The sequence below is a fragment of the Melospiza melodia genome, chromosome 1, assembly GCF_035770615.1.
Source record: "Melospiza melodia melodia isolate bMelMel2 chromosome 1, bMelMel2.pri, whole genome shotgun sequence".
Classification (NCBI taxonomy): Eukaryota; Metazoa; Chordata; class Aves; order Passeriformes; family Passerellidae; genus Melospiza; species Melospiza melodia.
In genome coordinates, this window is record NC_086194.1 from 22,281,917 (window position 1) to 22,403,812 (window position 121,896).

A 121,896-nucleotide genomic window follows, 5' to 3' on the forward strand; every position below is an offset into this window, starting at 1 on the left:
TCAGTGATCCTGAACTTTTGATTAAAGTCTGATATTTTCAGATGGCATAGAGAAGACCTGAGGAAATAATTTTGCAGTTATATTTCATTGTGTATTTTTGAAAAAAGATTCTTTGACTTGGAATACATATTTTTAATATTAGACCTAGGCTAATTTTTGAATTTTGTCTCTTGGAATAGTTTTATTTTTTTTTTCTTCCCAGTACATGTAAAAAAGTAATTTTTGGAAGAGATTGCTTATTTTACACAAAGCAACAATATACTGCATCGTTCTGGATTTATTACAACAAAACTGAGGCTGAAAATATTATTTTTAGAATGTGTACATTTTATGTATCCTATTATAGAGTGCTAATTGGCACTGTATTTCTCTACTTTGACATAAATTTATTTGTAATGATTATTTTCAAAACAGCAAATGTAGATAAATCTACATAAGATTTTAGTGTATTTTTCATTTAATTTCATGACTGTATTTATTTTGATTTCCCACTGGCTTATCTGTGTCCTTACTGAACTTAACTTACATCATTTCATACACACTTAAGGGACTGTCAACAAGCTGAGGTTTCTATTCTTTGAAATGGGAGAGGGGAAATTAAATTAATATCTAAGGAATCTATTACTTATTAAATGTGACTGACTCATGAAATTTCTGCCACAAAATCTCATTGTTCTTACAACCTCTGAAGCACACTTTTAAAGTTTTTTCTTCCTGTAACATCCTGTATTATTTTATCCCTTGATTCTCTTGATGCTTTTCTTTCAAGTTGACAAAATTGATCAGAATCTTTTAATTAGAAACTACAATGCTATATATAGTAGTAAATAGAAATTTTTTACATCAAAGGGCAAACATATAAATAGGATTTTCTCCTCAATTTTTACAAGATTTGTTCATTTTTGACAGAAATTTTTGTAATCTCTTCCAGCAAAACTTATTTAAAAGCTAAATCTAAGTGCTTTATTAAGGATACTTCTCAAGGAAGAAACATGTAATGAGGAATTGCACATTGCATCACAACAAATTTTTAATTATCTTTCCTTATTTTTTGAGGAAAAATATTAGTCATCATATTACTATGCTGCTTTCAATACTCAGCTAATTATACACAATGTGAGGAAAATGTCTACATTTTCCCTTTAAAATTCTTGTGAGTTTGATTATTCCAGAAAGTGCATAGCTTGTAGATGTTTCACTGGTGATTAAGATATTTGCCCTATTTGAGATGGAAACCTTTGAGATGTATTTAAGGTTACCTCCGGAGCAGTGCCCTGATGTGGATCTGCAGTGATGTGTGCTGGTTGTAGTCGATGTGTTTGTTCCCTTTGCAGATGCTCATTCTTTGGGGCCAGGGTCTGCAGAAATCTGATCCCCAGCAGGAGTACCGAAGGGATATCATTATTATGCTGTTTCTTTGTAGTGATAAATAGTCATATTTGGTACTGATTGTCCATCTCCTCTGTTACTGCAGTGATCCCTGAGGCATGGAGCAGGTGATTTAAAATAATTGGAATCACATTGCTCTTGGTTTGGCAGGAAGGTTTGCATACCACTTTTGTTTTTGTAGAATTCAAGCTTTTAATCTTTGCTTTAGATAAAATATCTTTGTGCTTAGTGATTTGAAATAATCTTTTCCACTCCATTTACTCTTGATTCCTTTCAGACTTTCACTGACATGCCTAAACTTCACAGTCTTTAACAGAAGTTAGATCTGCATAGTTGCATTAGGTGCATGGAGTGTTCAGTATTTTCTGTAGTGGGCTTTGCAGGTCAGGGCAATTATTCACCACTAAGTACTGCACCTGAAGCAGCTGATTTCAGAGCTGTTATCGGTATTTTTCTTCTTCAGTTGCATGACATAAAAATTTCAGAACCTTTTGATTGTGTCGGAGGCATTGCATTGCACTCTTCCATTAAGTTGTTCAGTTGTTCTTTCCTGGCTCTTGTTCATGTCCTGCACTGAGTGCATCTTCTGGTGCATCTTCTGGTCTCCAGGAGCTCCCCTTTCCTGACTCAGTTGTCAGCCACTGATGTGTCAAGTTGATGGTTGTTGCAAAAGCCTCACATTTTCTGAGAGAGTTCCTGGGTTTCAGAACTGAATGATGTAGTTTATTGTCTTGCTTTGGTGGTTTAAAGAAGGCTTTGTGGGTGTTTTTCTTGTTGCTTCTGCTTGACTGAGGTGGTGTAGTATGGAAAAGTACTCATTTTCTCTCTTTGGGTTCTTTTACTGATGTATGTCCATGAATGTGAGCTCCTTTGCAGCTGGCCATTTTACCTGTTCACTGAGCAGGCAGGTAGAGGTGCTTAAAGGTAATGCAGACCCAAGACTTTTAAAAATCCATTTCTTTATTTTGTGGTTCTTAAGCAGATATTTAGAAGAAGTGTTAAACTAAAAAATGCATTGTCTGGAATTCTTAAGGTGCAGTTTTTTGTTACGGTAGATGAGATTTTTAGCTGAAAGGGATTATCTGTCTTCCTCTTCATTCTCTCTTGGGTGTCCCCTTTGACTTCTTTCTGTTGCATCTACATTGTGGTTTATTTAGATCAGTTTATTTGTCTGACAAAAACCAGACAAATCTCCAGGTGGTGATTAATTTTGTGCTGCTGATCTGACTTGCTGGCTAGCCATGAGCTGACAAGGGAGAGTTGGTGGGAGCACATTGCCAGGATGGGGCAGAACTGCTCATTTTTGGCAGCAGCCCACAGTGTGCAGTGTGAAGGTGCTGTACAAACATGTGTCAGGAAGGGATGCAGTTTCTGGAAAGGAATGTCAGGCTATCCAGAATGTCTTGGTATCTTGGTAGGTTTGAAATGCCCTTGAGATACACTTGATTGCACTTGAGCTTAAACTTAATGGTAAGTTTCTGGCTCGGCATCATGTATCTTGGGGAGTGGTCACATCTGTGTAATGTTTTTCATATTAATTTATTCATACATATTTTCTCCCTTAAATCCACATTAACAGTTTCTGTCAGGGAACAACTGTGGTCCAGGGTCACCTTATAAATACATTAGCTTGTAGTTGTTTATCTTAGAGATGTGTTCAAGAGAGGAAATCTCCCAGACCAAATCGATATGGTGCAATATACCTAGCAGTTAAAAGCCAAACCAAACCGAAACAATAGAGTAATTTTTGCTCTGATGGGCTCTGAGGTGGATATATTTTAATGACAAATGTTACATTTAATGTATGTGCATTTAGAAATCCAAGCTAGGCTTTTTATATTCTTTCTTACTCACTAACTCTCTTCTGGTACCAACATATGGTCATATAGAAGACTTGGTTGTCCTCTGTGTAGAGATCTAAATGATGGCATATGTAGCTATGTTGTTAACAAGCAGGAATGATAAAATGCTGTAGAATGTTCTTTGCACTTAATAATGTAATGATGAGAATCAAAGGACTGGGCTGTCCTTACTCCTTTGATCAGAAAGCAGTTGCTGCAGTGCAGGTGGCTGCATGAAGGTTAGCTAAGGTCAGCAAACGGGCTGCAGTGCAACAAGGGAATGACAGAACTGCCATTGGTCCCTTGTACCTTACTTGATTCTTGGCCTGTCACATCCTGTTTGTGAACAGCAGCCTGCAAATTCACATCTAGCAAGAGAAGATGAAATTTTAAAATAATTCAAAGCAGACTGCCACAGAGGTGGAAAAGAAACAAAAATGGTAACGTGATAATTTGTTGATGGTTGTTTTTGCTGTATTTATGGTTGCACTAGCTGCTGCAGGCCAGAAGCAGCTAAGTGATGGTCCTGCATGTGGGTGCCATATGTGCTGTGGGTGTCTGTACATTCTGTGGGTGTCATTGCAGATGCCAGCTGGATGTAGATTTTTTTGTTTGTTTATTTTCTTTTTAATTTCTTCATGCTTTCTTTTTGATAGAAAGTAGGCTTTTAATATTGATGGTAATTAACCACCTATTATTTACCCAGATAAGGTGAACTATATGTAATATATATATTCACTTGGTGAAAAATGATACATTTGTTCAAAAAAAGATGATAAATTATCCATAAAGAACCACTTAGCAAAGACCTGGTGGCCTGTGTTACAAAGCAGGTTAGATGTAGTGGAGATAGACAAAAGGATACCTGACACTGTTATATCTATTGAGGTGCTTTCTAAGGAGCTTTCCAGTTTTACTGCATCCTTCTGAAGTGTAATGTAAATGTGTAGAGTTTCTTGTCATGCAATTTTGTGTGCAAGTCCACAGTAGAGACACAGCCAGGTGTTTTTATAGAGGGCCCTCAGCCTGAGCATCCTCTAGTAAGAGAAACTGTCTTAACTTCTGGGTTTTTAAAAGATTCATCTGTTTATATATATGCATTCATGGTTGTTGTCTTTTTTATTTATCAATGCTCCTGCTTATATATGTAGACGGAACAAGAAAATTTTGCTGTAGGGCAACTAAAAGATGTAATAAACAAAAATGTCATGATTCCCTCAACTTTCCTTTTCATTGCTGCTGTTCTACTCCAAGGAAGCTGGTATTCTCAGCTCTTCTGGATTTAATGCCTATTGAAAGCCTGCCAGGAGTTTTAGAAAGAGTTAATTTGATGATTCACATTATCCCATCCTGTCCTGTGTTTCCCAGAGTTTTCAATAAATCATTTGTTACAGTTGTACCATCCTGTATTATGTTTATTTGGAGAAGTGTAGTTTAGAGTTGTAAGTGGCTCTTCAGTGTTTCCTCTTAGGCCCTCCGTCTACATGCTTCAAATCTTAATGTGCACATTTCAATGGAAAGAAAATAGGAACAAAGTTGATACTGTTCCAAAATGTCTCCAAGTAGCTTTCTAATTAATTAGTTAAATAACATGGCTGTTCCCTTTCTTGAGTGTTTTCAGGTCTAGAAACAAGTGTTGCATTTCTATTGGATAGCTGAGTATTTTCTTCCACTACTACTAAAAAAACCCTCTTGTTTCTGGCAGTTGGGACTTATAAAGTGTTCCCATGTTTGTCTGCTATAGGACTGAATTAAAGGAACCATTTGGGGAGAGTATATGGTAAAGAAAAGAAGAAAAGAAAGGAAGCAAGCAAGCAAGCTGTTTCTCTACCACCCGTTTTTCTTTGGTTTTAGTAGCTGCTCAAGGGTTTGGAGTTTTGGGAACCTTTTAGAGGGTTGTAAGTCAGAGTTTTACAGAAAATGCAGCTAATTATATTTTAACCCATTGCTATCCCCTGGCAGTATGAGAGTCTGTGTGAATGAACAGTTTCTTTCAGGCAGTGTTGGTGAGATTTGTGAGCACAGTTGTCTGACCAAGCCAGCCGTGTCTCAGCTGTTCTCTGTGGTCTGTGTCCAGAGTCACTGTCAGGAACCTGTGAGCCAGGGAGGGCTCACCTCCCTTTGCTGGGAAGTTTTGCCCAGGATGGGAATTTGAAGAGCTGTTTCCTACCATAGATGGGTCAAGATGGGGGGCTGCTCTGAGTCACAGATTGTGCTGTTGGGAATTCTTGAATAAAGTCTAATAGATTCAGAAAACTGATCTTTTATTCATTATCATAGACTGCTTTGTCTGTTTCAATGCAATTTTATTTCGTTAATGACATATTCTTACTTAGGGTATATATTTGGTTTCTGCATTTTCAAACCAGTACAAAAGGTTTTGCCATGACTTAATAATAATACTAGTCTTTTCCATATTGCAGTCTACCCACATTGCTCGAGCCAGCTTCCAAGTTGATGCTTTTGGATCATCTTTCATCTTAGATGTGACACTAAACCAGTAAGTAATGACTGTATCTTACACTACATTTGTCCAAGACCTGGTGCCTGTGAAATGGAATTTTCCAGTGGAGTTTTTAGAGGATGTATTATTGCCAAAATATGATTTTAGGTATTGAATTAATTTGTAATGGTATATTTTAGGTTCTTTTGTTACTTTCTTGAGTAGCATTGTAGGCTTTGATATTCCCATTGTTACCACTTGGTACCTATTCCAGTATAACTATCAATTTAGTAGCATAATTTCACTTCACAGAATCACAGAATGGTTCAGGTTGAAAGGGACCACAGTGGGTCATCTGGTCTAACCATTTATCCATGCAGGGTTATCCTAGAGCACATGGCACAGGATTGTGTTGAGATGGTTCTTGAATATCCCCAGTGAGGGACTCCACACCCTCTCTGGACAATCTGTTCCAGTGCTCGGTCACCTGCACACTAAAGAAGCTCTTCCTCATATTTGGGTGGAACTTCCTGTGCATCAATTTCTGCATGTTGCCTCTTGTCCTATTGCTTGGCAGCAGCAGGAAGAGCCTGGTCCATCCTCTGGGCACCCTCCCTTCAGGTACTTGAAGACACTGGTGAGGTCCCCTCTCAGTTGTCTCTTCTCAAGGCTGAGCTGGCCCAGCTCTCTCAGCCTTTCCTCCTAAGAGAAATGCCCCGGTCCTTGAATCATCTTTGCTGCCTTCTGCTGGACTTGCATCAGGAGCTCTGTGTCTCTCTTGTTCTCAGGAGGCAGAACTGGACACAGCCCTCCAGGTATGGCCTTGCTTCTGCCAGGTTACCCTAAAGGCAAATTACAAATTTCACACAGAACATCCCAGGATATTAAAAGGGGGATCTCCCAATAACTGGTAGCTCTGAGAATTTTAATAACCAAGCATAAAGTACTGAAGATACATCAATTGCACAACAGCTAATCCTCAAAAAACAATGAATACTTGGGAATTCAGTTTCTCCAGATGTGTTTACAGCCTTTGGGAACAGAGAAGCATTGTAAGGCAGTAGCACTGTGAACTTCAGTCCACGAGGAAAGATTGAATAATAGTAAACTTACAGTGAAATCTGGTGTGTGGCTTTCACTAATGAGTTTTTGCAGTAGTCTTTTAGCACAGCTGTTTTAACATAGGAGTTGCTTTGCTTTTCTGTCCTGAAGTGAAAAGAGAATAAATAATAAATAGAAGTGTTTTGTTAAGTAATTCAGCTCCAAATAATTACACATAATGTTTTGTGGTTTGGTGTAAGACTTTGCATGCAATTGCTGTAAATTTTTCTGCTGTAAAGATGAACTTCAGGTTGCAATGACACCCACTCAAATATCAGGTTCATTTTTTCACTTGTAAATAATGTGGAAACAGTGGCAATTTCTTTGCATGCTCTGACATTAGTTAGAAAGCACATGTGAATCCCTGCTGGCTACAGACAGTGGAGACACTGTGCTGCTGGAAGGAGAAGGCAAGAGGCTGCTTTAGAAGTATGATTTTACAACAACTGTATTTTAAAACTGTTATAGAGGAAGAATTTCCTGCTGAGAAGCACCAAATTCTTGACACTGAAATGTTTCTTGGAAGTAGAAATTTTGTATACACATTCATACATTACTGAGAGTAGGCTGCACAAACCTGTTTGAATTTGGCAGGTTAATGTTGTGGTCACAGTTAGTTTCTAAAACATCAGTATTGTCCTTACAGTATAAACTTCAGGTCATCTTAAAAGAAGTAAACACATTTACTAATGGTCTATGAAAAGAGAAGGCTTTGATTTTATGAGCTGCAGCTTTGTACGTGTCAGAAAACTTCTAGGTAGAATTTTTGTTTATGCCCATAGACACAAAAACTTATGTTTAACATTTTATCTGTTTTGAGCTGAGTGCCATTTTTATGTGATTCCTTTATTGTCTTGTATGATATTGCATATGTATGTGTATGGTAGGACTGTCAAAATGCATTCTTATTGTTCTTGAGAGTGCCAGAATCCAACTCAATATTAAAGAGATTCGCTTTTTATAATATGAAAGAAATTCTATCACAAATTGTGCCAAATGAATAGAAGAAAGCTGCAAAGAAATCAGGATGTTTGGCTGCTGTCCAGATATCTAAATCAACTTCTAAACTACCTCTGCACTGTCATTTGCAGATCATCAAACAAAAAGGGGGCCAGGTATACCAGAGCAACATTTAAAATGTCATTTTAATTATCATTCCTGTGAAAAAATCTTTCATTCAGAAGGTTGTAAATATTTTTTTTTTCTTTTCTTACTCTCCATATTATATTCTGTGTGTATATTTAGACCATAGTAGCTCTATAGTTGAAAAGTAGTTAAATTCCTGTAAGCAGCAAGATTCAAGATTTTAGTTATCCTCTGCAAAAAATATCAGTTTAGTATTCATAACTGAACCTCTGCTAATATCTAAAGCATGCTAAAACAGACTCCTGTTGTAAAATTAGCTCCTATGTGTAATACACATTTGAGAAATGTTAAAGGAGGTATGAGAGACACAGGGGGAGAAATAATTTAAAATACAAAGGTTGTCAGAAAGGAGGGCCACTCCTTGCCTATATCAGTTTCCTTCCTTGCAGCCTTCATGTTGTTTACAGCTTACTGTACCTGAGTATACCTGAGCATCATCTGTAGTTACAATATCAGTGGAGGTCAGTCACAGCTTTGAAAGTGTTCATTCTCCCATATGGTTCCCCAATTTATGGAGGGAAAAAAGTTCAAAATTAAAATGAGAGTAGCAAATGGGGAGCTTAAAAAAAACCCAGAAATTAAAATATGCTCCTAACTCCAGATGTTTTTCTGCAAATATTTTTTCTTCTTGTGCTGCTTTCTGTGTGGGTGTTATTTTGTCTATTCTTTTCAAATCCATATTTTTACCTGTCAGATTCTCTGTTCCCTCTGCTGCATTTGCCTCTGCTGTTTTCTACATACTCCTGTTGTGTACCCTATTTTATTTTAGATTCTGTTGTGTTTGTGTATTTTTTATCTCTGTTCTTATTCAGTTCTCTAGGGTCACACATTTCTTTGTCATCTTTTTCCATCAGGAATAGTTGTCCACTTAGCCACCACCATGGGTACTGCACAAATTTCTTATATTTCTTTAACTGTTTCCTTGTCAACTTTCTATACACTCACAGTTGAGGCTGGCAGAAATGTTGACGGTGTCCTACTTTTCTCTCTTCCCCCATTGCCTGATTTTACCTCTTCTCTTCCCTTGCTGATATTGATTTGGGGTGTTAGTTGAAGCAACTTTCCCTTCTTCTGCCACCTCCCAGAGTGGTGGCCTGCAACCAAAGGCTCACTGATTTCTGCAGTGAAACACGCAGCGAAGATACAGGAGCTGGGCAGGAAAATAAAGAAGTGGACCTTACATCAACATTTCACACATCAGGAAAACTGAGGCACAGGATAGGAGCATTCTGCAAGTCCTGGGTGCAAGTGAGAGGAAGGAAATGAAAAAATTTCCAGCTGGCATTAAAGTGTGGCAGTTCAACACTGAAATCTTATTTTCCTTATTTTGGATCTCAACCAGTTGTGAATGCACATTTGTTCACATTAAATGCAGATGTAAAATATCCTGAAATATAATCTGTAATGACAAAATAAAGTAATAATAAGCTGTTAAAATTACAGTGTAGTTTCCCTTTTTTGGTTTTCCTTAGTGATGGTGTGTTTTCTCCATCGCCATCTTTTATACATCCCCATTCTTTCTCCCTCCTTTTTTCCCGAGTTGCCATAGTGCTTCTACAATGAGCTTTTTTCTAAGATACTCTGTTTCTTTCTAACTTTCCTTGCCTGTTCAGCTGGCTGTAGCATTTACAAAGGAGCTTTCAGATCAAATCAGCTGTATTTTTAGGAGGTTCAATCCCTCAGGCAGAGGTGAGGGATGCATTGATGTGTTGGTGTGTTTATGAGTGTGTTGCCTTGGTGTCCGTACGCGTTCAGGGTTGCATCCAATGGAGTTTCTCTGGCTATCCTGGTTATTGCTGCCTCCAGCAATAGCAGAGCCAGCAGCACAGGCAGGTTCTGCTCCAGCCTTCCCACCCTCCACAGGTGTCCAGCCACTGACCCAGACCTGTGCAGGGGTCCCACAGCAATGAAGTGTGCTTCCTCATTTCCTTATTTTAATTCCTTCCCCTTAAAGTTTTTAATGCTGTGGTGTCATCTGTGGCTCAGCAAATGGCTGTTTGTTTTTTAAAATAGAATGCTTCTTCTTAAATGTAGTCACACAGCAATTTACACTCCCCTCTTGTGTGGTAACTCTGTGATTAAACAGCAGAGCTCATCAGGACATGGAACACATTTCTGAAAACCTCTTTGAATCCCTTTTGCCCACGTGTATCTGTCTTAGAGCACCTGAGGCAGGGCATGTTTGTTCATGGGTGAAGCAGCCGAGACCTGATGTCATGATGGCCCAAAGCAAGCTGTGGTCATGGGCTGGGTTTGGAAGGAGAGTGCTGCTGGCTTGGGAAGTTGGAAAAACTGTAGTTTTTGTGCTTGTCTGGAGGCTGGATGGGCTCTGACATGGGGGGATCACCCCAGGTTCACTTAGTGGAAACCATGATGGGCAAGAAAGATGATGCTGCAGCATCACCCTTTGTATAAGGGCTGTGGTGTCCCCATCATGGAGACAAGCAGAGAGTGTTTCTTGAGTGTGAGTTTGAAATGTGGTCACTTCTGAGGTGCAGTGTGGACACCAAAGGGTTTCTTGGCCTTCAGAAGGCTCCCTGGAGCATCTGACCACCTGTGAGTGACTTGGCTTCTCATGTTATAACAAGAGGAGCCCTCTCTGATCCCTGATCCTGTCCTTTTCTTTGTGAGAGTGAACACATTGGTAGCCTGGGATCTTCAGGTTTGTGGTGATGGGGAAGTGCTCTGAAGTGCTCTATTTATGGTCACAAGCATAAATAAGGATTTCAGCCTTGTATTTAGTGCTTCAGGACTGCACTGTCCTTCCTGGTGACAGTCAGTCACTAGGAGGGAGCAGAACCATCAGCTGCTTTCTCTTCCTGCAATTCAAATTTAATTCCTGTGGTCCATGTTTTAGTGGAAGTTTAATCTATACAGAAGTAGTAGGCTGGGTGAGATATGATCAGAAACTTTGCCACTTCAGGAAGCTCACATGTCATCTGTTCCAACTGAGCACCTGCCCATGTCCTGAAGGAGGACCAGCACACTATAAATTGATGGTTGTCATGATCAACTACTTTCAGAAGGCTGAAAGATTACATATGAGACAATTTTTAAAAACTCTTCAATAATTCTATTTTCTATGTGGAAAATAAACACCCTTTTCTCTTAGTTTATTAAAAGGTAGGCAAAACTAAATAGCTTATTCAGAAAATATTGATAGATTTTTTGTATATGTCAATCTTAATTTCAATTATTTCTGGTTAGTGATACTGTAATGTTCCTGGCACCTCAGAAATTGGATTGTTTTGCTTTACCACAGAATGTGTTTTGCAGCTACTGCTGAGAAGGATACAGACATTCCTCATGCCTTGTGGGGAATCTTTATTAGGAATGTCTTTTAACTAGGGATTTGCAAACCTTACAGGATCAGACTGTAAACTTCATCAAAAAATTCTGAAAAGAGAAGCAAAATAAAAGTCATCTTGACAGACAAGTGTCATCTTTTTCATGGGATAAACTGCTGAAACTTTGCCTGTAATTTCTCTTGGCAAATGGTCTCCAACACTAATATCAATGTGTCATGTAAGCTGTAAATGAAAAACATATTCCTAAATTTGCTCTAAATTGCAAACATTTGGCTCTGTGGAATTCAAATGGATTAATTTGCCCAAGTGGTTTAAAAAATGCAGTTGCACTGCTTGTAACTCCTGTGGTTTTTGGTGGGTTGTTCTCCTGTGCTGCCCCTGTGAGTCTCGCGCTTCTCCTGGTCACCCGCAGGAGGGGAGTGAGAGAACCCGTCTGCCTTTGCTCCTCCACAGTGCTCTGTGCTTTCTGGTCTCTGTCACTCCTGTAGTGATGCCTGGTAAATGTTTGGGCTCCTCCACAGTGCTCTGTGCTTTCTGGTCTCTGTCACTCCTGTAGTGATGCCTGGTAACAGCTTGGGTAACTGTGTGTGGTGAGTGGTGGTCAGCTCAAATCTGGGGAGAATCAGCTCTTCCTCTGAGCCCTTTTGGGCTCCCTATGGTCCAACTCAATCCCTTATTAGTTACTTTAGTGAATGTCTTGGCTGCACACAGTCCTGGTTTTTCTCACTAGTGGCTGCAATTTACTGGGGCCAAAGGAATTCAAGCTATGTTCACTTTTCTTGTTCATGCTGTGTTCAGGCTATGGAGTCCCACTTGGATATGATCACATTTTAATAATTGATTCTTACTTAAAATAATGGCCTTTTCACCATATGAGAGTGCTCTGAAACTTTGTTATTTATTATCAATTTATGTGTAGGACAATATAGACTGGGCTCAGGTCTTCTGAATGAGGTACTGAATCGTGTTCTGCACTACCTTTGAATTATTTGTTAAGTAATGTTTATTGTGTGCTCTGTGATCAGGACCCCAGCTGGCCCAACAGGACTATTCTTTCTCAGCCCTCTTTTGAGGCCATCCCCCATCCCACTCTGTGTTGGAAAAGCTACTATGATCATAAGTGCAAAGTTATGCAGGCTTGAGAAACACTTTCTCGCTGGTCCTGTTGCTTCATTTCAAGTGTTGATTTTGTTGTTTGGGAGGCAATTATTCTGTTTATTGCTAACACTAATTTGTACAAACTGTTTTGAATGACTTACAGGTATTTTATGCTTAATGAAAATGTTGATTCTGCAGAGATATCTGGCAACTGAAACTGTTTGGGCTGAAATACAAAGAAGGATAAGGAAAAAATTCAGGATTTTACTAGTGTATCATTAAACATCCTGACACTGGGGAAGTTGCTTGGGGTTATGCACTTAGACCTGTTTGTAGCATCATCACTCAGGGTTCCTGCCTTTCATTTGTTTGCTCATTTGTTTGTTTGTTTCATTTTTGTGTTTAAGAAGGGTTGAGACTTAAGAATTTGTCAAAATATAAGTTGTTTTGATTGCTAATTAACCTAACTGATAAACACTTGAACCATAGTTTCAGTCTGAAAAAGCTCTGTAGCATGGAGTTCTCCTCCCACCTCAGTGTGTATAGTGTATCAGTTCTTTTTGTAATATTCAAAGTTTGACCTTCTGCATCTCTGACAAAATGGCACCTTTTAAGACCTTTAATAATTTCTTTGCCTTTTTGATGACCTCCCCAGTGTATCAGTATTCTTTGCTGAATTATACATTCACTACTGCCTTGCCTGTGCCATGTATAAAGGTAGCATAGCTTTCGCATTTCTTATTGAAATCCTCCTTTCCATTGTTCCCAAAATTTGCCCAGGACTTAATTTTTTTATTTTTTTAAACTTCTGTTTTCTCACTGTAGAGTTGACTATTTAGTAAATATGAATTGTTCTTTAGTCTTATTGTATAATCACTATTACTTTTGAATTTGTAATCCCATGCAAAGAAATCCCTAAGTTGGAGAACAAGAATTTTCAATAAACCTATGTCAATTATCTATAAGTATTTATCTTCCTTCAGTTTGTTTTGAACACTGTTCTATTTTGCTTAAAACATCTCTCAAAAGGATAAATTGCTTTGATAAATCAATTATATTTTTTATGTTATAATTTAGTTTTAGGTTAACAAATTTCTGTTTCCTATTATTTCTACATTATTGTCAATAGATTTTTTGATTTAGTAAAAGCTGCTGGTAAACACTGTTGAAATCAGAACAGATTTGTTGCTGACTTCAGTTGGATGTGAAAAGTTAAAGTGATGTCTGTGAAATTCCAGTGAGTGCTTTATTGGCATCCTGCTTAAAGTGAGGACAAAAGGTAATTTGTTTAATTTACCTGTTATTTCCAAGGGTATTCCTGTGCATCCCTTCATAAGATACTTCCCTAACCCATGAAAAATTTTATGAAAGGCCATTCCTTTGTTTTCCCCTCAATGGATGTGATAAAGAGTATTTTACTGTGTTTAGGCAATTGTATTTACTGGAAGCAATGTTTGTTGGTTTAGAGTGATTAAAATATATGGAACTATCAGCATTAAGTAAATTGCCTTTCCACAGTCTGAATTTTTCTGACAAAAAATAATTAAAGAGAATGTATTAGTGTATATTTGTGTGTGTTTGTGTAGGGCAAAAAGAGATTAATTATCCTGAAGAGATATTATCATTCTATTAGCATAATGTTTTTCATTCTTGATGATATACCTTAGATTACCAGGTCATTTAGGAGAAATATATTTCACACACACATATACAGAGATACCTCATACCTACAGATCAGTCAGTGCTATATATCAGTGCTATATATCAGTGCTATATTTAGTGTGTTTTAAGTAAAATGACTCAAACTAGGGAAAGAATCAAATAATGTTTTAGCACCTATGAATTTATCTTTTAAGTGTCAAGTATCTCCAAGTGACTGTAACTTTAATAGTCAAATATTCTTTGGCCATTGTGAGAGATTTTACAAGAAAAATCGTGTTTTTTATTTAGCCTGTAAAAGGGGCTATGATAATTTAAGTATAATTTCTGGATTTACTTTTCTTCTGAAATGGAATTATGTCTTTATATTCTAATATCAGTTTAAGCACCAGAATTTTAACTTGAATGTTTGATTTGTATTTAGATTACTGCCAAATCCATAAATAATACAAAACAAACCCTTGACCTTTCCAACTAGTTCTTTATTTGGTTATGATTTAACAGCTAGAATACAATTCATGTTTACAAAAGCAAGTGGCGGCCATAGCCAAGTTGGTCTAATAGGAGCAATTATTTTTTCTTACTTGCCTCCTGCCACTTAGATTCTCAGACCACCATGGCTACACCACTACTATGGCCCTGTGAATTGGTACTTATAAATAGAAGGCAGAGTAAAACACAGGAGGAGGGTAGTAAAGAGGAAAAAGCATGAAGTGGAATGTGAATAGCAGGTATTTTCTCTACTATCATTTATAGGGCATCTCTTCCCTGAGTCAGCAGCCTTCCTACTGATAGAGTTTCCTTCATATGCCTCTTCTGGTGCTGTCCAGCCACTCTGCCCTGTTTTTCACTTTCTCCTTGAGAACTCCTTTGGCATCATGACCTTCTGTAAAAATAACACTTACAGAAGCAGAGGAAGTGCTGAAGGACTTTTAGCTTGGGGCTTAAATGCTTTCCTCAGCTAAGCAGTGAAATGAATTGAAATTTACTTTTCTAGACAAGGAGTCAAGGGATGCATAGAGCTAGGAATGAAGATATGAAGAATGAAAATAGTCAAGATGATTACACTTTCTGCTGGGGAATTGGAGGACCTAATGGATGTCTGGAAAAATCATCAGCATATAAACTCTTGGTCTTTAATTCTGTAAGATTATATGAGAAATAGGTTATTCAGCAATTTTCTATTCAGGATAGTGGTTCTATCTATTCAGAATCTGAATCAACAGGTTTTATTAAAACAATGTGTTGTTAACATATGGAATATCTTAGGTAGCAAATAACAGTGCACAGCTTGCACACACAAACTCTGCTGTACCTAAGCATTGGACTTGTTTGCTTTCTTTGCAATGTCTGATGAAAGGTGCACCTTTGAAGCCCACAGCTATTTCTTTCTGTGGTTGTGTGAAATTTATGTAACGTTTTTAGCGTGTTTTGCTAATGAGATGTGAGATGGATGTGCCCATGTTTCCTCACTCAGTGGCTGGAACAAGCTTCTTCTGCCAGACAATCTGCATGGTGTGGTCTTTAATGAAATTTTTTGCATTTGGCTGGGACCTGCTAGTGGGTAAAGCTGCATTTGCAGACAATTGTGTCACCTTAGTGCAGAAAGAGTTTCCTTGAAGAAAACCACAAACAAATCAAATTCTGCACTTCGGTTTTAAAGGCTTTGCACACAGTGCTGCAGTTTTCTCCCTGGCTGTATTAGCATGAGAAGCAGCAGGTAATAACCCCTCTACATGGGTAGACTTCTTTCCTTTTCCAAAACATGCAGGAAAATCAGGTTTTCAAACCCCAAAGCACCAATTATCAAATACAAATCTGTCAGGACACACTGATCCTGCTCGTTGCCCTGTTTCCCAGGGGTGCTGTGGCCAGGGGAGCCAGGAGCTCCGTCACCCAGTGGGGCTGTGTCCTGTCCCACTGCTGCTGCTGCTGCCAGCAGCTGCTGGGCTGAGCCAGGGCCAGGGCCTTTGTCACAGGGCTTTCACCTGGAGGATGCACTGCAATTGTAGACTGGCTTGTGGTAGACAAATATTCCATTGGTAAATCTCTTATTTCTTCATTCAGCCAAAAGCTGCTCTGTTTATGTACTGTAGATGAGGGTTTGCTTGATCACGCGATACTCTCACATTTCAAACCCCTGGAGTCTTGATACTTTGCCGGCCTTTGAATTTAACAGTTTGTGATTCATTGTTATTGCGATTCTTCTGTAAGGGCCCATCTATTTCTCTGTTTTTTCAATTAAACTAAACTCAAATTTTCTTCTTAAAGAATTTTCTGATTTGAACAGAATTCACTATGTCTCTAAAATTCTTCAAATATCTAATTGCTTCCTATTTGGTTTTAGTTCTTTATTGCCCAAGGAGTATGATGAAATAGTAGTAGATGAATAAAGCAGTGAGAGATACTTTACTTGTGCACCTTATCAAAGGAACTCCATTTTAGCTTTTCTCTTTCTTTTCAAGTGTTTTAATGATGGATTATGGAATCTGCTTGTATTACTATGAAATAAAAATGAATTCATGTAAGCCAGAAACAATCCCTTTATCAATTGACTGAAGTACTGGTTATATAATAATAGCTCTATTTCTTTAAAAAAACGACAAAACAATGTTAAAAGAGTATTTATCTTTTGTCCTTTTGCTGTTCCATTTACTTTATTTCTAGCATCCCAAAGGAAATAAAATGCTGTCATCTAGTGTGATATACAGTGCGAAGATGAAGAGGAATCATCTTGTATTTTTATTAAAGATGACCTACAAAGACATATTTCTTCTAAATTGGGCTTTTGCCCTTTGTTGAGATGTAAAAGGTCATTTGAAAAGAAAAATCTTTTTTTTCTCTTGATCTTCACTTCTTTCTCCAGAGAAACAGACCCACGTAAAATCTACCTTTTATAATAGCTGAATTTATTTTTACCCAGTATTGTTTACCTCATATCAAATCTCCTTGTTCTTGCTGAAGAATCTATTGGGAAGGGTAGAAACACAGGAAGAACTGCAAATATGTGGGCTGTGCCCATCTCCCAAAGTAAAACCCCTCCTGATGACATATTGAAGGTTGGCCTAAATATCAAAGATATGAAATTTGCTTCAAAAGAATAACATTAAAGCATTCATGTCCAAAGATCATGACAGATTTTTGACTCTTGGTTGCATGTTATCATATATACCATAGTGAGAATTCTGACACTAAATCATGGCAGAGATAGCTAAATACCTCACCTTAAAGGGTATTTCTCTACAAAGCAGTTTAGTTAGAGCAAAACTGTGCTCTGTCTGACTGTAAATGTGGTAATTCCATGTGGCAGCCATTCAGCCTTCCTTTCACAGGGACAGCCTTGGTGGCGACAGTAAAATTACAATTGCCTCACTGCTTATTATTGCTCTTGTAATGAATCACGCTTTCCATTTGGCCTGTCAAATTTAGAGAGTATTCAATGAGGTTTTGATGAGGGAAAGGAGAAGAAAAGAGCTTGATGTAAGATTTCTATAATAGAATGATGCATGTTTTCAGAGCAAAGACGTAAGGAAATCCTAATGTAGCTCTGCTTCCTAAAGGGACAGCTATTTCTACATATCATTGAAGGGACAAAAAGCTTTTTGTTTTGTAGCCATATGTTTTATCATTACCTCTGTTTTTGCTTAATTATAAAAGCAAGAGAATTCTCCCAATGACTTGAGAGACAGTAATCCATCCAAAGGCATCAGACTGTCAATGCATTTGTGCCTGTGTCAGGTGGCCAATTTGATTACAGAGGAAACTCCTAGAAATTAACCAAGGAATAAATTTTGTGTATTGTACTTCACTCCAGAAAGCAGCTCATCAGTAAGTGGCAATAAGGAAATGTGAAGCTGTAGAGAAACAGCGAGATCAAGCTGAGTATGATACTGTAACAAAGCTGCCAAGTCCAGCTAAAGAGATTAATACAAATGCATTTCCAGTGTTAATGAAAAATGATGGCTGGAACTTTTAATTTATATGTGCATAGCCTTTGCTTTGGTACAGAGTTAGATGGTTCCTTTTGTCTTTTTCTTTTTGGAAGAGTAGTTAAATCTTGCATTACAATGTATTTTCTGAGCTTGCTTGCTGATCTTTAGCCTATACTTATCCATAATCATTCTTTGATCTTAATTTCTTTTTCACTATAAGAGGATGTAGTTCTCTTTGGTGGTTTGCCAGAACATCACTGTTAATGGATTTCTGGTGTGCTAGAATTTTTGCAATAGCCAGATAGAATTATATTCCAATGGCCTGTAAATATATAATGTACTGCCACTTGAATTAGGCAGCTATGTTGTAATCATAATTTGCTTTCCCCTTTGCCTGTCTCTTAGCTAGACTACAGGAATTCAAGAGCTGCAATTCATCACTTATGGAATGTGTTTGTTTTCCACATTTCATGGTATGAGTGATGCAATTTTGCAGCTGGGAATCTCAAAGACTAGGAGCTGACACTTCTGAATTTCTGCCTTTCCCCTGGGGACCAGGTTCTTGCATGTGTTTTGAGGGCTTTTGAGCTGTGAAGGTCATCTGAGTTCACCTCAATCCTCATCCTGCTCGGTCTGGATGGCAGAAATGCAGCATTTTAGGCCCAAGCATACAGATTTCCTGTCCAATGCCACTTCTGCCCTTTAATCCAGATTTCACTGACATCCTGTTGCATTTCTTCCCAAATGGCCTGTTTAATTTTTTTATTTTTGCAAACTTACTCTTATTCCTGGATGAACTCATTGTTGAAATATAGTAATAAGTGTTAGACAGTAAATGTTTGAAAAGTTTATTTTCTTTTCCTCCTTCTGTAAAATCTTACATAAATATTCACTGAAACATGGTTTTCACGTAAATACTAACAAGGGAGAAAACTTCACTGAATGTCCCCTTAAGCTGCTGTCTAAGTTAAATTTCAGGGATACAGAGCACTTGCTGCTTCTGTTGAATTTTTGGACTTTGTACAGAAAATTATCCTCAATCAAAGAGAAAAAGCAAATTTGAGATAGTGTATATCTATCTATCTATCTTGGAATTGTTGTGATAGCCTTCATGTTGGTGCATGGTGTAATGCCCATGGATTACCAGTACAGTATGATAATTCAGTTGGAATGGGTAGAAGCTGTCAGAAAGTCCAAAGAAGCATCTGTTATTTGACAGTTCTTCACAAAGAGCACAGTGAATTGTATCAGTATCTGTGCTTTTTAAAAATAAATCTGTGTACACACACACACACACACACACACACATATACAGGTACATATACACACACATAAACACAGAGGGGAATTTCTGCCCTCCCTCCCCCTCCCCACAGGTAGGAATGCATTTCAGACTTTAAGTAATTCATGCATGGCACCTGTTCCTAATAGCAGCATAGAAAGGCTGATACAATAGAATTGTCTAGACATTGTCTGGATGTGCAGACAGTAGAGCAAGGTAGGTAATGCAAATTCTGAACCTGGCTTCTCATATGGGAGATGAACACCTACCTCCTAGTGGGATTCTTTCAAATTTCCATTTCTGTCCCACTCCCCACCAGATTGAACAGGAGGCACTTTGGCACTTTGGAGGAGTAAGATCTTCACAACTTTTGTTGCTTCTGCAGATAAATTCTAAAGGGAATTTTTAAAATTAAATAGTCTGCTTTTATTTTGGTTTCAGTTTTTGCACCTTGATAATCATGCAGACAGTTCCTGAGAGAAATTACTTTTTTGCTAAATGAACATGAAAAAAACAAGGTTATTATTGCTTGGTCCTTGCAAAGCCTGTCACAAGAAAGGGCTTGCCCTTGCCTTCAAGTACAATAGTTCAGCACAATATGATTGAAATTAATTTTAATTCTTTCTGCACCTCTTACTGTTATGGACAAATTAAAGCAGCAACATGCTGATGCTTTACTGTGCCAGCAAGAATAAGGAAAATGTTCAAGCTGAAGTTCAACAAGGAAAAGATGTGGACATTTTCAATATTTTTGTTGCATGGAAAGCAGCTTTAAACTGCTTTCAGAATTGTTTGCAGGTGAATGTAAATCACTGAGGACATAATCATTTCACCCCATGTTGCTGATAGCATGAGCTCCTTCCTACACACACAGGGAGAAGGAAGGACCACCATGGTGCTGTCTAATTGACAGTGTAGGTCGTGGGGGAATGGCTGGGGAATGAAAAAAATCATAAGTTGTTCTCTGTAATGTTGGCCCACTACTCCTTCAATATTTCTAATCTGTGTGCTATTCAAACAAAAATACACCAAAAGATGTTTTAATACTCTTGTTTCAGCTGTGTCACCCAGCAGAAAGAGAGAATGCCAGTGGAATTGCACAAGGGTTATGGCAAACTGTCATGCTCCTACACTTGAACAACTGCTGCATTTCAGTTTTGCTTTATCCAAATCTAGTTCCTGGTTTTCAGTTATGAATTTCATATTATCTCTATTCAGACTTGTGTATATCATAAAATAATGTTATATGTCAAATTTTGCCCTTGGGTGAACATTAATAGTTCTGGTTGACTTCAGCAGGAGCTGCAAGCAAACATCCTAATAGAAGAACTTTGCTGTAGACCTAAATCATCTTTTGATGCATTGCATATTCCAGGAATGTGCATCTCCCTGCTTTCAAAGTATAGAAGTTACAGGAATTATTAACAAGTCTCTTTCACTTGACCTTGGAAAGCCAAACAGGAGGAGCTAAATATTGTGTGGGAATAAGAGGTCAGTGTTTGAGCACCTTTGAGATCCCAGGCCCTGAAATCCACTGCCACCTTACCAAAGCATTTAGGATTTTGTTTTTCTATGTGGACAATTAACACCCTAACCAGAGCACAGTGGTTTTAAACACCAGCTGTCAGTAGAAACTGCTCTAGATATGCTTACTGGGACACTCTAAGTGCTTGAATAGTTTTTAAGCTGTATTTTTATTTTTATTGTACTGTAACTGCAGTCAAGTTTTCCCTGGGGTATCTGAATGTAACTGACAACCTCTGCTGTGGCTTATTGTTGCTACTGAAGGGAAGAGGCAGAAGACCAATCTGTGGGAGGCACCTCACCACTGTCAGCAGTGAAGCTGGCAGAGGAGCCTTTGGAAATCAAGAAACCTTTCCCCTTCACTTAGACCATATGGCAACCAAAATCTTCCAGTTCATTACAAGGGAGCTGGAAAATAAATGAATTTAAATTGCCGGTGAAAGACTAAGCCAGAGCTAGGAATAATCAATATACAGAAAAACCACCTGGAGAAGTTAAAAGGTTGAAGCTGTATTGGGTATTTTGCAGGAGATTCTGATGGTATTTTTATGCTGTTTTAAATGGGTAAAGTGGGATTGCCTGCTTGCTTGTAAACTGGGGACACAGCTGTCAGTAAACTGAAGCTGGAGTAGGAAACATTTCTGTGTTTCTACAAATTTCTTCATTAATGAGAAGGAGAATTCCCAGTGCCTGATGTGGAACTTGGACTGAGTTTGTCATCCTGACTGGGGGACCGGAGTTGCTGGCTGCAACGAATTTGCCTTTCAGGCACCAAGGCTTTTAAGCACATATAGAAATCAAAAGCTTTTCAACTACCCAGTCTTTAGAGTGTCTGGGATGTGAGAAACCAGATTTGAGGTTTTTTTCAGCAAATCAACCCAAGCAGGGATTTTTAAAACAGGTCTGCTATCTGTCTTGTTTCCTTAGGTGTCTGTGTGAGAATTGACACTGGATAGATCCTGAACTAAGATAGAGAAATGCTTCAGGAATCTTTAGTAGGTGTTTAATGATTAAGCTGATGTTAGCATCAGTCTGAAGAACAACAAGAATTTGCTGCTTTAGTGACTAACAGAGGGTGTGAATAGATAAACTCCTGTTTATGTTTTTCTTGCTTTGCTTTCCTTACTGATACAACATCTATGCCTTGAAATAATTGTTTTTATTCAAACTGTGACCCTGTTTAGTAACTTGCAAATAAATGGTCATATTCCCAGTTTGTATAATAAACGAGTAATGAGATTATGTTAATATAATTTCCAGGCTGTCTTTAGTGCATGAAGTTCAAGATTGAGTAGTCCTGTCTAGTCCCCTTTATATAAAGGTAGTTTTCTACCTTAGAACAAACTCAATGTCTTTGGGGTTACTAGAGATTTTAACTGCAATGCATTTTATAAAAGAAGTTTTTTCAAAATTAATTTTTTTAAATAAAAAAAGAGATGTTAAACATGAAATACAGATATGAAAAACAGCATTAAAATAATACCAACACCTCCAAAGTCTCAAGCTGAATGTCTGATAAGAAATTGGGAGAGGTGTAACAACGTTTGGAAAATGTGCCAAAATATCACAGTTTTTGGTCTCTTTCAGCATCAGTGCACCTGTGCTACAGAGAAGGCAGCTGGTGCTGCCTTGTTGATACTGTCATCTGCCTTCTCACTCTTGTATTGCTAGATCTCAAAAAGTTTAGAAAATGGCTGATTGCTTTTTCTGTCCTTGTTGCAGCTTGGTGCAAGCACTCTCTTGTCTCACTATTGCATTTTCCATTGCATCCTTTCTATACCTGTGTTGTTGCTCCCATTGATTGAATTAGTAATTTGGTATGATTTTATTTATTTTTTTTAGAGAGAAACAATGCATACATATTGCTCTCCTGGTACCACACTGAGTCTGGCTGTTTTTTTTGCTAACCTAGGCACTGTTTTCTGCTTGTTAACTTTGTGACACTTGGAACTGTACAGCTGGAAAAGCATTAATTTTCAGTCTCACACTGGTACATTCTTTGTGATAAATTTTTCTTTTACTCCATGATGCTGAATGTGAGGGGTCTGTGGAGTTGGACACTTTCCAGCTGTCGTGAGAATACTTGATGCAGGAAAGTGCACCCTTTATCAAGGGCCCCTTTGAACTCTTCCAGTGTGTGTGCTGCAGTTACTTGGCTTGACATCAAGAGCAGCATGACATTGCTCTTGCAGTCCCACAAGTGACTTTTTACAGCAGTCCCTCTCCTCCTCCTTCCCTTGGGACTTTGCCTGACTCTCTTCTTAATTTGCATGCTGAATTGTCTCTTCTCACATTTGGTTATTTTTGCTGAGGACATCAGGTCCAGGACATTTGTGTCCCTTAAATTTATTCCACATTAATTTCAAATTGCGTTTGCACTTGGAAAGAATGAACTGTCTCCATGCTGGAGACATAAGGATCTAAGTAATCAAAGGAGTTTTTCATCTTGCCCTCAATGTTTGCTTAAAGTTTTATTGTTATTATCTTAATTTTTAAATTTTCAGGTACCATGTGGTATCTGCTGGACTATGGGGCTATTGCTCTCTGTATGGATCTTAGTCCTGTGTGAATTCTGCCAAAATACTGCAGAGCATATTTCTGGGTCCAAAAAGGGGAGATTTCAAGGTGACAATACAGGCATATTTATATAAAAACTTTGTTTTTTCTATTCTCTTTTGTCCTTAGCTACTGTTATGTTTAGAAGCCTCATGGCATTTTCACTGCATGCTCTGTACTTCTATCCCTCATAATTTAGGAGCTTGCCTCTATTACAAGGGTTGACTTATGAAATAAATCACCTGTTATTTCGAGGCAACAGTCTCCATGCTTTTAAACTTGTGTAAGGAAAGGACTCTCTAAGACTCTGCTCCGTGCATAAATATCAAGTCATTTTCTTATCAGCAGCCCCAGTGCTCTAATCCTCACCACCTCTCTGGAATTGTCCCAAGATGTGTGTCAGGAGCTTGATGGTGTGGTGGGGTTTTTTTCCTCAGAAGTCTTGGGTTCATTTGGGGTTATTTTTATATGGTTTTAAACTGTTAGAACACTCTTGTTATCCATGGGTTTTTTTATACAGTGATAGCTTTGTTTTCTTGTACCTTTGTCATGTAAGTTATTGCCCATACAGGTTTCCAACTACTTATACTTAACAGAAGGAATACCTATCACATGATTAAATTTGAAGTATGTGGACAACCTGCTGTGTTTTAAGCAAGGTAGCCTATCCTGCCTGCCACCCTCTCTCCTTTTCTTCTTTTCCTCCTTTCTTTGGGAGTAAACATTCACAAACACCATTTAATGTGGTGTATAAGATCAGTATGCAGCTAAACTCCAGAGAAATGTTTTGGACTAAAATCAACATGTGTATGTTTCTCTTGCAGTGTGGAAAAGTCTTCTAGTTCTGACGTGTACATAGTTTTTATGAGGATTGTTCTTTTCCTGTTGTGGGGCTCAGTGCTGCTGCTTTTATAAGCAGAGGATTATTAAGTACTTCCCAGTACAACTTATTCTGGATTTCAATTTACAAGTGAAATAGAGAGTCGGGATCATTGTTGATTTTAGATTGGTCTCAGATACTTCTAATTGCTTCTTGATGCCCCAGAATGTTCCTATTCTGGTCCCACTGATGTTTTTGTCTCGAGTGTCTGAGGAAGGATTGGTGCTTGCCCCAGGCAGGTGTTTGCATAGTGTATGTACAAGTGTGTGCAAGAGCTTCTGTGTTTGAGCTGCCTTGGTAGCCCACCCATCCTGTGTGTCCAGTGGTTGTGTGCAGCTGCAGGGAGAGCAAGGGTGGTCCATTAGCCAGAAACACCCCTGGGAGTGGGCAGTCCCCAGATCTGCCGTTGCTTCACCCACAATCTCGGGAAATCACTCCATGTAACTCGGTCCATGCCTGTCCAGCAGGGTAGTAGACAATCTGTAACTTGAGAGAGTGCTGTGGGCATTAACATGTTAAAGAGTGTGAGCTGCTCACCTAATGGGTGAGCTCAAAACATGGGGGTTGAATACAGAACTTCCAAACACAAAGGCTTTAAGTGAAATTATCTATCTATCTATCTATCTATCTATCTATCTATCTATCTATCTATCTATCTATCTATCTATCTATCTATCTATCTATCTATCTATCTATCTATCTATCTATCTATCTATCTATCTCTATATATATCCCAGGACCTAGTGTGGTAGTAATTTGCTGTCTGAGTGGTGCACAGAGACTTGTAATATGCACCCTCAGGAATGAGCTATCCTCTGATACTTAGATGGTGAAAATGGGTGGGAATATGTCAAAGACAGCTACTAAATTGAAATGAAAATGGGAGAGAGAAAGCTGTGATGTCTTGCATGCTGAAACAATCGGCGAGAGAAACACTGTGGCTTTCAGCTCACTGCTTTTCCCATTTTCCCTTGGCGGGTTAGAGCTATTTTTAAACTCAGTATCTTTTAAATAATGCATAAGTTAACAATAGAGACTTATAGTACTGGAAAAAAACACACCAGAGAGCTTAAAAAACCCCAGAAAATCCTTCCCAGACTGCTTTCCAGAAGGGTCTCTGGGAGGAACAGAGCACACTTGTCTCTTCAATTTCCAGACGTCTTTTGCAAAATTCCTTTTTTAGAGCAAATCTCCTGTCTTTGAACTGAGATTTTTCATTTGCAAAGTGCCTTCCCAGTCAAAACAACTGAATAAACCCTCTGTTGAGAGAGGTACATCACTTTATGGGGCCTTATATTTTGGCATAGCGCAGCCCAATCTGACTTTGAAAGTACCTTGGCACCTTGGCATGTCAGGGGGAGTGCAGCGAAAAACCTTTTCCTCTGGGAATAGTGTGCTTGGATGGTTCAGCTGAGCTGTGCAACTGCAGCTACTGATGTTGCCTGCAACCACAGCTACCAGATCTGCGGTCCATGTGCTCCATGGCTATCCCATGCACAGGCAGCCAAACCAGCACAGCTGGTAGATCCATGAACCTGAAGCACTAAATGGCTGCCTGTGGAAAAGGAAAGCCTAGGAATGGTGGCCAGCATGGCTGGTTACATCCACATGGCTTTTGCAGCCTGTTTCTAGTGGTCACACTTTGGTTTCTGTAGCTGGCACGCATCCATGGAGAAGGATCAAGGGAAAGTGGTGGCTGGGAACATTGTCACTCCCAGACCAATTTATGTGGCCCTGATGGCTCTGAGAAAAAAGGGGTTGCAGGGCCTGGGCTGCTGGGCAGATGAATTACCCTGGCAGTCGGGGATTTGTGACCTCTGCGGTCAGGAGCGCAGCGGAGGCTGCGAGCCCTGCCAGCAGCTCAGGCTGCACTGCTGCTGCTGCTGCTCCTGCTACTGCTGCACTGCTGCGGCTGCTGCACTGCTGCTGCTGCTGCTCCTGCTGCTCCTCCTGCTGCTGCTGCTCCTGCTGCTGCTGCTCCTCCTGCTGCTGCTGCTCCTCCTGCTGCTGCTGCGCTGCTGCTGCTGCTCCTCCTGCTGCTGCTCCTCCTGCTGCTGCACTGCTGCTGCTGCTCCTCCTGCTGCTGCACTGCTGCTGCTGCTCCTCCTGCTCCTGCTGCACTGCTGCTGCTGCTCCTCCTGCTGCTGCTGCGCTGCTGCTGCTGCTCCTCCTGCTGCTGCTGCTCCTCCTGCTGCTGCACTGCTGCTGCTGCTCCTCCTGCTGCACCCCAGGAGCTGCTGGGGCTGGGCTGGGGGGCTGCAGCTGCTCTGCTCTGCCCAGCAGGGGCTCAGGCTGTGTAGCTGGAGATGGAGCAGGACTGTGAAATTAAGTGTGTTCCCAGGGGATTTGCATCTGCTGCAATTTTATGTCATCCAGATCTTGTTTTGCTAATGAGACCTCTAACTGAAGGAAAGGGATAATGTCAGTTTCTAGTAATCCTTGTTTGCCTTTTCTTCCTAAAAAGTGAACTCTAATGATCTTAAGGGGAAAAGAGGGAGAAGTAGAGTATTTAGGGATCCAGTATCAATCATGTAATTTTATTCCCTTTCACTTTTGTCAAATGCTTTTATATTATCTTGTAGACAGTAATAAATATTCATGTGGGTGGAAAGATAGCACTTCTTTTTTTTTCCCCCAAGTACATTTGGAAATAATTTGCACTCTGGTTGTCTGAAAAATTACAGTTCTGTGCTGGTTTTCAAATACATTATTTTAATGCTTTGTGAGATATTTTGGGTGAAATGCTTAGTAATTTGCAACTCTTTCACTGTGAGAATTCTTTTTTATCTCCTTCCTTAATTTTTAAGAATCTGTATATAGAAGATTTTACTATTGATTGTGTTTGATACAGAAGGCTTACTAAAAAATGTCTGTTCTTAAGACACTAACAAATTAGTATTAAAGACATAAAAGTTGTACCAGTATGTTAGTTATAGTCCAGTAATTGATGTAAAAGATAAAAATAATCATCAACCTTATACTCGCACAGCAAATTCTTTTAAGAATATTTGTAATTCTTTTTTGTGTCACTGTCAGGGGTGACAATTTGTGATACCTGTTTAATTTAGAAAAATTACATGTACTACACCCACCAGCATAAAGTGGTGGGTGTAGTACATGTAGAGTTTCAGGCTATTGCTCATGGTTTAGTGTCAGGGGGAGAACTCTTAAGTGTTTCAGGATGAATCTCAGTGGAGAGTTGGAGAACATATTCTTTGATTTACGTAGTAACAGTAAGGAATGAGGGCTCTGGTTAAAAATCCATGTGTCAATTACGTACAAAGAATTTTTTACAGGTTGTAAAGAAGGAATCAATTTGACTCTGTCTTGCAAAATATGTTGTAGGTTTTTTGTAGCATGGCATGTATGAATCTCTCTGAGTATTTTACCCAGAAATACAATTGGCTGCTTCAAGCAGCTGGCATAGGTGGGTTTTGCCTTTTACAGTTTCACAGGCTGCGTGTGCTCCTTGTCTTTCCTCACACCGAAGGCCTAGGACCCAGAAGCTGGTGAGTGTTCCCCACTGTGCCTCTCATCCAGCTTTGGCTGTACTTTAGGATGCCCAGCTGGTCTGCAGCTGTTCCCAGAACCTCTACTTTTCCTCCCCCTTTTCCTGCCCCTTTTTGTCTCATGTTGGATTCTTTCAGAGAGTTGCACTATTATTTCCTCTCTCTTCAAGCTTCTTGACACACAACAGTCTTGTGGCCTGTATCAAGAATTGACACAACTCTTTGGCTTTTCCAGGTTGCCTGGCTTCAAGCGGAGCATGAAAACTTGTTCAGGTGAACTGTGTCTCCAGATTGTATGTTGTTTGTAGTATTTTAATAATTTTCAGACCTAGAAAGATGCTTTAGACCAAAGTCCAAGTTTACATTGAGAAGAATTCCTTGTCCTCAGTCTCTCATCCCAGAACTATGCACAAAAGCTAGAGGAACACAAATGCCTTCATGCTCGGAGAGGTTTTTGTCTCTGAAGATGTTCCCAAGGAAGAACACAATCTGCAGCATCCTTGGGAGGGTTATCTTCACTCTGTTCTCACTTATTAGGCTTAAAATTTTGCAGCCTCATGGCAGCAGAGTCTGTTTTTGGGAAGCCCCTCTCTCAGGGTGTGATACGTGGAACACCACCACAGGTAATGCAGTGGATGATCCAATGGTGGATGATCCAATGCCTGTGCCTGAGCCCGTGCCCCAGCTCCAGTTATTCTCTTACAAAAGGCTTTGTGTGGCACCTCACACCTTGTGCTGCTGGCATCTTCAGTGCTGCTGCCCTGCAATAACTCTGGGAGCTGGGGGGATTTCTCTCACACACCCTTTCTATATAAACATAGATGGTCACACATTTCCATTTCTTTTTTTATGACAGGTGGATTGAAAAGATTATTATTAGTATTTAGACTAAAATAAAACCTACTGCTAATGTCTTTATTTTTGTTAAATGGAAAGCCTTCTGGTCCTTGAAGATCTGGGAGGTACAAACCCATCTCCCAGTTCTGGACAGCTCTGAACTTGTCATGGTAGAAATCTTCCATCTCTAAGACAAATGTTTAAAAGTCTCAGCAATTTCAATTGAAATTCTGTCCAATTAATTTTTAGAGTTGTGAGAACTCTGTTGTGAAATCCTACAGTAGGCTTGCCAGTATTAACCTGTTTTCTTATGAAAACTTAAATAAATAATTTCTGTAAAGATAAGATGATTTTCTATTAGAAAAACAATGTACATGTTTGCCAAAATACCATGCCATTTATCCGTTTTTCCAACAAGACAACAACAATAATGGAACTTGGGCTTTTTTTGGGCAATAGTTAATCTTTCTTCTTGATGGGTGAGCAACAGTGAGAGGAAAGGCAAACAAAAACATTCTTTAAAATATTGCAAAAGCTTTGCAAGGCTTAACTTACATAAAAAATTACAATATTTCACCAACTTTGACTTAACAAACTAGTTTACTATTGTGCTTATTATTCTTTTGGTTGTATTCTATTTCTGCAAGCTTTCTTTTTTTCTCCGTGGAAGAAATGCTGCATTCTGTGTTTCATTCACTGGTTAGTTATGTTGTTGTTACCCAGTCATTGACTTCTCTTCAGTTGTAGTGTATGGTTCTATGCTGTACAACTCTGAAAAAATTGAGTTTAAGACAAGAGTGTTATTGTGCTTTTGGGAATGATATTGTGCATGTCTGGGATAGTAACTCATGATTTTTTTTCCATGTCCTTTTGTAAACCCATATCAATGGTACTGCTAAAATAGGTATTTGTATCCTGAATAAATTACTGGGGCTCTAGTGGCCAAGTAGCAAAGAATAATTGCTTATTTTGAATTGTTTTCCAATCCATTACAACAAGTTGCTCATTTAGAAAAGATGAATAGGATTCTATTTTGGTGCTTTTCTCTTATTTAAGTAACTTTGAAGACTGAAAAAGGAATTGCTTGGGGGGGGAAACTGATTTGGAAGAAAATGTTCATAAGCTCTTTCTCATTAGACAAAGGAGTCTGCTATTTGTATGTTGAATTACCACTAGAGAACGGAAACTCTTGATTGAACTGATAAAAGTGTAAAGCTTGCGTGCCATTTATGGTCCATTTAGGACATGGCAAAGATGGTAACAAAGTGGTCTTTTAAGATACACTGGAAAATGAAACGAAGGGATTTTGGATACAAAATTATGACATGCACAGAACTATATTAACATACTGTGGGCAAAGGCCTTTAAATACTTGGGCTGGGTTTAGATAGTGGGGAGGGAGAATGCTGGTCAGCTTAGGGGGCTTCCTTAGGCCTCAGGAACTGGGACACTTAAGGGGTTTGTTCTCTGCTCCTGTCTTTTGCATTTTAGTTTATTTGCAGTTCTACGTGTCTCGTCACCTTTCTGAGGTGATGGTGTGTTAGTATAAATAATGCTACTTTATTATAGTACAACTGGAGTATTAGTAATATAATAATTAATATATAAACATGAATAAATATGGAGAATAGCTGTACAGTGTAAATAGTCATTCTTTCACTGTCATTTCTGTTGAGTGTGAGGCTGGGGTTCTGCCTTGCTGGAAGGAACAACTCCCATGCTCTACTGCACACCAGTGCTTTTGAGGAGCAAGTCTAATTCTACATTTTCTGAATAAGTGTCACCTTCTATTTCATTTTCTGTGAATGAAGCTAAAGCACATTCATGGATTGAGGCAGGCATGCCCAAGCATGCTTGGCACAGGGCCAATCACTGTGATCTGAAGTTAAGGTGGCATGAGTGTTGCCTCATCTCAGAGGGCTTCGGTCTTTCAGGGCCTGAGTGCCCTTGACTCCCACTCATTTAGGCGGGAATTGGGCAGCTTCACCTTGTGCATGCTCAGATTAAATGGCCTGGAACATGAACTTCATGTCTCAGAACAATATCATCATCCTGTGTATTCAGAAAATTTCTCAAACAGCTTACAATACCTTGAATAGCACTATTTCATTTCCTGCTTCTCATTTACCTCATTCTAAGATGAAAATGTTTTCTCTCCTCCCCTTGCCCTAATGTGTGCTTCCTGCTGATATTCTGCAAATGCAATATTGAACTTCAAAGAGCATTTTAGCCTGCAAACTGTTAAAAAGTGAAATGGATGTTTGAGTTAAGGGAAAACACATCTACTTCACTTTTAATTTGTTTAAATAGTGTTAATTTCATACTATTTGTACATATGGCTTAAGACTTAGTAGATAATATATCATTACATTTCAGGAGTTTGCTCGTGTTATTGGTGTTAAATTGAGTTTTATTTGAGGAGATTTTAAACTCAAGTTCAATACAAAAACCAAACCCATATATATTTGAATAGATTCTGTGTTTTTCATGTCTTCCACAATGAAAAGCTGTAGGGTTTATTGTACCAAAATGAAATAAGCTGTGGAAATGGTGGAATTCTCCATGAGAAATGTGTCTATACACCAGTGACTGTGAGCCTCAATGAAGAGAAATTCTGTTGTATTTAGAAAGGGTTCTGCTCTGTTAAGATTTGTCTCCCTTAAAAATATTATGTAAGAAAGTGTGATGTCAGTAGATTTCAGTGATGACAGGCACTTCTGGTAATGCAGAAGGTGTAGCAGGTCTTTGCACTCTAACCGAAATACAAACTGTTGTGTAAAGTCTGAACTCAGTAAGGTGATGATACAGATGTTGGAAGAGCTGGAATGTGCCTGTTCTGCAGAGCATCTCCCATCTGCCAGTGGTGTAACCGTGTTTTCCCACAAAATAACTTTCCTCTAAACTTGGGTGTATCTTTATAGTTCCCCTACACATCCAAAATCTCGTTTTGAGTGTTTTAACACTGACATATTCTTGGCCAAAAATATCAATCTGGAATGAACAGCGCTGGTTCTGGATAATGAACTGATTTTCAAAAGTGCTGTGTTTTCAAAAGTGCTTTGTTAATGAATATAATGAATGCTTAGCAGCTCAAAATATCTCATGTGTCAGTTCTTGAGAGAAAATGTCAATTTGGGAACAAAGAGGGAAGAGAGCTGACAGTAAGTTCAGGAGACTTAAAGCAAAGCCTGTTGTATCTCAGACATGCCAACATTTTCCTGTTAGTCTTGTTTTTGTTTCCTTTGGTTCAATGAATCACTTGCATGGCACAGAGTAGAAATGATGGAGTTGATTACAATCCAAGTGTAGTCTGAAAAGCAATGATTAGGAAACACTTCTTTTTAGGAGTTATACTCCAGTTATACTGCTTGGTCTGAATCAAGCAAATCAGGGCTTTGAATGTGAGTGTACAGAGTTGATTCTTTGGCTGTATGGAGATACTTTCTGTAGGGGGAAAATAGTTTTAACTGTTACATTTTGGATTAAGGTTTCACACTGGAAAAGTTGGAGGAACTTTTCTGGTGTAAAACTATTTGTTGGAAATTCCTGGCCAGCACTTTTAAAAAATGTTTTCAGTGCATCTGAGATGTCTCAGACATCTTGCTATCTGTCCTTACACTCTAATTTTCTACCTGTTACACAGCATAGTTAATTCCACCTTCACACAATGCTGGTCCATAAGGAAAACAAATGTAAAGGGAAAATGCATTTATTCCTCTGAAAGCATTGCCACTTTACTTCTGAATTCTCTTTTTTGTAAGTTTCTGATTATGGCAATCAGTGTTTGAGATTACATCAACCCTCCCCAAACACCGATAGCTATGTGCAGAGTCAATAAGCTTAGAAGAAATATGCGTCCGTGCCTGAGTCTTTGTGATTTAAGAAACAGCTATATTTATTTTTGTGAATTGCATTTTAATTCTCATCTCCAAATATTAAGATAGAGTGCTCAGATTTCAGTTGTACTAGCAGTGTTACCAGATGTACTGAAAATATTCCCATGAAAAAGTATACAGAAATTATTAATTGGTTGTAGAATTGTAAATATATCTGGCTCTGTTTTTTCTGAGGGGGGAGAAAAAGAAGTCTGGGTGTATAAAAATATGTATAACCCTGTATGTTTCCTAACTTAAAAACCATTAGAATTTGTGGAGGTTGGTTAGCTCTAATTTATATTTTAGCTCAAAATTAAATTCTACAGTATTATGTGGGGCTTTTGGAAGGTTTTTTCTTGCTCTGCAAGCCACATTATTGTCCCTGATGATTGCTTAATAAATTCATTGCACTCTAGAACCTGAGTCTTAAATCTAGCTTTTATTATAAGCAATACATGACATGTCAGGAGAATTATTTTTAGAAACATAAATAATTTAAAGTACTGAGCAAGATTCTATAAATACTCAGTAAGGATGATAATAAGGATATCCTTATACATTTTTGTACTGAAAAGGAGAATACAGTCTTGAATGTGTGCTTGTCAGTGTGAGCTGTAGGTATAACCTGTGGTGCCCTTTATTTAAATTATTGTTGTCAACACCACGCATGATGTTCCCTAAGAGCTGATGAGCGCTGCTGTGAGAGGCTCTTGAGCTCTCCGCTGAGGTGCTGGATTGCATTCCCAGAGTATTCCCCCGCCTGATTTTCAGAGGCGCCTAAATTAGGAAGTGAATCTCCCAGGATATTTGTAGCCAGCAGGGAGAGCATGGGCTCCTGCAGAGGGTGGTGAGGGCAGGAGGCTGGTGGGAGGGTAAGGTCCTGCCTTTGTGAACCACTTCTCTCTCTCTCTCTCTCTCTCTGCTGATTGTGGAGTAGGGCATCCCAGAGGGACCAGCCTCCCAGCTGGTTGCCCTGTTTCCCCATGGCTCAGTCGAGTGAAGAAAGGGGAGGATGTCTTCCTTGTCTTTTTGGAAAAGTCCTTCTGTATCTTTGTTCTGCTGCAGAGGTTCCTTTAGGACACTGGGTTACCTCAGGATGAGGACAAGTGAGGAGCTGGAGCAGTTCTTTTGTTAGAACAGTGTGAGCACATCACTGAGACTGCCAAGCAAAGATGACAGGAGATTTGAAAGTAACTTTATTGTAAAAATGCTTGGTCAAATTCAGACTGAATTAAAATTTTAATTAGAGGCATCTCTCCGTTCAGAGGCAGGTGACAGCTGGAGCCACCTGCATGTGACCATGTCCTGGCTCGGGGGGTGGCTCTGCAGAGCCAGGTGTGCTCCCAGCCAGACCCCATCACCCAGCTGTGCCTCACATCCCACAGCTGGAGTTGTGAGTGGACCCTTGGATGAGCAAAAGGACAGGACTGCAAAGAGGAAAGGTGGCTTTCAGAAGTGGCACTGAGGTCTCTGTCCCGTGTCTCTTTGCTGAGGCTGTTAGAGGCCTTGTGGTGAAGTGCTGCATGGAAGGAGTCAGTCAGGATTAGAGTCAAGGGGATCCGAGGGGCAATAAATTCTGTGTTCTTCAGGGCACTTCTGTGTTCTTTCAAGGCTTTCTAACATGCTGCTGTGTGGCATTTAAAAGGATCTGCAGCTGTTCTGCACCTTTAGATCTGTTTTTATTTTTACTGGACAAGCTGGTCATGCAGTTGCTTTGTGAAAATTAACTCTTTCTAGACAGACTTAAGTTTTCATCTTGATTTTATTCAGCTGTTTGGAAAGTCATTAACTTGGAGCCCTTTGAAGGAAAAAAAGACATATGCCAGAATGGCAGAATATGTTCCTTCTTGCTTCTGCATCTGCTGGAATTGATTGCATGCTTCATCTGCTCCTGTAGGATGCACTTTACACCATCACTGTAGTGCTTTGCTGTGCCACCTTCAAACTGTAACTGTTTGATGCCAGATAGTTGCCAGCTTGCAAAGAATGCCCAGATCTGAAAAGTCAGGTGCACAGCCTCAACTACAGAAAATATGACAGTCCTGGAACAGAAAAAGGAATACATAAGTAACCTCTAAATGAAGAGGTTATTTCTTTGAAAAGTAGTGATTAGAACTGGCACACTCAAGTGTGAAGATCTCTTTTCATCCTGAAGAGAATACTTCATGATAAAAATAGATAAGATTAATAGATAATAATAAATAAGATATTTCTTAGAAATCTATTCTCATTATAAATGGGCATATAATGTTTCTGTCTATAGTCATACAATAGCTGAAACATGAGAGGGTACAGGAAAAGACAAGATAGTCATAAGGATTTGCATTGTCACAAAAAAGAAAAATTTGAGTCTCTGCTGGAATCATAAGCCTGCTACATTGTGGCAAGCATTCTGGAGATGTAAGGAGGTGGTGATTCAGATTTAAAACTCAGTGGGAAGTATTCAATATACTTGGATCTGCTCTGACCTGCCAGTTTTTCCATCCTGGGATATGTATTCTGAAATTTCAACTATGGCTTAGGTGGCAGCATGAGAAGTTAGAGGTGTTTTATTTTTGAGCATGACTGAATAAATCATGTCAAGTGCTAAAAATGTCTGTTAGCATATTAGACACAGTGGTGGGTATGCAGGATAAACAAATTTGGTTTGTGTTTGAGTCAGAAAAGAGAACATGTGGTTCACTGTTTTCTAATCATTAGAATTTTGAGCTAGAATTCTCCCAACAGACAGTTCTGCAGGACTATGGACTGGTCCTGATTTAAGAGAAGATGAAATGAAAGATGAGAATAAAGGGATAGGAAAAAGGTGTGATGAAGGAGCAAGAGAAAACAAATAAGCAGATTGGATGGATGTCTCATGCATCGTGTATTATTGACAGATGCCTCCCAGGGATGTAAACTCTATTCTATTTAAATTTATATGGATATATAGCATATAGAGGAGCTCTGTGTGTATATATATATATATATATATACACACACACACACACACACAAATGCATGTGTGTGATGTGTGTGTAGAAGAAATTGGTAGTAGCAGCAGAGCATCAATCAAATGAGAACTTGTACCAATGCTGTGTGACTGAACCAGCTACAACTCCAGAATTTTATTTTTAACTTCTTTTACCAATCAATGCACCAATTTAGGTGGATATATGATCACCACTAGTAATATCAAGGTTTTAATCCTGTTCCCTTACCACTTAGAAACCTACCAGCATAGATGGTCTTAATACAGAGTTTTGTTGTCTTGAGGGGTGTGAATATGGGAAGTTTTGTATATAGAGGAATAAAGTTTGTCTTAGGGTATGAAGGATGTGAGACGTATGATAAGAAAAGGGAGAGATATGTGAACCTGCAGGAGTTTTGCTGTAGGATTGTCAGTAGGAATTGAACTGTAGTCCCATCCACGAAGCAACAGATGGAAAACTGTCATAGCTGCATTTACAGAAATGGATCTCCAGTTACAGATGTGGAGCAGTCTCTGCAATGGATGCAGCCAGCAGGGTGATGCTGGCCACTGTTGCTCTGTACACCTATTGCAGGTTACATGATGTGCATATGAACATTATATTTAAAAGCAATCCTGTGCTAATAGGTGGAAAAATAATTTGCATCCTGTAAGCACGAATATACTTTCTCTCAGTTTCATAAAATGACTTTGGATAGAAAAGTAAATTTGAAATACCAAATTACTGTGTTTATTTCACCCTAAGAAAAAATGACAGTGATTAAACACAAAAGGAATAAAACTGCATCATACCAATGGTCCATCTGTCCTGGCACTGGAAACAGGGAATGCTGTGAAAGAGCACATGTGCTGGGCCACTTTCAGGTTCCATTCCACTCACCCCCATAACATCCATGACTGAATGGAGATGCCAGAAGGCACATCCCTGTGTGTGCCTTTTATAAAGCACCTGGTTATGGACTCGGTGTCCATGGCTTCTGTCCCTTTCAGAGATACCTTCTGACACTGCTAGCCTGTGCAGCCTCCTGTGGCAATGTGGTGCAGAGATTCACAACTTGTTGTGTGACATAGTGCATTCTTTGATCGGTTTTAAATTGGTCTTCTAATTTCTTCAAGTACTTCCCTATTTTACTAATGTGGAATTAAGAGAATAACAGCTTTGCATTAATTTATGGCTCACATGATATTGTAAACCTCTATCATATTCCCCCCATTCTCACCCCATCCTCTCTTCAAATTGAAGAGCCTTTTGAGTTTAGAGAGGATGATTTACTGGTAGGTAACACACAGGGAGGCAAAGTAACCTGCTGGGTCATCAGCAATGCCAGAGCCATCTGGCAAGCCAGACAAATTTGACTTGGAACAGCATTAGGAAATGGATTTTGTTGCTTCTCTGAAGCTGGCTGTACTCTTGTAGTTGTGTATCCTAAATGAAGATTGATGATTGTAAGTTTGAGGGAGCTGTGATAATTTCTTGGACTGGAGTTAAGTGATTAGTGTTGTCTCAGAATCTGGCTCCTGAGGATTCAGTGGTTAAGGGACTCTTGTCTTCCCACTCTTCATTCATTTTTAAGATGTGCTATGAATTTTATTTCACAAGCTTTTGTGTCACTTGTCATGTGTGGATATTTTGAGATATTTTCCCAGTAATGCAGCCTGTTTCTTCAAGAAATTTCTTTCCTTGTCTCTCTTAACTCTGCAATTGGAATTTTTTGCTTAGTTTCAGGCTAAAATCCTGGTTCATCCACAACTGAAGCATGAGACCTTTGACTTCTGATCCACACAATGACCCATGCTATTAAAATTTACCTTCTTTATCAAAATAGAGACATTATAGTGCTACAGGAGTTGGTTTCAGCTTCTTGCTTTTTAAATTGCCTGTCACTGAAGATGTTCTTCATGTCTTGACTCATTTTTTCTTAGCCCCTCTACCAAGAAGAGGCTTTTTCAATGTCTTAGAGTTTCAAGCCCATTTCTATCTTTTTGAGATTCTATAACATTTTCTTCTTCAGGATAGTTTCTGGAAACTAATCTAGTTCCTAGATTTAAGATTTGTAATGTTTTAAATTGAAACTATTTTTAGGTATACCTTTTTCTATAGTTAACATCCTTTGTGAGCGAACATAAGAGTAGGGGCAACCTTTATTTCTGGTCTTTTTTTCACTGAAATGTCTCAGGTACTTCAGCAGTTGATGCAATCACTAGATTAACAAAACCCCCAAGCTTCTATATAATTTTTCAATCTATTTATTGTAATACTCCATATATAAAAAGCACACTCTTTAAAAGAAATGATTCTTGGTGACTACTGCATAAAAGATTATTGGGGCATGCAGCCTTTCAAATATTCAGGACAAAATGCAAAGTTCATTCAGCAGGTAACCATGAGTGTTAGTGGGGGGATCGCCCTAAGTGCTTATAAAATCAATGATGGCACAGTGGGGGAAAGCTTTGCTGTCATTAAGGGTGCACATTTTAAGATGAGTATGTTCAATGTTGGTGCTAAATTGTATCTCCCTTGAAGAGATACTGACTCCTTTTCTGGTCTTTCTTGGCATCATGCAGACGTAGGAAGCAGTGGCATGGATGGGCTGGGGAGTAAAGGAGGTGTAGGAATGTGACCAGGGAGAGGGAGGTAGGTGTGATGAGAGGGAGTTTGGGAGAAGGTGATGAAAGGCAGAAGCTGAGGCAGAGCATAATTTGGCCCTTTGTATTCTTATTTTCTGCATCTTAATTTTTAAAATTTTATTTCTGTAATTATGCACTGTTTGTTGTCAATGTGAGGCAGCCTGGGGGTGAAGCAAGGCCGTGCTGGCAATGAGGTTTGCTGCACAGCCCCAGTTTCCTGTTGCTGGGTAGGAAATTGTTTACATGCAAAGCAAGTGGTGATGCCTGGTCACTTTGACAGGGGTTTTCTGCATGGCTCTGGACAAACATCCCCCACACTGAAGCCTTCACCCTTTGCTGTAGGGACAGTTCCTTGTTCTTCAGGTACCACGAGAAGGACACTTGGGATCAGCTCTGAAGAGCTTCAAGAGCTCCAGAGGTGTCCAGAGTGCAACACCGAGCAGGACACATCTGAAATGTGTTCAGATGAGAATGACACTGTATTTCTGCAATATATGTGCTGTCAAGTTTCAGACTGGGCACCCAAACCAAACAGAGAGTTTACAGCATTTTAGTGGTGAGGGAAGTGCTGACTCTCCTGAGGAGCAGTATGTGGAGGACTCAGTATTTGTGTTGTGCAAATACTTTGAGAGAGCATAATGGAAACGTTCATGAGTGCAGGAATAATTTGTAAATTTGCTCCAGGGCAAGACCATGTATACAGTAACTAGAATGTGAGGGCAAATCTTGAAGTAAGCTACCAAATAAAAATATTTAGTAAAGTCCTTTCACTAAATGATAACAGATGTCCTGTACAAAATGCATGTGCTTGTTTTTAATAGCATGAAATCATGACAGGGCCATGTATAATACTTACACATTCAATTTCTCAGTTTTTCTCTTTCAAGATGCATTTTTGGACATTATACAGAGAATTGGATTGAAATGTGGTTGAAATCACTGGTGAGTTTACTTGGGAAATGGTTTTCCATGTAGTATAAAACAGCTTGACTATATGAAGAGGCATATTAAAAAACAGGATTAGAATTCACTGGTACCTTTGTGCAGGGAAATGTATAGCCTGTGCTTCTCATGTGCATTCCTCTTCCCTTTCTCAATGATTTACCTTCCTCTCAAGTACTAAAATGAACTGTTTTATCCTGACTTTTAAGTAGCAAGTGCATGAGCAGAAAGGCATTGAGGAAACTGCTTTGTAGTAAGGGTCTAAAAATACCTGCTCATTTTAATAGGATTTCTGAAATTTCTGTAGGAAAAAAAGAAGTAATTGCTTGAATAATTACTGGTGAAAATTATTCATCAACAAAAAAAGAGTGAGGTTTTATTGACACTTGCATTGCCATCATTACTGTCAGAAAAGCTCCTGGATGAGTAGCAAAGTGAGCCTTGCCCAGACTGCTTTCAGCTCTGCCTGTGAAAACAGAAGTTTAGAGCTAGAAAAATCCCATTTCACCTTTCTGCCTGACAAGAATCTTGCAAGCACCGTCTGTCTGCTCTTTCTGCCTGTTAAAATCTCTCATTTAGTGCTAGGGTACCTTGAGTAGCTGTGTCTCCTCATGGATACTGGGAAGGCTGTGTGTGTGTGTGTGTCTGTGTGTTCCTTGTTAGTACATTAGGTTAAATCTCTCTGCTACTGAAAGACTGCAATCACCATCCCTCCATCACAAGCAGCATGAATTAACTGCCATGTTGAATTTGTGACCTTTGCAGTGCTTGTGCCACATAATATTTTATTATGCCTTACTTAAAAAACCCCTATTGTTATGTCATATCAGATGCTATTTGCCAATTTCTATATTCTAATATTAATGCAAGAAATAGAGTTAAAATATTGCTAATATTTAGGTTTCCATAAAAAAACAGAACCTGAAATTATGATTTTGGAGCTACTTTAGTTATGTTTTGCTCTTAGTTTTGTGCAGTAGGGAGCTTTATTCAGATTTCTTTAAAACATACTGGTAAGAAACTTGTGGTGATATGAGTAAATGGTTAGTTTGTAAATATGTCTCTTCCTAGCTGCAGATATTAAACACAAGCTTTTAAGTCTTTTCCCCTGGAAATTGCAAGCAGTATCTATTTATCTTTACATTCTCACAAAATTGCCCATACAGTCATTGGGATAGAGGAGTTCAAACTGAGTTGCAAACATTGTAAAGGACAGGCCAAAAAGTCCCTGGTGTGGTGAGTGCAGATGGGGAATGGCGCTGTAGGATGGCTCTGGGTGTAGTTCAGGTGCAGTTCCCGTGCACAAGGCACGTCCAGCAGGAGATGCTCACACCAGCCTGAGCCTTCGGCACCGCTGCTGCTCCGAGGGTTTTCCTTGCAGCTCTTGCTGTGTACTCTCTCCTTTTCTGTGGTAGTAATAGGGGCCATGTGTGTAACAGAAACCTGGTGAAACTAAGGAAGAATGCTTTCAACCTGCTTAAACCTTTTCCCATCAAGAAACGAAGCCAGTTCAGAAATGAAACACATGCTGTTTGTAAGCCAGAACTGTGAGATTTCTTCTCTAAGCCAGAGGTGGGGGCCCTGCCCAGGGATGCAGAGCTGCTCTGCAGTTTATGTCTGTGCTAGGCCGCAGGGCAGTTACTATCCTGTCCTGCAGGCACAGTTGCTATGAGGGATAAAGGACTAAGTGTATTTTCAAGTCAGATGGCATTAAGGATCTAAGCGAGAAGCCCTGGAGAGGAAAAAAAAAAGTGAGCAAATGTTAGTATTTGGAAGAAATATCATCAGAGATTCAAGTTGTGTAATTTTGTGAAATGTGAAATTAAGCTCCAGGAAAGGAGTCAGAGTGGGTACTATTCAGCATTTGTGTATAATCCTTTGAGAATTTAACCCATTCTTAAGTCCCTCATTTCTTTTTGAAGAAAGCCTTAAATAGTAGGAGTAGAAAAACTAAGAAATTTCTTAGTCCGTTCTCACTTTCATATAAGCTGCAATAAGGACAGAAAAATACAGTAAGAATATTTTAAAAAGGGGTGAAACTTAAATTTGTGTAGACAAGAAGTGGCTGTTTTTGTCAGTAGCTTTTTCCTTCCTCTGAGTAGACACTTTGAAAATTGCTGCCATATCTACAAGAAGCTATCTAATTCTGATTGATTAGTCCATTTGGCTAACTTAACAGATACAGTCATTAATTAAATTAGCCATCCTCATAAAAAGAAATTCAGCAATTCTTTTGATGGGAAGGAGCAGATGAAAGTTTCAGAGCTGTGGCTATTAAAGCAGATTGGTTCATAGAGTATGGAGATAGCTAATCCCCCCTGAAGTGAAAAGAAAATCATGTATGAGCAGAGAGGTTTCTGGGTAGGCATAAGGATAAAGGAGAATTAAAGTGTCCCATGTAGTGAGATACAGAAATCTGCCAGCTAAGTGGCTTTTTTGAGTTTATCTTGCTGTATGTTTTAGTTAGCTCATGGCTGATATTGAAAATGTTCCAGGACAAGAGTATAATGCAAGATAATACAAATTGTCCTTTGTACTCTTACTGACTGGCAGATAGAAACATCCATTCTGGTCCCTCTCATCCAGTTTTCCACTTTCTTGCTCTTTGTTTTATGGCAATCAACCTGCCTTATCTTTCTTGGTGTACAAGATGGGCTGTACTAAAAATGTCCTCTGATAGCCACTCCTTCCATAGCTGATATTTCTGTTAATAATTGTTAAAGGATGTATACCACTGGGGGAGAATATTTCATTTTGTGGGAAGCTTCCTCATCTTCATGTGCCTGGTACCCTGACAGTGCCCATTCCTCTCACTGCAGCCCTCTCGAGCATGGTGTTGCAGGAGGCTTCCTTCTCACAGCTGGCTCTGCCCCAGGGCTAGCATTGATTGTGCAGTTGATATGGCATCTATCTCTTATCACTGTCTCCATCATTTCCTTGAACCTGTTCGTTTCTCTTGAAGGTCTCCATATGTCTGCTGATAATTTCCTGCTGGCATTCGACCCGTCCAGACCTTTCTGCTGATTTCAACTAAAACCTTGTCTTCCTTTTCAGTAATGCATCTTCCTGCAGATCTCTCACTTGATGTTCTTGTCTGGCATCATATTTAATCTGAAGTTTCAGGTGTACATAATGGAGAGTTGTGGAGACAAGTGAGGGTGAATAAATGATAAAGAATTTCTACAGTGTTCGAGGAGACACAGCAATGATATCAGATTATCAAGAAGCCAGTCATTTCTTTTATTTGTAACACTGATGCTGACAAAGATACATTATAGCACTATGTTTATGAACTCACTTTATTTCTACCTTTCTTAACTTTTTAATTCTTCCTATGACCTCTAAAGAGAACCCTATAATTTCAGCTCTTTTTCTTCTGTAACTGTTACTTTTTTCAGTCTTTTTAATCTGAAGAGCTAATTTTTGTTCAGAAGCTGGTGATAGGCATTTTCCTTCTCTGTTTGAAAGTTTTTATTAAATTTACAGGGATAATTCCCAGGCTTTTCTCAATTTCACATTCAAATGCAAACCTCTTCCTTTTAGAAACGTCTTTAATCACCTTTTTTCCCCCTTCTTTTGACTTGAAGTGCTTTGTAATCGCTTATTTTTTCTTTCTGTTTCTTTAAACACTTGACTCTTCTGTCCTCTTTTGTCTTGCCAACACGTTTTTTTAACCTTTTTTTCTTCCTGGAGCAACCTCTTTCTGCTGGGGAACCCATCTCTATCCAAAGCCAATCTGTTTTCATGGGTTCCCAATCCCAGCTTCCTTTTGGTAAACTGTTGATTCAAGGTAGAATTTAGGTGCATATATATGCATTATCTTGGATAAGGATAATTTCCTTAGTTGGGGGCCTATTCTGCAATAAAATTCATCCAGCTTATGCCTCTTGTGTACTGGGAAGAGCAAAAAGGATTTTTCTAGTTTTTTGTTTTTGTTCTGGCCCTTATGCAATTGAGTCTGTAGGGGATAGGCTCATATGGACTTTAGGTAATGCTTCAAGAATGCTGCTGCTGTAAACAAAATGACACTACTTAATTTGTGTACACTGAAATAACAAACCTCTGACAACAGAATTGCCATTATTACTGTAGCAGTGTTTTTCCTTGTAAAACCAACAGATCACATGTGCTTTTTTTTTCCTGTGAAATGTTTTATTTTTAGTTGTTAACATATGCAGTTTTTTTCCATACCTTTTCAAAAATTTTGTACCAATGCCTCAGCAAATATTTCTGAAAATCTCATTCTGCAATATTGCCAATGATAGTGTTGGTGGGTTTTCTCTGTAATTTTTTCATCCCTTGTGTTCCTAAGATTTTTTTTCACAATCTGTTTTTTTTTTTTAACATGCCAGTTTTATTTATAATTAATACTAAAACTACCACTTAAGCTGACAAAGATGGTTTCTAGGATAGATCGGCAGGCAAGTTAAATTATAGCATAGGAAAGTGTGCATTTATTTATGTTGAAATGCATATTATTTTAATGCTTATTGTCCTATCTTGCTTAAATAATTATAATCATGTTTCACAGGTATTTTAATCTAGTTTTTTGTTTGTTTTAAAGAAAGGCCTTCTAATGGTGCAGTTCTGTGCCTGTACTGTTGCTGTAGACAAAACATGACTCCACCTAGGGGGTGATACCTTCTGGCCTGAGTTTTTAAGATTGTGTATAATGGCTGGTTTGTAGCTTAGTTTATAATAGCATTGGTTGCATTATTGAATCTGCAAGAGTGTTGTGGTTTTATGATATTTTCAGTGCTGTGAATCATAATAATAAAGCATAACATGGTGTCATTTATGGGTTTTTCTAGTGATAAAATATTCTCAGACATATCCTGCCATGTTACTGAGGGTAGGCTTTAAAAATGTCTCTACATTTCAGATCTGTGGTCTGTTTGCAAGCTGTGCTCTCAGTCCCCAGGAGCTGGGCAGGCAGGTGACCTTGTGGTCTTTCCCTTCCAGACAGGATCATTTCAGGAATCAAGGCACTTGTGACAGACCTTGAGAGGGGTGGGAATGCCAGCAGCTCCCCAAATGTTTCCAGCTCTTTTGTCCTCAAAGTAAGGACTGAACAGGACGAAAAAATGGATGGGCCTGTTTGGAAATTGTTCTTGTGGCTTACTTTGAAAGTAAATACAACTTGAACAGCCTGGGAATGTCCATCACTGGGGTGGTGGGTGGGAGAAGAGCAGCTGACTGACCATCAGCAACCCTGGAGCTGGATGCCACGGGACACTGTGTGACCCTGAGGAGAAGCAGGACCTTCATGGTGCAGGCAGAGCAGCCCAGGCAGGACAGAGGGACACTTGCCCAGCTGCCCAGTCCCAGTAGCCCAGGGCCAATAGTGAGGGAAAAGTGGAAGCATGTATGAGGCTTCTCCAGAGCTCTTTTCCAGGATTCCAACACTTTGAGTCAGCCACAGTGTGTTTGGCAGCTCCCAGTTACATCCACTATCTTGTCCATTCCCAGCTTGAACTCGTACAAACCTCTAGCATTCATGCTTTCCTGCACTACGTTGACCATTGCAATCAGCAGCTGTGCCAGAAAAGGTTCTTTTTTATTAGTTTTGAGGTCACTGACCTCTTTTGTTACCTTCTAATTCTTGTGTTGTACAAGGCAGTGAATGATCAATGTCTTTGTTTTCTCATGCCAGGCACAATTTCCAGATTTTTGAGAACGTAACATATGATCTTCCAGAACATTAAAACATTAACAGCAGTGTCTTTTAAAAGCAATAATTTTGTTAGACCCACATGAGAAGAACCTGTGTTTCTCCTTGTCATCCCCCCAAATACAACTCTAAGGTCAGAGTTAAGCTGTTCTCTTTGTACTATATACTTACTTTACTATCTTACATTTTATAATCTCTTGCATCTTGCTTGGCATGAAAACCTTTGTGTCCATCCAATAAGGAGGAAGACATCAGTTTAACTGAGTCCCCCTGAAATAACAAAGAGTAAAAGTAGAGCCTTAAGCTGTAAAGGAATCGTTATTAAAGTTATGGAAGCATAAACTTCTGCTAAAAGAGTGTAGTCAATGCTGGTAAGCTATATCACTAACTTCAGCAAGCTAAGCTAAATTCATTTTAAAAGAACATCTGTCTAAATTACTAAATCTGGAAAATGCATGCAAGACCTTATGGAAGTCTTTGAGCTTCCCTCAGGGCATGAGTAGCCTAAATATTTAATATTCACTTCTAAGAGGAGTCAGAGTATTGTAGTCAGTAACCCAACAGCATCTCTTTTAGGTGCTCCTCAGTAATGGCTCATCTGCAGGCTGTGCCAGGCATCCATACAGATATTGGGGCTGGCCAGAATTAAAGGGCTCACGCTGGTTCTGCAGTGGCCAAGGGAGTCACTCACTCTTCCTTTCACCCTTATTGAGAGCTGCTCATTCCCTCCTTTGCTCTAAGGCTGATTGTACCTCTTGTCAAGGGATTTCAGTTCCCTAATGCAGCAAACCCATGGTTTTGTGAAACTCTCCCGAGTGTACCTTGAAGAGTGCCAGTGCTGACACCAAGAGTATTTTGATGAGTGTTAGCTCTGGCTCTGAGAGTGTTTTGATGAGTGTTTGTGCTGACACAAGGTTGGTTCAGGGCTTGCTCCTGAGGGGGCACTGAGACCTCCTGCTTCCAGCAGTGACCAGCTGTGAACTCTCTGAATCAGAGGAAAGCCCACCTCCATGGACAATTGTCCCACAGATGCTCCCATTTAGAAATTTGTTAGCATTTCTCATTTTGTTGCCTCTGTCCCTTCCTTACACTTAGATACCAAGTATTTTTTTTTAACATCCAGTTTCCATTGGCTCATTGACAGTCCTTATGTATTTGAGATTTTGGCAGTATCTTCTATAGCCCAATTAGTTGCTCCTGTATCGTGGTATGTAAATTGAGGTGTGTTCACATTCCCTCACAGCTCCATTTTTTGCTAGACTTCAGAAGCCCCTCTGTGTTTCCAGGTACTGGAACTTTGTAAGCAAAGCTGTCCAGTACCTGTCTGCAGTATTTGAGAAGAGGTCTCCTTTGGGCAGTGATATTAATCATACCTCAGTTTGACTGGAAATACATCTTTGATGTATTCTGGGATGACAGCTGTGTTTTCCAGGAAGAAATTCTATTGATCTGCCAAATCATTTTGCCAGAAACAAGTGTGGTCATGTCTCTCTTCCTTATAAACCAGGCCTTCCAAAAAATTTAATAGAAATTCCCTCCGGCCCTTAAGTGCATAAATTTGCTGTTTGTACAATGGAATTTGATCTTCTTTCTAATAACCAGTCTTGAAGATCATCCAAGTCTTTCCTATGGGAGTTTTTTCAATCTTTTTTATTTCCCACGCTTTCCAAATTAATGTTATCAGCATATTTCATTGGAATGCTCCTACATTTTGTTCCTAGGTAATTAATGCAAATAGCAAGCTGGCAGTTTTTAGGGATGATATTGGAGGATCCATACTTCCAACTTTGTCCTGCTTGGGGCTCACTCAGGGTATCACCAATGTCTCTGTGAGCAAAAATGTCCATGGTCCTGCTGCTTGTTTGGCCAGGATGAAGGTCTGGAAAGCTGAGCAGCCCCTGCCGTGGGACTGCTCTGCTGCTCCTGCCCTCCCACATCAGGTCAGTTCTTGTCTATGCTCAGGTGTTTTGCTGTTTGAAGGAGAAATACTGAATTTTTGCCTCTTCTGCTGAGCAGGTTTGTGCTCACTGCCTCCTGCCCCAGTGGCCAATCTGCCTCTTGCCAGGTTTTCTTTACCAATTAATCATCTCTTCTAGCTTAATTGTCACTGAGGTGGAACAATAGCAAGACTTTTTACTGATTTAATCTCAGTAAAATTTTGTAGTCTTTGAACCTGCTTAGTAAAATTTACGATGTAGATAATGGGGTCTCTTCCAATCTTACCAATTCTGTGATTCTGTGGTTTGGCTGACTAGAAAATAACTATGAGGAAGATAATTTGACTGGTTTAGCATTTGAATGGCTTAGTAAATACAGCCTGCATTTAATTTATATATGTTTGCCTCAGGTCTGATTGTTTTTTCTCCTTGGTGTTTGTTCCAAGTCCTTGTGTGTTTGGAGGCTGGGATTGCTGTTGCCCAGAGCCTTTTCCTCTGGCACTGCTGAAGCTGCAGGGCTCCCAGGGAGTGTGTTCACTCACCTGCACTGTGAGCCTGCAGCTCCTGGGGCCCACGGCTTTGCCATGCAGCGTTCACTGAGCCCACCATCTCGCTCTGACAAGGTTGTTGTTGTGCCATTGTGTCCTTTGAAACCTTCCAACACAGCAGCTGTTTTCCCTCAGATTCCAGCTGGTGCCCCATCCTTCTGCTTTTTTGCTTTTTTTGAAGTTCACCTAACTTCTGTGCTGTTTGCTTTTAGCAGCAAATAGAAGAGTCTCTTGAATTACAATCAGTGTCGGTGGTTGGTTTTGGACCTTCCATGAAGAAACTCCCCTCAATTTCCCTTGTCCCACCTTCTGCTGTTGAAATCAGTATATCCCATGCACTGTGTAACTCCATTGGACATGGCTGTTTCAATGATTTTTATGAACATTTCAGGGAAAGTATCCTGCAGGTTTTGCCCTTTTCAAATGTAAATGTTTAACCAGTGCTTGCTGACAGGGAGTACAAGAACACATGCACAAGGCTTACAGTTCTTTTTTTTTGTCTTCTTGCAGTGACCTGCTGTCTTCTGAATATCTTGAGAGGCATATCGAGCAAGGTGGGAAGACAGTGGAAGTTAAAGTAAGAATTTCCTTTTTATGTTTCTCTTTTTTAATTTGCTTGGCTTTTGATGTTCATGAAAACTCACATATTTTTGTGAAAGGAGGGATAACTGATTTTTCAAGTGATTTGTTTTACTATTCTGAGGCAAACATCTTGTTTTCTAACTTTCAGCTTTAAACAAGGCAAATACACTCCATTGTCAAATTTATTACATTAATGTTTAAATAAAAATTATATCCATGAAAAATATATTCATAGTAGTTCTTTTTGCTAGTAAGAATACTTCGCTTTTGATACTTATTGAAGAAAATATTTTTGTTTTGGCAGGTAGCATTTTCTCATTGTACCAAACCTCAAGTTTGGTATGTTATGACCTTCTTTGTAAATTTGAGAATAGCAATATTTATTGTATAATATTATTGTATTAAATATCTAATCACAAGTTGTGTGTTTCTTTCTCTGTGTGTTTGTTGGCATAGTAACTACAAGATGCTATTTGTTGCTGTTTTCTTGTGTGAAATGTCCCACAGCCTTTGCAGAAGTGTTTTATTCTTTGCATGCAACATGGGAGATTTTTCTTACAGACCCTCTATTTGTTAGGACTTGTTTTGTAGATGTCAGCTATAATTTTTGTATCAATTACTATAGATTACATAGAGTGTTCAGAAATGTATTATATATGGTGCAAAATGGAAACTCTAAATTTGCCTATCAGGTAAATGTTAGGTAAAATTTTGTTCAAAGTTTACATTTTATTAAAAGAAATCACCCAAATTGTTTTACTAAATCTGAGATAATCTAAATACTTCAAAACAAATGTGTTAATCTCTGCAATGTGAAAGTGGAAATGGAAATGGGCAAAGCAGTCCTTTATCCACTGGATAGCTGAAGATGCAAGTTTTCTTTGGTTTATTCCCTTCTGTCATTTGCAAGTAGGAAGTCTGCTCTCCCACTATTATCTAGATAATAGTCTGCATACATTATCAGACTGAGGCAAACACATACCTGTCCCATTAAATTGTAAAGACTAATTTCTCAGTCAGCTCTGCTCTGCAGTCAAGAAGTCTTGCTTGACTGAAGTTCAGAATACGAGTCAAAGCAGATAATAATAATAAAGATAATAGCTGATATTAATAAGAGAAAAAACAACCCATTTTTCTGCATTAAGATATATATATGCAAGTTAGTTAAGTTAATCCATCACTGTCACGGAATTGTTCCTGATGAGCAAGCCTTAATCAAGCAAGGAAATGTTTGAAATCAGCAGCCCTTCATATCTAAGTACTGTTTAATTGGAGGGAAAGTGATGGGAGGATCAGGCCTTTCAGAGGAAAGGTCAGAAACTGTTCTGGGTAAAACAGCTGCGAGCCTCAAGGGTCCCAGAGATTATTTCCCCTTGATTTAGGTGCTGAGCCAGGGTCAGGGTATACCTTCAGGGAGGGCTATCACTGCCTTGCTCAGAATTCTCAAATCTGCCTGAAGCAGAGAGCTATCATTGCTGCACTGAGCTTGGTACTTGAGATGGGCTGAATTGGGAGTGGAAGGGGCTGCAAGGACTGCACTGCGAGGGAGAGGGCTTGCTGCTCGAGTGGTGAGTTCCCTCCCATGCTGCCCTGTACTGTGGGCAGGGGGCCAGGGGTGGCTGGGCTGTACAGGTGGGCTCCTCTGCCCCTTCTATTCCACTGCTCCAGCAGTCTGCAGGCAGCAGTCCTGTGGAAGCATGCTGGCAAAGGGGATGTAAGGTCTTTGCTTGTTTTGTTGCATCTGAGTGTGTGGGATTGGCAGGGAGGGAAGCAGCTGCTGGGAAAAATGTCAGAAGAGCCTGGTGGCCACAGTCATGGGAACATTTTCATAAAAGTTCAGATACCAAAAGGTTTTTGGAAAAGTGCGGGCTAGTGAGTGCACTTTAATACCAGACACTGGGTGAGGCTGATTTAATCAGTGCTATTGAACTGATTAAAAATTAATCTGGTTCTCTCTGACCAGTCAGTATTTTTCAGAGCACCTGTAAGTTCATTTGAGAGCTTTGTTTGTCTGTTGAACAATTTCTGAAAAGACTGGCAGTGTCTGTTTGCTTTGGTTTTACATCAAATGTTTTGAAAATCTTATTACAGCTATAAGAAATTTCCATGATGGTGATTTATTACCTTTGATTACTGTGGGAATTGTTTACTATAACTGGTAACACAATTATTATGCTGGATTTTAGAGATTGTGCAGATTGGTTAGATTCTTATTTAAAAACAGTTAGGGAAAGGGTGCAACTTATAAATAAACCACAAAATATGCTCTCCTTTTTGCTGCATATTCTGAAGCAGAAGCTGAAGAGGTATTTCAGAAAGGAGACAGGTTTCTATCAGTTGCTTCAACGTGCTGCTCTTCACCCATCTCTGTGCAGTTTATCTTGGGCTGTAGGCAGAGACAGAGGCGGCCTGGCAGCATCTCTCTTGCTGCTTTGGTGGGAGAAACAGCGACAGAGAGAAAATGTCCATCTGCCATCCCCTGCCAGCTGCAGGCCTGGAGCAAAGCTGCTCACACAGCAAGCTCATGGCCTTCTTACCAGAGAGGCGTATCTTAAAACCCACACATTCCCCCTTGCGTTTCTCTGGGCAAGAAGATTGCCCAGACACACGAACCATCAGTGCTGCTGTTGTGCACCAGCAGTATGGGGGAAGCAGGAGCTCAGAGGCACGGTGTGAAGGCAGCTGTACAGGCAGCAGTTTGGGAATGTGTCTGGAAAGCGGATCCTGCCTTGGCTCATGTGCAATGTGGAGTTGATAACCACTTTTGCCACTCCTCCCCCTCTCCTTCCCTCCCAGTAAAACTTCCTGTGCTGTAAAACACATATGGATCTTCTGCCATTACTGAGGATGCTTCAAAGAGGAGAGGGGGGCAGGGGAAGGGAGAAATGTTTATGCCATAAAAAATACCACTTTTTTAGTAGCAAAGGGATTTTTACTGTGAGAAGAGTCTTCAGTTTAACATACCTTTTTATCATAAGAATACATTACATTAAATTTTATTTCTGCATAATTATTAATACATTAGAGCATTGTGAAAGTGAAAGATATACAAATGTTTTTGCAGGGTGCCAGCATTTAGCTGCTGCAGAGTAGAGGCTTCTTGTTAATTTGGCACAGTTAGGCAGCACCTAACACATTTTTATTAAACCAGCAGCAGTGTGCAATGCCTAAGAAAAACAGAAGGAGCTAGATGCTCAAATTATTTCAGTGTTTCCCACCACACCCTCCTTTACTGTACATCACGTCTCTACTAGGAAAGCAGGAGTGTTGGCCTAAATTCCTTCTGGTAGCAAAGAGAATAATCAATTAATAAGAAAGAGAAAAACCCTTCTTGGCATTGCCTTTTCCTGATTGTGTCATTCCAGACCATCCTATGCTCATAGCACATCAATACTGAACCTGTGTATACCTAGTATTGTTGCAATATATCTGTGTGTCCTTTTATCTCTCTTTTTCCCTCTTTTTTGGTTGTCATTCTGTCACTGATGCTGTCAGTGAGATGAAAGGCAAAAAACAGCTATAGTGCTGAGTAATTCACATTGCTGGATTTTTCACCCTCAGAAGAAACAACTGAAATCTATTCAGTGATATTTTCTCAATAAAATGTTTCAGTTTTCTTCTTCAGAGTGTGTAGAAATAAATGTTTCTGCTTGTATTTCCCCAAAACAATGTACACTTCTACAAGTTCTTAGGAAATTGCTTTCTGAAAAAGATTAAGCCATGAAAATAATTCAGTCAGAAAACTTGCACAGGTAGAGATGTGATAGATAAATGCCAGAAAATTTTGATGGTATGTTTATATATGACTATAGAAGGAACTATATTTCATAGGCAGTCCTTAAAGTCTGAAATTCTTGAGTGTGGTGGTGTAAAAACAGCATGTGCATTATGGGCACAAAATTACAGAGAGAGTGCTTACAGCATAAACTGCTGTTTTTTGCTTCAGCCTCGCAGCATTTTCCTATGATAGCACTGAACAACATGAATGGAGACATATCAAATGCTAGGCACTGTTTTTTCTTTGTTGCAGCATTAACAGAGGAGCTTTGGCCAGGCTTGTGCTGTGGGTTAGGACTGCCGTGTGGCTGTGTGTCCCAAGCTGTGCTGAGCTGTTCTGCTGGGCCCTGCATTGCCCCCACTGTGCCTATTGGGCTTTCAAAGCACCCACAGCCATCCTGTCCAGCTGGGGGTCCCAGCACAGCCCCCTGCTCTGTGGGGGTCCCAGCAGAGGGGCCCCCATTGTGGTTTGGCCAATGGAGGGTTTGGGGCAAATGCATTTTAAAGCTGCACAGCAAAGCAGAGCTGTTAGCTTGCAAAAATAGTCATTATGTTGTGTGCATTGACTAGTAGCGTGTGCAAGATGACTGTTATTGTAGCTTACAGCTATTTTAATGCCTCTACACAAGGAGGAAAATTACTGTTCTTCATTGCCTTGCTGTGCTTGAAGCCTTGGCTAGTCTGTGCCATGATGTGGATTTGAAGGGCTCTTTAAAAGCCATTTTTAAGGAAGAATGATGCATAAGGGAGAAAAATATTAAGATCTTGAAAAATCAGAGGAGTCTGGGTACCCTCGATTGCTTTTTCTGTTAAACTTTCTCCTTCAAGTCTGGTCTGCTCAAGCAGTTGTTAAGGTACAGTCCCATGACCGAGGGCAGTGTGTGTCTGTGCACACCTGTGCCTGTTTGATGAGATCTTATCCAAGTAGCATTCCAACATTTCCTTGTTATCTCCACAGGTACAAACTGATCATAAGTCTACAATAATTTGTGGTGCAGCCAGATGAAACATTTCACCAGTGAGCAGGTCATTTCAATAATTGACTGCTATCTTTCCAGTCTTATAGCAAGGTGCTTCTAACCATCACCTTCCAGTAAGGGCACTCACTGTCTGAAAAGTATTTCTTATTATTCTTCAGGTTTTGGTAACCAAAGGGGAAGGTGTTTCAGTTGCCAGGGAAGCCTGTATGCTGAACAGGCTTTCCTGTTTGGGATTACATTTTCTCCTGACTAGCGGAGTGCCAGCTGGGCTGGCAGAGGACGGGATGGGAGTGCAGGAAGACTCAGCCCTTGGAGGCTGGAGCCTGGGGTGGTGGGGAGCTCTGTGTGCATCTACCTGGAACTTGTACAACCTGCTGATGAAAACTGAAAAGGAACAAATCATAAATAATGCAGGAATTATATATGCCTGTTTCTGGCAGAGCTTTTTTGCCTGCGTCCAGAGACTAGAGAAGCTGTTGTTATCAGAAAAATCATTCTCAGTCTTGTTTGAGAGAAGACTTTGAATAAGGGTTCCTGTAATGTTGGCACATTTCCTCTCTCTTGCACCCTCAACAGAGCTCTCTTGGCCTCATGGTAAATTACTAACAAATCTAGGCCAAAATCTACTTTTTAGTGATAGCAGTTAACTAACTGAAGAAGAGCTGATGAGGAGTCTGTGAGTCTGACACAGTTTAGCAGGGGGTTCCTGCAAAGTTATCTTCAGAGTGCTCCCATCAAATGTTTTCATTAATGACTTATGTAAAAAAATGTATGTGTATATTAATGAAATTTGCCAACAGTGCAAAGCTGAGAAGCATTACAGTGCAGAGAAGAATCAGCTGGAAATCTGATTATCTTTTGACTAATGGAGTAAATAAAAAACCAAATAGAGCAAATGGCAACTTATTACACTTAGGGACTAATTATAGGTGTTTGCACTGTACAATGAAAGTTCATAAATTGAAAGTTCCACAAGAAGGGGAAGATCAGAGTGTAGTACTGGAACAGAATGGCAGGATGGAAGCAAACTGATCCCATAGTATACTGGTCAAATTGCTTCCTCTGGGTTTTAACGGAAATTAATGTGTCTTGATGAAGAGTTGACAAAATTTTTTAATTTCTATGTGTTTTCAGTTACTCTGGACATCCTTTTTTCCAGTAGTGTCATGCTGTCACACTGAGTCAATAGGCATTGAGAAATATCTCGCTTTCCTGTTGTAGCATTTTTTGAATTCTGGAAGCAAGCCCTTTAGGATTTAGAAAATGTAGTGTCCTCTATAGGATACCAGGGCAAGATAATCAGCCCTCATACATAGTGCATTTGCCTGACCTAATGATCCTACAGGCTGGCACTTTTAATGTACATTTACAGTAGATTTTTTAAATATGTGATCATCTCCCTGTTATTACTGGCTTACTTTATACATACATTCTGCTACCAAGGAGAAGAAAATGAAAAGTAACAGTTTTCCATATTAGGAGTCATTCCCAGGTCATGGTTTTGAATATACTACACTAGAATGAATCCCAGATCATGATTCATGTGGGATTTTGCAGGTTTAATTATCTTGTCTCCCATTTCTTTGTGACGTAAAAAAAAAAAATTAAAAAATCCTGTGGGTTTAACTAGTCCTGCAGGGGAAAAATGTCAGAAAGTGGAAGTCTTCCAGAGCTTAAAAAGTACATTTCACTGTACATGAAAAAGTACATTTCTGCTGGATGTGGACCCCTGTGATGGTGGGTGGTTCTGCTGAAGTGGCAAGACAAGTGACTGTGTGACCATCAGGAGCCACCTCTTGAGTGCTCTGCTGCAGTTTTGTCTTGTTCCAGAAGGAGAACAGCTTGGACTTGCAGAAAAATCTTGTTTGACTTTGTGCACCTCATGAGTTATTTTCCATGAGCTGCAACAACATACAGCATCCATAGCCAGAGAGTGGTTGGTAGCAACCAAGTGTTCTGTAATCTCAGACCGTACGAGGACTGAGTATGGCTAAGAGAAATTAATTACTGCTATAACATTAGAGAACATCAAATCACTTTGTAGATGCTCTTATTAAAAAATAAAAGTATATTTTTGGATTTAACTAAATCCCTTTGAGGGAGAATTAAGCCAAGCAAACAGAAGCTGCTGTACTTCTGAAGGCGTGCTTCCATGCAGTGGGCTTTAGCTTGACATCTTTACTTTCTTCATCTTGACTTCTGTAAGTAGCTTTGCCTAGACATGTCTGTTGTTCCCTATGGATACCAAACTGGCACTGTATTATAAACAGTAGGCTAATGTTTCTAGACACAGCCTTAAGCTCTGTGAATTTTCACTTACAGAGAAAGTTCTGTCATTCAGAAATAATGAGCCAATAAGGATATCAGGGTTGTATTGTTTTCTGTTTTCCTCAGAACTTTATGTCCTGCTGACTGATTGGTATCCATGTAGGTGTTGTGTTGTGTTTATAGTAATCTTGTAAATCACATTCTTACACCTTGGCTTCAGACTTGGGGTAAGCTGATGAGCTGATGTGGCAGTTTAGTGTGCGTAGATTACAAGGAATTTTCATACTGTCCCTTAAAATGTTTCCTTCCATTTCCCTGGAACAGAAACACAGGAGTGGGGCAAAATGACTGTCATTTAAATGACTTGTGTGCCACGACTGAGAGACACTAGCCACTGCTACAAGACCTGTCTTAAAGACAGCAACAGAGTGGGCAGGAAGAGGTAACCTTTTCTCCTCTGCCTCATCTTTGCCTGGCAGTTGATAATAAAAAACAATTTCCCCTAACACCAAGGTAAGTCAAGGCAAGAGTCTGTTTTCCAAGCAGATGCCAAGGCAGCTTCCAGAGCAGATGGTGTTGCGTTGGCATGAGCTCTCTGTCCACACCCTGCAGTGTTTTGTGGGGCATCTTTTCTCATAGCTACTGGGCAGTAAACACAGCCCTCATTTGGCCTCTGAGCTGGGAAGCTGGGCTGATTTCTTGTGCCATCTGCTGAAGGCTCCTGCTGTGAGTCACTGATGGCAGTTGGAGCGAGTCGCCCGCGTGCAGGATCCTGTCACATACACGTGTGTCTCTGTTTGTCAAGAGTGCTGCCAACAGCCTTTAAACATGGGCATTTTGTGGAGAAGGCTTAGAAGCGGCTGTGCCTTTTCCTAATTTTGGAATCCACATCTCTGATTTCAGAAACTGAGACAGCGTTACAATCTAATGTCCCCACAGCGTGTCGGGTCTGAGCTATGTGAGCACATGTGAGAGCCATCCTCCTACAAAGGGAGGGCACCTTTCACAATTCCAGAACATTTGGCTTTAAGGAGATGCAGTCCAGAACTACTCTGCAACGAGGTGGTGCCAGGTCCCTGGCGTGGTTACTGAGCTGAGTAGGAGCTGAACTCAGGGCTCAGCACAGCAGAGCCCCTGCCAATTGCTGAAGTACGTGTCAATTAAAAGGTGTTTTCTCTCATTGCAGTTACACAGGTCAAAGTGCCATTTTGACTCTTCTATTTACTAATAGAAACCCATTCATAACAAGCTGTTTTCTGTCATAGAAGTCAGTGAGCAAGGGTGCAATTTTCTTTTCCTTTTGCTGTTGATCGTGCAGCCTTAGTTATGTATTTTTGTAACTGGTGGCCCCACAATGGGTAGCCCTTTAAACAGCTTATCATTATCTGGCAGCTCATCATTATCTAGCATTCACAGAATGGTGGCTTGAGCCTTAGCTGGCCTTTTGGGAACTTTCTGGTGCAAGGAAAGAGGGAAATATGTTACTAGGATTTGAATTAAACCAGCAATCTCCTTTCCTGTGGATTAAAGAGTGTTAAAATAGGAATATGTAGGAGAAAAGTAAGGTATTAATTTTAAGGTCAGTGCCTTACTGTTGCCTGCATTTTACTGGCCAGCACCTCTCTTAATTGCAGAAAATGGATTACTTGGATATCCAATGTAGAAAGCAGATGAATGTGCATCCTTATTTTCCTCCCCTGGGAAGGTCACAGTGTCTCTGAGGCGAATAACAAACCCTGCCAGTGTGTGGTCAGCAGATGCTTTCTGCACTGTGACTGCAGAGAAGAGGGAGCTGCTGCCATTAATGACTGTCGGGGCTGTTCTTTCACTTTACTTATTTCACCCTTTATTATGAGTGCTGGTTAATGTGTTTTTCATCTCTTTTGTGTCTGCTCAGCAGCTGGTGCCTCTCAAAGCAGGGACAAACGATCTTAAAATTTAAAAATGGGAACAAATTTTATTTGCATTGCTGACATCTGTGTCTTACCACTTTTTAGTATCTTTGCCATGCTACGTACCCAACAGGTTGCAAGAAGACTTGTACTGACATAGGCAAAAGGGTTGCATCTGGTTAGAGATGAACTGTAGCAATTCACAGGGTAAATAGCCCTATTTCAGGATTTTGCTAGAATTGTCCAACTTAAGCATCAAGATGAAGGCTGTCTTATGAATTGATAACTAGAATAATGATTAACTTGTTTTAATTGACCCTGGGGTCATTCTGTTAGGGTTTTTTTGGGGTGTTTTTTTTTTTTTTTTTTTTTTTTGGGTAGGATTTTATTACATTTTTAGCTCTCCAAATTAATAAACTTCTTGTTAAAAACCTCTATTTTCTGTGCTGCCCTCGGACATCACCAGTAGGTTGTCCCTCATGTTGAGAAGATTCTTGCAGGAAGGATAACTTACTGATCCAAGGAAATGGACCACAGAGTGCTATGGGCACTGGCAGAAAATTTGCCTTGCAGGCAAATGTGTGTTGCAGGTTTGTGTCACAGCTGCTGTCACCAGGCTGACCTTGTCTCATAGGAGATGACATTTAGCCTGATTTTCTCCCAGACTCTAGAGTGACCAGGTTCAATTTTAGAGCAGAAGTGGGTAAATGTGCTGCTCAGACTTATGGCTGGCATATGCTGAAGAGCAGTCTGATTTCCTCTCATCTTACACTGAACCATTCCCCAGTAGCTGGCAAAGGCCAGTGTGGAGGTTTGATTTGCTGAGATGGGCAATTATTGCTTTTGAGAGAACAGAGAGAGGCTCTGTTAGCTACAGGAAGCCAATAGCTCTTCACAAAAGACCCTTGATGTTCTGGACTGAACTGTAGTTGGTGCTGATTTCAACTCTTAAGGGAAGTGTTAATTATCATATGGGACCAGAATATTTTTAGGAAAAAAATGAAGATTTTTTTTTTCAGCTTTTGTCTCTTTGCTGAAGATAGCAGTTGATAAGAGAGACAACCTTAGTCCTTCAGGGAGTATTTCCAAGAGCAGAGTAAAAGAAGATATATATGATGATCATGTTTAGTGTTTGGTGGTCTTAGGTCTCTCACATACTGTGATTTCTCCTCTAACACAGTGCATTTTATATCACTACCTGCTATCAGACAGGTTTAGTAGATGTCAAACCCAGCACAATTTCAGCCTCAGCACTATAGTGAAGCAGCAACAGTAAACTTCTTGTTTGAAAAAACCTGCCCTGCAGAGTGCCTTCATGTGTCCTGACTCTCAGTACAGAACCACAGAATCATAGATTCATTAAGGTTGGGAATTACTTCCAAGTTCTATAAGTCCAACCTTTGACCAAACACCACCATGCCAACTAAACCATGACACTGAGTGCCACATCCAGTGGTTTCCTGAACACTTCAATTCTCAGAATTTGTGGCTTTAAGTACCCATACAGGGGTCAAACCCAGAGCCTTGTTATTATTAGCACCATGCTCTAACCACCTCAGATAATTGCATGCACCAAGTACTTGGAAAAAAACTATCTTCATTTAAAGAAGTGAAAATAATTTTTTTAGCTTAATTTTATTAACTATCTTGCGGTGACTTATGTTATAAGGATAGGAACATAAGTAAATAAATAAAAAATATCTCCTGGATGTTAGCATATAGAAAGGAATGTTTTGTAGTGATAAACTGATGCCTGAGGCTGAGATCAGAGTTGTGTTTCTATCTCCACCAGAATTACCATGAGCTCTAGTAGATCGTTGAGTTTAACTGATTTGACTAAGTAGAGTAGAATTTGTGTATCTCAATTGTATTTTTCCCAGACAAGAATTTAGAGCTGTTTTTGTTATACTTTTCTTTTCTAGATCTGTATGCATTATTTTTCCCATGGATTTATTACAGAATAAATTAATTTGGAGGTACTGTCATGGGACATTTATTTGATTCTCATTTGAAACATCAAAATACACTTTTGAGCCACAGTCTGGATTATTAGTGTGAAAAAATGTTCCTCCTGGTTGAAAAGACATGGTTTTGCAAACTAATGGAGCCTGAGATTCTATTTCTGGTACATATTAACTACATTTTCTGAGAACAAACCAATTTGTGTAATTACTCTAAATTCCTTCCACAGCTAGAAGCCTGTACAACTCCCTACTGATAGTCTTTTCAGTATTATTTCCATATCCATGCACTTATTCCAGTTATGTCTTTTACAGGAATACTACTTCAAGAATTCTCTTTAGAGAGTATTTTATTTCTCATAAGGTTTTAGATCATCCATATAGTTTGATTTTTAGCTTTGTTATTTGCTAACTGGAGTCTCTCTTTGTTTACTTCTTATTCATATATTCCAAAAGGACCTGAAAGCCTTGAGCAGTTCCATGGTCCTGTAGTGGACTGAAAGAAAGAAAATCCCAAGTCAAGAGAGCTTAAAGTAGCTAAGATATAGGAAGTAAATAGGTGTAGAAAAAGGGGATAAAATGGAGAAAATAAGCCAAGATTTCAGGAAAGACAAAGAAGGATATAGTCTCTCTGAAATCAAATTAACTTAGGATATTGGTGGCTAAAATGTACATGAGTGCAAAGCAGAAATTGAAACAATCTCCTTTTCACTGATACTTGATCTGTGTCCCAAGTTCTGGATAGTCATAAGAAATGCCGGGCCAGGGGAGATGGGTCCTACAGCTGCTGTCAGACACTCCTTGGTGTAGCCTGGGATGAGTCAGCCCCAGAGCTTCTCACCAACGAGGGACAAGGAGTCAAACACGGCCTGTGTGGCACCAGCTTCCCCCAGACACCCGAGCAGAGGGGGCCCGTGGTGGGCAGCACGGTGGGCACTCTGCAGCTCAGTGTGGTGAAGGACTCCTCTGACCAGGCTGAGATCAAGGCTGTTTCCCTGTGAGCAGCTGTGCACTAACAAACAGGCTCCTGTGCTCTCTTTAGGGGTGCGCCTCAAACCAGAGGCACCCACGCATTGTAGCTGCTTTCAACAATGGTTTCACATCTTGTAGAAAACAGAACAGGGTTTCCTGATCAAAGAACAAAACTACCAACATAGCCTACATATTTTCTCACCTTTAGCCTGATGTTGATTAATTATTTTTTTAGGATTTGAAAAATAAAATCAAAAAGCATTTAATGTCAGATGCCTAAAATGACTGTGCTATGCATCATGTAAGTGACTACTGTCTTCTGAAACAGCTGTAATTGTAAAGCCTTTCCCTCCCTCTGGTAAATGGACATAAATATTCACAGGGCTGGGTACATTATGTTAGGTAGATTATTCATTCATTTGCTGGAAGAAGTATTTGCAAATATATGCTATTAAAAAAGAAAAGAACTGAAAATCTCCTTCATAGTCCTTTAACCAATGTGAGTGCATTACAGCATAGTTGAATTGGTGAGACACTAATAGGTAAGCTATTCTGAAGAGTTGATGTCAGTGAGAATTTAAGGGATGTTTGAATTGTTTTTCTAATTTTGCGTACAAATATTGCTATTGTGCAATACTGAATAAATTTATCGCATGTGTAGTAGGGCTTATCAGTGAAAGCCCTACTACAGAGAAACTGGGGGGAATTTTTTTGAGTAGAGTCAGCTGGATTTTATTAGAAAGATATACATTTTATTTGCAGAAGAGGAGAGGCAAACATTCATTTTCATTGTATTCCTTTACTACTTAGTTACTCTTGGAGGTTCCATTAGCTTTGGAGCACTAGTGACTACTTCTGCTTTGGTCTTTTTTTCCAATCAAGCATTATTATTATTTTGTTAGCATGCCTTTCTACTTAGAAGAAGGAAATTGCCTTACCCTCAGAGCAGAGTTCATCCTGTCTGATGTAGTCATGTGCAGAGCAGATGTGGAGTCTAAGCCCCCTACTGCCAACTCTTTTTCTAGTCAGCGAAGGAAGATGAGCACTTCTGGAGTGAGCACTTCTGGAGTAATTTGTCTCTGAAATCCACCTCAGGATGTCAGGGATTTCACACTGAAATTGTGAAATACACCATTTGATGTACAGGGTCAAGATGATGGTGTTTGTTTAAGTACCAAACCAAGGCTCAAAGAAGATGGGATGAACTCCTACATGAGTGATAGTCAGTTCTCGGTGCCATGTCAATGGCTTGGGAAAGTGTTTATGGAAAAGCAGTGTTTGACAGGATGAAGTGTGATGCTGTGGAATGTCCCATGGATTTACAGTCTCAATTTCCAATTTCAGGGAGGAGAACATTGCTATTATCAGGGAAAAATTCGAGGAAATTCTGTATCATTTGTTGCCTTGTCAACATGCCATGGATTACAGTAAGTCTGCTGTTTTGTTTTTACTGATTTTTGTTTATCATTCTTTTAAGCCAAATCAAGTTATTTATAGTAAAATAATACATGAATATAGTAAAATAAGTGCTGGCTATTTTCCTACTACTTTGTCACCAATATTAAGTATTCAAAAATCTTCAGAATTTACTTTTTTTTCCCTTTTTTTCTAAATTCGGGACTAATGGCAGTGGCCAGGTATTGTTTTAAGATAACTTATTATAGAGATGGCAGAGTAGAAGTAGCTGAAAACATCCTATTCTACAAAAATAAAAACAATGCCAATGAATTATTTGGAAATTGTGTTCCTTTCTTGTTGCTATAATGATGTGTACTTTATTTCTTTTCTAGTATCTTTACAAAGGAAATGTCATTTTAGAATTTATCTTGCATTATCCATTTTTGTTAACAGAATTTCTGGCCTTAAGTTGTGTGTATGGGGTAATACCTTGCATATAGTAAAATCTTGAAAAATCTAGAAGAAAATGTATGAGGGTGCGAAAATTTTTCTTTGAAGTACATAATTTTACTTACAAATAAATCCTCTGTCAAGTGAAGGTTACATGAAGCTGTGTATGGATTGTACAGCTTTTGGACCTGTCTACTTTTGGCACTATTGAATGATGCTAGTCAGGTTTTCAGATCAACCTAGTGCCTGTCACACCTGGGAATTACAGGATCTCAGCACCACTAATACTGACATCAGCTTGAAAAGGCATGGCACCAAGTGAGCCTGTGTGGAGCTCACCTGAGCTTTACCTTTTTCTGTGGAAGCAGGGTTTAGCTGATGGAAATCTTCTTCAGCCTATTGTATATCTACGATTATTCTGTATTTCTGGTGTCAGTCATATAAGTACTTTTATTTGAGTAGTGTCTTTCTTTTATAGTTGTATATTCTTTGTTATGAAGGGGAGAATGCCTGCAGAAGACTTGCCATCCTTGCACTTGTCTGATTTACAGCTGTGCAGCTCAAGAAACTTGAACCCAGTTTGAAGCATGGACAGTGAGCCTAAAAATGGTATCTTCCTAATGCATCCTGAGGCACTGCCTGGCTTCCATTAGCAGGGATCCATTAGGTCTTGGCCCCTGCTAACTCCTAGGAGAAAAGGCAGGAGCAAAGGAGAGCCTGCATATGTCTTTTCCTGCCCTCTTTCTGTGAGTTTATGCTTAAAACTGACTCTTCTGCTGCTCTGTGTTCTTCAATGGCCTGATATCCAAATTGATCCCTTCTAAGTTACAGGATAGGTGATGCATTTTTTTCATTGTATAATTCAGCTCTCTCTTGAAAGATATCTCTCTGTCCCCTCTCCCCATCCCCCCTCCATTTTTTCCCTTGATACAGTAAAGTTTGAGCTGAGTTCTTTGACACAAGCTTACTCTAATCAGGCTGGTATTTCAAACATCCAGTACAAGAAAGTAATGTTTCCTGAGCTGTATTAAACTCACATTCTCTGCCACTGCATTTCCATCATTGCAACTAGCTCCTACACAGCTGATTTTAAATGATAAGTAATTACTAGAAACTCACACTGGCAATCAGAGCTCCTTAGCTTCAGCCCCACTTTGGAGTATCTTGCTAGAATAATGGTCGCTGAGCAGAGTTGTCTTCTGCAAGGTCTGGGCAGGAGCTTTGCTTTCATGAATTTTAGGAAGCACACAAGACAAAACAGATGCCTTTAAGAGAAAAACAAGCTTCATATTTCTAAAGGTCATGCCAGTCTCCTCTTTTGCATGTTAGTACCTCTAGATCTCAGCCAGTAAGAGCAGAATTATTCATACAGGTGAAAAAATGTTGATTTTTTTAATCATAAGTTATGAGTTCTTCTTTTAGTAATGTCTGCTTCACATCCTTCCTATTATGAGTTAAATCGATCACATCCGGCTGACAGAACACCTGAAATTATGGATGTCTTCTTAATGACTTGGCTAATGAAAAATGCACCTCTGCCACCGTAACTTCGAGCAAGCCGTTTTGCCTGGGTTTTTGTTTTGTTTGTGCTGTGGGGATGCTCGGTTTGCCGTGCTTAGCCCGAGCAGGGCAGAGCGCCGAGCGGGTGTCAGTGCGCGGCGCCGAGCGGGCACGGCCGGGATCGTGCTGCCGCCTGGTGGTGAACGCAGGAACTGCGGCCCCTGCTGCGAGCGCCGCTGTCACGGCGGCGAATGGGATTGCCTGAAGAGCACGCATCATCGAAATGCAGGCTTTTGAAATGTTTGCTTTCTCTGTAACACACCCATGAGCGTGTGGTTTATTCAGAGCGCACTAGGTCTATGGTAGCTGGTGGGGAAAGAGCCGTGGATGCTTTGAGTGGGCAGGTGAGGTCTGTAGGTCAGCAGTGACTATTTATTATTCTTGTCACTGCTCAGTGACTTGGTCAGAGGTCAGTGCTGCTGGGAGCAGCAGTCTCACAAGAAGCTCTTTGCTGACAGTGCTTCAACTTGCAGACCCTGCACATCTAAAGTTGCAAACAGAGGAAAGGAAATTTAGACTGGTAAAGAGCTACAGGATCTTCCCCAGTCTCATCTCATTTCCAAGCAAAGGAGCTCCAGCAGATGCTAGAATATTTTGCTTAAACTGTATAGACAGTATTTATTTCTAAAGAATAGGCATGTGTAATTTGACAGGTGAAGCAGCTTTACGTTGTAGTTATGCTCATACTTGATATATGTGATACAGTCAGTAACCCAGGTTACTTCTGTGAATGTCAATTTTGCTGATAAAAAAAGCTGCATAAGAAAAAAGAAAGGATTTGCTTTTGTTGCTTGTAATTCCTGTTTGTTTTGGATTTTTTAACAGTAATGTAAGTAAATAAATAATCTCACTTTTATGCTGTTGTTGTTGTGTGCTATGTGCCAAATTTGAATTTACAGCTTATATTTAGGGCCAAGCGTAAACACTTTAGTAGTGACCCTTTGAAAGGGACATGCTGATACAGCCTAATCCCAATCATGTGTGTATGCCACTGAAGTAAAGGAAAAGTTACTTAAAAGTATTCTGGTTTGGTTGAAGATCAGAATGTATAAGAAATAACATATGTTTTTCTGCTCTTACAGACTAGTATTTGTATCAACATTCCCTTTAAATGAAATGCTAAGGAAAGAGTTAATAAAACAACCTATTAAAACCCAAGGATAATTCAATTCAATTAAATACCATTTTTATTTGGGGAAAGATATGCATATGCTCCAAATATGTGTTCCTAAAGACAGGTCCCTCATTTATGTGTTGTAGATAAATATCTCCTGCGTTGGAGTGGGGGCTTTGAACTGGATTTTCAGTTGGTTAAATTAGTCCATTTTGTGTTTATATATGTTATAGGGAAGGTTTGTAGAAGGAGAGTCTGCTTCACCACAGGAGAAAATCTTTTTTTCTGAAGTGAAGAAACAAATGCAATCCAGAATTGCATTCGGTTCCTGAAACCATTTTAAACTCTTCCTTCCCCAAATATTAAAATTTTTAAAGTATATTAACTTTAGGAAGTTACTTCCATGTCGCACTAGTGTTTCTTTATTAAATCTGTATTTACATTTCCTGCTCTTGACAGTGGGATGTTCTATGATGGAAACCATACTTACCTTATTGAACCCGATGAAAACTACACTTCAGATGTAAGTAGAACTTACAGTAGTCCTGCTGTGTTTTTTTGAGTAGTCATCCATGGGCACAGGGTAGGCATAAGGCTGTGGGACCAAAGGGTCATCCCCTCATTCCCAGTTCATTTACCTCAAATGTGAGACTCCATCTCCACAGACAAAGGCAGAGCTGCAAAAATTAGACATTAGTGGTGTGTCTGTATGTGTGTGCTCTGTAGCTCTTGGCAGTAGAGCGCTGCAGCACTAGGGGAGGGTCCCTTGGAGCCTGTGAGTGCCCAGTGCCCTTCCCTGCACTTGCTGCTCTGGGTTTATTACATCACTCTCCTCCTGGTTCTTCCTTGACTCCAGTTCAGCAGCTCCTGGGACTTTTCATTGTCTCTCCCTGAGCAGCTCTGGGAGCCCAATTTAGGCCTAGCTCTGTGTGCTCAGCCTCTGTGTTTGAGGTACTCAGATATAAAAGGTGATTAAATGTGGCATTAGCAATCACATTGCAGCTGGGAAAAGAAGAATGTGGAGTAATGGTGCTTTGCAACTTGCATGTTCTCTGGGGTGTGCGTTGGGTGACAAGAACCTTTGGAATTGTCTGTTTAATGATCATGAGATGGATTAATTTTTCCTGATGTAATATGGACAATTATTCACTATTTCAGGATGACTTCCATTTCCACTCTGTTTACAAATCCAAGTTGTTTGAATTTCCTTCAGTCGACCTGCCATCTGGTATGATTTTTAAGTATTCATTACTTACTGTTTTATTCTAAGGCCAAATTTGTTGACTATATTTGATAGATCATCTTCTGAGAGTATATTGTTTTGTTATATATACACCTTCTTTTACTCAAATAAATTTAAAAAATAAACCACACACACTGAAAAAACCCCATTTTGAAACAGTGAAAGCACAGGAAAAAATCTGATAAAAAAATCCTGAATCTAATGAATGAAATCTCTCCTAGACCTTCACGTTGTGGTATGTGTTTCTTTTAACAGGGCATGTGGTCTGTGGTGTGAATTGTGTGCTGGTAGCTGTAAGGAGGAAAGGGCTGAGGTAGCCTAGAGGTGATGAAAATTAACACCACCTTGATGGTGGTTGATAACTCTTCATGGGTTTTTCTGGTTTTGAGATACAGGATGAGTACTGTGGAGTGAGCATAAGCCTGGGAGACAAGAAATTGCCCAGTGTCATTTCTGCTCAGTGACTCTGATCTCCAGTCCCATCAGCATCTTTCGCAGTGCTGGCTATGATGAGGGCCGTGCGTTTCAGTGCAGATGAATTTGGAGGCAGAAGTGATTTCAAGTGCTTGTAGTGATGAATGCCCATATTGTGTGTGGAGGGAGAAAGGTTTTCTAAAAAAAATGGGTTTTCATCTGAGAGGTTGGCTTGTTAATTGAAGCTAAAATTGCAGTATTTGTGACATATCCCCATTCTGTCAAGGATTTGTTACAGTTGTGTTTTCCTGGCCTACAACGCATATCCTAGATAAACTGTCCTTTGTAGACACTGACATTTTGGTAGAAACCACCTCCAGTCTGATTTCTTCAGGAGAGTTACAGATGTTTGGTTATCTTGTTACAAACCATTTGTCCTATGGCAGCATTTGGATCTGAGGTCTTGAGGTGCTGAGTGCTGCACGCAGGCGGGTCCATCCCTGGAGCGCAGTTTGTGCAGCTCTGCCAGTTGTTAAGCAAAGCAGAATCATTCAGGGAGCTAATGAGAAAAGAAGGAAAACATAGGAACTTGCTACAATCTGATTGCCTTAATTTCAGTTCTGAAGAAGGAATCTGAATCCAAACAAAGCCACTGTCCCAGCTTGGTGCCTCCTGTCCTGGGATGATGATTGCCCAGGCAAGGCAGAGGCAGTGTTGGGATGGAGGGACATGAGCACAAAAGGCTCATGACTTCTGTGCAAGGCAGTGACTTCTGTGTCACAAAACTTCCTGTGTACCTTACACACGTACCGTGCTTGCTCCCTGTGCTGGCAGAGATGATAGTGTAATGAGAGCAATTTATTGAACATAAGGCTGAATAACAGAGTGCGTAATTCATCACATTTCACATTATCACATTTTCTTGACTCAAAAGATTGGAAATAATGCAGCCAATGCTGAGTTTAAAATAAATCTTCTATCTCAGTTTGTTAAACTAAGACACTGCTAGTGTTGGTTTATCTATAAGCTGTTTTATAAGATTTCCTAATAGTGAATTTTATGTTTTCAAGATTATGGAATAAAATTGTTTTCTGCTTTTAAAATTATGAAAAGGGATTAATTGCAAGTAAATGCCCCAGTTTCACCTCCACCAGAGTTTCTTGATTTTTGAAAAACTGTCAGACTAGGGCTTCATGGTCTTGTTTTGTTTATTTGTTTTCCCACAAAGATCCAGACATGCTTGTACAGTTTTGATTTTATTACAGAAAACAAATAAATAGTTGCTGGCTTTGCTGTACAAAGCCCAGCACATGACATAACAGAACATGTTGCCATCTAGATTGAATTAGAATCACAGGATTGTAGAAAAGGTTAAAAAGGAAATTCAGTTGCAGAGTGCTAGTCTTCTCAGTTATGCAAGTATTTGTAATGTGGATGAGAGGTACAGGTGCTAATCTTCCATAATTTTATGTTTAGGGTCCCATGTGTGGAGAAATAGACTCTAATTCATAGTCTACTCTCCCACATGCTCATACTTGGTTTTGTAAAATTGTTTGAAAAGGTGTTTCTGATGTTTGTAGTGAAAATTACAGTACATGTATAATATTATATCCCCATTAGGAAACCCACAATTTTTCTTTGTCTGTAATTATTCAATTTATCTCTGCCTGTAAGTCATCCTCCATGCACAGTCACAGCTTCAGGGGATGAGAGCTCCTCTGCTTCTTCCCTGCCAGTCTGGAGAGGTCAGACTTCTGTCTTGACTTGACTTTTTTTTCTTTAATTAACATTTACAGTTAATTGCTACTAGTATTTTTGTGAATGATTTTTTGAAAGCACTACAACAAAATTATTGTTAGCAGTAGCAAGCACTGTGCTGACATATATCATCATAGCTACTCTCATAATTGATCAATTTGACTGGCCTAAGGAGATTTTTCCCGAAGTCAAGATTTTTCTCTTATCTTTAGAAATGTGTGTAAGGTGAGATTTCCACTCAGCATTTCCACTGCATTAGGAATGAACTGGGTAGATCACCAGCTTCAATACTGGTGTTAGAAAGGGAAAAAAATTCAAGTGGTAGGGATTACTCAGTATCAGCAATAGTAAAAGCACACATTATCCTATCCCAGTTAAATAGCAATGTACTTTATACATTCTTTTGCTCCCTGGGTATTAAGAAAAACCCCACAAGCTGTTGCAGAAAAGAATTTATTTTACTGTACTTTGCAATGGTCTGAAGAATAATGAGAATTTTAAATAAGGAAGCTTGAGCAGATGACTTGGCACACTTAGAGCATTTGACCTTATATTTACCAGACTTTTTTCTCACAATCTCTGTTGAGATCTACAATGCCTGCCCTGGCATGGTTTTAGATAACAATATGTTATCAAAGGTGCTGTTTTTCAAATAATACATAACAGATGTCCTTTTCTTTTGGGATCACATGAAAAAATATGTAGATACAGCACTTAGGAAGATGATTTAGTGGGACTTGGCAGTATTAAATTTATGGTTGGGCTTGATTTTAGCAATCTTTTTCCAATCAAGATGATCCTATGATTTTGTGAATCTCCATTACATTTTTTTTTGTGGCAATATATTCCCATCAAAATATCTGCTAGTATCTCTCAACTATCAACATTCCCTGTGATTTTGCTGGTTGTGTTCTTTTGCCTGAGGATCTTTGACTGGAAATGCAACCTGTGTGCGTTTATCCATCTTGTGAGTTATAAGGTAATGTTAATGTGTGTTATGGTAATGGCTGCATCATTTCCCTTAGACATGACTGACTTCTGATTGTGAGTGAAATAAGCACTGGTAAAGTTATCTGAGAATCGATATATATACTGTAAATTATTATTTTATTGATTGAAAAGTGTTATTTTTACCAGTGTCATTAAGCATGTTATAAAATCAAAAATGACAGGTTGACATCCAGTTGTGTGGCACTAGAACAGTCTAAACTAGTTAACATACATAAAGCATAATCAAAAACATTGTAAAAAGGTTTCCAAGATCTGGTTTCTCGTCATCGAAAGCTCAACAGTCTGCAGGTCTTTAAGCAATAAATAAGGAGCTTGGGTGTGATTGAATTTATCCTTGATCATTTTTCTAAAGAAAGTCCTCAAGTGCATTGGTGTAACCATGAAAACATTTTAAAGCAGAGAGCCTGTGATTGTCTAGGTTGCTCTGTGAAAAGGTATCTGCAAACCTCACATAGCAAAATGTCACCATAGTCCCTCATTTACCCAAAACAATACCAGTTATTCATGCTTTGTTTTCCTGTTTTGCCTTATTAGTAATTTGCCACTTTTGGTTAAAATTATCCCTTAGGCCTGGCAATATCTTGTCAGATGGGCAACTCAGCTTTGTGTTTTAAGATTTTGCTGATATGGCAAATTCCTATCAGCATGTTTTTAATCCTATTTTTGAACCTCATGCAGAAATTGTACAATTAACATACAGCAGGAAGTGAAGTTGTGAGAAACTTCCCTGTCTCACCAGCAAAACTGAACTGCTCAGGAATTTGTAAAACAAGCAGAAGTTGTGTACAAAGATATGTGAACTGGAAGTCTCTTAATTTACACAGCGCCATCAATCCTACAACACTATAAGAGTGTCCTATAAACACTATAGGACTATTTACTTCTCTGAAGGACTGGTAAAATCACTGAAAAACTGAAAAAAGTTTTCAGTTCCTTGAAAATGAAAGCATGTCCAAGGCTACAGAAAGCACAAAAGAGGGAAAGCAGAGAAAGGAGAAACATTATTACAAACTAAGAAACTGCAAACATTGAATTTGCATGAATCAAAAAGATCTTCTTGGGGTTGTGCAAATAGGAAACACATTTATACAAGATAAGGAAAGAGCTGTATTTTATATAGAGAAAAGAGAGGCAGGGACTATGAATTTAAATTTAAAGATGGAAAATTACTTCTTGGACATTTGAAAGGGTAAGAGCAAGTGTTATCTTCTGCTTAGTTTATGATGTGTCCTTTTCCATGAGGGGCTACTAATAGATTTGGTGAAAAGGATTTGGCAAAAGAATAAACTACTTGATGCTTATGATTAGAGATTTAAGAAGTTAAGGACACAGAGGGATTAGCAGGGAGGAATATTGTGTTGGCAAGTGAGCATTGCCAAAATCTTGTAAGGTTTCTCCCAACTCTGACATATTTTGCTTTGTGAATATAATCGTCTTAAAGCATTAATTCTGCCTTCCATGCTCTTCTTATTAATTTAGGTAGCTATTGCAAGAGCTCTGTGAATGTCTGCTGAATTCCTGAAAATGTGATTCACTCCATGGAAGCACTATGCTAATAATATTTCATGCCCAGTATTGGTGAAGTTTTGGCATAGAACATCTGCTGTGCTTTCTGAAGCGTGACACCCACAGATCATCTGTTTCAACAGACCCAGATTATCACTAGTAGAGTTTTTAATAAGAGCCCTGTTACTGGGAAGCATCTGTAGTCTTGCCTCCCTTCTAGCTGGAAACTTGAAAAAATGAGTTGTTGCTGCATCTGAAGTGCTGAAGAATGCCATACTACTGTCATGTTGCATCAGGGTCACTAATTGCTGAGCTATATTTTTGTAAATATTCACTGTATTTGTCTGTGTTTTCTGCTTAGAATTCTGGCAGACGAATAGTACATCACAGAATTTTGTTGTAAGGCCAAGACACAAAAGAAGGAAAAGGCAGGTATGTGCCAATATGCTTGTTTATAAGGAACGTGCCGTCAAGTTTGTTTCATGTCTACTGAGTTAATTTGTCCAGATGGAGTCCTGCTGCTCCTGCTGGTTTGGCATGAGATCTCTATATCAATACAGCTAATACAAAAAGAGGTATCTAATGTAAGCTAAACACTGATGGGTTCTCTTGGACACTGCCTCCCTGAAGAGTTAGGAAATTTTTAAATACTGCTATATGGCAAATGAAAAGGTAGGTAAAATAACTTTGCTCATTTTGAGTATAGTTTTATCAGAAACTCCTTTAATAAAACCTATCTATTTTGTAATATTTTGCAATAGTGGCAAGTAGCTATTTTATCTCACTTTATTTTGTTTCAAAATAAATATTCTAAACGGAGACTTCATTCCCTGTTTATTAAAGTAGGGAAACCACTAAGTGCAGACGTCTGTTATCAGTTACACTCTGTATTGTCAGACTCTAAGTTACAATCTCTCCATAGGTTCGTCAGATTCCACGTAAAGTTGAAGAGGAAACAAAATATATTGAGTTGATGATTGTAAATGATCATCTAATGGTAAGACTGACACATTTCAACATCTTACAATTAGAGTCAAATTGTCTTAATTTATCCAGAGAGCATAACAATAAAGAACACTATAAGGCTGCAATAAATTCATTGTGTTCTTAATAGAAGAAATTATGGTTTCATTAACCATTGATGAAGCTGGTTTTGAATTTTCACAAGTTAATTTCACCAAGAATGCAACTAGACCTGAGGATCAGAAAGAAGGGTCAGAAATTAAAAAATGTCAGTGTGACTTAAGTTGATGATTTTCTTTCTGGCTTTCCTGAGCATTTCTCTTAGTTACAGGCACTCAGCAATCCATGGTGCAGTTATTTCAATTGTACAGCAGCTGGTGAGAATGGGGAGATTAACAGTGACCAGATTTTTTTTAAATGTCCCAATCAATGTAGAGAAAATGATTTTGTTAAACTTTTATACTTTCTTTGGGAGAATACAGTGGGGTTTTTAACATAGTGGAAGACACATAATAACAGTGTATTGAAGAAAAGCCAGACTCATTCAAGTGAGAAAAACCACAGATTTATGTCAGTGAAGATGATTTATTAAGCATTTAATGAAGGAAATATCAAAGGAAATGGCAAATTCTTCATCACTTGCAATTTTCAAAGGTAGCTTCAAACACAATGGATTTCCTCTTGATGTAACTGGATAAAGTTCAGCCTGGCACTGCTCATCCAACTGGTGACATTAGATGTTTTTATGGTCCCTTATGGCCTTAAAATCAAAATATTTCTATAAATCTTGTCTACTTCTTCTGTGATCTGCAGCAATTCTCTCATGCAATACCTGAATTAGCAAAAACAGACGTGAGAGCGAAAAAGTGTAGAAAAAGTGTGCCTCTGTCCTTAGACAGTGTACTCCTCCACGAGCTAAGTTTGAGGAACACAGGAATAAATTCTTGGATTAAAATTAATCATTTTGGATGAAAATTCCTTAAATCAGTGTAACTGTGCTTGATCCTAAAGAGCTGAAGCCACAACATTTCCTTTGGGATCCTCCTCTCTGTTCAGGCAGATTTTCTTCAAGGACAATGTTTCCTAATTTTGTCTAATCACAGCTACTGCAAGAGTCAGTCCAGTTAGGAGTTTATTCTCTGAGGTGAGTGCCAGTGATCAAAGAAGCCAAATAATTTCCTCCTGTGAGAAGGAAATATCATTTGCTGTGGGCTTATCTTTCTTGTTTTTGGTGGTTTCCCCCCCATTTCTGCTTGAAAGGATGCCCATCTTATGCCCTAGCTGTGGAAAACTTTTTGCCCACTAAAAGATCCTAACTTCCAGAAAATATAGACAATTTTCATTCCAAAATCAAGCATCATGGGGCACAAGGGGGCAAAACATTTCTGAAAATCTTGTACACTTTCTCCTAAATTCTTCTGAGATACCTGTGACTTTCATGCCCATGATGCTCATTCATAACTGTTTGGTTTTTTTCTGCAAATAGGAGTACCTGGACAGCTGTTTCTAGTGCCATTTTTATAACACTGCATTACAAATTTCAGTAAAGGTCTGAAATTGGAGTCTGATCACTGAAGTGGTTTGAACCAGTTACTGTGGCTTTATAGAGTGTGCAACTATACAAGAGGAAAACCAGAAAACACCTTAAGAGAGAAAACTGCAACAAAAGGGAGTCTGATAGATTAAAACACAGATGCAGGCACTTCTGGGATAACATACCTTAAGGAGTCTCAGCTATGGAAATTTTTGTTGCTAATTTCTTCAATGGCATTTGTGATTAATTTTAAAATGGGCAATAGTGATAATGAAGAGAGTAACAGAATGTTATTGTTCTTATATCATTTCCCAATAAAGATTCTAGGCTACTTTCTAAAGAAGAAATTACACAACAGCTGTTGTAAAGTATATCAGTAATGTGCATTTCTGAGCAATTTCTTACTATTGGTTATGAACATTACACTCAGCACAAGAGACAAAACCTTGTGCAAGGGCTTTATTGTTGATATAATTGCTTTTTACTTCATGGTGGTTTGGAAATGGACCTTGTTTTTCTGAATCTGATCCTGTTACTGTCTGTGTTTCTTCACAGTGTAAAAAGCACCGCTTGTCAGTCGGCCATACCAACAGTTATGCTAAATCAGTTGTGAACATGGCTGATCTGGTAAGCATCACTCAGCTATATGTTCTTTTACGTGTGAGATGAGTATAAGATTCTCCTGATGATACATGCAGGAGTTTTTGATTCATGGTGTAACAATAATAATGTATGTGAAGATTGCAAATTTTCATCTAGAACCACAATCATTCACCTCTAGAGGCTTTGTGTAACATAAAGCATCAGAGGGGTTTTATTTTGTGGCTTTAAACATTTAAATATCCTGCTGGATTGGTCCCTTGAGTCTGAGTTGTAAAGAGCACCTTAGATATGACAATTTCTAGTGCAGAATCCCTGTTTTGACAAATTTAAACCCAAAAGACAATCTGAAATTCTAATGCATTAAAATTTCTCCAGAAGAAGTGCACTTGAATAAATGAGTTAGAATAGGGACATACAGGTGAACTATGTGGATTATCTTTATATGATAAATCAGACAATCTGCTGGCTCTTGCACCTCACCACAGCAAAGTATTAGAAAAAGAAAAGTATTCCTAGAAGAAGAAAATGCTTGAAAGTATTTGGTGTGGAGTGTTAATGCAGCATTGAAAGGATGTCCCTTTTTTTGTGATTCAGCCAGCAGGAGTTGAAATACTCCTGTAGACATATATAACAGAGAAAAATTATGGCTTTATAGATCATTATTCTGCATAAGAGGGCCCTTGTGTGTCATGGGATGAGCTGGCTGTTATAAAAGACCCATTACATTCAAATCTTTGAACTATTTCGAATGTACTAATTTTTCAAAAATCACATTTTTCTTGTATGTACCTCTGCCTGTGTAGGCTAAGAGAAGCTTAAGAGAATGGATTAAAAAATTAAGCCAAAAATGTTGGTTTTACCTGATTTATATGTTTGTTGATTTGGAGGGAAATAAAATCACCTACAAGAATGCAAAATGTGCTAGAATAAGCTTAATATTTAGTTATGTAAAAATGCAAGCTGTTAAAAAAGGGGTAAATCTCATCTTTGTTCTATTTGACATAATATATTTGTTCATTCTGTTAATGTACTAGATATATAAAGAACAACTTAACACCAGGATAGTATTGGTTGCCATGGAAACCTGGGCTACTGATAACAAGTTCACCATATCTGAAAACCCCTTGGTGACTCTACGTGAGTTTATGAAATATAGGAGGGATTTTATCAGAGAGAAAAGTGACGCAGTTCACCTTTTTTCGTACGTAACCTTGTGTGATGTTATATTACTGGGGGTTTTTCTTTCCTTGGGGGTTGCTTCTCACAAATGGCTGATGCTTCTCCTTCCTGTTGTGTGTGTAATCCAAAATAATTCAGAAAATAAAGTTTCAGATGGGGAGGTGGGAGAAAAATTAATTCACAAACTGCCTGCCAGTGCAACCAGAGGCTTGACTCTTATTTTAGTTTTAACATACTAAGCCTGAGCTGCATGCGCTGTAATCCTTTGTTATTCTGTGCAACCACCTACTCTGCAAGTGCAGCTATCTGAAGAGTCATGCATGGTTCCACCTCAGAGGTTGACTTCTTCAGCAGTAGAGCACGGATTATTTAAAGGCAGAACATTGGTTTTGGAACCAATGAGGTTTTCTGCTGAAGTGCACGATGGCATGTTTTACTTTGTTGAATGACCTGCATGCTGCAGGATTACTGAAGTGTTTCAGATCCTCAAAACAGTTTGTTCTCCCAAGACATTTGAGCTATAAGAATACTAAACTGAGAAGAATGTTATTTTCTCAAAATATCTTAATTGTTTTGAAAATAAGATTGATATAATAAAATATATGTGCAAAAATACAGGAGAAATATGTGGCTGAGGTTTTTGATCCACACACACATGCCAGATGAATATCTCTGTTGGAGTCCTTTTTTCTCTCTGCTGACTGTTTTAGGAGCCTGTGAGAATAAACTTAACCTAAACACCTCGCTTCACATGACTTCAGTAGGGTTCCAGGATACCCAAGCCTGGTATCCACCCTCAGAGTTTTTGCATGTACCTAATTAGTGCCAATTGTTTCTGCCTTGAAGAAAGCTAGTAAGATCTGCAAAATGGTGCTTGCAGATTTTGGTTTCTCTCTGTCTCAGATCTTCATCTCTTAAATGGGAATCAGGTTTTCTCATATCCTTTTCGTAATTTCTCTGGTGACATTGTAAAGTCTTTGAGGGGGAAGTCTGGTTCTTGTGAATGTTTGTGTATTGACTAGGACAAAAGAAAGCCTGATTTGGCCTGTGGTTGGGACTCTGGCTACCACTAGTATGCTAATTCCAGTGCTATCCATAGCACCACCACCAATGGTTATTGTGGTATTGCATTCATAGATTTGTTTAGAAACAGCAGTTTCTGCAATTGTGTCTGTGAGTGAAACACAGCTAAGTTGGGAGGTGGGGATAGCTGTGTGATGGTACAGTGATTACAAATGAGCTCCCACAGTTAGCCCACTGTGACCCTTCTTGATAGTTTTCTCCTCTCACCTGAGAGAAACAATTTGCCGGATGATCAGTACTCTCAGGTGGAGCAGAGTAAATTTTGTCTCCAGTAACTGGCAGTCATTCTTGCTGATGTGGTCAGCACCAAAGAGGTGATTAGATTTAGGCTCAGAGTGTATCTGCTCCTTGGATGAGATTGGCTGTAGTTCCAGGGAGTTTTCACCTTCCTCTGCATCTTTTGCTAATGCCTCTCCCCTTGAGTTTTACCACATCAGCACTGCCCAATCAGAGACATGTCATTTCACTAGTCCCATGCACTGGGGGCATGGTGGCCTCTCCTGAACTCTGCCTGAAGCACGTGCCAGCAGAAAGCACTCACTGCAGTAGAGTGCCAAGGAACAAGAGGCTGGGCAGATCCAGGTGGTTTGGCAAAATAGTCCTCTTCTTCCTATATTAGGTATTCTGAAAAGGAGGAGGGAAGATGGTATAAGTTTTCTGGAGATAACCTGTCATGTGAGGTTTGTGAGTGGTTATCTTGTTTTCCCATTAGTTTTTGCATAATTTGCAGTGTAGTGGTGGCATCCAGCATTTGCAAATGCCATTTGGAAATCACAAGGGGGATACTGGAACAGGCAGGTGCAAAACTCGTGGACTGAGCAGGGTAAACTTCTTTTTCTTTTTGTTTTTGTCAAAGGGGGAGTCGATTTCAGAGCAGTCGAAGTGGTGTAGCCCACACTGGTGGAATCTGCTCCTTGCTTAAAGGCGGAGGTGTGAATGAGGTAGGTGGGCATACTGGTTTGAGCAAAGAGTGGTGGAAATTTGTCTGCCGGGAATTTATTAGTGCAGACATGTTCCTCAAAAAATATTTTGCTTTTTTTTGCTGATGTAGACTCTTACTGCAGCTCTATAGAAGGGACACTTAAATGAAGAGTGATGAGTGAATAAATACACTTCAAATACACTTTTAAGCAAATTCTGCAATATCCTGTCATTCATATTTCTAGCCACAGTGCCAAGAGAGAAACAGACTTTCTCTTACTTAGCTTGTCTATAAGCCAGTGTTTAATTTTCATCTAGCTACCCTGCAGTAAGAATTCTAAGGCTGTGTATCTGATTTTGCAATTTTTTGCCTTGATATGAAAAAAGCTTCACTTGAATCAGAGATACCTGTGTGTTACTGATTACTTTCCCCACATTGCTTGTTTCTTTCAGTTTGGAAAGCCAGACTTAATGGCAGTTACCCTGGCGCAGACCTTGGCCCAAAATATTGGCATTTTCTCAGACAGAAGAAAACTTCTAAGTGGTAATTTTATTTGCATTTTCACTCTGTCGCAAGAGAAAAATCTTAACAAGTGGAGGATCTTATCAGTGTCTTTCTGATACATACTTTTTCCTTCCATTTCTCACAATATTGAAATATTTTTATTTCTTGCAGTAACATGAGAAGGGTCTGACATACTAACTTTTCTTTACTTGAATGCTCTTGTAAACCCCTGCTTGTAATTCCTGATAGCAATGGTGTCCCCATTTCATCCAAAATAGACCATAAAGGTGCCTGCCACTCCCATTCATTTCAGGGAGACTGGTGTCCCACCCACAGACCAAATGGCTGCCATCTTATGACACAAGGGTGGGAATATACATTATTAGATCAGGGTATAATGAGGAGCCTCCTCAGTACTGTTATATAGAACAGTTCAAACAATTCAACTTATTATCTGTTTTCCTTGGTTGATTTCCTCTTATAGATTACCCAAATCCCCTGTTTCTCCTGTAGATTACCCAAATATCCAGTATTTGCTACCCTACTGCTACCATTTCTCTGCTGTAACCTTGGTATTCAGCTCCTTAGTTATCCCTGTTTACCTGCAATGCTTTGATCTGCACCATTGTGCCCACAACAAGCAGCTTGCCTTCCTGCTTCCATGTTATATGAAGTCCCAGCCTGATATGATTAAAATAAAAATACAGTTATAAAACACTTTAGATAATTAACTGGAGTGTGGACATACTGGATTGTGTGTGCTTATGTGGCCTACATTTAAAAATATAATTTACTCTATTGATTAGTGGATTTTTTTTTTTCGGGCATTGTAAAGACAATATATAATGCAGAGAGACAGCTACATTTAAAGGGGTTTTGTGCAAATTATGCAATACCATTTTAAAAAATACTCAGAAATGTAGAACTGATGCTCTATCCTGCAGGCATGTTCAGTATTCATTTTTCAGCCATATTTTTGAGTGGAGGTAGGGGTAGGATAAAAGTGAAAATTATAATAGTGGTGACTGCCTTTCTTTATGGCTGAGAAGGGCAGGACACTTTTGGTAAGGAGAGAGGAGAGTGCATTTGTTAGACAGAGCTTTATTTCCTCTCTAATTGTACTTCTAAAGTGGAAGCAGTAAACTGATGTTCATGTGTACAGTAAAAGAAATTATGGAATGTGCAAGTGGAAAACATTTCTACTGAGATTAAAGCAAGACACAGCTTTGAGAGAGGAGGATTGAGACCAGAGCAAAGTGATCCCAGCTGGCAGGGCAGAAGGGAGTTTCATGGGGAAGGAAGGCAGGTGGGGAAGGGAGGGAGAGCAGAGGAAAAAGCTGATAGTTCCTGCTGTACTACCTTGTGTTCATTGATCATTCCATGCTTTTTTTTTGGTCTGAAATATTGTTTGGGATTTTCCAAGGAAAGATTTTCAAAATCACATTACAATAGTCAAAGAAGAGAACTAAAAAAAAAAAAAATTAGAAAAGTAAAATTATTCTTTTTTAATAATTCTGAAAATTTTGGAAATGAGTATCATCCCACAGGAGATGAGAAAGCTGACTCATGATTTGCAAGTGCAGTGGGCTAACCCTGCAGTTTCCTTTCATATTTCCTTTCAGAGAAGGAAAGAAAATCAGGACATATTTTCAAAGCTCAGGATTGCACAGAATCATGTAGAGTTTTAAAAAAAATTTGGCAAGGTGCACTGATACACTTAAACTAAGGTGTGCAATAAACCAGCAAATTATGCTTTCCAGCTTGTCTGGAAATATGAAATGGAATTGAGTACAGTGAGCTTTTTATGATAAGAATTGTATTACTTTGGACTCACAAGACTTTAGATGTAACTTTTTATTTTATCTTTTGTTTTTGTCAGGTGAATGTAAGTGTGAGGACATGTGGTCTGGATGCATAATGGGAGATATGGGGTAAGACATTTCGCTGGAGAAAAGTCATGTTTTTCATACAGTGGCATAAAGGAAAGGTGTGAAAAATTTTCTCTTTTGTGGTTCATCAGAATATTTTTGACGACTCAGTTTTCAGAAAGTAAAGTATTAAGTACATCCTATACAGAGACACCTTCAAAGAAATGTGGGAATAAGTGAGTTCATGAGAAGGGCACGTGAGAGTTTTTGGCGAATGCTGATTTAACTTGGAAAGGACAAGGCTCAACAGCCAAGTCAGGTCATTGCAGAGAAGCAGAAGCAGGCATAGCTTATTTTCTCATGCAAGATTGCTATTGAGTTGTAGAAACAATGACACACCCTAATTCTTGAAATCCTGTAATCAAATTTCTGAGGCATGCCTCATTTTCAGTGTTTTTGTTGGAATCTTTCATCTATCTCTATCATTTTTTATCACACAGTTTGTGTGATATTGTTAGAAAAACTGCCCCCATTGGAGGCTGAGTATGTTCATACCCATGTGTAGTGTCACTGGGGAGATTTGAACATAATGACTGGTGAATCAGCAAATTTTTGCTGGTGGATGAAATTTGATGCTTTCTGAAGTGTATTCAGACACTAACACTTTTTATTACAGGCCTGTCTTTTATCATGCATATGAATTGCATTTTAGTCTAGTTTTAGATATGAATTACATTGTATTCTAGTTTGAGATATAGACAGGGCTCAGATTGTAATTAATTCCAAATGGATCCACAAATTTTCACAATAGTTTTGTGGTCAGAAAAATTTTGAGCAAAGAAGTATGTCTCATTCAAGCCTCTTTAAAAGTGTGAATGTGTGCCCTTTTCACCTTAGAATACCTGAAAACACATCTGGTAGGATTTTTCTGATTTTTGGAAAATTAAAAAGCCAGTCTGAGAGGTGTTTTTTGATTCTTATAAAAGTTATAAATTCCCATGTTAGGACCTTTAAATTCTTTATCTGAAATTCAAACCTTTCACATAATTTGGTACATGAAAAAGCCTTGTATTTACCTAGCTTATTGCTGAACTTCAGTGAAATCCACAGCCTCTGTAGTGTTTAGACCAAATTCATGACCAAATTCAATTCATTAGAGATGGAAAAAAGCCAGTTATGTTCTGGAAGGTATCTCTCCCAGTAGTGCAGGATAGCACTTTGGCTAATATTTTTATATCCAGTGCTGAGCTGATAGAAGAGGAAAGCCCTTGAGACTCCAAAGTCTCCTTGAAGCATAAGTACTTTCATGACTATGGACCTGAATATAAAGATCACTGCAGTTGCCTTGGGAAAAGTAATTTCCCTGTGAAAATGATCCATGCAAAGATTCTGTGCATCACATTGTTTTTAGGTGGGGCACAGGGCCTCGGGGGCACTCTGTACTCAATTGAAATTTACTGAGTGGGACGCATGACACAGAGGGAAGCTGAAATGTTAGGTGGTGTTTGCTAGAAGCATGTTTAAAATGGCATAACTCTATTATATAAAAAATTCTGTGAGCCAGGGGAACCATTTCCTCCTAGAGAGAAGCAAACTATAATCTGTCTTTTACTCCTGCAGTTTGTATGGGAGGAAATAAATGTATTTCTGAGATCAGGCCTGTTAGTGGAACAAGTCACGCTTGTGTGAACTACATGCTGGAATCAGATTTGTGCTGTTTGACACCTAAAAACTTAGTGAAATATTCTAGACTTCTCACATTCCATGAGTGTTGTGTTATTGTTGAAATTTCCTTATTATTTACTGGAAGGATTTTCAAATAGAAAGAAATAGAATAGTCAAACAGACTTAGAAGCAGATAGTCACTCTGATTCTGATCAGCATTGTTTTCATTCTCTTTCTGAAGTATAACATTATATTTCTTCTGTTTCAAAAAAAGAAATTACAGTGTAAAAAGCACGAGAGAAAGTAATCCTTCTACCTTATTTTGTTAGGTACTATCTTCCAAGCAAGTTCTCCGAGTGTGATATTGAAGAGTATCATGAATTTTTAAACAATGGAGGTGGAGCCTGCCTTTTCAATAAACCAACCAAAGTAAGCATTACATTAATGTTTAATATTATTTCTATTCTATTGCTAATTTTGATGAAATCAAGAAGAATGAAAATTATAATGTTGGAAAAAACCCCTTTTGTTTTGATAGTTCTGGTTCTCTCTATTCTGGTAACATATGGGTGTAAGTAGATTATTTTAGTTCATAGTAGTTTAGAAATTACTTTTAAATAAATTTCTAATAAATTGGTTTCATGTCCAGTAGAGTACCAACAGTCTCTGATCAAGAATTATCCCTCACACAATTTATTCTGAATATTGTGAATGCAATAAAATTTTGTATTTACAACAGGTCTGCAATGCAGGATTTGCAGCAGTGTTCCACTATATTACTGCTCCATTTACTGAAGCAGGTGTTAAAATGTAAAGCAAGCAGGATAATTATTTTGACTCTTTTCTATATATAATTAATGTTAACCTGTATTTAATGGCTGTCTTTCAACAAGCAAAGGAAAAGAGGTTAAGGCAGAAAGACAGTCCAATGGGGAAAAAAGACTTAGCTGGTAACTGAAGTGGTCACAGATGTAAAAGAGAAGAAAGTTCAATTCAGGAGTGATGCATGTTCCTTCTCGTGAACGTGAGAAAAACCACATCTTCTGACAACCACAGAATTTCCATAAAACTTAAAGAAAGAAAAACATCAAATCTGGACAAGCTGAGCCTGCTTATCTGTTAAAAGTCTCTTTTGATGAAAGAGTATATTATTAAAAGTGGAGAGAAAACACTGTAACTCATTAATAAGAGATAAAATTTCTTATTTAAAATGTACCTGAGTTTTAGAAGTTTGCTTTTTTCCATCCCATTAAAGGTGGAGAAATACTGGTGGATGTATTTACTTGCTGAGTGTATTGTTTATCTTGGTTTTATTTTAGTGATTGTGTTCATTTACACATCTGTCAGTTGGAAACAACCCCAATTACTCTCCTTTCAATTTAGTTTGGCAGCACTTTAGGTTTGGTTTTTTTTGGATGGCATGCAGAAATGTGAGTTAGATGTGGAGCCAGGGTGATTTAGCTCCTTTTATGCATTGTGGTTTGAGTTGGTTTAAAGGTTTTGTCAATGGATGTCTGTCTAATTAACAATGCTGTCAAAGATGTGTTTCCTAGCAAGGGTGGTTAGACTCAAACTTGTTTTTGTTTTTCAAGCATTATGAGATAAAGGAAAGCTAATGTGACAAGGTGCAGTGTTTGGCAGTGCTCTGCTCTTAGATCAGCTATAATCACATCAAAAATTACATCAATGGCTGCTGGAGCAGGTTGAACATATGCTCTTTTCAAATGAATGGATGAATGATATGACTTTGGGGAAGGGTTATCCAATTTGCTTTTAATGTTTGGGTTTTTTCCTTCAGTTTCATTTTTAGCTGTCCCTATGCACTGCAGCAAATTGGCCCAATATTTCAAGGCAGAATTCTCTGTCTCTGCTGTCTCTTTGTCTCGGTTGTGCAGCACACTGAGACATATTGAAGAAGTTAAGCTGTCTGGAAAAATACATAGGAAACAAGCAGTTTTAACAACTCTTTAATAATTCTAAAAGCTTGCATACATTTTATGTTACCTTCTACATATGCATTTCATGCTGCAGTCAAATTTCCATTTCAATAGGGCATGTAATAATAACACATCAGCCTGTGCCAGGCTGTGGTTGGTGGCACAGTGAAGTTGGTGGGGTGATGCTCCATCCTGTGGGCTCCAGACAGAAAGGCAGCCGCCAGTGAGAAATGCTCTACACCATGTACGATGCTGTGCTTGTGCAGATGGCTCAGAAGCAGAGTGATTTTTGGAATGGTCCCAGTTTAATTGGAGAACTCGAGGGCTGAGCTGCAAAATTTTAGTCTGGTGACACACTTAAATGCCTTCTCATTTATGTAATAAAAGCTGCTATTATGTTTTCTTATGTCCAAAGGAAAAAATATTTTGTTTTAGAAGAACTACCTTTAAAGGTTTTAGGAAGACAGAAAAAATTAAACTGGAAAGAACAGAATATCAGTGTCCCTTAGAAGAGGTTATGGCATACAAATATAAAGATTTTGATCTTTTAAGTTACAGTCCACTGGGAAGGCTGAAAGGGAGAAAGCCTCATCAGGAATACTCCCTGTGCACATCTGCTTGTGTGTAATACATACTTACAGAAAACTGGGAAAAGTTCCCAACTGTGGTAGAGGAAAATGGAAAATGGAAAGAAAAATCCAACTGCAACAAAAACTGACAAAGAAACCAAGCATCTCTCCTTCCCAAGCATTTCTGAGCCACATAAAAGGACTACTTTTTATGGCTACTACTTCTGAACTTACAGTGGAGGCTTTAACCTTTCAGCCCTTGTCACTTGAACTCCAGAACAACAGCAATTGCAACTGTTATGAAGATAATGAAATTGTCATATCCTTATTTTTTTTCCCCCTATATTGTCATATCTTTTGTTTTTCATTGTAACTTCTGCTCAAATTGAATTTACTGTTGAGTGACACCTATGCACAGAAGATACCATGTGACTTGGCAGCATTGCTGTATTAATTTTCAGGAGTGTTCATTCTCTGTATGCTTCACTTGTGTCACTCTGTGTCTCCCTGATTCATGGAAACTATTTCAGTTAATCCATTTAAAGTGCTAGCTTAAAAACCATGTTGCACAGAGCAAATATGACAGTGATTCCTATAAAAGAGACATGCCCTTTGATTTCTGAATTTCCATGCAGCTTCTGGATCCTCCAGAATGTGGCAATGGCTTTGTGGAAGATGGAGAGGAATGTGACTGTGGGACAATAGCGGTAAGTGCAACATACTTTAAATTAGCAACAAGATTTGTCTGAGAGTTGGCACTGCACATTGCTGCTGTGAATGGTAAGTGGAGGAAGACAAGCAGGGTGAAGGTCCAAGGATTCATATGCCCAAGGATTCATAGTAATAGCTGGCTGTGCAGAATCAAGCCTTCAAAGGCATGAAAGAAAGCATTTTCCTAGATGGAAACACTCTTCAGTGCTAAGATGTTAGTATTTAATGGCAATATGAAGTTAGAAAAATTATTTTCTATCTTGCACACAAGCATCAGTTTCATGCTCCACAAGTACATGCCTTTTTCTGCCTCTAGGAACCTGAAAGAATGAATGAATGAAAATCCATTCAGATAGCATGCTAAGATGAGGAGCATTAAGAGCTTGGGGTTCATGTCCTCTCCATGTATTCTGTTCTGTGTGTGTGTGTTCCCAGGAGTGTGCCAGTGAAGGAGGAGAGTGCTGCAATACTTGCACCCTGACCGCGGGCTCCCAGTGCAGCAACGGGCTCTGCTGCCGCAAGTGCCGGGTAAGGACAGTGACCCTCACAGCCTGCTGGGCATGCATCCTGGTGGATGCAGGCAATACAGCGCATGTATTTTCCCTTGCAGACCTTGTGATTACTCTTTTGAAAGCTTACCTTTTAAAACTGGCTGAAATCTGATTTTTCTGAGGCTGTACTCTATCTTTTAAGCTTTTGGGGCAGGGACAGTCATCAAATGCAGAAGTAAATTGAATCCTTCCAGTTTCAGACAAGTTTGAATCAGGTTGAAGTTCTATGAGATCTTATTAGATTAGACATCCTCACTTAAGGGATAAATGAACCATAAAGGTTTTGTTAGATGTCCTTGTTTTTTCAGTGTGAGGGTGGTGAGGCGCTGGAACAAGTTGCCTATAGAGAAGCTGTGGGTGCCCCATCCCTGAGGCCAGGTTGGATGGGTCTTTGAGCAAGTGGAAGGTGTTCCTGCCTAGGGGCAGTGGTGCTGGAGCTAGATGATCTTTAAGTTCCTTCACAACCCCAACCATTCTGTCACTCCGTGAACATGCGCATCCTTATCCAGGTGACACTCCCAATGCCATATGTGTTGCTCTGGGTTTGCCCCATGAAACTGAATGGGAAAATCATACCACAGAGTGTCTGAGGGAAGGATGGAGTAAAAACACAAAAGCACAGCCAGCAGAATTACTCAGAAGGGTTTTCCTAAAAGACACCTGAATTCAGTTTCAGTTTGGTCTGCCTGTGTCTCCTTATGTTTGGACTGACTGAAATCCCATTGAGTAAAGGGAATCAAGCCCGGTGTAAACTCCAAGTTATTCTTCTTGATACATCAGTAAATAGTAAAAGGAAGTTTAACCAGATCGTGGCTGTAAGGGAGCCCTGTTAAGTGTGACTTCAAATGGTTGTTTGTATTCATTTAGTAATAAAGATAATTAGTATTAATGTAGTTAAAACTGTGGTGTACTATGTGTGGTATTTTTATCTTTGTCTCTGCACATTTGAGGGTTTCATTCCCTTAGGAGGATCATTAATAATAGCTGCGGATCACATTCTTGACTTTGTGCTCATCCTAATGTTAAAAAAAGAAAAAGCACATATTATGCTGGAACAGATCACATTTCCCTAAGCACATTCCCTTTTTAAATGTAATAATAATAAAAAAAAATTAGCAGATTGCCAGTGTGGGTGAATTTTGCTCAAGAATCCAAGTCACATAGGCACCATATTAAAGACTATCAGAACAAAACAAAGCTTTTGTATACCTACCTTATTTTTTTGCAAAAGAGAGAAGGGTTTATCTCCCTTCAGAGTGGCAAGGGTGAGTGAATGAACAGAAAAGTAGAATTTTACTACTGTGTTTATCAGGACAACTCAAAAGACTATATAATAGCTCCGAAACTTGGGGTTACCTTCCCCTGTAACATCCTGCCTGAAAGCAGGAGTGAAGGAGGGGTTGCAAGCAATACATGGTGATTATACATCCCAGAATCCTGTAGTGTCTCTGACAACATTTGTGCTGTTCACACCAGCTTGGAGATAACAGATGTCCCCTGAAAAATGTATGTGCGTGCAGATCTCAAAAAAAAAAAAAAAAAAATCAAAAAAAATCACGAGCCTGCAAAATGCACTGTGTATCAAAGTCTTAAGAAAACTCTGAGGAAAAATAAGGATTCTGTAATATGTCCATACCAGAAACACTAACAATTGCCTAAATGAGATGTCTTCCTTCTTTTCCAGGTCCTGAGACGTAGCACATAATTCTTTAGCCAAAATGTCTATATTTGGTCACTGGTACACTTTTCATTGTTAAATATCCAGTCCCTTAGAAAAGAGTGTCAAACTGTACAGAATTCAGTACATTTATTAATAGTTTCTGTTCTGCAACAACAATGGGGGATTAAAATAACCTAAGTGTTTGTATGTAGAGGTCTGCAGTGTTCTTCATCCCTAGAGAGAAGATCAGGATGACTTCTTCTGTTCTTTACAGAAAAGCAATATAGTCACAAAAAGACACAGTGACCTGGTTTAGGGCATTTAGATTTGGGAGAGAACTTCCAAAGGGGTTCCTCTAGAGAGCAGATCCCAGCTGCTTTGGGAAAAATACTTCCTTGGAGAAAAGTGGAAAAATGAGTGATGCTGCCAGCCACTGCATTATTGGTTTGGACACCCCCAGGGCTCCTCTGTCCCAGGAAAGACCTCTCCTGCTCAGCCCCACAATCCGTGCCCTTGGGAGGGGGTCCCTCAGAGAGTGGCACCACTTGCACCCGTAAATGGCTTGAGTGGTGCAGCATACACACCAGGGAAAGGAGACTCTTCCCACTTCAGTCAGCACGTGACTATTTTCCATTTTTTATTTTAGATAAAACTGTAAGGAAGCATTGCATTTAAGGCAAGGTATGGAGAAACCAAGACACTAATTTTCTGTGCTTTTTTCCCCCAGTTTGAACCTAAAGGAGTTTTGTGTCGAGAAGCAGTGAATGATTGTGATATTGCAGAGAACTGCACAGGAAATTCCAGCCAGGTGATTTTTGTGTCTTCTATTAATGAAACAAAAAAGCCCCACCTGTAATCTCAAAATCACTATGAATGTTTTGTATAGTATGGTGCATAAAAATTGTGTTTAATCTGTTGATGTTTAAAAAACCAGAATGATACTGAAATGGTTTTTCATATTAATTTTGTTGTATACTTTGCTTTCATGCTTGTCTGATCTATGATCTATTACTTGTTTTCTCTTTCTATAGTGTTCTCCTAATATCCATAAAATGGATGGATATTCGTGTGATAACAGACAGGTAATTAGGACTTCAGTTTGTTTTACATTCTTTCTGCTGTTGTAGATTGCTTTTTATGGATTTTGTTTTAGGATCTTTGGAAGTCACCTGGGACAGTTCTGCTAAGATGACTTTTAGATGTTTTTAATGAAAAGAAGATAGAATCACATATTCTTTGCCCCAATATAAAGCGTGTGACTAATCTTGGCATTATAGAAATACATATTTTAGAAAATCAAGTAATTTGAAATATTTTCTGTATTTTTTTTCTTTCTTTCTAGGGTATTTGCTTTGGAGGAAGATGTAAAACCAGGGACCGACAATGTAAATATATCTGGGGTGAAAGTAAGTGAATGTTTCTGTTTCTAAGTTGGTTGTCATGCATGTGACTTGAAAGACTATCTTAGCTAAGAAAAATTATGGAAGGGACATACTGAGAACCATTGAAAACATCTAGAACACTATGTCTCTCCCTTTCTTTCCCCTGTCCTTTTGTCTTTCCATCCTTGTTTCCAGCTCTTTCTCTAGTGTTGGTTAACTTACTGGTGACTGAAAACTGAAACTTTAGTTCTCATTAATAACCATCTAGGAAGCCTGTACTCATGTTCATTAGTTTATTTCAGTGGGGACATTTTTCATGAATAAATTCTCATCAATCTGAAAAATTTTTAACAAAAGTCCTGTGGTAGCATCATAAAACTTTTAATCAAGAAGAGCACTGTGCAGAGTTTCATGGGCCAGCTGCCCATGGTGTGTCAGTTCACAAACTGGGAAGCTCTGCTTGCTTTGATTGTGTATCCCCATTTCTCAGGACATGGCTTTTCAAAGTCATCATCTTAGAAGAGATTTGTTTCTATTTTTAGAAGTGACGGCTGCTGACAGGTACTGCTACGAGAAGCTGAATATTGAGGGGACTGAGAAAGGAAACTGTGGAAGAGACAAGGACTCTTGGGTACAGTGCAATAAACAGTAAGTTGATCCATTTAGAAAGCTAATTGAATGAGGTTTGTACCCCTGATCCAGTTCTTTAGCTGGCATGAAGAGACTCAAAAAGCCTCTCTACGGATCAGATTTTTGGCCTTCTTCTGCAGACCTTTGTGCAAGAAGTCCTGGAGGGAGTAGGGTGCCAAGAAGAGATGATCCCTGACAAGAGAGCACCATCTGAGCTTGGGAGAGCTTGGACCAAAAGTGTTCCTAGTACTCAGTGAGGGTTAGCACTGCAGAGGAGAGCAGCCTTTGGTTTCACATCTTGGTGCAGTGTTCACTTTTTATGCTGTGCCATGGCATTGCTATATTTTCTTCACTTTTCATGGTATTGTAACTTTCCAAGTATGCTCCTGCAAGTCACTGCCTAAAGCATTATTTCACATTCTGAATATATGCAGTTGATTATTTCTGCAATTTCTGGACCTTTCACCTGTCCTTATCAAACTGTTTTTTAAAATTTCTCCATTTTGTCCATGACATTTGATTTCTAGTCCTGCCTACAGGTGAACTATTGTTCTTTCCCACTTTTTAAACTCTGGTAACCTTATTTCTGTTCCATTACAAATTCATAAGTAAAAAATTTTCGGTAATATGGGAAATGTCAGACCCTTCTATTCTGTCAGTGCAAAAGTCTCCACACATGAGTAGTGAAGTCCCTTCAGCAGTTTAATTCAACTTGGTGTCTATAGTTCCCCTACATATGTGTCCTATGAGAGTGTATTATAGAACCAGTATCTACTGTTGCTTCTCTATGGACCGGTTACTTTATCTTAATAGATCATTAAATCAATTTGATGTGGTTTGTTCTTGACAGCTCTTTGCTTGTTATTACTCAGGGGATGTTTGATAATGTGGTATAAAAACAGAGTTTTCCAAATCTATCTTACAAGGGAAGAATTTTCTTTGGAAATAGCATCATTTATGGGAGTTACTGTCAGTGGGAGAAAATCAAGGAATAACACATAGGTTACCAAACAAGTGGTCATATTTTTGATTGTCCATTGTCATTGAATTTTTTTTTATGAGTGTCTGTTTATTCTTTCAATGCAGGGATGTGCTTTGTGGATACCTTCTGTGCTCCAATATATCCAGTGTGCCCAGACTTGGAGAACTTGATGGTGAAATCACAACATCAATCTTGCACTATGGAAAAGTCTACAATTGCAGGTAATTGGAAATCCTGAAAACAGAACAAATAATATCCATCTTGCACAGAAAAGCAGCTTTCTCATTCTTAAATGGAGAAAAACTGTTTCCATTGTTTTTTTTCCTGTTAACACATAACCATTATTTCAGTTCAACCTTTGTTAAGCTTCAGAAAATTAACTGCCTGTGGGGCAGTTTTGCAGTCCCCTCAATAGTTAATTTTGCCTTTAGAGAGGTAATGCTCTTCTCAGGCCCTGTGATTATACATTCTTTAATATTTGCCAAGTACTTCACGTACCCAGAATACTTAGACTTATGCCTGCGCTGCCAAAGTTAACTGGTAGCCTAATTCATTGCTATATTGTAGCTGAATTCTAATTATAGATGTGGTATATTTTGATAGCTTCACACAACTGTAAGACGAAATGACGTCTTAACAAGTAAATTGAGTTTTGTCTAACTCAAGCTGTTTCACAGGTAAAATGGTCCTTGTGTTCATGATTTCATGTTTGATGTAGATACACTGATTAGGTTTGTTTCAGGCCCAGTGAGGTCACTGAGCCAACATTTACTCTTACCTGCTCCTGGGCATTGTGCAGCACAGAAACGCAGGCAGCAGCCCTGGGCCCAGTTCCTCAAGCAGCCCCATCTAACCACAGCACAAGTTTCCAAGGTTCTCTTGACTGTCTTGCAGTGGTGGCCATGTGAAGCTCGATGAGGACACGGACCTGGGCTATGTGGAGAACGGGACGCCGTGTGGGCCGGACATGGTGTGCCTGGACCATCGCTGCCTCCCCACCGAGGCCTTCAACTTCAGCACCTGCCCGGGCACCACCGACAGCCAGATTTGTTCAGGACATGGGGTAGGTTCTTGCACTCTTCAATGCTTTTTGCTGCTTTTTCTGAGTACCTGGCCTTGTGTAGTCTACTGGCTGGGCCTTTCAGGAAGGTCAGTGTGACTCTAGACGTCGTAAAACTGCAGAACTTTTTGAAAGTGAAAAGGGAAGGAGGCACATAACTAAATATAATGCATTCCAGTCCAGACATCTTAAACAATGAGTCTTAGTTAGTATGTATTAGTTTTACAGAGTTTTATCAATCAATGTTTTTGCTCACTTTTGCTAACTTGATTGATATTTCCTCAGGGAATGTGCTGGAGAATAAATACAAAGGTTTTATGAACTGAGAAACTTGGGTCTCTGTTCTTCCAGAGACTTGTTCTTTTTAATTCCCTCTTTATTACATAAATAGCCAAGAAGATTCATAAAGTTGTTGATGATGTTGTATTTTGTGGGCTGAGAGCTCCTTTACTCTGGAAAAGAGGGCAGAGAGCTGGCTCTTGGCAGTTTCTCTGCTCGGTGTGCAGTCTGTGGCTTTGCCGTGGCCCTGGAGAGCCCCCTTGTCCCTCACACAGTTTGACACAGTGTCCAGGGCCCTGTGACTGAGCTGAGATCAGGGAAGTTGTTCTCTCATAATGTCTTTTGTCTTGTATACTGGATTAAAACTTCCTTATTTATCTGAAATAATGCACTTCATCATATTTTGAAAAAAAAAAGTCATTAAGTCAGTCTCCTAAAGCAATTATAAATGCTTCTATTAAATATAGATATGTTAAAGTCTGTACTGAATAAGCACTACGTCTATTTATATAAAACATAATAGCATATTTAATTCATTTATACCTAACATAAATTAAAAATTGCTATATATTAAAAATTATTTTGCAAAATTTTGTGAGCAGTAAAATTAGGGCTTTATCACTGTACCTATATTTGAGGTATTAATTACGGGAATGGATGAATAATCTGATTTTTTTTCTGAGCTACACTTTTGACTGCAGGTTTGTAGCAATGAAATAAAATGCGTCTGTGACCGATTTTGGGGAGGAGATGACTGCAGTGCTCATATCAAAGATGATCTATTTTTTGATAAGGATGCCATCAATAAAGGTATGTTGTTGTAATTTTTACTAGCTATTGAAAATGCTTGGATTTGAAGAAAGTTCATTAAGCAAAACTAGATCTCCTACTCTTTCAGCTAGTACACAACATGCTGCAGAATCAGGAGCCTCATTCCCCTCTCTCCTCCCACAGCAGAAGCACTGTAAAGTATAAAAAAGTTTGTAAATGAAGCCTCAGCCAGTGCATCTTTGAGAACTGGTATCAATGGGTCCAGTTCCACCATACTTGTCCCAATCATCTGGGTGGCCTTAAGCATAGTGATAAGATTAGACAAACAAAAGGTTACTGGGACATTCCACATCTAGATGTAGTGTAGTCAGGTAATGCCTGACTTACACTTTTGGAGTGGAAGTTTTTATTCTGCTTTATTCTTGGGTACAAAAGAAAGATATATTGTAGAAAAATGAGCTTGTAAATGCTGGTCATTAGAAATTCTTGTGGGGGAACATCTTCCAGAATCCTTCATTTGATTAATTTATTCAGCTGTGGAAGGGATCTGAACAAAACCAAACAAGTAGTCACTTTTATTCCATGGATTTGTTAGGGCAGGTTGTAAGGATGTAATCTACAGCAGTTTAATATTGATAATACTGTTTTGGGATACCTGGCATAGGTTTCCTGTGTAACAAGCATTCAGTTAGTGGAAACAGACACAGAAGTCAAAGCTTGATTTACAGATGATCTTTATATGTCCATGCTATGCTTCAGGAACATATCACAATCAGCCTAGTGAAAGTTGTTCAAGCTGATTTTTGAAACATGATGCATTCACTGGTTTTGTGTATTTTTCTCCTAAAACCATGTATATTTTTCGTCTTTCTTGTGTTTCCAGGCGTGGTTAGCACAAATATAATAATAGGGGCTATTGCTGGCACCATTTTAGTGTTGGCTCTCGTTTTAGGAATAACTGCTTGGGGTTACAAGTAAGTATATTTTGTTCTTCTTTATAGAATTTCAAAATATGTGTATTTCATGTGATAGCTGATTATGTTATGAAAAGACCAATTCAAAAAATCTAAAAAATCCAAATTCAACGATATTTATACAGTAACATGTTTATTGTATTAACATTTTTCAAGCAATTCTTACATTTGTATGTGGTTTTAGAGAGCTTGATCCAAATTTGAAATTTATTTCTCATTTAGTAATTTCTTTTCTTTTTTTTAGATGATCAGATTATGATTTTACTGTATGTGACAAAGGAAATGCAGGAGTATGATCTGATTAAATTATAAATGTTTCCTCATGATGAAGTAAATATAGCAATATTAGCTCTCAGTCAGTCAGCAAAGCATTCAACCACAGCCTTCATTAAATAGATAATTATTTTTAGTTGGGCTTAACCTGAAATTAATTCAAGCACAGTTTTTGGTAGGAAAGATCTGCAATTTGCAAATAAGGCTCAAGTTCTCTCCTGGTGTAGAGATGTCAGTGCTCACTGAGAGGCAAAATGGATTATATTAGCCTGATTAGTCTTTTTTAGTTTTAATTCTTTTGCGAATTTCGTATAAAGCCAGAGGGATTTATGTCTTTTGCTTGTAGTAAAAAAGATTCAAGGTACTGAGTTTATCATCTGTGTTTGGATGAAACTGTCTCTTGAAGTCATTTGTGTCTAGGTCCTTGTTGTGCTTGGAGGGCAGGGCAGGCTGAGCTGCAGGCAGTGCTGTGGCTGGGGCACAGCCCCAGTGGTTTGGCATAAAAAGCACAGCTCCTGCTGGTTTGCCAGACTGAGGTAGGCTGAGGGCAGCTCAGAAATACTTAAGGAAAGAAGCATTTGGAATAAAAACTATGAAGATGAGGATAGTAGAAAAGTAGGCTATGCTGTCTTGGTATATCACCCTCAGCTTCTGGCAGTTTATTCTGATGTAGTATATTTGTAAATATGCTTATTTCAGGAGTGATTTTGTAGAAATATTTTGAGCAAAATTTTCATTCTGTAGACAGTGCTTTTCTTTTTACATTTTTTTGGTCTTACTGACCATGTGTACCTGCATACTAAAAACTCATTCTTCTTCCTTTCTCTTCTGTTTATATGGAAAGAAACTACAGAAGACAGAGGTATGTGATAAAAGTAGTGGAATGTATCTTAGAAGTCTCTGAAAATAGCTTTTCTTCTCTTTCACTCATTTACATGCTACAAAGAAAATATTGAGATGGGTTATCATATTTTAGAGTGATATATGAAATCAGAATTCTATAATGCATTGCTTGAAATCCTGATTTCACTGGACTCAGTAGCAACACCAATGTTTTTTATACTTCTGCAATAGACTGTTTTATTTAGGAAAACAGGAGAATATTTCCAATAAGAGACACTGAAAATCAGCTATTAGAGACGAAAGTATTCTTGGGAGGCTAAGATCTGAATAATTAATATTAACATGATGTTCAGGAGCCTTTTGAGACAAATTAATTCCTGGAGCTGCTTTGCAGTTAAAAATACAATGCAATTAAATTGCTGTATGGACAAAGAGCCCATTCTTTCCTGTCACCCTGTTCAATTGATTCATAGCTAAAGCACAGTACTGGCTTCAGCACAGGGCTGAGCTTTCAGCATTTCAAGCTTGTGGCCAAAAATAAACCATTTTCCTAGTGACTTATGTTTGGCTCCTGGAAGACCACCTCCCTTTGATCAGGCATCTGCCTGGCAGAGGGGTCTTGTGGGAAGGACTTGGCTCCTTCCTCTCCCAGTCCCCAACAGATAAGAGGATTTCTCAAATTCCCCTGTTTTCTGCCTGTGTCGTTGCCTTCTGGTCCAAGCTGCTGCTTTGTTTGTTGCTGCTACCCGTTGTGCTTGTTCTCCATTTCCCTTTGTGTAGCGCTTTCTCTGCCAGGCTCAAAATATTTATAAATAGTGGACAAGCACTGTCAAGTGCTGGTTGTGTGCTCCAGGGTCAGATAGGCCACAGGTACAGTAACAAGTGCAAGGCAACACTATTGAAGTCAAGCCTTATGCAGGGGCTGGTGGGTAGGGAATGCTACCCAGCTCAAGGAAGGCAGAATTTAAGGGTTTGGTGCTGCTTAGTGGAAGCTGATGTATCTATAAATGGAGACTATCATGGACATCAAGTCATTCTGCTGTGGATGTTTCAGTATTGGCTGAGGACAGAGCAGAAAAATCTTGAAACAGAGTCCACCCCGTTTATGTTTACATTGGAATACTAGAGAATGTAACTTCTTCAGATATCTTCATCTCCAGAAATTACTTTATGGCCAGAGAGCTGTGAGTGTGCAGCCAGTCTGCAGCTGTGTGTGAGAGCACAGGCAGAGTGGGAACGAACATAAGCTGAGGCTTCTGAAGGTAATGGAGGACTCCATCATTTTAAAGATGAGGAAAATATTTAGTAACTAAATCTCCTTCATGCATAAAATGGAGCTCTGTAGGCTGGCTTCTAAATAAAATATTTTTGGAAAAGTACAGGGAGTGTTCCTTAAATGTTATAAACATATCCACCAGATTATCTGGACAGTCCTTAAAAACAAAAAAGAAAAAAATAAAGAAAGATTACTCCTTAAATAAGAATGAATACAAGTCAGTATAATATTTTTGAACATGACATAAGGATTATACTTGGTACTAATAAGCAACTGAAACAAATAAACTGAAAGTGGTAGGTACAGCCAATTAGCAAGGATTCTGCCAGCTGGAATATGTGGCTTTAAAGGGCACAGCTATACATGGGAGAAGTTATATCTGATGGAGTAGCAAGAGAGCAGTTTGCTAGAGGAACCCTGGGGACAGAGCCACCCACACTGAGCCAACTCTGAACACACCCATGTGCCAGCTGAGGAATGGGACAAGAACTGAAACTCCAGAGGTCTTAGAAGATGGAGACTGGAAGTACTGCATTGCACCAATGGTTTATGTGCCATATAGTTGTATACTTTACATACTTCAGAAGCATTAGAAATCCAGATACGGAATGGAGAGGTCCCAGTTTAGGTCTGTAGTTGGACATAATCTGAATATGAATCAACCTGATAAGTGTGCATCTTGATAGGAGCAGACTGTAGCAAAAATATCTTGGAAAGTGTGAGGCTGAATAAATACTGATGCTGGTATTATGAAATAGTCAACTGTCAAAGTAACTACTTGTACTTGGGAGGTTTTTTAAACCCGGTGGAACTATAACTGGAATATTTGCAATGGCAGGTATTCTCTGCTGGCAATGAATTCACCATCTGCAAAAAATTTGCATAACTTGATTAGAACTTTCTAATGCACAGATTGTTTTATCTTTTTTTTTTTTTTTTTTTTTTTTTTTTACCGTAACTGAGCTTCTAGTTCTGGAAAAGGATAAACTATTACATTACTGTTGTGTGTCTTGGCAGATTGAGTCTACTACTGTGGTAATCAGGAGTAGCTGAGGATCTCTGACACTGATGTTAGTTCCCTTACACAAGAATTCAGTTAAAAACCTGGAGGTTTTTATCCTCCTGAAATTTAAACAACTCAACAGGTTGCTACTCTTGAATTCTATCATGATCACAAAAGTTAAATGCATCTACCTCAGAAGGAAAAAACCATTCACTTTTCCTGAGCTCCTCTTTGATGCAGGCCTGTATTCAGCTTAGGCTCTGTACTGGTGCTTTTTGCAGCCAGCATGATGAGCTATTTGAAATGTCTGGACCAGTTATCCAGTGTCTCAAGAATCATTAACTGTTCACTTTGAAAATTGTGATCAGAGTTAATTTTTTCCTTGTTTTTTCTTTCCAAAACCACATAATCCACTCTTCTGCACATAACAGAAGCGTGTGGGACTTTTCTCTCTGATGGTTGAATTATTTATTAATAGCTTTATCGTGTGTGCTTAACAGGTTTTCTCAAGGATTGCTATCCTTGCCTCTTTCTTTTAAAGTAATGTTCATGCATGTTTGTGTGCGTTCTAGTTCCTGTCATATTTTCTGACTCTACAATGTTTATTACACTTCAGACAAATACCCCAGGGAGATTATGTAAAAAAGCCGGGAGAGGCCGACTCTTTTTATAGCGACATGCCTCCTGGAGTCAGCACAAACTCTGCATCTAGTTCTAAGAAGAGGTCTGCTTTTCTGTCGCATTTTCAGATTTCTACCTGTTCCATCACCCATTATTCCATTAGTCAGAACATTTCATTGTTTTGCAGCAGGTTTGACTCTTTCTTCTTTCTTTGTGGAATGTTTGAAATAGCATCCTTTTTGCTTTGATTACTGATTTTTCTCCTGTGTCCTAGTTGCTAATTAGTATGATTAGGCCAGAATAAAAAAATCTTTGCATTGTAAATCAATTTTTGTTTAATAAAGTTTTCATAATATCCCTGCTTAAGAATTGATTTGAAGTAGACTGTAATAATAATTGGTGGCTGAAAAAAAATTAAATAAAACACCAACAACTTTTAAAATCAGTGTCATGTAATCAAAGAAAAGGAGCATTGTCTTTCTTCAATAATAGTTATAAACATAAAATGTTAAATATAAATGTTATTTTTATATCTTTATTTGTCAGTGTCATTAATCCAGTATGTTGACTTAGACTTCTGCTGTCTCATATTAAAGATGATACTGATTGCATTTTATTCACTTACTAGAGTAGTATACTAAATGGTCACCAAGTGTTATCTTAGAAAATAATTCTACAAAGGCTTTCTGCATTTTTCTGCTTGCTGCCATTAGATTAAAGAGAATTAGATTTTGCCCTTGATCAGATTTCACTAATTCCTTTATTGTTCCAGTTGCCTAAAAAATTCAAAATTTAAAAGGGAAGATTCATTTAAAAGCATTGAGAGCCATTTGTAATTGCTAAGATCATGATGCTCACTGTTCCTCTGCAGTTAAGGATTCTTTATATGAAAATGTCTAGCTAGCACTATAAAAGAATTTATGAGAAGTGCTTTGTCCTAGAGGAATTGACAGTCATCAAGTGCTTCACAGGAAAACTGCAATTCTCAATTCTTGTCCCACTTAGCAGCCTACAACTGTGCAGTTATGAATCCATTTTCTTTGCTATTATTTCATTTAAAGTAAAGAGACATGTATGGAAGGGACACATATGTAGTGACATTTGCTATTTTGATATAGCAGCTTGATCTTATATACAACTTCATTCAGTTTGTTAATGAATGATTATGTTATAAGGGAAACTCCAGTAGTGATTACTTAATTATCTCTAATTTTCAAATTCAGCTTTTTGGATGTGTGGGTTGTTTATTTTTTTCAGGAGGCAAGCATTAATCTTAAATGATGCACTGTTTTTGTTAGAGAATATTTTTAAATTTGATTAAAATTTTGAAACAAAGTCTTGGGAAAGCAAGTTTTCATAGCTCTGTCTATCAGGTTTAAATACTAGTTTAAAAAAAAGTTATTTTTAAATACTGTAATTTAATGTGTTTCTTCTTTCATGCAGTATCTGTGTTTCTTTTCATACTTCATTTATTTCATGTGTCTCTCTTTAGTATTTGTTCCAAAAAGCTAATGGTTTCTAAGGTCTGTCTGTACTAGAGAGTTTTGTTGTTCCCACCACCAATTCAGGTATGTTGTGCCACTGTCAAGTCTGGAAAAGTAAGTCTGACAAATATTCCATTAACATTGTGATACAGCTGACATAGTCCTTCCATTTGAATTCCCAGAGTGCTACCTCCTACCTTCCAAGCTGGTTTTGGTTTGCTCTGTGTGCTGGTATGGATGGCATCTCTTGGGAGATGTTAGAGTGGCTGGGCCATCAGCTGCCGGGGCTTCTCCATGCTGGAAAGCACTATGGAATATTAGCTGGTATTCAGAGGATGTTCATGGATTAAGATATAACTTTATGATAACTCTTGCTATTATGAAATAGCAAACATCAAAACCATTATATAGCAAGACATTCCTGAACCTGAAAGTGACCTTGAGGAGGAGGAGGAAGTGTTTGAAAATCTGTCAGTGGATCTGTTGTTTCTCAGACCTTTCATGATGTGATTAAGTTTGAATTAATGAAACCCTGGGCTCACTTCAGTGTGGCTGTGATTAGCCTGAGCTTCTGGAAATTGAAGAGCATCTCTCAGATGCTCCCAAGGAAATCAGAGACTAAAAAATGCAAGTATCCAGACTTAAAAACTACAAAAACAGTTCTTTTAAGCAAGACTTTGTAATGTGTCTATTTTGGATTTTTCAATTTCCTCTTCTCTTTTGGAAACAATTGTAGATCTCGTGGCAAACAGCTGAGCAGCAGCTCTAGTTCAACAAGAGGCAGCCTGTGGCAAAACCCCACATGTTGGACATCACCACATACATCTCTGGCTCTTAAAGGGAGTGCAATAGGAAAGAAAAAACAGTTTGCACCAAGCATCTAGATAAAAAGACTATCTTTGGCTTTGAGTTTAGCATTAGAAGTATATACTGCAGCAATTGGCTGATAAAATATAAACGTTCAAAATTAGCAAAAATGAGGCAGAGTTACCTCTCCCCTGGCACTACCAGCTCTGGGTGGGAGGGAGGATGCCCGTCACAAACTCCTGAGCCCCTGCGACTGCTAGCAGTGGGTTGAGGGAAGCTGTCCTGGCTTTCCTGCAGCAGCATAAGGAGGGAGTGGGCAGCCTGCAGGTGGGATGTGCTTGAATGTGAGATGAAAAAGCCTTGAAATGAGCACAGTAGTAAGGGCATCTTCCATCTAGGAACTGAGGCAGAGCTGCAAATCCAAAGGAAATCTGGTGTGCGCCGCTGTTTGTGCATTCCACAGCAGACGAGTGAGAAAGCAGTGCTGATGCCTGGCTCTTGAATGTGGGCACATGGAGCCACTGCAGGGACAGCTGCAAGGTGTAACTGCAGAGTTTAACCAGAAATCCTGGATGCTCTGCTAGTGCAGACAGACCTTAGGCTGTGTTTTGTCACTGGCCTCGGGAATGTGACCAAACCACTGAGCTAACATTGATGTGAGCCAATACCCTTAACAATAACTGCATCTGAGCCCTCCTATTCCAGGTCAAATGGATTATCTCATTCCTGGAGTGAAAGGATCCCAGACACAAAACATATTTCAGACATTTGTGAAAATGGGAGGCCTAGGAGTAATTCTTGGCAAGGTAAGTGTGAACCACTGTGCTGGCCACAGTGGAAACCAGCCTCTGGACCACTGGTACTCTGCTGGAAGTTTAGCTGATCTTAGGACAGCAGCATGACTCCTTAAAATTGTGCTAATTGTTATTAACTTGGAATTAGAATTTAGCAGCACCCTACAAGTGCCTTTTTTGCACAGTACTTTGTCACAAAGAAATTACATTTAATTTCTCCCTCCTGTGTGAGCTAACATGAAAAAGAGAAAGAAATCTAGTCACTATTGCCAGCTTCTGTGATTTTATCAGGCAGTGTTAGGCGTTTTTCTTGAAGTGTAGGGAATTTGTCAAATAACAGCTGAAATAAAGGAGTTCTTTGCTCTGTACAGTTGCAGCAAAAAGTAGAGAAAGGTAACCTAAGTGTCTGAGGTAAATCAAGTGGAACAGACCTGTGAGATTTAAATGGTTAAAGTTAAAGGTTAATGGCGTAAAGTTAAAGGTAGCAGCTCTTTTGCTATGGATGCAAAAAGAATATGCAGTTTGGCATGGGGCAGGTGAGTTTCAAGTTGTTTTACTGTCTTTGTCCTTTGATTTCTTTCAGGTAATATAGGAGGAAACAGAAAGAAAGTCAGAGGCAAAAGATTTAGGCCACGGTCTAATTCAACTGAGTAAGTCTGAATTTAAAAAAAAGCAAAGCCAAAAGTAGAGTTTTCATATTTGTGTTTTGTAGATGGAAATTAAGAGTACTGAAAAGTAGACAGCTGCATTTTTGCTCTGTGGCCCATTCTGATTGCTGATAATCTGGTAAATGGTTTGGCTAATGTATTTCAACCTCTTTTAATGTATTCTTTAAAAATTAACTATTAATTTTCTTTTTTCATGTAGGCTTCCTCACAGTCGTTCCCATAGCAATTCCCAATGATGGTGGCAGCCTGCACCATCACTGCAGGCTTTTGTCTACAGTAAACTGCCATTGCTGAGTGTATCCTGGTTCAGTACTGAGTTTCTGATAACCTGACTGTTTCCTACCCTTGTCTCCACCTTGGGTTGGGCCATTGCAGAGTCAGAGATTTGTATTTCTGCATACTTTCCTGGAGGTTGTAGGACAGGTATCTGTCTGCTTTGAGAGTACCTTGAAGTTTGCCATTGTAAGCCTGAAACAGCCAGTCTTGACTAAACCCTGTGATAAAAGGGTAATTAAAGTCTCTACCAAGTGACTGATCCCCAGACTTTTCCTCTACAGCTGAGAGTTTCTGGCTTATTGATTTATTGTTTACATTTCCTAAAGAGCCCACATTGCAATACTCCCCACACAGGAAGAGCCTTTCTTATGTACTTAAGCCTGTTGGTTCAGGCCCCTCTTGTGAATGAGTGGTGAGTGGCTGGAAACCTCTGGGCTTGTCAGAAGCACTGGCCTGCTCTTACAGCACTTACAGCCAACATGAATGGCCCTTTCTTTGGCCATGGTGGTAGTGACAGTGTCCTTCCCCATATCATGACTACTAACTTTGCACCTTGATGGGCTAATGGGCTTGATAGCAACCCTGCTGGAAGCTAATAATGCTAACTGCTCTCTGGGCCCCATTTTCTTTGGTTTGGGGATTTTGAGTTTGTTCTGAAACTTTTCTTTCACCTGCAGTGCACTGTCTTAAGGTGAGTAGGCTCAGAAAGGGTTCCTAGAGAAAACCCTATGCTACAAATTACAAAAACAGTACTTCGATGCACATTGCAATTATAACGTTGCATGGTGAAAATGGCATCATGGAATCAGAAATTTTAGCCCTTGGAGGAGTTTATCTCAAGAGTCTCTGTACTCTTTGTGCTGATAAACTCTTACTGAAATGTTATTTTGCTTATTTTCTTTTCTCCTTGCATGAGATAGTTTGATAAAACCAAAATTTGTCTGGCCGAACTGCCAAAAATACAAATGAGATTTCCTCTGAGACCTTTGAAGCATTAAATAAGCAGGCAAACAGAGATATTGTGAGTTGGAAATATATTTCCCTGTATATTTTTTTCTCTTTTAAAGGTGCCCCTGAATTTCCCTCTAATTCTCTGCTTTCCTTTTTGCTGCTTGTTATGGTGGTGTCTTAACCCAGCAGCAGCCCTGATGCTACAGGGAGGAGGCTTGTACTTCCCAAGGGCCATGCAGCAACCTTTTGGGGATGAAGCACAGTGTGTGTGTTCCTGGGAGAGGCCTGCCAGGCAGGAAAATACCCTTTCTCCTGATCGGGTCTGTCCTGGACTGCACAGGCCTGAATGGCTTGTCCAAGTCTCCTGGGCAGTCCTGTCACCAGCTGGAGAGAGAGCTCCCACTGAATGATCCTCAGGCTGTGTCAGTTCAGTGGGGAATGGAGAGAATTGCCAGGGCTATTAGAGGGCAATTAGTTCTCTGGTTAGAGGGACAACTTCTTTTGCAAGGAGAGAAAATGGACTGAGAATGATGCAACTGTGACCAGCATTTCATCATTTAGGAAAAAAATAAACCAAAACAACACCAGCTGCTTTGAGGATGCTGCAGAATACATGGAGGCTTTTCCCAGACCAATTTACCTTTCTACCTTGTCTGGGAAGTACAGAATAATATTGAAATCTGTTCTGAAGCAGTATTTAGAAAGTCAGCTTGTATGGCCCTTAGGAGTCCAATAAAGCATACTTGTTGATATGGAAGAAAAAGGATAACAGTGTTGGTCTCCTGTAATTAGCAGACTGTAGTTAACCATTATAAAATTGTGTTTATTAATGCCATGCCTTGTGCAGAATTCAATTTTTTTAAAAACCACACTAGTGTGGTTCCCTTCAAAGATACTTGTATGCATGGTCTGCAGTAACTGCATACATTATGCACAGATTGTTTTTTGTATACAGCCAAAAATCAAATAGAATTGTGACATTAATCATTTAAACAAAATTTCTTAAGGACTGAGCAAGGTTTTAAGTCTGCAGCCCTCACGAGCAGCACTGACAGGGTTTCAGCTCCTGAAAAATGTCCTGCTCACACTTTTGTGTGATCCTTGGACCTAGCGTACATGAACAAGGCTTATGCTAAGCATAGAGCTCTGAGGAGACTGCTAAAGATATTTTGAGACATTTTTAATTGTTTTTGGATGTTTGATAACAAAATAATTATTCTTTACTAAAGGCAGATGGTTCATTACATGTGGAAGGAATGCCAACAGGCCAAATGCTTTTTCAGAAACGTGGCTGATGAAATGGCCTGATAAATAGCTCTCTATTAAAATCCATTAGAATTATCCAGGAATGATGACAGTTTTCTGAATAAGTTGACAGTTTAATTGGGAGCTTGTGTTAAAACAGGTCCCAGCAATTCAGTCCTTGGTTAATTTGCACTGCTTTTCCTATAAGCATTTGACTTCCTCGTTGTAATACATGATACGAACGTCTTTGGTTTAGACTTTCTATTATATATTGTCTTTTTGCAGCCGGGTAACCCATGCATCTGAGCCTGGGCTTTCTCTCGCCCACCAAATCCCTGCCCAAGGCATAAGCCCAGGGGGTTCTGACCACCCCCAAACAGGGAGTCGGGATCACAGGTCAGTCTCACCTGCCCCTGCATTCTGGGCTGCCATTTTGTCCTGTGACAAGTCCCTTCCCTAGTATCCGATAGTTTCTCTGTGGCAAAACACCGTGACTGCTTGGAGGTGCTCCTGCTGATGCAGCGCTAGCTACCCTTCCTCCTCGCCAGCCTGAGGAGTACCAGTACTCTTGAGCCCAGGTCTTTTGCCTTGTTGCATGTTGCGCTACGAGCCTGAGTCGAGCTGTCGGTCTAGCTCTGGGCTTATGCGTAAGGACACCTTGTTTCAAAGCAGAATTTCTCACTCAAAGGAAGTGTGCATTCTGGCCATTACTAATGGACATGTGGCCAGAAAGATCAGCCTGAGGGCTTTCCAATGGTGTCATGTAGCGGTCTGCAGTAACTCGAGTTTAACCTTTTTGTAACGGGTGGATTGGGGAGGTGAATGATGGTCTGTAATACACCCAGACCCAGGAAACCCTGCAACATGTTTGTGCAACAATTGCATGCTTTGATAGCACCTTACACTGTTTTCTAATACAGGAAGCCAGATTGGGAGTGTTTCATGGTTACCAAAAGACCCTTTCAACTGAAAAAAGGGCAAGTTTAAAGTATTGCAGCAAGTACAAGAAAATGTACAATTAAAGCTAAAGCAGAAGTTTACTAGTTCCTGGTGACACTGGCATCAGCCTGTTGCTTCACTTGTGGTTCATCTGTTCTGCTGCGCTATCACTTTTGGTGTTTTCTTTCTCTGAGACCCCAAGCTGGAAAGCATAAAGCACTCCCGATTCCTGATAGATAAGCGAGCTGAGGAAGCTTCTTAGAAGCACTTTTGGCTGAGGGCGAGTCCTTTCTGAGAGCTGTGGCTGTGCTTGCGCGGGGCGGGGAGGAGACGTTCCAGAGCAAAAAAGGAGCAAAAGAGGTTGAAAAAGTACTGCTGCTTTTGTTGTCATTGTTGTTTGAAATATGGAGGGTGTTGAATGACATGATTTGGCCCAACTTTTATTCATCTGAGCAGTAACTTGCAAGGCCTGTTCCCATGTGTGAGGTCATTGGAGTCACTCCCATAAATAAGGGTGGCAAGAACTGGACCAGAAGTATCAAAAATAACTTAAAGAGGAATTTTCTTTCCCATTTTCCTTGGTTTTCTATTGTATAAAAATGATGATCACAAATAATCATTTGATTGTTGCCGTTTATATCTAACACGAACAAGCTTTAAATTGGTCCAGGCAGACTCCTATTTTCTGCATCTGCCTTTTTTGTTGACATGACAGAAGGGGAGGAATTTGCTTATCTTGTTATTGGGAAAATTTGTTACAAAAAAGTTTTCTTCTTCCTTAGTAATTTGTTGTCAGATAATGAAATATCATCTTTATTTCATAATTTTTCATGTAACTAATATGAGTAGACAACTCAGACTTTTTTTCCTAAAAAATGTGGTTTTGGTGTCAATATTGCTTCTGTAAAATGTGAGATAACTCTGCAGCCTACCTCCATTAAAGCCAAACTAAATGAACATTGAAAAATCAGAGGGTTGTTTGCCTGTAAGTGTAAAAATTGTCACTATACTGGGAAAAAATCAAACCTTTTAACATGATGAGGCTGAAATTCATTCCTGTAAAAAGGGTCAAGCCCAAGATTCTGTGGTCTTTCAGCCATTATCTTGCAATTTATCTAGATGGATGCAAAAGTGTGTCTTCGGCAAGCAAACATCATGACTGAAGCCAAAATGTCCCTTCATCCTTATTTTGGGATCATGAGGGAGTTCAAACCATGAGCTTAATGCTGGCCCTCTGCATAGGAGTGAATTTTACCATTAAGACAATAAATGAATGATGTATCCCAAAGAGTTTCCAGATTAATCAAACATATGAGTCTTGTCGTAGGTCAGATTTTCTCATGCAGTTGTACACATTGCCTAGTCCTCACCCAAATCCATACTGATTGATTTGCCATATTCACTTGCACTTGGGGGATGAAGACATCCTTGCTAAGCTTGTGCTGTGTGTTCTCAGATTTTCTATTCTTGTTCTTCTGCTTTCTCTGTTCCTTCCATTGCTTTCTGCAGGTATTTAAACCCATGGTTCAAAAGAGAATATAATGTAGCTAAGTGGGTAGAAGATGTGAATAAAAACACAGAAGGACCATACTTTAGGTATTTTGTAAATTAATTCTATAATTCTCATTTTTTAGAGCTGTTCCAGCATATACAAATATCTTGGGACTCTTATCTTGTATAAGTCAATACAAGTTACTTAGGTGCAAAGGGCCCCTCTTCTTTTGCTGCATTTTGATGTCTGTTTTTGGCTTCATGTGCAATTTACAATTCTTTTTCTGAATGTTTTAATGAAGCCATTGAAAAGGGTGTGTGTAGTGCATGCGTTCCCACCATCATCTATAGCTTGTAGTAGCTTTCTCATCATTTTATGGCGAATAGTGTTTTATGGGCATGAGACATATTTATCACTAATAAAATACTATTAACTTAAATAGAATTTTAATTTACTGAAGCAAGTAGTTTTGTTACACATTGACTCTACCTACTGTCTTATATAGTGCATACTAAAATTTAAATTAAAAAAGACTAAAAAGTAGTGGTATTTTACCCTCAGCCTGCAATGAAATAATTTATATATTTTAATTGGAAAACTAAATTTATGAGAATATACTCTGTGCTCTAATTGTCAAACTGCTAATTAATCTGTTACAAGTGAGGTAGGGTTCAACCAGAAATATAACTTGCTTTTGAAAGGGAAGTGTGTGCATTATCTGGTATATTCCAAGTTACAGAGAAAAACCATGCATCAGGCTGGGCCCCTGTTGGACATGAATCAAGAGACTGAGAATGTTGCGGTATATTCCCAAAAGACACAGTCCCACAGCTGATACAGATCTCTGCATCAGCTGAAAAAATGAGCCAGCATAGGAGAGAATGGAAGACAACTTATGACAAATGCATGAACAAAGTCCATGAACCTGTAAGCTGACATATAAAAAATGAAGATAGTTACAGAAACACAAATCAAAAGAATAATAAGCAAAACCTTCAGCCAAAACAGCGAAGGATGGTAAGAACAAGTAAATAGAATCTTAATAGTTTTGCTACAAAAGTAGACCTAATAAAAGTGCAACAGGACAGAAACATATGCTAAATGTGTGCAGTGTGCATTTGGAAAAAAATATGATGGGAGGGTACTAATGAAAAACTTTTATTCCAATAGTAACAATGGCAGACATTAAATGGCAGTGTAAGAATGTAGTCATTTTTAGAACTAAAAATGTCCCAAAGTCTTAAAACACCATAAAATGATTACTTTTTAAAACCCTTTCTGTTTGTTTTCAACACCTCATAAATCACAGACAGAGTAAGCTGCAGGAAAGGTTTCCAGTGAACAAACAGGAAAAATGAGTAAACTTTGGCTGTTCAGCCCTCAGAACTGAAAAGTTCCCTAATGCAAGAATCCAGGGCTTACAGGAGGTTGATTTGATAGTGCCAGTTGGTATCAGACAAGTCTCTTGGTACCTGGGCATTCTGGCAGGGAGTACTGTGAGTCTGGTTGTTTCAGTGCTGGGATACAGGGTCCAGGTCTGGTGTCTGCAGTTCAGCAAGCACGTTCTAGAACTGAGATGATCTAAGCCCGGTTCTTTCTAGAGAGCCTCAGGCTGTGCAGTTTAAGGGAGCAGCTGAACACTTACCTGATCATGAGGTCCACATCACTGCATATGGAGCAAAATCTCTGTGTGGGACGTCCTTTAGGTTTGCCAACTAAGACTGATAATGACCAGAGGTCACTGGAAGCTGAAATTAGGCAAACTCACATAAGAATTGAGGTGTGCTTTATTACCAAAAACCTTTTCTAAAAATAGCCTCTTGACCTTTATTGTTCAGGCAAGGACAAGAACTGCTCACCATAACATAATCCCATAGCTGTCTTTCAGGGTTTTTGTATCAGAAGCCCTGTGGTAGCCATAAACAAACACATTGATGGAATATGAAGATAGCACTATTTTAATACAGGTTTCTTTAAATGGTTTAGATAAACAGGGTTAAAAATCTGCATACTCATAATTTGGTTTTCATTTTTTACTATCAGTATATTTTTATTTAGTAACTAGATTAAATTGAGGAGAGTATGCCCTGCTCCTGAGGGTATTCAGCTGTTACACCAATGAGTCACATTTTTAATTGTATTTGAGATAAACCAAGCATTTTTGGCACGTAGATGAGGATTAAGCTGACCCATGTGAGTTTTAAAGGCTACATATCAGCAGAGATGTAGCATAAATCAAATTTTTTGCACCACAGAAGCTTACTAATCACTGCCTGCAGCCATTCCCCTTAGAAATCAGAGAGCAACTAGAATAAATTTAGAAATCTGAATTGTCCCAATTAAATGAGGTAATCATGGGGAAGTATTCTGCAGACACATTATGGAAGGCACAAGATCAGATCTCCTGAGATGAGTTGCTGTGGGTTTACAAGAAGTTGAACAAACAGTTTCTCCACAAAAATTAGGTGCAATTTTGCTTAATGATAGCATGGGCAGGAAAAGACTGTTCCTAAGAATGGTTTGTCAGAACATCTTGTGGCTGGGTTTTTAGCCTGGGCCTGTGAAGTTATTCCCAAACAGAATGAAACAGATCTTACTGGTTAAACTAGAACATAGAGCTGAAGTCACACTGTCCAGCTGGTATTGTACTTTATTAGTCAGAGTGCCAGGATAAGACATTTACAGCAGATATTTAGCTGATTAATATTCATGTTGATAATCATCTTTGATTTCTCTGTCCTTTTAAATGTGTCCTGAAAGTAATACTGCTGTTGTGCTTGTTTCCTTATAGTTTTAGGAATAATATGTTGATGACTAGTGCTGTTGTAGGAAGAGCTGAAATAGAATTAGGAAATATGACAAAAAAGCCTTCTAGGAAAGTTGCAGATTTTCAGAAAATAGAGATATTAGTCATCACCCAGATTTTCTCCATCTACTTAAAATACCCTATATAAATCATAATTTGTATCTCTAACACCTGATTTCCTGGTAATTTTTTTCTAGCCTACAAGTCTGATGGGGATTTCACATAATTACTTTTTATAATGATAGTAATAATAGTAGCTGGTGTCTCTGGCATCAGAAAACTCCCTAGTGTGGGATTCTCATCTGTAAGAAGATATGATCTGTGAAGGAAACTCTCATTTTCCTGCTTAAAGTCTAGTCTAGATTTTAATTTTGTGTGCCAGGCTATAACCACGTAACCTCAGCAATAAAATCAGGCAGGAAGCCTCTCCCTGAATTTAGCTTTGCTGTAAGGGACATTATTTTATGAATATGCTACTACTGCTTATTCTTGTTACTGACAATTACAGTGTCCACTGCACAGGCTGACCTTCTGAAATATGGTTAAGGATTACTCAGAATTCTCACTGAATCTAAAAGACTTGATGGAGCCGTGATGGAATCAGAAAAAAAAACTGCCAGAAACCCCAAACATGGTATTTCTGTAGATAATTATAAAGAAAAAAGTCTGGAAGGCACCTTCTAAAGTGTTGAGCTGCCTACATTTGATTTGTTTCAAGTATTTGCAATATGTTGTATTTTATGAGTTACTTAAACACAGAAGTGGTTTACAAACAAAGGGTTTTTTAGATGGAGACCCGGAGCACATAACCAGAAGGAAAAGGGCCGTCCTAAATCAGAAGGGCATCAAGAAGGGGCATGGAAGGAGGAGACAGTAGGCTGTCATTTCCCTCCTATTTCTAATGCTCTTTTGTGTCCTTGACTTTTTCTCAGTTCCTCTTTAGTTGACCATTTCCATTACCTTCTTTTGTGAGCATCCAGCTGGGGCCAGAGCCACGACCAGCCCTTGGCAAGCTCTTGCTGAGACAGCTCTAGATGGTGCTTAAAATAGAAAACAAACTAACAAGCCTCTTCTGTATTACCAAAGCAAAATACTGTTATTGTTTGCAGATAATGAAAAAATGCCTTCTGATGTCAGGATCAGGGTTTTGCTTCAAGAGTTAGGGAGAAGGGTTCATTGAAGCATGTGAGTGCCTGCTTCTGAGGCACAGTTCACTGCTCCAAGTGACAGCTCAAGCCACAACCATTGACTCTTCTGCAGTCCCTCCATGAGCCTCCTCTCCCCTCTGCTGCTGCTCTCTCTGAGGACATGTGTGCACATCTGTGGCTGTAAAAAGGAGATGACTTTAAAATGTTTAGCCACACCAGAAGATCCTAATGTAGGATCTGGGCTGATGACGGCATACGAAGAGCTGTATCCACAGCAGCAAAGGTCAGATTGGATTGATAGGGTCTATATTTGGGCTTGCGATGCTTTCACCAGGTTGAATGTTAATTGAATTTCATTACATTATTTCAGTCTGCAAAAGAGAATCACTCACAGTTCGTGAACAGTTCAGATCTGTCAGGGCCTCCTGCCTTGAGTTCAGCTTAAATGACACTCAAAATTGAAAAATGTTTAGTTGTGTGACCAGGTGACACATTTTGCACAGTTTATTGTGGGCCAACATTTGCTGTTTAGGGACAAGAGGGGAGCAGGTAGGCCCAAGGCTGCAGGGACTGCTTCCAGATGTCTTCTTGCTGCCACAGTGTTTGTTGTGAATCACAGAATGGTCTCCACACACTCTTAGTTTTAGCTTTCAGGACAGAAAGACACAAAATGGCTACTCTATCTTGCTTTCTGTTCAAAAATCACAATTTTTGCAGGTGAGGTGCATGGCTTCATTTGGGGTTGGCAGTAAAATCTCTGTTGTGTGTACTGGTTTCTTGTGAAAGTTTCAGCGGGAAGCAACATTTGGCATGAGAGCTAATGGATTTGATTGCAGGAGAACTGAAACCCTAGTGAAAACTAAGTGGATCCCACCCTTGACCAAAACTGCCAAGTTTTCCTACCTGTAACCCCAGCATTACCTGCAAGTGTCCCTGAATGCTGTCTCTCCATCCTGTAAATGAGAAAGAGCCAGACATGACCTTTCTCATTTAAAGTATATGTAAATCTGGGATACACAGCACATACACAATTGCAGGGCACAACCTGAAGGGTGATCAAAACCACCTCAAACAATGTTGTTTATCACAGAAGATGCACTGTAAGATCTGTGAGCATATGCTGAGTTGTGTATGCTCACAGTCTCAGTAGCTGGCACTAAAGATGACAAAAACCAGCATATAACTCTACAACAAAATTAAGTGGTGAGGCCCTGTGAGGGGAGGGCAAGGTCATTTCTGTAAGTGTGCAACTGCATTCTTGATGTGTTGACTGCAGTGTTGCAGCTGGGCAGCAAAGCTCACATCAGTCAGATGTGCAAACTGTAGGTGATCAGGCAGTACAAAGGGGGTTTGAGAAAAAGGAAGTGTAGGCAGCTACTCTGGAGGCTTGGCCTTCAAAATCTTTGGAAAAGGCAGCATTGTGTTTGAGTTATGGTGCAAAGCTTCCTGGCTGAAAGGATGAGTTAGGGATCCTGGTCAGAGGACCTGCTTGTGCAGGGAAAATATTCAAGATGCCACATCCTTCGGGGGATTATTACTCCTTCCAGGATCACCTGCTCAGACGGATGGACAGGAAGATTGGATGTGGCTTTTGCTCTCACTGTGGCCTTCTTTTAGAGTATCTAAAATGTGAAGAGCCTTTGGTGTGTTGGAGGTGTCGTGCCTGGAGTCGTGAAAGAGATGGGAGATGCCTTCATTCTGTGCCACCCCCCCAGCTGTGCTACCTTATAAACAGCTTTCTGATAGGGCTTGCCAAGTCGGATTCCACTAGCCCAGTTCCTTGTTTCTGATCTCCATGTGCATTGTTGCAAATTTTAAAATGAAAATTTAAAATTCTACCACAGCAATGGGGTAAAATTTGTGAATAATTGGATTACTAATAATATGTAAAATCTGCTATCCTTACTTTCCCCTCTCCCTCTTCTCCTTATATTCTTCATTCTAGATCCACAAATAGTTTATAAGTGATAGTCCAAGTGGGGACAGAGATGAGAGGACATGTATGGATAGTGAACAGCAGGGCACTGTTGACAACCTTTCCTTGGAATTTTTTTTTTAATTAATCTGTTTTCTTGCATGCACAGTTTGGTGCCCAGATCCATGATGTCGGACATACAGAAACCTTGTTTTATACTGCAGTAGCTGTTTCAGGGTTTTTCTTCCTGAAAACATTGGTGTATGTCCAGTTCATCTTAATGGGTGACCAATGTGCAGGTACTGAAGATGTTTGGATGCTTCCATGTTTGGACAATTGTACCAATGCTAATCCCTTAATTGCTGTTGAATTTAGAGGCTACCACGTGAGGCATTAGAGGATCATGAGCCAGAGTGGAGAGCTCTCATCATATAATTTTCATTGACACCTTGTTGCTTGTGGCTACCATCAGTCATTGTTTGTATGGGAGGCAAGAGAATCTGCTGTTGTAGGGAGCTAGAGACACAACAAAATGATACAACAGTCCAAAATAAAAGAACAATTATTTAAAGGTAAATAAATTTCACTTATTATTATGGAAAGTTTCCATCTTCAGGGACACATGAACTCAGAAGATACTAGATAGCAGTGCTCAGGGAGGGCTGAGTGATATGCTTGCAGTATTAAGTGGCCTCCTGTGGTGAATGCCCTCGGTCTTCACAAGAGAACAAGGGGGCCAGGATAGCTCAATCTTTCTACTTTAAGGCCTTTTTTTCATTTTACTCTGCCCAGATTTAGAACCTCTCAAGTGGGAAAAGTGCAGAATCTCAAAACAGAAGCATAAGAGTTTTTCTTGGGTATAAAATTTCAGTCAATAATGTGCTGTTGCCTTATTGACATGAAAAGAATGCCTTTCATGTGATACAAACATTTACTTGCTCCTGCTTACTCTACTCACCTTGTACAGAAATGCTGATTGCCATTGACTAATCAGTCCATTTTTGTATATTCTCATCAGACTCTTTCTTTGGCTGGAACAATATGCACTGTATGATGCTTGCATGTATAACAATTTGTTATTAGCACTTTGTATATGCCTTTGTTACTTCACAACTAACAGTTTGGCCTCCAAATGCATGCATTTGTGTAAATTAATGTTACAAAAATAATAGATTTATTTGCTATGTTTGTATCAATTTAGGAGATGTGTAAGATATGCATAAAGACTCATAATTGCCATTTAGTCACTGGGAGAAGACATTTGTTTAGCTTGTATTTATACAATTACTGTTTCTATTTAGGCTTTATGCTTTTAGTTCTGTATTTATTCAATTGCAGATTTGGTTTTTAATAATTTTATAATGATTAATTACAGTACCATATAAAACAGTTTAAGAAGTAATTTTTTTTATACAATTCTAATAAGAAGTAGCAAATTTTTTTCTTCCAGTGTTCCTGAAATCTCTAAATACCTTTATTCATAAAATGAAATTATAAGAATACTGATCAATCAATTTTATCCCCCTGATATTGAGCTAATAATAAGCTATATTCTTGGCTCTGAACCAAGCTTCAGAGTAATGGCAGTTGCTGTTGCAGTGCTAGAATGCAAAGACATCACATTTATTTTATGTGTTTCAACATCTCAGGACACTGTCTCCTGCAAAGTCTCCGTCTTCATCCACTGGATCTATTGCTTCCAGCAGAAAATACCCTTACCCGATGCCACCACTTCCTGATGAAGAGAAAAAAGTCAACAGGCAAAGTGCCAGGGTATGTGTCCCTCTTCTCTCTGCATTTCACTAGTGACTTGATTTACTGATAGTTTTTCAAAAGGAAACTGTGGCACATTAATACCTTTGAACAACAAGGAGAGCTGGAATGGCATTTCCTTTGCACTGTGGAGTTCTGAAGCTGCTGAGCCTCTGGCAGTGATGAAGGCCTTGACAGCTGTGTACAGGCAGCTTTTCAGGTTGCTCTTAAAGCTGCCTTGAAGCCCAGATTTCCTAATTTAAGCTGAAAATGTGTCCTGGATAGCCTTTGGGCTGCAGAGCACAGGCAACCCTGGAGTAAGTGGTGTGTCTGGCTCTCCTTTCTTACCCCTTCTCCCAGCAGCTCTCATTCAGGCTGTGAGGATAGCTGCTTTCCAGCTTTATGGAAATGTAAAAATTTCCAGTTATGCAGCATATGGAGTGCTTGCGGGCCTGGAGGGACTTCACTGCTGTGTAATATGAGCCCAGCCTGGCCCTCCTAGACTGACCAGGAGCTGCTGGAATGTGTAGTGGATAGTTACGCCTCATACAGAGAGATTTCCAGCTGCTCCAAAAGGCTTTTATTTCCTTTGTGTCGATTCAGACATAGCAGGTATTTGAATAAGCAAAAAAGTCTGAAATTTGCTTTAGGAGCTTTACTTGCAATACCCTTGGTTCATGTTGCTGATGCTGATGAGATTCGCATCACTGTTCTCCATCCTTTTTTTTTCAAGAAAAAAGGAATGGAGTGCTGCTGAGGGAACGTGCAAGCTGCTCCCCCAGTACTGCTTGGGGCAGGAGATTGTGTGAGGTGCAGCACAGGGTCTTCCAAGGCAGCTTGGAGCCTGGGCTGTACTGATGTATCTCAGCCCTGGAGCTGCTTTGGCAGCAGCTCAAACCCACAGCAGGAAGTCATGTTGCTCTGGGCAGAGTTAGGCAGATGAAAATGGGAAGTTATCTCTACACTAATACTAGCGTAACTCTAAAGTATAAGTTGGCTAGTACAAGTTTGATGCTACACTGACATTTCTCTTTCAAAAAGAAAACTGAACTCCCAGCCATGGGCTGACTATGCTGACTGTAAGTTGTGCTGAAATGCTGAAGCCTGTCTGCTCACTTGGTGAACAGATACCCACCAGAGGCTGGGAGGAGATTTGGTGACCCAAGTGATGCAGATGCAGTTCCCCAAACAAGCTCCTTGCACTGTCTGGGTGACAGCCTGTTTTATCTTGGTGTTCAATGTGTGTTTGTGTTTATTTTCCCCCTCTCCAGCTATGGGAGACATCCATCTAGCTGCAGTGTTTTCCTGGGGTCACATCAGAACTGTTTACTTTGGATTTTATAGGAACTCAGCATCACTGAGTCACTGCACATTCATCTGCTCTTCAGACAATTCGAAAGATCAACAGAGATGCCGATGATAACCTCCTGTCATGTGGAAAGGAAAAAAACAGTCTTTTTTTTTTTCTTTCTTTTTTGTTGACTTGTATTTTATGGATTTTATGAACAACCAAGATCATAACATTTGACAGAGAATAATTAGCCCAGATGTGACAAGGCTGTTCCGCATGGTGACCTAGAATCCCAGCTGCAGTCCATTTGCCAGTCCTGTGTAAGAGAGGTTTTTCTCTGGTTTACTGCAGTCCTGAGTCAGACCAGACTGGAACTGGGAACGTGCCTCACAGAGAGCCCAGCTGATGTAAACTTGTACGCTGTATGCATGAACCTTGTGTTCTTTACTTTCCACATGTAAGGGAAAAACAACATACTGTAGTAGAGATTAGCATGCCGAAGTAAGAAATATAGGATTTTTTTTTGTGACAGGATTTCAAGCTTTGAAAGGCAACTATTTGACACAAACGGCAAACAAACAAAGATTATATCTTTTTTTTTTACCTTACATGTTTATAATCTCAGTATACAGATTGTATATATGTAAACATTCAATAATGTCAGAAATAGCTGTTATACGTATGTGTATTTTGCCAAATGCCTAAAGAAACAGTCATGACTAACATCATCACACTTCAGATTTTCTAATACTATGAGCAGACATCCTTGGAAATACAGAAAGTACAGTACTGTAAAACTGTATCTCTCAGAAACTGGTGTTTGACCAAAATCTAAACAACTTTTTCAGCATCTTATACAGTCTTGACAATCTCAGTTGTACAGTAGACTGCGGAAACCAGTACAGGAGCACTTTGTCTTAAATCATCATAAAAGGAACCAGCCAAAATCCCTTGTTTAGTAAGATAACCACTGTATCCTCTCACAGGTGTAATCAAGAATGATTCAGCAGACAGCAGAGTCTTTAAGTCATGTGCAGCCCAACTTACTGGACATTTGGGAATACTTCTAAGTGGTCAATTCAGGATGTGGTGATGTGAAGTCTGTGAGAGTTGCTGTGTATTTTTGATAGAGCATTTCAGACACTGTTTTAGATGGCAAGGCATAGGCTTATGAGATGCATAACTATTTCACTGCACTAGATAATAACAGTGCTGGGCAAGTGGCCAGTTTCATTGCTGTCTTTCAATTTTTATTTGTTTGGAATCGCATTTACCATGTGCTTGAATGCTATGCTTGCTGCCCCTGAAGCCCCCTTGACAATTTTTTGGGGCATTAAACTGAGCACAAATGAATTTAGCTTAAAAAGAATAGGAGGGGAACAACTCTTTACCATGTTAATCTTGTCTGTAAGTTGATGTTATATTTCTAACACCCAAGACTTCTGAAGGTTGTTGTAAAGCAAACGCCTTCTGGTTGGGAACTTTCAGTTAGTGAGAAACTGGACCATATTAAATCAGTTTATAGTTCTCTGGTTTTCCAAAACTGACTGCTTCTTAGCTTCAGGTAGTACCATTGCAAAATAAAACACCTGACTCTGTGGTGCAGTTGAATACCCTACCCAACAGCTGTATGGTTAATTAGATATTATTGTAATGGGAACATCTATGGTGTTTCTGAATCTTCTACCTCTTTCATGTATTTCCTTTAGTAAGTGAACCCAACACTTGCAGCCTTTTAATGTATTTTTTTAACTTTTACGTCTCTCAATAAAGTCAGATATATGTAAGATTAAATTAATAAATGTTTAAAGATGTTGGCAGCTGTAAAATATGTAAGATTTTTAGAAGCACTATATTTTATGATTAGGCTGTATGTATGATTATAACAAAATATTGGCCTTGGCATTCAAATGATTTTCTCACAGTCAACAGGTTCTGGTAAGTATTTGGAAAAAGACAAATATAAGTGAGTACAAGTGGGTGCAGACTGACCATCTGGAAAGAGACAGTCACTGGTAACTGCTTTAGGGACAGATTCTGCATTTTTGTGAAAGGTAAATATATCAATCAGCACTGAAGATTATTTTTTGCAAAGATTTACTTTGAGTGTAGCTTTCTGGATTAAACATAGTTGATAGCATGTAGCTTATGAAATTAGGGTCTGAGCCATAACATGAAATAAATGTGTCTTTTGTTGATTTCACTGGACTTTGAGCAGGACCCTCAAGAGGTTCACCCACATTAGGACATTATGATAACCTGATCATCGCTGTATTACTGTCACCTGGAAGCTGGTTTTCCCTCCCATATTCATATCTTGTCTTTAGTAACTGGACTGTTCATCATGTGCCTTTTATGGTATTTTTTTGATACAAACTGGCATGTAGTTTTGAATGATCCCATTAGATTTCTATGCATATTTTATGTTTTTAAGTGTTTACTCTTCCCTTTCCATTTTGCCTTACCAAGAAGCAGCTAGATTTGGCAGACAGAACGGGAGATAACGTGCAGGCTCTTTCTGCTATGTTCATAGCTTGTTTTGCAAACAAATGCCCCTCCTGACTGTATTTTCAATGTAGTATGTACTTCCAGCTTCTTTTGTTGTGGTATAATTCATTTGTAGCATATGATGATACACTTATGTGTGTAGTGTACCTTTAACAGTCTCCCTCACATTTGGAGATATGTAGTGACTGGAAGTCTAGTTCTGAGCACAAAGATTAAGTTAAATAAATGTTGGCTTTCACTTTGGTGGTCTAGTGTGAGAATATCACAGGGCTTGTGTTCTTGCAAAATTCTTCTGCAGAGAACTTTGCATCAGGTTGGTAACTTGGGAGACCTGAACTGGCAGGGCTGTGTGAGCCTCCCAGGCCAGTGGAGGTTGGACAGAGAAGCTGTTTTCTTACAAAGCTGTCATTTCCTACTTTTAAAATGTAGTATGTTGGAAAGCTGCCAGATTAATAACCTTGAAGATTGCAAATATTTTTATCCACTGTAGTTAGTTACGCTGGCAATAGCAATATAAACTGCTGCATAATACCTCATCCAGACTAAAATAGAGTACTTGTCACTAATATAGCTCAGTCATTTTGACTAATTGAGACTCATGCTTTTATTTTGGTTTTATTTTAATAAATGGACTAGTTAATTGCCAACTGTGCTGTAGATGCCTGTTGAAGTAAGTAAGGAAGCCATCAGTTTTCAACTAGAAGTAATTGTTTGTATGAGCATAGGACTGGCAGGATGAATATACTTAATATAATACCTTTATGTATTTCAATGTGGGAAAAGAACCTTGTGTAATTTATAATAAAATAATGTGACTAACTGATGGAGACTGGAAAACTGAGATTGTATCTAAAATAATGCTGCACAATGTTGCCACAGTTTAACAAGTAAAGATTTACCTTCTAATTCTGGATTTGTTGACTTAAGAACTTTAGTAATCTCAGACAGTATACCAGAGATAGTTGTGACTGATAATTTACATATAGTTTTGTTATATTTAATTAAGTAGATTCAAGAAGATTATTACCTTAATAGAGCCTATCTTTGCTTAAATTGTGACTAAAGTCACAACTTGCCAGTCAACTGAAGTGTGACTTGACTTTGAAGATGGCTTCTTCCAAATGATTTTAAAAGTTCCTGATTTATGAGATATTGAACCTGCTGAGCTCGTGTGCTCATGAAGTAATTTTGATTGTGCTATTGAAACCTTTGAGGTATAGCCTGAATTAAAATCACAAAGAAATTGTGTCAATAGTTAGTGTACTGAAATCCTCTTACTCAAATCCCTGTTGCTGGTTTGGACTGATTGGTCTTGTCAATGCTAATGCAACAACTTTTTTCAAAACCAGAGGTAAGAATGGGTACATACATTATTATAGACATGCATATACTACAAATTCTGACCAAATTTGCTGTAGCTTCATTAGGGAATTGATTAATAGATAGAATGTAATGTGAAAGAGGGATTAGACTCCATAATCCTAAAGGATATACTCTTCAGTTAGCCCTTAGGACTTGCTCTGTCATCAAATCCCGTAGCTAGTTGTAAGCAAAGTTATCACACTCCAGTGTAAAACTCAGTGAGCTCCTGTTCTCTTCCATCCCTTTTTCACTTCTACTGAAAAGGATTTGCATGAAACATTCATCCACTAACAGCCTCTGTGAGTTGGCTGACATCAGAAAGCTGCTAAAAGTTGGTCATCTTTCCACAGTATGGGTAGGGTCTTTCGAATGCTGTTAATAATAGTAGGTTTAATTAGGTATTAGGAAGAAATTCTTTACTGTGAGGGTGGTGGGACACTGGCACAGGTTGCCCAGAGAAGCTGTGGTTGCCCCATCCCTGGAATGTTCAAGGCCAGGTTGGATGGGGTTCTGAACAACCTGGTCAGTGGAAAGTCCTGCCCATGGCAGCGGGGTTGGAATGAGCTGATCTTTTTGGTCCCTTCCAACCCAGACCATTTAATGATTTTGTCATCTTTTGCTTGTGCTATAATCAGGTGGTGATGCCTCATGTCTTGTGGATTTTGCACTGGTTTTGCTTGGGATGAGTTAATTTTCTTCACCGTAGCTGGTATGAGGTTGTGGTTTGGATTTGTGCTGAAAACACTGTAGATAATGCAAGGATTTTTTCAGTTATTGCTGAGCAGTGCTTGCAATGAGCCAAGGCCTTTTCTGCTCTTCACATGCCCCGCCACCAATTAGGTGCACAAGGAGTTGGGAGGGGACACAGCCAGGACAGCAGACCCAAGGGATACCCTAAACCATATGATGCCATACTCAGCAACAACCCAGGGGGAAGGCTGGCAGTGAAGAACTGCAGCTCAGGGACTGGCTGAGCACTGGTCTCTCGATGGTGAGCAATTATTTTCATTTGCATCACTTGTCTTTTTTGGGTTGTAGTTCACTCTATGTTAATACCCTTTTCATTAATTTTTTTATCATTACTATAGTTATTTAATGTTAATTATTTAACTGTTCTTATGTCAACCCATGAGTTTTCTCACTTTTACCTTTACAATTCTCTTGCCATCCTATTGTGGGTGGGGACTGAGCAAGTGGCTGTTTTGGGGCTTAATTACTTGTGGTTAAACCAGAATACTACTGGTAAAACCACTTTGTGACTCAGCCATCCTGTGTCTCACCTTCTAGCCTTTTTGAAGGCTAAATCTCCTATATCACCAAATCTGTGAACCCAGTAGTTCAGCTGTTTCCTGTTTCTCTTGCTCCAAGTCTGAAAATCATATTTTTCCTTTTCTAAATTGAGTTTCAGTGTCACGGGATAGCAGTGGACTGTACGGACCATTGTTTTTAACCACAATATGATGCTATTTGCCTCATTTTTAAAGAGATTGAGCATTTCAGTCTCTGCTGAATACCAAGAATGGATGAGCTGATGACCCACTATTTGCATGGCTTCCAAATCTTATGTATCAGCAATATGGGATTTGACTTGGATCACATTTGACGTGCTCAGTTGGTCGGTGTTAATAACGCCAGGGTCATGGGTTCAACTGCCCCATGGGCCATTCACTTAAGACTTGGACTTGATTATCCTTGTGGGTCCCTTCCCCAGAATATTCTGTGATTCCTGAAGACAAATTTGAGTAAGCTGCAAAAATATGTGCAGGTTGTGATCCCATGACTGGACAGTGGAGTGAGGATCCTGTGTGCACATAACTATTATCCTAATAAGGAAAGAAAAAATGAAACAGCGAAACTAATTGTGTAAAAACAGCTGCAATACGAACAGGACTCTCTTAAGTGTGATTTTGTCAGGAACTGGAAAGGAAGTAATAGTTTCTATCATCTATGCTAAAAATTTCTGATCCGAGTAGTTTCTAAGTCAGCTCATGAAAACCATTTCTGGTGTCTCAAGTATGATGTAAGCTGCAGCTTTGGAAACAGCACACTGTGCACATGGTATCTTGTCATTCCACAACATAGAGAAAAACACTACAACAGTCAACATTCCAGGTTATCTCAGCCAAGTAAGAAAAACAAGCACTAAAAATAAGTTCAGAACACAGATATTGCTCACACTTGAGATAATGTACCTGGCTTCAAAATTGGCTCACCTAGCCAGGTCTGGCAGTTCTAGCTCTTTAAAATCCAGTCTATACCAGTTTCAAAATCACTTCAGCTAAACCAGCTTTAAACTGTTTAAAAACTTCTGCTACTTAAGATGGGCCACAATTGCCATAACTCAGAATGAGATGAGGATGAGATGAGGAAAATTTGGCAAAATAAGCACAGAGCAGTTAAAAAGAAACATGTTATCTAGGGTAGGAGTAAAGGAGTCAACACAATTTTTAATTGCTAGAGCATAAAATGTCAAAGCAACAATCTTTTATTTTTTTTGTTTCTGTATTCCTTTGAATAAAAAAATAAAGCTTTTGTTTAAAAAAATATCAACATGAGGCCTTAAGACCTTACATATTCTAATTTTAGCATGGAAAGTCTATTTTTACAACCATGTTAGAAATTCTGTATATAGGCCTGACTGACCTTGTAAGTGGAGTGGTGCGAGCAGCTAATCATGCAATATTGTAAGGCTCTGTAGAACAGCAAATGCTGATTTAGTTTGATTATTGGTACAAGAACTCCTGCTCACTGCCTGTGTAGACTCTGCATACTTTATGCTTGGAAATACAGTCCAGAACATACTCAAACTGTGAATATATAACCTGATTTTTCTTTTCATAAGGATAAAAATATATTACAATAGGTAATATTTTATATAGAATACAGTACTTATTTTTATTGTTGCATAAATGCAAAATATTTTTTTCAGAATAGCAAAGCATTATGGAATTTTTAATCTGCTGGAGAAAACACTATTTACTGTATGATCAGTTCTTTCAGCAAAGCTTTTGGAGTGGTATATACCAACTGGCTCTGCCAGCTTCATTTTGTGCTGATGTTTAACTTGGGCATTGCTGTAAAAAAAAAAAAAAAGCTATTTTTTCACTCATACTAGCCATTATTGAAAGAGGCAAGGAGAATCATGTTTCACCCCTGTGACTGGGCTAGTGTTGGCAAAAACAATGATTTGCATCATATCATTGTCTTTGCTAGTTAAAATTCTTTAAAAATCATACCTGATGTAATGCAAGATTTTGACAAACATCAAAATGAAGCACTGCAGTTTACAACTTTCTAGCTTTGAGTGTGATATTTTTGTCATAAACATTACAGGCATTGGGCTGTTGAATGAATCTGGCTTTCATGTAGCTAAACAAAATGTTGCTTTTTATAAAATCAAATCGTTGTAATTTGGGGTTCTAAATTCCTGCTCACTTTTAATAATAACAGCGTCACAGTATCCACTTCTACAAGAGTATTTAATACAAATGCCTGTGGTTTTCAATGTTACTAACATATTGTAACATCAGTAAAGTGACTTTCAATGACAAGGACTCTTGTGTGTATTTTGTTCTTCTGATTTGCTGTATTTAGCATTTTCTGTCTTAAAGATCTCTATAAAATAAAATGTTGCATGAAAGGGAAAAGACTAATAGAAGAATATAGATGGTATTCTTCAAATTCCAAGGTTGAATATTATTCAGTGACCTTCTCAAATCTTTGTCTTAGGGACCTACTGTTCTCAAAGCAAATCTAAAATTACTAGTCCTTAGTTTGCCTGTTTGAGGGCAACCTAGGAGAAATACCTATTTGAAACTATGCCTGGTGGTTGGCTCAAAGGTCAAGAGCAATCACCCCATATAAGTATCCTGTGTCACATGAGTATCCATCCCAGGTATTCTGAGAATAATAATACAGAATCACAGAATCACAGAATTTTCAAGACTGGAAGAGACCTATAAGATCATCTAGTCCAGCCGATGTTCTAACTGTTCAACTAGATCATGGCAGCAAGTGCCACATCCAGTCTTTTTTTGACTTCTTCAAGGGATGATGCCTCTACCACCTCACTGGGTAAATGATTCCAGTTTCTGACCACTCTTTCTGTGAAGTATTTCCTTCTTACTTCTAACTTACATCTAGCTTGACGCAACTCGAGACTGTGTCCTCTTGTTCTATCCATTGTCGCCCGGAGAAAGAGGCCGACCCCCAGCTCACTACAGCCACCCTTCAGGAAGTTGTAGAGAGTGATGAGGTCACCCCTGAGTCTCCTTTTCTCCAGGCTGAACAACCCCAGCTCCCTCAGTCGCTCTTCATATGGCTTGTGCTCCAAGCCCCTTATTAGTTTCGTTGCTCTCCTCTGGACACGCTCAAGTAACTCGACGTCCCTCCTGAAGTGAGGGGCCCAGAACTGGATGCAATACTCCAGGTGAGGCCTCACCAGTGCCGAGTACAGGGGAAGAATGACCTCTCTGTTCCTGCTGGCCACTCCATTTCTGATACTGGCCAGGATGCCATTGGCCCTCTTGGCTACCTGGGCACACTGCTGGCTCATATTCAATCGACTGTCAACCAGCACCCCCAGGTCCCTTTCCACCTGGGCACTATCCAGCCATTCCGTCCCCAGCTTGTATCGGTACAGGGGGTTATTG

General features: G+C 39.1%; 1 protein-coding gene across 5 annotated transcripts; it reads left to right on the forward strand.

Annotated features, from left to right (window-relative positions):
* The first annotated feature begins 47,603 nt into the window (after nt 1-47,603).
* Nucleotides 47,604-120,795, forward strand: ADAM22 (ADAM metallopeptidase domain 22). Of its 5 annotated transcripts, XM_063150870.1 has the most exons (30): nt 47,604-47,654; nt 60,854-60,936; nt 64,491-64,554; nt 65,190-65,259; nt 70,325-70,395; nt 70,886-70,960; nt 73,016-73,087; nt 74,098-74,264; nt 76,182-76,266; nt 76,700-76,790; nt 78,631-78,682; nt 80,614-80,713; nt 83,426-83,497; nt 83,937-84,029; nt 86,440-86,520; nt 86,744-86,794; nt 87,055-87,118; nt 87,637-87,742; nt 88,811-88,927; nt 89,601-89,769; nt 90,747-90,855; nt 91,700-91,790; nt 92,908-92,925; nt 95,802-95,909; nt 98,803-98,903; nt 99,475-99,541; nt 102,317-102,427; nt 104,480-104,566; nt 111,981-112,104; nt 113,355-120,795. In XM_063150870.1, the coding sequence occupies exons 3-30, from the start codon at nt 64,495-64,497 to the stop codon at nt 113,373-113,375; spliced, it is 2,433 nt and encodes an 810-aa protein (XP_063006940.1). In that variant the 5' UTR covers nt 47,604-47,654; nt 60,854-60,936; nt 64,491-64,494; the 3' UTR covers nt 113,376-120,795. The 5 variants fall into 5 exon arrangements, with proteins under 5 accessions (XP_063006940.1, XP_063006950.1, XP_063006929.1 ...); XM_063150880.1 differs by lacking the exon at nt 104,480-104,566 and having other exon boundaries at nt 95,802-95,996; XM_063150859.1 differs by lacking the exon at nt 92,908-92,925 and having other exon boundaries at nt 95,802-95,996.
* The last annotated feature ends 1,101 nt before the right edge of the window (nt 120,796-121,896 follow it).

What these genes read in the sequence shown, in the direction of transcription:
- ADAM22 (XM_063150859.1), top strand. Translation starts at nt 64,495, where the DNA reads ATGTTCTATGATGGAAACCATACTTACCTTATTGAACCCGATGAAAAC. An exon ending in GACGCAGTTCACCTTTTTTC is followed by an intron (nt 74,265 to 76,181) that starts GTACGTAACCTT and finishes TTTTTGTCAAAG; the next exon opens with GGGGAGTCGATTTCAGAGCA. An exon ending in GTGACTGTGGGACAATAGCG is followed by an intron (nt 83,498 to 83,936) that starts GTAAGTGCAACA and finishes GTGTGTTCCCAG; the next exon opens with GAGTGTGCCAGTGAAGGAGG.